The sequence below is a fragment of the Anolis sagrei genome, chromosome 9 (genome assembly GCF_037176765.1).
Source record: "Anolis sagrei isolate rAnoSag1 chromosome 9, rAnoSag1.mat, whole genome shotgun sequence".
Lineage (NCBI taxonomy): Eukaryota > Metazoa > Chordata > Lepidosauria > Squamata > Dactyloidae > Anolis > Anolis sagrei.
This window is the reverse complement of record NC_090029.1, coordinates 804,292-948,470: the sequence shown is the minus strand read 5'-3', so window position 1 is coordinate 948,470 and position 144,179 is coordinate 804,292. Positions and strand designations below refer to the sequence as shown.

At 46.2% G+C, this 144,179-nt stretch overlaps 2 protein-coding genes across 4 annotated transcripts in view; both read left to right on the top strand.

The window, feature by feature from the left end:
• Positions 1–6,814, top strand: part of CGNL1 (cingulin like 1) — a 113,050-nt gene extending 106,236 nt beyond the window's left edge. Inside the window, exon 18 of one of the 3 annotated variants that reach the window (XM_067471189.1) lies at positions 6,018–6,814. In XM_067471189.1, the coding sequence (XP_067327290.1) occupies positions 6,018–6,150 (133 nt within the window). In that variant the 3' untranslated portion in view covers positions 6,151–6,814. The remainder of the gene's footprint in view (positions 1–6,017) is intronic. The other 2 variants (XM_067471187.1, XM_067471188.1) reach the window with 2 other exon arrangements.
• A 32,469-nt stretch (positions 6,815–39,283) lies between these two features.
• On the top strand, positions 39,284–133,691 carry MYZAP (myocardial zonula adherens protein). The gene is made up of 15 exons (XM_060755956.2): positions 39,284–39,431; positions 47,530–47,619; positions 58,208–58,366; positions 58,629–58,721; positions 68,879–68,992; positions 72,287–72,439; positions 78,231–78,356; positions 80,125–80,253; positions 88,750–88,835; positions 90,863–90,968; positions 112,875–112,958; positions 116,532–116,632; positions 128,372–128,908; positions 131,036–131,264; positions 133,308–133,691. The coding sequence occupies exons 1-15, from the start codon at positions 39,333–39,335 to the stop codon at positions 133,437–133,439; spliced, it is 2,238 nt and encodes a 745-aa protein (XP_060611939.2). The 5' UTR covers positions 39,284–39,332; the 3' UTR covers positions 133,440–133,691.
• The last annotated feature ends 10,488 nt before the right edge of the window (positions 133,692–144,179 follow it).

The following is a 144,179-nucleotide window of genomic DNA, read 5'->3' as shown; positions in this document are numbered from 1 at the left end:
TCATCTTCTTGTTGTGTGCCTTCAAGATGTTTCCAACATAGGGCAACCCTAAGATGAAGCTATTCCAGGACTTTCTTGACAAGGTTTCTTCGGGAGCTTTGCTTTTTCTCTGAAGGAGGAACAGCCTCACTCAAATCACTAACTTGGAGAAGGGCCCTAGGATATTGGATGAGAGGGTGCACAAAGGGCCTGAAATGGGTTATACATATTTGATTCAAAAAGATCTCTTTAAATCCCACTGAATCAAAGCGTTAAATCAGAAACTCAGGCAGATGGGCCTCTCAGAGAACATATTGAACGGTTTTGCCCATAAAAAGATAATGCAGATCTCAGCGGAACAAATCAGTGACATAGACAAACAGGACTCAATGACTCTGAGGTGCTCCACACGCTCTCCATTGAGTTTAGGCCTAACATTTAATTCTTTGGGAGGTGCCTGAGGTGAGGGAGAGAGACTATTTTCTCTCTAAAAACCTCTGCTGCCTTATACTGATTCAGTTTCTTCTTTTATATTGGCTGGGACTTTCTGTGTGCTGTTAAATCTTTGTATTTTATATTGCAGGCAATGAAACACTCTTGTGTATGACAAAGTAACACAGTTTATTTATAACTTCTGGCTCCAACGCTTGTGGTTACATTTGTGTTTTGTTGCAATCTTGAGGCTTACAGTCAGTATCATTTACTTGGTTAACTTTTCTGAATAAACTATCAATGTTTCACATTCACAAACATGTTACTTGCTTTACACACTCTTGGCTGAATTATATTCTGAACTAGGGCAACACTAGCCTTCTTTAGTTCCTTAAAACTCGAGCTCTATTTAACTAACTGCTTCTCTATATCAGAAGTCTTTAACACATCTTCATAACTGCTTATTTCTCTCAGGCACTCAAAAACTAACTTTCCTCTTCACACACAAATTCCCACCTGTCGTTTTTTAAACTGCCTCTTTCAGAACCTTGGCTCCGCCCCTTTGGAATGTTCAGCTCTGCTCTCCCCAACTGTCATTTTGGCCTAGCAGCCTTTTCAAATCCAGGGCCTACGCTAATCTGCATATGACCAATCGGCTTCACATATGCAAATGAATCCTATTCTTCCCTATCTGCCATATGTAAACATAGAGCTATACACCAAAACTTTAACATAGAGTAACAATTTCACTACAGTGCCAAATACTTAGAAAATTTAAACATCCCAAAATTTTGCCTTGCTTTCAGTTGGGCCAGATTTAAATCAGCCATACTAGAGGGTAGATACAAAGGGACTGATTACGAACACAGAGTTTGCCCATGCGGGGAGGGAAAAAATGAAACTGTCAGACATGTACTTTTTATTTGCACAATTTACAAGGATGATAGACTAAGGTTAATATCCCCTCTACTCTCCAAGTGGCCAGGAAGGGATCCCTAAGTTGGTACTGCACTTATTTACTGTCTGATCTTGACAAAAGGGTAACGGAACAGGTGGCCAAATTTCTGTTTGCAGCGGCAAAAAGTCGCAAGTGCTTCGTGAATAACCTGTAAACACTAAGAGTGTAACAAAGAGTACTCGGGAGACTTATTATTAATTGTTATTAAAAGGAGGGGAGGGAGGAAAGTAGGAAGAGGGGAAGGAAGGAGGAGGGAGAGAAGGTGGGAAAGAAGAAGGGAGGGAAAGAAGGGATGGGGAAATGAGGGGAGGAAAGCAGAAGGAGGGAGGGAATGAAGGATGGAGGAAGGGCAGAAAGAAATAGAGGAAGGGAGGGGAGGGGGGAAGGAAAGAATGGGAAAGATGGAAGGGAGGGGAGAGAAGAAAGGGAAGGGATGGAGGAGGGAAGGAAGGAAGGAAGGAAGAGAGAGGGGGAGGGAGGGAGGGAGGAAGGGGAAAGAAGTAGGGAAGAAAAGAAAGAAGGAGTGGAGGACGAAAAGGAGGGAAGGGAAGAAAAGAGGGGAGGGGAAAGGGAAGGGAGGAGAGAAGGAAGGAGGGAAGAGAGAGGGGGAGGGAGGGAAGGAGGAAGGAGGGAAGGAAGGGGAAAGAAGTAGGGAAGAAAAGAAAGAAGGAGGGGAGGAGGAAAGGAGGGGAGGGAAGAAGGGAGAAAAGAAAGGAAAAAGTAAACAGAAGGATGGAAAGAAAGAAAGGGAAAGAAGGAATGAGGGAAGGAAGGGAAGAGAAGGATGGATGGATGGAGGGAGGGAGGGAAGGAAGGAAGAGAGAGGGGGAAGGAGGGAAGGAGAAAGGAGGGAAGGAAGGGGGAAGAAGTAGGGAAGAAAAGAAAGAAGGGGGGAGGACGAAAAGGAGGGAAGGGAAGAAAAGAAGGGGGGAAAGGGAAGGGAGGGGAGAAGGAAGGAAGGAAGAGAGAGGGGGAGGGAGGGAAGGAGAAAGGAGGGAAGGAAGGGGGAAGAAGTAGGGAAGAAAAGAAGGAAGGAGGGGAGGAAGAAAAGGAGGGAAGGGTAGAAAAGAGGGGAGGGGAAAGGGAAGGGAGGGGAGAAGGAAGGAAGGAAGAGAGAGGGGGAGGGAGGGAAGGAGAAAGGAGGGAAGGAAGGGGGAAGAAGTAGGGAAGAAAAGAAGGAAGGAGGGGAGGAAGAAAAGGAGGGAAGGGTAGAAAAGAGGGGAGGGGAAAGGGAAGGGAGGGGAGAAGGAAGGAAGGAAGGAAGAGAGAGGGGGAGGGAGGGAGGGAGGGAAGGAAGGAAGGAAGGAAGGAAGGAAGGGGGAAGTAGGGAAGAAAAGAAAGAAGGAGGGGAGGAAGAAAAGGAGGGAAGGGAAGAAGGGAGAAAAGAAAGGAAAAAGTAAACAGAAGGATGGAAGGAAAGAAAGGGAAAGAAGAAATGAGGGAAGGAAGGGAAGAGAAGGATGGATGGATGGAGGGAGGGAGGGAAGGAAGGAAGGAAGTAGGATGGAGAAAAGGTGGGAAAGAAGGGAAGGAGAGGAGGAAGGTTCCTGTTTTAGATTATATTGACAGTCATTCAACCGATAGCAAATGGTGATACTTGTTTTCATTAATCATAAGCCAAATATGGAGTGAGGATGGTCCAAATAGTACGCAGGTAAAGAGTGATACGACTGCAAACTAGAGACAGTCCCTGTACCTTTTATGGCTGAGTAGAAGAGGAAGTGCTTCTAGCCATGCGACCAGGTAACAAGCAACAACTTTTAAGATTCTGACAAATACCGTATATACTCAAGTATAAGCCGACCCGAATATAAGCCAAGGCACCTAATTTTACCACAAAAAATTGAGAAAACGGATTGACTCGAGAATAAGCCGAGGGTGGGAAATGCAGCCGCTACAGGTAAATTGCAAAAGAAAAATAGATACCAATTGAATTACATTAATTGAAGAATCAGTGGGTGGTATATTTTTGAATATTTACAAAAATTGTAATTTAAGATAAAGACTGTCCAACTCTGATTAAATGATGATTTACCTCCTTCAATGTCAATGTGCTTACGTATCCTTCCAATAATAATAGAGAATAACATAATAAATGTAATAATAATAATAATAATAAGGGTAAAATAATGAATGTAGCAATAACAACAATTATACAGTAAAATAATAAATGTATAATAATAGAGTAAAAAGGTAAATGTAATAATAATAAATAGAATAAAATAATAAATAGAATAATAATAATAATAATAATAATAATAATAATAATAGAATCCTAGAGTGGGAAGAGCCCTCCTGGGCCATCATCCAGTCCAACCCCATTCTGCCAAGAAGAAGGAATATTGCATTCAAAGCACCCCTGACAGATGGCCATCCAGCCTCTGCTTAATAATAATAATAATAATAGTAGTAATAATAATAATAATAATAATAATAATAATAATAATAATAGAATCAAAGAGTGGGAAGAGACCTCCTGGGCCATCATCCAGTCCGACCCCATTCTGCCAAGAAGCAGGAATATTGCATTCAAATCACCCCTGACAGATGGCCATCCAGCCCCTGTTTCAAAGCTTCCAAAAGAAGGAGCCTCCACCACGCTCTAGGGCAGAGAGTTCCACTGCTGAACGGCTCTCTCTCACAGTCAGGAAGTTCTTCCTCGTGTTCAGATGGAATCTCCTCTCTTGTAGTTTGAAGCCATTCCTCCATTGCGTCCTAGTCTCCAGGGAAGCAGAAAGGAAGCTTGCTCCCTCCTCCTCCCTGTGGCTTCCTCTCACATATTTATTATACATGGCCCTCACCATATCACCTCTCAGCCTTCTCTTCTTCAGGCTAAACATGCCCAGCTCCTTAAGCCGCTCCTCATAGGGCTTGTTCTCCAGACCCTGGATCATTTGAGTCGCCCTCCTCTGGACACATTCCCACTTGTCAATATCTCTCTTGAATTGTGATGCTCAGAATTGGACACAATGTGATTCCAGGTGTGGTCTAACCAAGGCAGAAGAGAGCATGGGGAGGATGACTTCCCTAGATCTAGACACTAGGCTCCTCTTGATGCAGGCCAAAATCCCATTGGCTTTTTTTGCCGCCACATCCCATTCCTGGCTCATGTTCCCCTTCCTCCCCACAAGGACTCCAAGATCTTTTCCACACATCCTGCTCTTGAGCCAGGCCTCCTCGTCCCCCATTCTGTCTCTTTGCATTTCGTTTTTCCTGCCTAAGTGGAGTCTCTTGCATTTGTCACTACTGAACTTCATTTTCTTAGTTTTGGCCCATCATCTCTCTCATCTGTCAAGGACTCCAAGATCTTTTCCCCTCTCGAGCCAGGCCTCATCGTCCCCCATTCTGTCTCTGCATTTCGTTTTTTTCTGCCTAAGTGGAGTCTCTTGCATTTGTCACTGCTGAACTTCATTTTCTTAGTTTTGGCCCATCATCTCTCTCATCTGTCAAGGACTCCAAGATCTTTCCCCCTCTCGAGCCAGGCCTCATCGTCCCCCATTCTGTCTCTGCATTTCGTTTTTTTCTGCCAAAGTGGAGTATCTTGCATTTGTCCCTGTTGAACTTTATTTTGTTAGTTTTGGCCCATCATCTCTCTAATCTGCTGAGATCCCTTTGAGTCCTGCTCCTGTCCTCTGGAGTCTTGGCTCTCCCTCCCAATTTGGTCCTGTCTGCAAACTTGATGATCCTGCCTTGTGGCCCTTCATTAAGTCAGTGTTTCTCAACCTTCCTAATGTCGTGACCCCTTAATCCTGTCCTCCATGTGTGGTGACCCCCAACCATAACATTATTTTTGTTGCTACTTCATAACTAATTTTGCTGCTGTTATGAATCGTAATGTAAATATCTGATATGCAGGATGTATTTTCAGTCACTGGACCAAATTTGGCACAAATACCCAATACACCCAAATTTAAATACTGGTGGGATTGAGGGAGATTGATTTTATCATTTGGCAGTTGTAGTTGCTGGGATTTATAGTTCACCTACAATCAGAGAGCATTCTGAACTCAGCCAATGATGGAATTGGACTCAACGTGGCACACAGAACTCCCATGACCAACAGAAAATACTGGATCTGGACCAAACTTGGCATGAATACTCAATATGCCCAAATGTGAACACTGGTGGAGATTGGGGGAAATAGACCTTGACATTTGATAGTTGTAGTTTCTGGGATTTATAGTTCACCTACAATCAAGGAGCATTCTGAACTTCACCAACGATAGAATTGGCCCAAATATTCCACACAGAACCCCCATGACCAACAGAAAATACTGTGTTTTCTGATGGTTTTTGGTGACCCCTCTGACACCCCCTCGCGACCCCGCCAGGGGTCCCGACCCCCAGGTTGAGAAACACTGATCTAAGTCATTAATAAAGATCCTGAGCAGGACCAGGCCCAGGACGGAATCCTGTGGCACTGTAACAACAACAACAACAACAACAGAGTAAAATAATAAATAACCTTGACTCGAGTATAAGCCGAAGGGGACTTTTTTAGCCTAAAAAAGGGCTGAAAAACTAGGCTTATACTCGAGTATATTCAGTAATTACTGAAACCTCTCCAACTTTTACTGGCAATTCTATTTGCAGATCTTTCCTACAGTAGGAAATGCTGATGGTTGCACTGTTTGTTTTGCTTTGACAGACGAAAAAAGACCTCTTGCAAAATGCTGAGTGACCTTGATGACGAAGACGACGATTTCAGCACGGACGGGGAGAGCCTCTACGAAGCGCCTTCGGGATTTAAGTTCTTAAAGGACGAGGACGTCAAAAGCTAGAAAGGAAGCCAGCTCCACACGCTGTGCCTTAACTGCGGGAAAACCCAACGACTGCAGGAATAGGAACAGATTTTTCGTAGCCTTCGGGAATGTGCCATTTTGAGGCTTAGCCGTTTCAGAAACACACATCCTCAAATACGAAGAACTTGCTCTTCCAAACCACGTAGAACCACCACGGGTGCCTGGAACCGTGGAGGGACCAAGTCGTACTCTGTGGAGGTGATCCTCCTTCTCAGCAGAAACACAACAGTCAAGTTCTGATCTAAAGAGACAAAGTGTTCTATGTATTGTCAAAGGCTTTCATGGCCGGAATCACTGGGTTGTTGTAGTTTTTTCGGGCTAATATGGCCATGGTTTAGAGGCATTCTCTCCTGATGTTTCGCCGGCATCTATGGCAGGCATCCTCAGAGGTCGTGAAGTCTCTTTCTAGCCCCTCTCCCTTGACGTTTTGATGGAAAGTATCTTCTTGTACCTGCAGACTCTGCGCTTAACCACAACCTTTGGCTTAACCACAACACAACTATTTCCTATGTGTGGGTTGTTGTTGGTTTTTTTTCGGGCTATATGGCCATGGTCTAGAGGCATTCTCTCCTGATGTTTCGCCTGCATCTATGGCAAGCATCCTCAGAGGTAGTGAGGTCTGTTGAAACTAGGAAAAAGGGTTTATATTAGGGCTGGGCAACTACGGAAAAATTTATTTCTAAAATCGATTCGTTTTTAGGGGGTTTTTGCGTTTCGTTTTTTAAAAGAATTCCGACATTTTTCTTTTAAAAAGTTCGATATTTACGAAATTTCGTAAATTATGAAACAATTACGAAACAAATACGAAACAATTACGAATCGATTCGTTAATGGTGGACGCGATTGCGCAATATGCTAAAAAACCCTCCAAATGGGACGGGGGAACTTCTGAAGCTTCCCTCTCCCTCTGTTGTTGACTGCTGGTGTAATAATTTATTTTTTTATCACTGATAAAATAAATAACAGCTATAAAACTTGCACCAGACATACGGAAATAACGAAACAATTTCAAAACAATTTCAAAACGATTTCGAAACGATTACGAAACAATTACGAACCAATTACAAAACGAATTGAAAAATTCATTTCGGTTTTTAGTTGTTCCTGAATGGTTCAATATCGCTTCGTTATCAAAAAAATAACGAATTAATAACAAATTACGAAATTAACGAACGAAACCGCCCAGCCCTAGTTTATATATCTGTGGAATGATGTCCAGGGTGGGACAAAGGACTCTTGTCTGCTAGAGCTAGATGGGAATGTTTCAACTGACTACCTTGATTAACATATAATGGCCTGACAGTGCCTGGGGCAAACTTTTGTTGAGAGGTGATTAGATGTCCTTGTTTAATGTATTGTCGAAGGCTTTCATGGCTGGAATCACTGGGTTGTTGTAGTTTTTTTGGGCTATATGGCCATAGTCAAGAGGCATTCTCTCCTGATGTTTCGCCTGCATCTATGGCAAGCATCCTCAGAGGTAGTGTTTTTTACTGTATTGTGTTTCTGAGGCTTCGGCCTGTGTAAGCCGCATCGAGTCCTTCGGGAGATGCTAGCAGGGTACAAATAAAGTTAATAATAATAATAATAATAATAGTGAGGTCTGTTGGAACTAGGAAAACATTCCCACCTAGCTCCAGCAGACAAGAGTCCTTTGTCCCACTCTGGTCATTCCACAGATATATAAACCCAATTTTCCTACTTCCACTCAAAAGACCCTTTCAGTGCTTCCTTTTATAAGCTGAAACTCTGTATGGAGTACTACAGTGTGTTTATAGATTGATGTAGCCCTGTAGATCTCCTGTTGATCCCAAAGCCCGGAAATTTCAATTGGTCAATGAGCGGTTCAAACTCATATAGGAAGTAGTTTGTTGTGGTGAAGCCAAAGGTTGTGGTTAAGCGCAGAGTCTGCAGGTACAAGAAGGTACTTTCCATCAAAAGGTCAAGGGAGAGGGGCTAGAAAGTGACCTCACTACCTCTGAGGATGCTTGCCATAGATGCAGGCGAAACGTCAGGAGGGAATGCCTCTAGACCATGGCCATATAGCCCGGAAAAACAACAACAACCTACAAAGTGTTCTGTTTCTAAGCAGCGTTCAGCAGATGAAAAGAGCAAGTGAGCGCAAGTGCAAGCAATACTCTTTAATCCGTGTAAGTAGAGGGGGAAATGTACAGTATATAGAATGTACATATTTTAAATTAGATCTTTTTATGGACCGCTCTAGCATCATGTTTTTTTCTAAGGTTGTATGTTTTTATAGAGCACGGTAATTTTTTTGGAATATCCTATTGAAGTTTCTAAAAACCTGTGAAATTACGCATGTCGAGCAAGCACCTTTTATGGGCTTAATAGCATTTCAGAAGAAAAAAGGAAACCCGGAGTGTATTGCGTTGACAATCTACAGCAGTGGTTCTCAACCTTCCTAATGCTGCGACCCCTTTAATCCAGTCCCTCATGTTGTGGTTTATTTATTTGTCGTGTCAGGGGCAACCAGACGATTGTATTACATTTCTAACAGAAAAAAACAAACAAACCGACAAAAAACAAAATTTGCAAACTTGGTAGTTGACTAAATGTCCCTTGACCAGTCTCTGGCCCCTTGGAGTGCCTCTGGTGTTGCCACAAGAAGGTCCTCCATCAGCCATTGGTTGAGGTTCTGGGTTTGAGCCTGCCAATTTTGGAGTCTCGCTTGCTGAGGTGTTCAAGCGAGTGTCTCTGTAGATTTTAGAAAACTATTTGTAGATTTAAGTCGTTCACAAACAGATAAAAAAACACAACATTTGCAAGTTTGGTAGTTGACTAAATGTCCTTTGAGCAACCAGACCATTGTATTACATTTCTAACAGAACAAAACAAACAAACAGATTAAAAAAAACACAGATTTTGCAAACTTGGTAGTTGGTTAAATGTCCTTTGAGCAGTCTCTGTCCCCTTGGAGTGCCTCTGGTGTTGCCGCAAGAAGGTCCTCCCTTGTGCATCATGTGGCAGGGCTCAGTGTGCATTGCAGCAGGTGGTCAGTGGTTAGTTCTTCTCCGCACCCGCATGTCGTGGACTCCACTTTGTGGCCCCATTTCTTGAGGTCGGCTCTGCATCTCGTGGTGCCAGAGCGCAGTCTGTTCAGCGCCTTCCAAGTCGCCCCATCTTCTGTGTGCCCAGGGGGGAGACGCTCCTTTGGTATCAGTTCTGGGTTTGAGCCTGCCACTTTTGGACTCTCGCTTGCTGGGGTGTTCCAGCGAGTGTCTCTGTAGATCTTAGAAAGCTATTTCTTGATTTAAGTCATTGACATGCTGGCTGATACGCAAACAAGGGATGAGCTGGAGATGTCACTGCCTTGGTCCTTTCACTATTGGCTGCTACTCCCTGCCACTTTTGGACTCTCGCTTGCTGGTGTCTCTGTAGATCTAAGAAAACTGTCTCTAGTTTTAAGTCATTGACATGCTGGCTGATACCCAAACAGGGGATGGGCTGGAGATGTCTCTGCCTTGGTCCTTTCCCTATTGGCTGCTACTTCCCGGCGGATGTCAGGTGGTGCGATACCGGCTGGACAGTGTAGTTTCTCCAGTGGTGTAGGGCGCAGACACCCTGTGATAATGCGGCATGTCTCATGAAGAGCCACATCCACTGTTTTAGCGTGGTGAGATGTGTTCCACACTGGGCATGCGTACTCAGCAGAGTAGCACAGCGCAAGGGCAGATGTCTTCACTGTGTCTGGTTGTGATCCCCAGGTTGTGCCAGTCAGCTTTCGTATGATATTGTTTCTAGCGCCCACTTTTTGATTGATGTTCAGGCAGTGCTTCTTGTAGGTCAGAGCACGGTCCAGAGTGACTCCTCCCAGGTATTTGGGTGTGCTGCAATGCTCCAGTGGGATCCCTTCCTTCCCAGGTAATAATCCTCAGAGCTCGGGATGCTTGTCTGTTCTTGAGATGAAAAGTGCATGTCTGTGTTTTAAAGGGATTAGGGATCAGCTGGTTTTCCCTGTAATAGGCAGTAAGAGCACCTAGAGCTTCGGAGATCTTCTGTTCAACCATCTCAAAGCTCCCTGCTTGGGCGGTGATGGCACGATCATCAGCATAGATGAAGCTCTCTGTCCCTTCTGGCAGTGGCTGGCCATTTGTGTCGATGTTGAACATGGATGGAGCAAGCACGCTCCCCTGAGGCAGGCCGTTCTTCTGTTTCCGCCCTCTGCTTCTCTGGTTCTGAAACTCAACAAAGAAGCTCCTGTTTTGTAGCAGGTTTCCTATGAGGTGGGTGAGGTGGTCGTCCTTGGTGAGATTATAAATAAATACATAAATAAAATCATGGCTGACTTTGCTTACCACTAAGGCAGTGTTTCTCGACCCCTTAATCCAGTCCCTCATGTTGTGGTGACCCCCAACCATCACGTTATTTTTGTTGCGACTTCACAACACTCCTGTTCTGAATTGTCATGTAAATCCCTGATATGCAGGGAAAATGTTACAGAGAATGAATATGTCCAACTACTCTGGCACAAATACTCAATACGCCCAAATTTGAATACTGGTGGAGTTGGATGGGGGATTGATTTTGTCATTGGGAAGTTGTAGTTGCTGGGATTTATAGTTCACCTACAATCAAAGAGCATTCTGAACTCCTCCAATGATGGAATTGAACCAAACTTGGCACACAGTTCTCCCATGACCAACAGAAAATACTGGAAGGGTTTGGTGGGCATTGACCTTGAGTTTGGGAGTTGTAGTTCACCTACATTCATAGAGCACTGTGGACTCAAACAATGATGAATCTGGACCAAACTTGGCATGAATATCCAATATGGCCAAATGTGAACAGTGGTGGAGTTTGGGAAAAATAGACCTTGACATTTGAGAGTTGTAGTTGCTGGGATGTTATGAATCGTCATGTAAATATATGATATGCAGGATGTATTTTCATTCACTGGACCAAATTTGGCGCAACTCTACACAAATACTTAATATGCCCAAATATGAACACTGGTGGAGTTTGCAGAAAATAGATCTTGACATTTGTGAATTGTTGTTGCTGGGATTTATAGTTCACCTACAATCAAAGAGCATTCTGAACTCCACTAACTATGGAATCGAACCAAATTTGGCACACAGAACTCCCATAACCAACAGAAAATACCGGAAGGGTTTGGTAGGCATTGACCTTAAGTTTGCAAGTTATAGTTCATCTACATCCAGAGATCACTGTGGACTCAAACAATGACGGATCTGGACCAAACTTGGCATGAATATCCAATATGGCCAAATATGAACACTGGTGGAGATTGGGGGAAAATAGATCTTGACATTTGGGAGTTGTAGTTGCTGGGATTTATAGTTCACCTACAAACAAAGAGCATTCTGAACTTCACCAACGATGGAACTGAACCAAACTTGGTACACAGAATTCCCATAACCAACTGAAAATACTGGAAGGGTTTGGTGGGCAGTGTTCTTTGGTTTTGGAGTTGTAGTTCACCTACATCCAAAGAGCACTATGGACTCAAACAACGATAGATCTGGACCGGAATTAGCAAAAATGTCAATATACCCAAATGTGGTGGAGTTTGGAGAAAATAGACCTCAATATTTGAGAGTTGTAGTTGCTGGGATTTATAATTCACCTACAATCAAAGAGCATTCTGAACTCCACCAACGATGGATTGGAACAAACCTAGGCACACAGAACTCCCATGACTAACTCTGCGGCCCAGCCGAGGGAGCCTTCTCGCGAGGAGAGCCGTCGGCTGGATTGCGGCCTTGCCGGAAGGCGGGACCACTGCCCAGCTGAGGGAGACTTCTCGCGAGGAGAGCCCTCGGCTGGGCGCGGCATTGGGGGCGGGTCCTAAGGAGGCGGCCTCGCGACACCCCCGAAATGGCCAAATGACCCCACTGGGGGTCGCGACCCCCAAGTTGAGAACCGCTGCTCTACATGAATACTCAATATGCCCAAATGTGAACACTGGTGGAGTTTGGGGGAAGTAGAATCTTGACATTTGGGAGTTGTAGTTGCTGGGATTTATAGTTCACCTACAATCAAAGAGCATTCTGAACTCCACCAATGATGGGATTGAACCAAATGTGGCACACGGAACTCCCAACAGAAAACACTAGAAGGGTTTGGTGGGCATTGACCTTGAGTTTGGGAGTTGTAGCTCACCTACATCCAGAGAGCACTGTGGACGCAAACAATGATGGGTCTGGACCAAACTCTACATGAATACTCAATATGCCCAAATGTGAACACTGGTGGAGTTTGGGGGAAGTAGAATCTTGACATTTGGGAGTTGTAGTTGCTGGGATTTATAGTTCACCTACAATCAAAGAGCATTCTGAACTCCACCAATGATGGGATTGAACCAAACGTGGCACACGGAACTCCCAACAGAAAACACTAGAAGGGTTTGGTGGGCATTGACCTTGAGTTTGGGAGTTGTAGCTCACCTACATCCAGAGAGCACTGTGGACGCAAACAATGATGGGTCTGGACCAAACTCTACATGAATACTCAATATGCCCAAATGTGAACACTGGTGGAGTTTGGGGGAAGTAGAATCTTGACATTTGGGAGTTGTAGTTGCTGGGATTTAGAGTTCGCCTACAATCAAAGAGCATTCTGAACCCCACCAAAGATAGAATTGCACCAAACCTCCCACACAGAACCCCCATGTGGGCCACAGCAATGCGTGGCAGGGAATGGCTAGTATACATATACATATATGGCTGGTGTGACATTTTAAAATGTGCCTGTTCCGACTTACCAACAAATCCAACTTAAGAACAAACGTACAGAGCCTATCTTGTTTGTTAACTTGGGGTCTGCCGTAATGGCAGTTTCACATTTTGTCCACCAGGTGGGAGTAGATCACCTTGATCTTCAACACAGGCAACAACAGTGTGGGTCTCTCTTCAAGATCTCAACTGGGACAGCCGCACAACTGCTTCAGTAGGACAACTGGACGCAACAGTGTTCCTCAACCTTCCTAATGCCGCGACCCCTTAATGCAGTTCCTCGTGTGGTGGTGACCCCCAACCATCACATTCTTTTTGTTGCAACTTCATAACTGTCATTTTGCTCCTGTTCTGAATCGTCATGTAAATACCAGATTTGCAGGATTTATTTTCATTCGCTGGACCAAATTTGGCACAAATACCTAATACACCCAAAGTTGGATTGGGAGGGGATTGAATTTGTCATTTGAAGGTTGTAGTTGCTGGGATTTATAGTTCCCCTGCAACCAAAGAGCATTCCAAACTCCACCAATTATGGAATTGAAACAAACTTGGCACACAAAACTTCCACAACCAACCGAAAATACTGGAAGGGTTTGGTGGGCATTGACCTTGAGTTTGGGAATTGTAGTTCACTTACATCCAGAGAGCACTCTGGACTCAAAAAATGGATCTGGACCAAACTTGGCACAGATACTCAATATACCCAAACCTGAACACTGGTAGAGTTTGGGGAAAGTAGATCTTGACATTTGGGAGTTGTCATGGCTAGGATTTATAGTTCACCCACAATCAGGAGTTGTCATTGCTGGGATTTATAGTTCACCCACAATTAAAGAGCATTCTGAACTCTACCAACAATGGAATTGAACCAAATTTGGCACACAGAACTCCCATGACCAACAGAAAATACTGGAAGGGTTTGGTGGACATTGACTTTGAGTTTGGGAGTTGTAGTTCACCTACATCCAGAGAGCACTGTGGACTCAGATGATGGATCTGGACCAAACTTGGCACAGATACTCAATATACCCAAACCTGAACACTGGTAGAGTTAGGGGAAAATGGACCTTGACATTTGGGAGTTGTAGTTGCTGGGATTTATAGTTCACCCACAATTAAAGAGCATTCTGAACTTCACCAACGATGGAACTGAACCAAACTTGGTACATAGAATTCCCCTGACCAACAGAAAATACTGGAAGGGTTTGGTGGGCATTGACTTTGAGTTTGGGAGTTGTAGTTCACCTACATTCAGAGAGCACTGTGGACTCAAATAATGATGGATCTGGACCAAACTTGGCACAAATACTCAGTATATCCAAACCTGAACATTGGTAGAGTTTGGGGAAAACAGACCTTGACATTCAGGAGTTGTAGTTGCTGGGATTTATAGTTCACCCACAATCAATGAGCATTCTGAACCCCAACGACAATAGAATTGGGCCAAACTTCCCACACAGAACCCCCACGCCCAACAGAAAATACTGTGCTTTCTGATGGTCTTTGGTGACCCCTCTGACACCCTCAGGGTCTCCGACCCCCAGGTTGAGAAACACAGACCTAAGGCAAAGGAAGAAACTGCCGCCAACGGTGCTGGGCTCTCCAGATTAGGAGTTCGTTCAGCAGAGGCTGGGTGGCCATTTTTAAGAGCGCTCTAATGGTGTATACCTGCATGGAAGGGGTTCAGGTGGATGGCCCTTTTGGTCTCTTCCCACTCTCTCATTGTATGTGTCTGTCTTATTTTGTTTCAGATGATTCACCTAATGGCTAAGGTATCTAGGAGAACCCAATTAACACGCCAAGAACATGAAGAGGCTGGGCGGGCAGGCTGGAAACCGGCGGGTGTTTCCTGTCTCTGTGTGGTGCTCATTGTTCACTCTAATCGATTTCCTCTTAGGGTTTGTGGAGTAATAAGTGTATGTCATGTCACCATGGCCTGGCCTGGATGATCTACGGATGGAACAAATCAAGAACTTTGGCCCAAAAGCAAGGCACTGGCTGCTGGAGCTGAAGAACAACTGCACGGCATCCTGTCAGATCCCCAAAATCTGGAGGAAAGCAAGAGTCATCGCCGTCTTGAAGCCAGGCAAAGACCTCAATGACCCAAAAAGCTACAGACCAATCTCCCTGTTGTGCCACCTCTACAAAGTTCAATAGAGAATTATTTTGCATAGAATTACGGAAAAATAGACCCCTGTCTGATTCCACAGCAAGCTGGCTTCAGGAAAGGCAAAAGCTGCACATCGCAAGTGCCGAACCTGACTCAGCACATAGAAGACGGCTTTGAAAGGCAGCAGATCACAGGAGCCGTCTTCATAGACCTGTCAGTGACATATGATACTGTAAACCACGGCCTCCTCCTGAGAAAAATGTACAATATCACAAAGGACGACCACCTCACCCGCCTCATAGGAAACCTGCTACAAAACAGGAGCTTTTTTGTTGAGTTCCAGGGCCAGAGAAGCAGGTGGCGGAAACAGAAGAACGGCCTGCCTCAGGGGAGCGTGCTTGCTCCATCCATGTTCAACATCGACACACATGACCAGCCACTGCCAGAAGGGACAGAGAGCTTCATCTATGCTGATGATCGTGCCATTACCGCTCAAGCAGGGAGCTTTGAGGTGGTTGAACAGAAGCTCTCCGAAGCTCTAGGTGCTCTTACTGCCTCTTACAGGGAAAACCAGCTGATCCCCAACCCATCTAAAACACAGACATGTGCCTTCCACCTTAAGAACAGACAAGCATCCCGAGCTCTGAGGATGATTACCTGGGAAGGAAGGAATCCCAGGGGAGCATTGCAGCGCACCCAAATCCCTGGGAGGAGTCACTCTGGACCGTGCTCTGACCTACAAGAAGCACTGCCTGAACATCAAGCAAAAAGTGGGTGCTAGAAACAATATCATACGAAAGCTGACTGGCACAACCTGGGGATCACAACCAGACACAGTGAAGACATCTGCCCTTGCGCTGTGCTACTCTGCTGCTGAGTATGCATGCCCAATGTGGAACACATCTCACCACGCTAAAACAGTGGATGTGGCTCTTCATGAGACATGCCGCATTATCAGGGGGTGCCTGTGCCCTACACCACTGGAGAAACTACACTGCTTAGCCAGTATTGCACCACCTGACATCCGCCGGGAAGTAGCAGCCAATAGTGAAAGGACCAAGGCAGAGACATCTCCAGCTCATCCCCTGTTTGGGTATCAGCCAGCACGTCAACGACTTAAATCTAGAAATAGTTTTCTAAGATCTACAGAGACACTCACTGGAACACCTCAGCAAGCGAGAGTCCAAAAGTGGAGGCTCCTTCCTTGGAGGCTTTTAAGCAGAGGCTGGATGGTCATCTGTCAGGGGTGATTTGAATGCAATATTCCTGCTTCTTGGCAGGGGGTTGGACTGGATGGCCCATGAGGTCTCTTCCAACTCTTTGATTCTATGATTCTATGATTCTAAGTGGCAGGCTCAAACTCAGAACCTCAACCAATGGCTGATACCCAATGAGAGACTCCCCCCTGGGCACACAGAAGACGGGGCGACTTGGAAGGCGCTGAACAGACTGCGCTCTGGCACCACGAGATGCAGAGCCAACCTTCAGAAATGGGGCCACAAAGTGGAATCCTCGACATGCGAGTGGGGAGAAGAGCCTCAAGAGCGCCCCTGGGCAAAATCAACTCTACTGCGAATGCTTACTTTGCGTAAGGGCTTGGCCGCCCCTGCATGGATGTCAATGGTAGTTTTGACACTGAGCTCCCAGGAGACAGGATTGGGACATGTTTCTCTATTAGTCCCACGGTAAATATTTTTCTATAGAGTAGGAACACTGGAATAACCAGGATGGAAGAGAACAAACTGATGGTCACCTGGCCCAGGATCCTGTTTTCCATGCCTAATCAGCTCTCCTCTCCACACCTCTTCCCCCAAAACTATTTTGTCATGTCAGCTGTTATTGTTAAATCCAACAACTTTAGATATCCTACAGGATTAGTACACAACTGGGCTGGGATTTTGAGAAGCATCTACATAGCACGCAAGGGGAGGCTCAGCCACCTTGAAAGGCAAACAATCAGGCAGCTTCCAGAGGTTTCCAATGTCTACACCAGGGTTCCTCAAAGTTTCTAAGCAGAGGGCCAGGTCACACTCCCTCAAACTGTTAGAGGGCCAGATTATAATTTGGAAAAAAGAACACCTAAAAACAGCGGTTCTCAATCTGGGGGTCGCCTGGCCATTTCGGAGGGGTTGCGAGGCCGCCTCTGTTGGGGCGCAGTCCAGGCGAGGGCTCCTTCACCTGCCGCGCACTCTCACTTTTCGGTGCCCCCGGTGGTGCAGTGGGTTCAACCCCTGTGCCGGCAGGACTGAAGACCGACAGGTCACAGGTTCGAATCCGGGGAGAGGCGGATGAGCTCCCTCTATCAGCTCCAGCTCCCCATGCGGGGACATGAGAGAAGCCTCCCACAAGGATGATAAAAACATCAAATCATCCTGGCGTCCCCTGGGCAACGTCCTTGCAGACGGCCAATTCTCTCACAACAGGAGCGACTTGCAGTTTCTCAGGTCGCTCCTGACACGACAAAAAATAAAACAAAACAAAACAAAACAACCTTTCGGCGAGGGCATGAGGTGGGCGAGGGGAATTCGGCGCGAGGCCCAGCTTTGCGCCAAGCCCCCTCGCCTGCCTCCCGCTTTTGCCATTCGGCGATGGCAAGAGGCAAGCGAAGGGAACTCGGCGTGAGGCCCAGCTTTGCGCCAAGCCCCCTCACCCACCCCCGCTTTTGCCATTCGGCGAGGGCGAGAGGCAGGCGAGGGGATCTCGGTGCGAGGCCAGTTTCATGCCAAGCCCCCTTGCCCACCTCCCGCTTTTGCCATTCGGCAAGGGCAAGAGGCAGGCGAGGGGATCTCGGCGCGAGGCCTAGCTTCGCACCAAGCCCCCTCGCCCGCTTCCCACTTTTGCCATTCAGTGAGGGTGAGAGGTGGGTGAGGGGAACTCGGCGGGAGGCCCAGCTTTGTGCCAAGCCCCCTCGCCCGCCTCCCGCTTTCGCCATTTGGCGAGGGTGAGAGGTGGTTGAGGGGAACTCGGCACGAGGCCTAGCTTCGCGCCAAGCCCCCTCGCCCGCCTCCTGCTTTTGCCATTCGGTGATGGCGAGAGGCGGGTGAGGGGAACTTGGCGTGTAGCTCAGCTTCGTGCCAAGCCCCCTCGCCCGCCTCCCGCTTTCGCCATTTGGCGTGGGTGAGAGGCGGGCGAGGGGATCTCAGCGCGAGGCCTAGTTTCACGCCAAGCCCCCTCGCCCACCTCCCGCTTTTGCCATTCGGCGATGGCAAGAGGCAAGCGAAGGGAACTCGGCGTGAGGCCCAGCTTTGCGCCAAGCCCCCTCACCCACCCCCGCTTTTGCCATTCGGCGAGGGCGAGAGGCAGGCGAGGGGATCTCGGTGCGAGGCCAGTTTCATGCCAAGCCCCCTTGCCCACCTCCCGCTTTTGCCATTCGGCAAGGGCAAGAGGCAGGCGAGGGGATCTCGGCGCGAGGCCTAGCTTCGCACCAAGCCCCCTCGCCCGCTTCCCACTTTTGCCATTCAGTGAGGGTGAGAGGTGGGTGAGGGGAACTCGGCGGGAGGCCCAGCTTTGTGCCAAGCCCCCTCGCCCGCCTCCCGCTTTCGCCATTTGGCGAGGGTGAGAGGTGGTTGAGGGGAACTCGGCACGAGGCCTAGCTTCGCGCCAAGCCCCCTCGCCCGCCTCCTGCTTTTGCCATTCGGTGATGGCGAGAGGCGGGTGAGGGGAACTTGGCGTGTAGCTCAGCTTCGTGCCAAGCCCCCTCGCCCGCCTCCCGCTTTCGCCATTTGGCGTGGGTGAGAGGCGGGCGAGGGGATCTCAGCGCGAGGCCTAGTTTCACGCCAAGCCCCCTCGCCCACCTCCCGCTTTTGCCATTCGGCGAGGGCAAGAGGCAGGCGAGGGGATCTCGGCGCGAGGCCTAGCTTCGCTCCAAGCCCCCTCACCCGCCTCCCGCTTTCGTGATTGTCCTGCTTCTTGGCAGAATGGGGGTTGGACTGGATGGCCCATGAGTCTCTTCCAACTCTAGGATTCTATGAATCACTGAGAGGAATGGGAGGGAGAAAGAGCAACAGAATTAGGATGAAACCATTTGATGAGGAAGTCAAAAGCTGGAATCCGATGACCCCAGCAGCTTGGAAGAGTGGTCTTATTGGAGTGGCCTCAGCCCAAGAGCTGTTCAGCAGTGGAACTCTCTGCCCCGAAGTGAGGTGGAGGCTCCTTCTTTGGAGGCCTTTAAACAGAGGCTGGGTGGCCATCTGTCGGGGGTGCTTTGAATGTGATTTTCCTGCTTCTCGGCAGAGGGTTGGACTGGACGGCCCATAGGATTTGTAGGATCCTATGATTAGATTGACCCTGAGTGAGGGCCGGGTAAATGTCCTTGGAGGGCCGTATCTGGCCCTCGGTCCGTAGTTTGAGGACCCCTGCTTTAGAAGGACAGCTTTAGATTTGTAGAACGTTTGGCCCTGAGTTTATCTGGATCTTCAGACATGTATATTGTAGAGATATGTTTATTATAACGTGTTATTTATACTGTGTTTAATCTGTATTTATGTATTACATTGGTGGCCATGGCCTAGCTGTGAGAGATAGGTTGCCATGGTGACAAGGCAGCAGAGGAGGTGGGCGGAGCTTAAGGAGAAAAAGGTTTGAAAGTGGCAGTTAAGCTTCAGTCAGGAGGAAGAGACCCTGAGGAGAAGAGCAGAGCCAGTTAAGGGCTCTGGGGAAATAGCAGAGTCGGGAAAGGACTCTGGGAAAAGTAGTTTAGTCAGGAGGAAGAGACCCTGAGAAGAGGACAGAGTCAGTTAGGGCTCTGTGGTGGGAAGCTTTATAGATTCAGTTAGTTTTAGTGATTGTGAATATTTCTTCAGCAAGGTAGCTGAAGGGAAACCTCGTTAGATTGCTTGAGTAAAAAGAATCTAACAGAGAGGGCTTTAGGGTCGCCAGTAGTGGAAGACTGGGGATCAGTGGTTTGATCCGGTATAGGACAAACAGTGTGAATATTCACAATTAGGAACGCTGAAATAATAAAGCACTTCACTGAAGAAGGAGTTTATAAGAATTGTAACATCTAAAGCCTGAATGTATCTCAGCCAAGCCATATTGTAACCAACAAGCATGTGCTAAGTTCAACATCTCAATATTGCAACAATTACGCTTTGTTAACAATAAACTTGTTCTCTTTGTTATTTTAAACCTGCCTCCTCCATTGATTTTATGTTCGGTGCATTCCACTCTACCAAAGTTACCTCACAACGCAAATAGGGATAAATAGAGACTTTAAGACCAGCGTCTTTATATTTTATTGGTGGCATTGATAAGTCTTTACATGTTTGGTAATCCCATTTGGTGGGATAAAGACTTCTTCGCATATCTTTAGTGGGAAGCGGTGGCATTGACACTTCCTCACATATATATTTTAAAATCTGGTTAAACTGGTTAGGCCATTGCTTTTGGTTTAGCAACCTAGCAGGGTATGAATAAGGAGCTTCTAATGTGGACCTACCTGTGAGAATGAGGACAGGGCATTGACACTGATGGAAAGATTAAACAGGGAAAATATAAGTTGCTAACTGTATAGCTGTGGTGTGAAGGGGATAAAGGACAGTTTGGAAATACATGAGAAGAGAGATCCAGCTTAAAAAGACCTCAGAACATTTCCAAAGCATTCAGATTGTGTAATCCATGACTTCAGCAGAAAATAGATTATTAATAGGCGGGCACTGCATCATGCAATTACAAAAATTATCCATCCCTCCTACATGAATAACAACGTTGGGCATACCATAAGAAGACGTGGCTCTAGAGAAAAGGCAACAATGCTTAGTAAGGTAAAAAGCAATACGGGGAAAACATTTGGAGAACAAAGATTTAATATACATACGCAACAGACCTAAAAAAACAGTCGGTGGTCAGACCACTCCTGAAAAAGACCTCCCTTGACACCACGGTCTTGAACAACTACAGACCAATCTCAAACCTCCCTTTTTTGGGCAAGGTGTTGGAGCGGGTGGTCGCCTCTCAGCTCCAGGGTTTCCTGGATGACATCAACTACCTGGACCAGTCACAGTCTGGCTTCAGGTCTGGCCACGGCACCAAGATGGCTTTGGTCGCCTTGGTGGATGACCTCCGCAGGGAGCTGGACGGGGGGAGGGTGACCCCGTTGGTACTTTCGGACATCTCAGCGGCTTTCGATACCATCGATCATGGTATCCTCCTGGGACGACTCTCCAGGATGGGCCTAGGAGGTACGGCTTTGTCGTGGCTCCGGTCCTTCCTGGAGGGTCGATCCCAGATGGTGAAGCTGGGAGATGCCTGCTCAGACCCCTGGCCTTTGACCTGTGGGGTCCCGCAAGGCTCCATTTTGTCTCCCATGCTTTTTAACATCTACATGAAACCGCTGGGAGAGGTCATCCGGAGTTTTGGAGTTGGGTGCCATCTCTACGCAGATGACACACAACTCTACTACTCTTTTCCACCTAACTCCAAGGAGGCCCCTTGAGTGCTGGATGAGTCCCTGGCAGCTATGTCTATCTGGATGAGGAGGAACAAGCTGAAGATCAATCCCGACAAGACAGAGGTCCTCCTGGTCGATCGTAAACCGGATCGGGGTATAGGGTGGCAACCTGTGTTGTATGGGGATACACTCCCCCTGAAGCCACAGGTCCGCAGTTTGGGGTCCTCTTGGATTCTTCACTTACGCTTGAGGCTCAGGCATCGGCGGTGGCCGGGAGGGCCTTTGCACAATTAAGACTCGTGCGCTAACTGCGACCGTACCTCGTGAAGGCGGATCTGGCCGGAACGGTCCATTCCTTAGTCACCTCTAGACTGGACTACTGTAATGCACTCTATGTGGGGCTACCCTTGCAAACGGCCCGGAAATTTCAGATAGTCCAACGGGCAGCAGCCAGGTTGTTAACTGGGGCTCCTTTCAGGGAGAGGTCAACCCTCCTGTTTAAGGAGCTCCACTGGCTGCCATTCATTTTCCGGTCCCAATTCAAGGTGCAGGTTCTCACCTACAAAGCCCTGAACGGTTTGGGACCTGCCTACCTGCGTGACCACATCTCTGTATATGAACCCACACGATCTCTTCCATCATCTGGAGAGGCCCTACTCGCGCTCCCACCTGCATCGCAAGCGCGATTGGTGGGGACGAGAGAGAGGGCCTTCTCGGTGGTGGCCCCAAGACTCTGGAACTCACTTCCTAAGGACATCAGGCAGGCCCCAACTCTGGCAGTCTTTGTTTTACTGTCTTTGTTTATTGATTTTAATTGCTTGTATTGTTGTATTATGTGCTCGGCCTTAAGTAAGCCGCACCGAGTCCCTTGGGGAGATGGTAGCGGGGTATAAATAAAGTTTATTATTATTATTATTATTATTAAAGAAAATTGGATTAAAGTAGCACATAAGTGGTACATGACCCCTCGGAAACTTGGGAAATGTTACAAAAATATAAATAAAAAATGTTGGAAATGTGGAAAGATCGAGGGATCGTATTTCCACATGTGGTGGTCGTGTACAAAATCTAAAACGTATTAGGGAAAAATCCATAAAACGTTGCAGGAAATACTAAATATAAGAATCCAGAAATCGAGGTGGGATTTAAAAGGGAGAGACCCTGAGGACCCACATGGTGAGCAAAGAGAAGCCCAATTTAAAAGGTTTTCCCTAAGTTCCCAAAAGACATCTCACCAAAGTGGAAGGAAGCGCCACCGAAATCATTTTACTGTGATTCAGCTGAAAAGGATGCAAAGTAGCAATATTTCGCCAAGCTGTGCATACATTCAATACAAAGCTGTGCCATTTTATAGAAAATACAGAGCTGTCGATTTCAAATTCCCCGCCGTCCACCCATCAGCCGGCTTGGCGCTTGATTGGCTGGCGTGCTTAACAGCTGGGAGGAGGCTTGGTTGCCTCTAGCATACTTCAGCCAATCAGCGAGGCGCTGTGGCCTCGGTCCTGGCCAATCAGGAGAAGGGGAGGCGACAAGGACAAGGAAGGGATGAATGGATTAATGTCCCAATTGTTCTTGAATCCAGATTTTTTCCTGTGACTGGCCTTGGAAACGATAAGTGTGATCTGTGTGGCAGTTTCGGTGTGGAAGTAAACAAAGGATGAAGCAACTGGGGACTTGTTTGTCCCTTGTGTCTTGATGGGATTAACCAGACGGATGTATGCCCCAAGAGGTCCAGCTCTGAGGTCTGGAGCATATTTCCTTTGTATTGTCCATGCAAGTAGTTTCTGCCAGGATCCCTTTCAGTCAAAGGATTATCTTCTCAGAGGAATGTGAAGTTTTCCCTAAGGCTTTGGGCGCTGGGGTCACGAAGAGTGGCATTTCATATTTTATACATTATATATAGGCCTGGGTAACAACGGAAAAATTTGTTTCTAAAATCGATTCGTTTTTTGGGGTTTTTTGCGTTTCGTTATTTAAAATAATTACACAATTTTCCTTTTAAAAAGTTCGATATTTACGAAATTTCGTAAATGTGAAAAAAATTACAAAACATTAACGAATCGATTTCCGAAACAATAACGAATCGATTCGTTAATGGCGGACGCGACCGCGAAATACGCTAAAAAACCTCCAAAAACTTCTGAAGCTTCCCTCTCCCTCTGTTGTTGACTGTTGGTGTGATATTATAATTTTTTTTCACTAATTAAACAAAAAACTTGCCCCAGACATGCGGAAATAATATCGAAACAACCTCAAAACAATAACGAAACGAATACAATAACGAAATACGAAGCATTTACAAAACGTATTTAAAAATTCGTTTTTAAAAAAAATTGCTCCAGAATGGTTCGTTATCGTTTTGTAATTTAAAAAATTAACGAATTATTAACGAATTACGAATTAACGAAATGAAACCGCCCAGCCCTAATTATATATTATATAATGAGGCATAGGAAGAGGAGGTGTAGGAGGGAATCAAAGGGTACATTCATAGAAAACATAAGGTAAAAAAATCATATCTACCAATCTAACCCACCAGAAGTCTATAAATCATAATAGAAGGAAAGAAATTCAGCAAGAGTCTCAAAACTCTGGCCAAGCCTGCCAGAGCTTTAATTGTAGCTGATAAGAGCCTTGATTAAATGTACACACTCTCTAACATGGGAAGGGTCCTTGTTGTTGTTAGTGTCTTGGCAAATTGACCAAGGCATAACCCTTATTATCCAGTCTGGTGTCCTTGTCCTTAGCAAAACTATAAGTTACTATCTTTTATGTGGGGGGGGGGGGGTCATGTTCGACTTCAATCCTATTCAAACCAGAGATATTCCTAGTAGGGATAGGTAAAGGTAAAGGTAGTCCCCTGACATTAAGTCCAGTCATGTCTGACTCTGGGGTGTGGTGCTCATCTCCATTTCTAAGCCGAAGAGCCAGCGTTGTCCATAGACACCTCCAAGGTCATGTGGCCGGCATGACTGCATGGAGCGCCGTTACCTTCCCGCCGGAGTGGTACCTATTGATCTACTCACATTTGCATGTTTTCGAACTGCTAGGTTGGCAGAAGCTAGGGCTGACAGCGGAAGCTCACGCCGCTCCCCGGAATCGAACCTGCGACCTTTCGATCAACAAGCTCAGCAGCTCAGATAACAGATCAAAAATTAGAAAATAATATGGATAAGCTCCTTTTCCTACTGAATACTGCAGCAAGAATTTGCTATGCAAAACCATGGAAAAAAGAAGAGATCCCGAAAGTTAGCAATTGGATAGGAAAAATTGTAGATATTAAAAATATTATTTATTTATTTATTTATTTATTTACAGCTTTTATATTCCGCTCTTCTCAACCCGCAGGGGACCCAGGGTGGATTACAGTGTACACATATATGGCAAACATTCAATGCCCTATTCTTGTCTTCAGGCACGCCTCCAGACTCAAAGCAAGCCAGGCAAGGGAGCAAGTGCGGCAAGTGTAGTTACTGGGATGTATAGTTCACCTACAATCAAAGAGCATTCTGAACTCCACCAATGATGGAATTGAACCAAATATGGCACACAGAACTCCCACGACGAACAGAAAATATATATCAAAGATTGGTTGGCGGGGGGGGGGGGGCGCCAAAATACTGTTTGCTTACCGTTGAAAATTAGCTAGGGCCGCCTCTGGTCACACTCAAGATGGAGAGGCCTCTTCGAGGAAGCCTTCCCTGAGTTTGATAATGGGATGACTTGGAGGTCTTGGTTCATCGTGTTGTCATAAGTCAGCGTTGACCTGTCGGCAGTTAACAACAGCAAAGGTCTGTCCACAGCACTTTAGTCAGGAGAGCGAAGGGAGATCTTTATGGACACGGGCAGTATATCTTTAGTTAACTCCCGCCAGGTGTTGGGATGAACCATGCCAAAGGTCTCTCCGCACACGGTCTTGCGTGCAAGCTCCCAAGGGGACCCGGGAAATTGGTGATACAAATGGAACACTTGCCTTGATGGAGTTGGAGGTTAATGGCAACTCCATTAATTTTTATTGATTCCAGTTCCTTTATTCATGAAATGACCAGTTTGCATATCACCAGAATTGCACATCCTTGGTTTCAGAGTTAAATTGGTATATTTATTATTGATGTATTTCATGTATTGGTATCCTGCCCTTCTCACCTTAAAAGGGGGCTCAAGGCGGCCTGGCAGCAGGCAGCGATTCAATGCCAACACGTATACATATAAAAATAAACAAATACAATTAGAATCATAGAATCAAAGAGTTGGAAGCAGGGGCGGCTCAGCCATTATGCAAAGTAAGCCTTTTCAGTAGAGTTGATTTTGCCCAGGGGCGCTCTTGAGGCACTCTTGGGGGGAAATAGACCTTGACATATGCGAGTTGTAGTTACTGGGATGTATAGTTCACCTACAATCAAAGACAAATCTGAACTCCACCAAGGATGGAACTGAACCAAATAGGGAACACAGAACTCCCACGACGAACAGAAAATATATATCGTACTGTTTGCTTACCGTTGAAAATTACCTAGGGCCGCCTCTAATTGGAAGAGACCTCGTGGGCCATCATCCAGTCCACCCCCATTCTGCCAAGAAGCAGGAATATTGCATTCAAAGCACCCCTGACAGATGGCCATCCAGCCTCTGCTTAATAATAATAATAATAATAATAGAATCCAAGAGTGGGAAGAGACCTCCTGGGCCATCACCCAGTCCAACCCCATTCTGCCAAGAAGCAGGAATATTGCATTCAAAGCACCCCTGACAGATGGCCATCCAGCCTCTGTTTCAAAGCCTCCAAAGAAGGAGCCTCCACCACACTCCGGGGCAGAGAGTTCCACTGCTGAACGGCTCTCACAGTCATGGGGGATCTTGTCGAAGGCCTTCCTGAAATCGAGACACGCTCCATCCACGGCATTTCCCGCATCTACCCAGCTTGTAATTCTTATCGATATTGTGTTTAAGTCTTTGCTTTTTCTTTAATAAACTCCAAAACCTACAGTCTTGGTGTGGTGTGCTGTTCTGAGCAAGGTGAATCTATCCTGAGTTGCGACATTCGCCATCTCTTTCCATCGGAGTCTTTCTTTCAGGAAAGGTCTCAGCACAGAATGATTGGACTCTATCAAAAGCAGTGATCGAGTCCATTTGGCACTTCCTTCCCTTTTTTCCTTTCAAGACTCAGTGGGTGGGTTCCCCCTCCCCCATTTAAAGCCTGCTCAGTTGTGTTGTGGTTAAGTTCAAAGGTTGTGGTTAAGCGCAGAGTCTGCAGGTACAAGAAGGTACTTTCCATCAAAAGGTCAAAGGAGAGGGGCTGGAAAGAGAGTACTTTCCATGACCTATTACTTGAGTAAAAAGTCAGCAGAAACAGAGGAGGGGGCAGCAGTCCCTTGAAGGGTAGCATCTGCGTGTGTTGCCAGGCTGTCCGTCTTCTTCATGAAGAAAATAAAATAACCCGTTTTTTGATCTTTTTTTGGAAATTGATCAAGTTCCAGCTGTTTGGTGTAGGTGTCCATCACACAACTTGGCTCACCTCTATGTGTTGTCATCGGTTTTGAAAGCATCTTAATATGAGGTGCCTAATTTCTGCCTGCTTTACATAGATTAAATATGAATGCTCTTGCAATTATAACCTGAAGGGCTGCCATTCTATCATCAAAAAGAGGATTAGGTGCTGCTGGCCTCCTGATGCCTCCATTGCGCCTCTGTTTGTGGATCGGAGACAGGAGCAGGGCTTCGTGCCAAGCCTCTGTCAATACAGCTGCTGCCTGGGCATGTGCCTCTTCTTCCAGAGATGACATCAGAGATACATAAACATAGTTGCGTATCAGCCAAAACAATCCAAAGAACACAAGGACACGGAAAACTGTTATCCCATTTACCCAAACCTTAGTTCATGTACGAGGGTTGAATGAAAAGTAATGCCTCCACCTTCGTAACTCCTCAACAGATGATTATTTCTGGTTGCTTCTAAGGCGAGAGAATCAGCCGTCTACGAAGACGTTGCCCAGGGGATGCCCGGATGTCTTGCAATCCTGTGAGGAGGCTTCTCTCATGTCTTCCACTCATGTCTCATGTCTTCATAGACCTGTCAGCGGCTTATGATACTGTGAAACACCGCTGCCTCCTCCTGAGAAAAATGTATGATATCACAAAGGACGACCACCTCACCCGCCTCATAGGAAACCTGCTACAAAACAGGAGCTTCTTTGTGGAGTTCCAGGGCCAGAGAAGCAGATGGCGGAAACAGAAGAACGGCCTGCCTCAGGGGAGCGTGCTTGCTCCATCCATGTTCAACATCGACACAAATGACCAGCCACTGCCAGAAGGGACAGAGAGCTTCATCTATGCTGATGATCGTGCCATCACCACTCAATCAGGGAGCTTTGAGGTGGTTGAACAGAAGATCTCCAAAGCTCTAGGTGCTCTTACTGCCTATTACAGGGAAAACCAGCTGATCTCTAATCATATATCATATATATAACATCATAAAGGACGACCACCTCACCCGCCTCATAGGAAACCTGCTACAAAACAGGAGCTTTTTTGTGGAGTTCCAGGGCCAGAGAAGCAGATGGCGGAAACAGAAGAACGGCCTGCCTCAGGGGAGCGTGCTTGCTCCATCCATGTTCAACATCGACACAAATGACCAGCCACTGCCAGAAGGGACAGAGAGCTTCATCTATGCTGATGATCGTGCCATCACCACTCAAGCAGGGAGCTTTGAGATGGTAGAACAGAAGCTCTCCGAAGCCCTAGGTGCTCTCACTGCCTATGACAGGGAAAACCAGCTGATCCCTAACCCATCTAAAACACAGACACTTTAAGAACAGACAAGCATCCTGGGCTCTGAGGATTACCCAGGAAGGAAGGAATCCCACTGGAGCATTGCAGTGCACCCAAATCCCTGGGAGGAGTCACTCTGGACCGTGCTCTGACCTACAAGAAGCACTGCCTGAACATCAAGCAAAAAGTGGGTGCTAGAAACAATTATTATTATTATTATTATTATTATTATTATTATATTTACATTATTCCTTTGATCCAGCAGTCTATGATACTGTGAACCACGGCCTCCTCCTGAGAAAAATGTATAATATCACAAAGGACTACCACCTCACCCGCCTCATAGGAAACCTGCTACAAAACAGGAGCTTCTTTGTTGAGTTCCAGTTCCAGGGATGTGCCTTTCATCTCAAGAACAGACAAGCATCCCGAGCTCTGAGGATTATGACCTGGGAAGGAATCCCACTGGAGCATTGTCCGTACCTGCCCGAACGGATCTCCTTCTATGTCCCACCTCGGAGTTTAAGATCCTCTGGGGAGGCCCTGCTCTCGGCCCCACCTTTATCGCAAGTAAGACTGGTGGAGACGAGGGACAGGGCCTTCTCGGTGGTGGCCCCTTGCCTTACTGCCTGACCGCCTGCTGCAATGCAACCTGAGCCCTGCCACATGATGCACCAGGGAGGACCTCCTTGCGGCAACACCAGAGGCACTCCAAGTGGCCAGATACTGGTCAAAGGACATTTAATCAACTACCAAGTTTGCAAAATTTGTGGGTTTTTTATCTGTTTGTTTGTTTTGTTCTGTTAGAAATGTAATACAATGGTATGGTTGCTGATGACACGATAAATAAAAATAAATAAATAAAAAACAGATTATTATTATTATTATTATTATGGTCTTTGGCGACCCCTCTGACACCCCTTCACGACCCCCTCAGGGGTCCCGACCCCCAGGTAGAGAACCACTGCTCCAGAACCTCTCTTCTTTGTAACTTGGGGACTGCATGTACTGAGCAAAGGAAGCTCCGCTGGCCTGACCTCCTTGCCTTGACAGGAATACCATTCACCTGTGCTCTGACCACCAGGACAATGGACCTTCTCCTCATCTAGCTGCTGTTCAGGAACCTAGCTTTGTGTTTGTGAGTTCTGACTGTGACACTATTGTCACAAATGTGACTCAGTAGCCATAGTACATGCGGAACAGTTGTCAATACTTAGTCACCATTACGACACTATTGCCACAATTATCAGGTTTGGGGGAGAGGCCAGGAAGTTGCAGAATGCAAGCTCTTGTAAATAAACGAAGCAATCAATTTTTTGTGGGTCACAATTAATTAAAAGTTTACAACATCTACTTTAACCACAACACACCAATGGAAATTATACGATGCTCTTGATGCTCTATTTGATGCTCTTATTTATTTATTGTGTCAGGGACAACCAGTCCATTGTATTACATTTCTAACAGAACAAAACAAACAGATAAAAAAACCCACAAAGTTTGCAAGTTTGGTAGTTGATTAAATGTCCTTTGCCCAGTCATTGTCCCCTTGGAGTGCCTCTGGTGTTGCCGCAAGAAGGTCCTCCCTGGTGCATCATGTGGCAGGGCTCAGGGTGCATTGCAGCAGGTGGTCAGTGGTTTGCTCTTCTCCACACTCGCATGATGTGGATTCCACTGTGTGGCCCCATTTCTTGAGGTTGGCTCTGCATCTCGTGGTGCCAGAGCGCAGTCTGTTCAGCGCCTTCCAAGTCGCCCCGTCTTCTGTATGCCCAGTGGGGAGTCTCTCATTTGGTATCAGTTCTGGGTTCTGAGCCTGCCACTTTTGGACTCTCGCTTGTTGGGGTGTTCCAGCGAGTGTCTCTGTAGATCTAAGAAAACTATTTCTTGATTTAGGTCATTGACGTGCTGGCTGATACCCAAACAAGGGATGAGCTGGAGGTGTCTCTGCCTTGGTCCTTTCACTATTGGCTGCTCCTTCCCAGCGGATGTCAGGTGGTGCAATACCGGCTAAACAGTGTAATTTCTCCAGTGGTGTAGGGCGCAGACACCCCGTGATAATGCGGCATGTCTCATTAAGAGCCACATCCACTGTGGTGAGATGTGTTCCACACTGGGCATGCATACTCAGCAGCAGAATAGCATAGCGCAAGGGCAGATGTCTTCACTGTGTCTGGTTGTGATCCCCAGGTTGTGCCAGTCAGCTTTCGTATGATATTGTTTCTAGCGCCCACTTTTTGATTGATGTTCAGGCAGTGCTTCTTGCAAGTCAGAGCACGGTCCAGAGTGACTCCTCCCAGGTATTTGGGTGCGCTGCAATGCTCCAGAGGGATTCTTTCCCAGGTAATAATCCTCAGAGCTCGGGATGCTTGTCTGTTCTTAAGGTGAAAGGGACATGTCTGTGTTTTAGATGGATTAGGGATCAGCTGGTTTTCCGTGTAATAGGCAGTAAGAGCACCTAGAGCTTCGGAGATCTTCTGTTCTACCATCTCAAAGCTCCCTGCTTGGGCGGTGATGGCACGATCATCAGCATAGATGAAGCTCTCTGTCCTTTCTGGCAGTGGCTGGTCATTTGTGTAGATGTTGAACATGGATGGAGCAAGCATGCTCTCCTGAGGCAGGCCGTTCTTCTGTTTCCGCCATCTGCTTCTCTGGCCCTGGAACTCAACAAAGAAGCTCCTGTTTTGTAGCAGGTTTCCTATGAGGCGGGTGAGGTGGTCGTCCTTTGTGAAACTATACATTTTTCTCAGGTGGAGGCAGCGGTGGTTCACAGTCTCATAGGCTGCTGACAGGTCTATGAAGACAGTTCCTGTGATCTGCTGCCTTTCAAAGCCATCTTCTATGTGCTGAGTCAGGTTCAGCACATGCGATGTGCAGCTTTTGCCTTTCCTGAAGCCAGCTTGTTGTGGGATCAGACAGGGGTCCATTTTTCCCGTAATTCTATGCAAAATAAGTCTCTCCAGAACTTTGTAGAGGTGGCACAGCAGGGAGATTGGTCTGCAGCTTTATTATTATTATTATTAGTATTATTAAACTTTATTTGTACCCCAATAGCATCTCCCGCAGGACTCGATGCGGCTTACACAGACCAAGGCCTCAACACAACAACAACAGACAATAACAATACGGTACAAATCAAATTAAAAACATAAGCAATAACAAAACATTACACTATTTTTGGATCATTACGGTCTTTGCCTGGCTTCAGGATGGCGATGACTCTTGCTTTCCTCCAGATTTTGGGGATCTGACAGGATGCAGTGCAGTTGTTCATCAGCTCCAGCAGCCAGCACCTTGCTTTTGGAGAAAGTTCTTGATTTGTTCCATCTGTAGATCATCCAGGCCAGCTGCTTTGCCATTCTTACATTTATTGAGAGCCATGTCCAATTCAGTAGGTGTAAAGGGTTCATGAAGGTTTTGTTCTCAATCTCCAGTTGTCTGGCTACTGGTTTCTTTCCTACTTTGGTGGCAAGGTTGGGTTCCTATTCCCTCTCAAACAAAGCAAACACTCACAGCAGCTAATCTTAAACACACACTCAGATTCCTAGTTCATTCTAAGAGTGGGTGTGCTATCTGAACTGCCTTTATGTTGGCATGGGTATGAGTTTGTGAGGGGTCGTTGCTCAACCGTCTCAGCAGCCTCCACGCCTTCTGGCTGCTCCTGCCCATGTCGGCCTCTGTGATCAGCTTGATCCACTGTTCTTTCTTGGCTTCGGAAACAGGGGCTAATGGGGTTATTTTATGGTAGCAATGAAGCAATATTATAGCTAAGCGATCTAGGTGAGTTACACAAATCTCTCCCTTTAAAATCTCAGATATTTAAAAGTGAATCAATGACGGATGGGAGAATGAGAGGAAGAGCTATTATCTGGAATGCTTTAACCACATATCTAATGTGCAAATTGATCATCTCCTTAATATGGGATGTCAGCAGGCTCACTTCCTAAAAGGTTCATTAATAAAGTGAAGAAACATCCGCTGAGAGCTAGTTGAAGGCATGGCCATTTCCCCCACTTAATCCTGTCATTCTTAGACATTCCGTTTTTGGCACAACACAGATTTTCAGGCTGGGTTTCGGCAATTTCTCTTCTGCTGACCAGGCACATTAAGGCCCGTCTTGGGCCAGGGTCCAGCTATTGTAAATTGGATTCCACCGCCTCAATGAGAATTGGACCCTAAAGCCTTGCCCTGTAGAACTAGAAATCATCTGAAGTAGACTTTTAGGGTACAGGGAGGAGGAAAGAAGAAGAGCCACGCAGTCCTACTTGAAATAATGATTGACACACATTCATAGAATCCAAGAGTTGGAAGAGACCTCCTGGGCCCTCATCCAGTCCACCCCCATTCTGCCAAGAAGCAGGAATATCGCATTCAAAGCACTCCTGACAGATGGCCATCCAGCCTCTGTTTCAAAACTTCCAAAGATGGAGCCTCCACCACACTCCCTCCGGGGCAGAGAGTTCCACTGCTGAACGGCTCTCATAGTCAGGAAGTTATAGAATCCTAGAATCCTAGAGTTGGAAGAGACCTCATGGGCCATCATCCAGTCCAACCCCATTCTGCCAAGAAGCAGGAATATTGCATTCAAAGCATCCCTGACAGATGGCCATCCAGCCTCTGCTTAAAAGCTTCCAAAGAAGGAGCCTCCACCACACTCCAGGGTAGAGAGTTCCACTGCTGAACGGCTCTCACAGTCAGAAAGTTCTTCCTCATGTTCAGATGGAATCTCCATAATGTTGGTGTGATATGGGTTGCGTGTGTAGGACAGTGTGCTGTGTGGTGTCTAAGAACAGCTCGAGTTTCTGAATGTCCTTAAGGGTCTCAATATGGTCCTCGAGTTGTTGGATCCTCCTTTCCATGTGAGCGATCTGTTGACACTTGGGGCAGATGTAATTATTTATTTATTTATTTTAGAGTTTTTATAACCCGGTCTTCTCGACCTCCGGAGAGGGACTCAGGCCGGCTAACAACAGAGGATTCAGTACAATAAGATAGAAACAAATATAAATCATCAATATAAAATACATTAAAATACAGTTCATACAAATTACAAAAAAGTCAGTTCATCAGAGTGAAATCACAAATTCATCGCCATCCGCCAGTAAGGTCAGCCGTTATTGACTCAATCGTCATTCTGCTAATGCAGTATCCCAAAGCCATGATTTTTCCAGCTTTCTAAAAGTCAGGAGGGAAGAGGCAGATCTAATCTCCAATGGGAGAGAGTTCCAGAGCCGAGGGGCCACCACTGAGAAGGCCCTGTCCCTCATTCCCACCAAACGCGATTGCGAAGGTGGTGGGACCGAGAGCAGGGCCCCTCCAGAAGATCTTAACAACCTTGATGGTTCGTAGGGGAGAATCCGTTCGGACAGGTAAACTGGGCCGGAGTCGTTTAGGGATTTATACGTCAGCACCACCACTTTGAATTGTGCTTGGAAGCTGATTGGCAGACAGTGGAGCTGACACAACAGAGGAGTAGTATGCTCCCTGTACCCCGCTCCTGTTAGTAATCTGGCTGCTGCTCGTTGGACTAGTTGCAGCTTCCGGGCAATCTTCAGAGGCAACCCCATGTAGAGAGCGTTGCAGTAGTCTATACGGGATGTAACCAGAGCGTGGACCACCGTGGCCAAGTCAGACTTCCCAAGGTACGGGCGCAGCTGGCGCACAAGCTTTAATTGACTAATTGTTGCGTGAAAAAGCTGAACATGCCACAGCTTGTGCATGAGATGGGAAGATTTTGTGTTTGTTCCATCTGCAGGCTGCTAATTACCTCCCCTTTAGTGGTCCATGCCCACAAAACCCTTCCAGTATTTTCTGTTGGTCATGGGAGTTCTGTGTGGGAAGTTTGGCCCAATTCCATCGTTGGTGGAGTTCATAAATCCCAGCAACTACAACTCCCAAATGACAAAATCAACCCCCCCTCCCAACCCCACCAGTATTCAAATTTGGGTGCATTGGGTATTTGTGCCAAATTCAGTCCAGTGAATGAAAAGACATCCTGCATATCAGGTATTTACATGATGATTCATAATAGTAGCAAAATTAGTTATGAATTAGCAACGAAGATAAAGTTATGGTTGGGGGTCACCACAGCATGAGGAACTGTATTAAGGGGTCGCGGCATTAGGAAGGTTGAGGACCACTGACTTATGAGTTATATTAATTGTATTGTTTATTTTGTTTATTGCTTGTTATTTTATTATTGCTTGTTGTTTTTGATGTGTTGTTGGGTTTAGCCTCATGAAAGCCGCTCTGAGTCCCTTGAGGACATGGCGGCAGGGTATAAAAAAAGATGATGATGATGATGATGATGATTATTATTATATGTGATCTATATTAATTGCATTGTTTTTGTTTATTGCTTTCCTGTTTTATTGATGTGTTGTTGGGCTTGGCCTCATATAAGCCACTCTGAGTCCCTTGGGGAGATGGCGGTGGGGTATAAATAAAGTCTTTTTATTATTATTATTATTATTATTATTATTATTATTATTATATGTGATCTATATTAATTGTATTGTCGAAGGCTTTCATGGCCGGAATCACTGGGTTGGTGTAGGTTTTTTCGGTCTATATGACCATGGTCTAGAGGCATTCTCTCCTGACATTTCGCCTGCATCTATGGCAAGCATCCTCAGAGGTAGTGAGGTCTGTTGGAACTAGGAAAATGGGTTTATATATCTGTGGAATGACTGGGGTGGGGCAAAGGACTCTTGTCTGCTGGAGCTAGGTGTGAATGTTATAACTGACCACCTTGATTAGCATATAATGGCCTGGCAGTGCCTGGGGCAATCTTTTGTTGAGAGGTGATTAGATGTGCCTGGTGGTTTCCTCTCTGTTGTTTTGCTGTTGTAATTTTAGAGGTTTTTTTTTAATACTGGGAGCCAGATTTTGTTCATCTTCATGGTTTCCTCCTTTCTGTTGAAATTGTCCACATGCACCTTGTGGATTTCAGTGGCTTCTCTGTGTAGCCTGACATGGTGGTTGTGAGCGTGGTCCAGCAATTCTGTGTTCTCAAATAATATGCTGGTCCAGGTTGGTTCATGGGGTGTTCTGCTATGGCTGACTTATCTGGTTGAAGTAGTCTGCAGTGCCTTTCATGTTCCTTGATTAGTGATTCCCCCAGGCACTGCCAGGCCATCAAATGCTAATCCAGGTGGTCAGTTGAAACATTCCCACCTAGCTCCAACACACAAGAGTCCTTTGTCCCACCCTGGACATTATTCCACAGATATACTATAAACGCTTTTTCCTAGCTCCAGCAGACCTCACAACCTCTGAGGATGGTTGCCATAGATGCAGGCGAAATGTCAGGAGAGAATGCCTCTAGACCATGGCCACATAGCCCGAAAAAACCTACAACAACCCATTAATTGTATTGTTTTTGTTTATTGCTTTCCTGTTTTATTGATGTGCTGTTGGGCTTGGCCTCATGTAAGCCTGTCCAAGTCCCTTGGGGAGATGGCAGTAGGGTATAAATAAAGTCTTATTATTGTTGTTGTTGCTATTATTATTATTATTATTATTATTATTATTATTATTATTATTATTATATGTGATCTATATTAATTGTATTGTTTTTGTTTATTGCTTTTTTGTTTTATTGATGTGTTGTTGGGCTTGGCCTCATGTAAGCCGCTATGAGTCCCTTGGGGAGATGGTGGCGAGGTATAAATAAAGTATTATTATTATTATTACTATTATTATTACTATTATTATTATTATTATTATTAAGGAGCACATGCTAAGGATTATTATTTCTGCATTTGATTTATTAAAATATTCCCATCCAAATGCAAGCAACACAGGTGGAGGCATTACTTTTCCTTCAGCCCTGGTAGTAGCCTAGATTGGGAAGGGTCCTCCAAAGGCCATCCAGTCCTGCCCCCTTCTTTTGTACCAGGCAGGAAGGCACCATCTGATCCTTAGTAGACAGGAAAGAGGGTATATGGTATAGAGTAGTGTAATACTTCTCATATAGGTATTCAATTTATCCACATTTCACATAAGTATACTCTTAACGGCGCTCCATGCAGTCATGCCGGCCACATGACCTTGGAGGTGTCTACGGACAACACTGGCTCTTCGGCTAAGAAATGGAGATGAGCACCACACCCCAGAGTCAGACATGACTGGACTTAATGTCAGGAGACTACCTTTACCTTTACCTATACTCTTAACATTGTAAGTGGTATACCTCACACAATTTTACTCCAAACTTGATAAGATTCTCAAGTGTAACCAAGGTTTCAAATTAGGTTAATAATGCATACTTAACATAAAGCTGTACATATAGGTAACACTTACTCTAATTTTACAGTCCAGTAGTAGTCGTTTTGGTTCTGTAGAACAAATGAAGTCCAAAATTGGTCTTAAATTTGTTCTTAAGTCTTCATAGAGTCAAAAACCAGATTAATATACACATAAAAGTTCAAATTCTTCATATAAGTCAAGTTGGCGTGGATTTACTCTTGGATAAGTCCTTTTCCACAGGGTTGTAGTTTCAGTCCTTTATTATTGTTGTTGTTTCTGGGTGTCAGGGATGGCCAAGTAATCTGTAGTGCCGGGTGAGTACAACTGGTTTCCCGGGTACAGGCCAGTCAACTTCACTTATATGAAGAATTTGAACTTTTATGTGTATATTAATCTGGTTTTTGACTCTATGTTAAGAGTATACTTATGTGAAATGTGGATAAATTGAATACCTATATGAGAAGTATTACACTACTCTATGGTGGCACAGTGGGTTAAAGCACTGAGCTGCTGAGCTTGTTGATCGAAAGGTTGCAGGTTCGATTCTGGGGAGCGGCGTGAGCTTCCGCTGTCAGCCCTAGCTTCTGCCAACCTAGCAGTTCGAAAACATGCAAATGTGAGTAGATCAATAGGTACCGCTCCGGTGGGAAGGTAATGGCGCTCCATGCAGTCATGCCAGTGGCCACATGACCTTGGAGGTGTCTACGGACAACGCCGGCTCTTCGGCTTAGAAATGGAGATGAGCACCACACCCCAGAGTCAGACATGACTGGACTTCATGTCAGGGGACAACCTTTACCTTTACCTATACCATACACCCTCTTTCCGGTCTACTGCATATTATAGTCAGAGGAGAAGCTCACGCCGCTCCCCGGATTCGAACCTGCGACCTTTCAGTCAGAGGAGATTCCATCTTAACATGAGGAAGAACTTCCTGACTGTGAGAGCCGTTCAGCAGTGGAACTCTCTGCCCCGGAGTGTGGTCGAGGCTCCTTCTTTGGAGGCTTTTAAACAGAGGCTGGATGGCCATCTGTCAGGCGTGATTTGAATGCAATATTCCTGCTTCTTGGCAGAATGGGGTTGGACTGGATGATGGCCCAGGAGGTCTCTTCCAATTCTAGCATTCTATGATTCTATAACTTCCTGACTGTGAGAGCCGTTCAGCAGTGGAACTCTCTGCCCCGGAGGGAGTGTGGTGGAGACTCCTTCTTTGGAAGCTTTGAAACAGAGGCTGGATGGCCATCTGTCAGGGGTGATTTGAATGCAATATTCCTGCTTCTTGGCAGAATGGGGTTGGGCTGGAGGATGGCCCAGGAGGTCTCTTCCAACTCTAGGATTATTATTATTATTATTATTATTATTATTATTATTATTAAGCAGAGGCTGGGTGGCCATCTGTCAGGGGTGATTTGAATGCAATATTCCTGCTTCTTGGCAGAATGGGGTTGGACTGGATGATAGCCCAGGAGGTCTCTTCCAACTCTAGGATTATTATTATTATTATTATTATTATTGTTATTATTAAGCAGAGGCTGGATGGCCATCTGTCAGGGGTGCTTTGAATGCAATATTCCTGCTTCTTGGCAGAATGGGGTTGGACTGGATGATAGCCCAGGAGGTCTCTTCCAACTCTAGGATTATTATTATTATTATTATTATTATTATTATTAAGCAGAGGCTGGGTGGCCATCTGTCAGGGGTGATTTGAATGCAATATTCCTGCTTCTTGGCAGAATGGGGTTGGACTGGATGATAGCCCAGGAGGTCTCTTCCAACTCTAGGATTATTATTATTATTATTATTATTATTATTATTAAGCAGAGGCTGGGTGGCCATCTGTCAGGGGTGATTTGAATGCAATATTCCTGCTTCTTGGCAGAATGGGGTTGGACTGGAGGATGGCCCAGGAGGTCTCTTCCAACTCTAGGATTATTATTATTATTATTATTATTATTATTATTAAACAGAGGCTGGATGGCCATCTGTCAGGGGTGCTTTGAATGCAATATTCCTGCTTCTTGGCAGAATGGGGTTGGACTGGAGGATGGCCCAGGAGGTCTCTTCCCACTCTAGGATTATTATTATTATTATTATTATTATTATTATTAAACAGAGGCTGGATGGCCATCTGTCAGGGGTGCTTTGAATGCAATATTCCTGCTTCTTGGCAGAATGGGGTTGGACTGGATGATAGCCCAGGAGGTCTCTTCCAACTCTAGGATTATTATTATTATTATTATTATTATTATTATTATTATTATTATTAAGCAGAGGCTGGGTGGCCATCTGTCAGGGGTGATTTGAATGCAATATTCCTGCTTCTTGGCAGAATGGGGTTGGACTGGATGATAGCCCAGGAGGTCTCTTCCCACTCTAGGATTCTAGGATTCTATAGACACCTGTGCGTTTAGTTAGTATTACCATCTGATCCCTCCCAAGAGAGGGCCACCCAGCCCTAGATATGACCGAGGAGCAGGCAGTCCCCAGGTGATGACCAAGGAGAGGTTCTGTGGGTTTGTTCTGAGTTGAGGGAAGGTGTGTCTGCCTTAAAATATTCCCATCCAAACCCAAGTAACGCAGGTGGAGGCATTACTTTTCCTTCAGGCTTGGTAGTATCCTAGATTGGGAAGGGTCCCCCAAAGGCCACCCAGTCCAGCCCCCTTCTTTTGTGCCAGGGAGGAAGGCACCGTCTGATCCCTCCCAAGAGAGGGCCACCCAGCCCTGGATATGAGGAGCAGGTGATGACCAGGAGAGTTTCTGTAGGTTTGTTCTGAGTGGAGGGAAGGCGTGTCTGCCTGTCTGGCTGGCCTCCTCCCTCCCTGGCTTCCTTCCTTCCTCCCTTGCTTGCTTCCTCCCTGGGAGGCTCCAGAGGTGGAGGCTGCTGTTCCTGCTGCTGTTGTGAAGCAGAGCTGAGGCGGAGGGAAAGGCGAGGATGCAGCGGTCCTTCAGCTCTGGCCTCAGCCTCACCACGCTCACCACCACCAAGCCCAGGAAGCCCCCCGACGGAGAGGCCGGGGGCACGCCCAGGAAGGTGAGACCACCACCACCACTACCACCAGCCAGGAAGGCCATCCCTCCTCCTCCTCCTCCTTCAACACAACCCTTCTGACTCTTACCCTTCTTCTTCTTCTTACTGGGTGGTTTTGGGCTTCAGAAGCATTCTCTCCTGACGTTTCGCCTGCATCTCCGGCAGGCATCCTCAGAGGTCTGTTGTGAAACTACTCCAGTGGGATAAAGTCTAGGGTGGAATACAGTCTAGGGTGGGTGGCTCAAATGATCAAGGGTCTGGAGAACAAGCCCTATGAGGAGTGGCTTAAAGAGCTGGGCATGTTTAGCCTGAAGAAGAGAAGGCGGAGAGGAGATATGAGAGCCATGCATAGGAAAGGAGATGTTGACAAGCTGGAATGTGTCCAGAGAAAGAGGGCGACTCAAAGGATCAAGGGTCTGGAGAACAAGAGCTATGAGGAGTGGCTTAAAGAACTGGGCATGTTTAGCCTGAAGAAGAGAAGGCTGAGAGGAGATATGATAGCCATGTGTAAATATGTGAGAGGAAGCCACAGGGAGGAGAGAGCAGATCAGGGGTCTGGAGAACAAGCCCTGTGAGGAGCGGCTTAAGGAGCTGGGCATGTTTAGCCTGAAGAAGAGAAGGCTGAGAGGAGGCATGATGAGGGCCATGTATAAATAAGTGAGAGGAAGCCACAGGGAGGAGGGAGCAGATCAGGGGTCTGGAGAACAAGCCCTGTGAGGAGCGGCTTAAGGAGCTGAGCATGTTTACCCTGAAGAAGAGAAGGCTGAGAGGAGACATGATAGATATGTATAAATATGTGAGAGGAAGCAACAGGGAGGAAGAGGGAGCAAGCTTGTTTTCTCCTCCTCCTCCAAGACAACCCTCAGCACATCCTTCTGACTCTTACCCTTCTTCTTCTTACTGGGTGGTTTTGTGTTTCAGAAGCATTCTCTCCTGACGTTTCGCCTGCATCTCTGGCAGGCATCTTCAGAGGTCTGTTGTGAAACTACTCAAGTGGGTTGTTGTAGGTTTTTTCAGGCTATATGGCCATGGTCTAGAGGCATTCTCTCCTGACGTTTCGCCTGCATCTATGGCAAGCATCCTCAGAGGTAGTGAGGTCTGTTGGAACCAGGAAAAAGGGTTTATATATCTGTGGAATAATGACCAGGGTGGGACAAAGGACTCTTGTCTGCTGGAGCTAGGGGTGACTGTTTCAACTGAACACCTTGATTAGCATATAATGGCCTGGCAGTGCCTGGAGCAATCTTTTGTTGAGAGGTGATTAGATGTCCTTGTTTGTTTCCTCTCTGTTGTTGTGCTGTTATAATTTTAGAGTTTTTTAATGTCAGGCCTTGAGTTTGGGAGTGGTCCAGCATGTCTGTATTCTCAAATAATATGCTGTGTCCAGGTTTGTTCATCAGGTGCTCTGCTATGGCTGACTTCTCTGGTTGAAGGAGTCTGCAGTGAAAATGAACAAAATCTGGCGACCAGTATTAAAAAAACTCTAGAATTACAACAGCAAAGCAACACAGAGGAAACAAACAAGGACATCTAATCACCTCTCAACAAAAGTTTGCTCTAGGCACTGCCAGGCCATCATATGCTAATCAAGGTGGTCAGTTGAAACATTCCCACCTAGCTCCAGCAGACAAGAGTCCTTTGCCCCACCCTGGTCATTCCACAGATATATAAACCCATTTCCTAGTTCCAACAGACCTCACTTCCTCAGAGGATGCTTGCCATAAATGCAGGTGAAATGTCAGGAGAGAACTCCTCTAGACCATGGCCACATAGCCCGAAAAAACCTACAACAACCCAGTGATTCTGGCCATGAAAGCCTTCGACAATACATACTCAAGTGGGGTTTATATATCTGTGAAATAAAGTCTAGGGTGGGTGACTAAAATGATCAGGAGTCTGGAGAACAAGCCCTATGAGGAGCGGCTTAAGGAGCTGGGCATGTTTAGCCTGAAGAAGAGACGGCTGAGAGGAGGCATGATGAGAGCCATGTATAAATATGTGAGAGGAAGTCACAGGGAGGAGGAGGGAGCAAGCTTCCTTTCTGCTTCCCTGGAGAGAGACTAGGACGCAAGGGAAGAATGGCTTCAAACTACAAGAGAGGAGATTCCACCTGAACATGAGGAAGAACTTCCTGACTGTGAGAGCCGTTCAGCAGTGGAACTCTCTGCCCCTTGTAGAGTGTGGTGGAGGCTCCTTCATTGGAAGCTTTGAAGCAGAGGCTGGATGGCCATCTGTCAGGGGTGCTTTGAATGCAATATTCCTGCTTCTTGGCAGAATGGGGTTGGACTGGATGATGGCCCAGGAGGTCTCTTCCAACTCTTTGATTCTATAACTTCCTGACTGTGAGAGCCGTTCAGCAGTGGAACTCTCTGCCCCTTGTAGAGTGTGGTGGAGGCTCCTTCTTTGGAAGCTTTTAAACAGAGGCTGGATGGCCATCTGTCAGGGGTGCTTTGAATGCAATATTCCTGCTTCTTGGCAGAATGGGGGTGGACTGGATGATGGCCCAGGAGGTCTCTCCCAACTCTTGGATTCTGTGAAGCATGGATGAGCTCCCTTTGTCACCTCCAGCTCCCCATGTGGGGACATGAGAGATGCCTCCGACAAGGATGGTAAAACATCAAAACACCCGGGCATCCCCTAGGCAACGTCCTTGCAGACAGCCAATTCTATCACACCAGAAGCGACTTGCAGTTTCCCAAGTTGCTCCTCACATGACAAAAAAAAGCTACTTAGACATTCATCTCTTTATTCTGTATTTTTATGCTTAAAATGGTAGTTTCCGGCTGAGGAGAGTGTGCTATCTCTTAAGCCCGTTCTGGAAAACAAGGAGGATAAACTGGCTTGAGCACTTGCGTCTCAAAAGCATGTTGTCGTCTTCTTGTCGGCATCACGGGGCTTGACTCATCTTTACTAGGAGCCTGTGGTTTTTTGGGTGGCGTTTGCTTTGGATTGCTTCCTAGGGAGATTTTTAGAGAAAAGTACACCTAAGAAGCCTAAAGTGGAAACTGAATCCTAGAATCATAGAATCAAAGATTTGGAAGAGATCTCCTGGGCCATCATCCAGTCCAACCCCATCCTGCCAAGAAACAGGAATATGGCATTCAAAGCACCCCTGACAGATGGCCATCCAGCCTCTGTTTAAAAGCTCCCAAGGAAGGAGCCTCCACCACACTCCGGGGCAGAGAGTTCCACTGCTGAACGGCTCTCACAACGGTCATTGTTTGGGTCATCCTTTTTTCCCTTCTTGAAGATTGGGACCACATTGGCCCTCCTCCAATCTGCTGGAACTTCTCCCGTTCTCCAAGAACTCTCCAAGATGATTGGCAATGGTTCCGAGATGACTTCCGCTCGTTCCTTCCATACTCTTGGGTGTCATTGATCTGGCCCTGAAAGGGGACTTGAACTCATTGAGAGCGGCCAGGTATTCCTGGATGACTTGTTTCCCAATTTGGAGTTGGATGTCCTCTAATCCCTCATCCACTCCATCTTGCTGAGGTTGAAGATGACTTTCTTTTTGTGAGAAGACCGAGGCAAAGAAGGCATTAAGTAGTTCTGCCTTTTCCCTATCAGCATTGCCCCATCTTCTCCTTGAAGAAGTCCTATCGCCTCCTTGTTTTTCCTTTTTCTACTGACATATGAAAATAAGTCCTTTTTATTGTTTTTAATGTCCCTGGCAAGTCTGAGCTCGTTTTGTGCTTTAGCCTTGCGGACCTTTTACCTACAGGTGTTGGCTATTTGTTTTAATTCTTCTTTGGTGATTTCTCCCTTTTTCCACTTCTTGTGCATGTCTCTTTTGTATTTTAGCACAGTTAGAAGTTCTTTGGACATCCATTCCGGCTTCTTTGCACTTTTCCTATTTTTTCTCTTGGTTGGCACGGTTTGCAATTGAGCTTGAGTATTTCACTCTAGAGAAATTCCCATCCATCCGTAACTCCCTTGTCTTTTAGTATCTGTGTCCACGGAATGCCGCTTGGTGTTTCCTTCATTTTTCGGAAACCAGCTCTCCTAAAGTCCAAAATGCGGGTTTGACTTGTGTTAGTTTTGGCCTTCCTTTGTACCTCAAATTGCAGGAGCCCATGGTCCCCTAAGGATCCAATCACTTAAACCACATTGATCAGGTCCTCCGCATTTGTTAGAATGAGATGAAGAGTAGCCAACCCTCTTGTTGCCTCTTCTACCTTCTGGACCATGAAATTGTCTGCAAGGCAAGCGAGGAATTTGTTGGACTTTGTAGTCTTGGCTGAGTTTGTTTTCCAGCAAATATCGGGATAGTTGAAATCACCCATGACAACTACATCTTTTCTCTGTGCCTTTTTGGTCAACTGTTGGCAGAAGACTTCATCAAGTTCTTCTTCCTGGCTTGGAGGTCTGTAGTAGATGCCTACAATGACATCTTTTTGAGTCCCAATTCCCTTTATTCTTATCCAGATGCTTTCAAGCAGGTTTCCCGGATGGCTCTCTTGCATCTCTTCTGCAGCATAACAGTTTTTGAGATATAAGGCTACTCCGCCTCCTCTCCCCTTTTTTCGGTTTCTGTGAAAGAGGATCCGACCACTTCAACCGCATCGATCAGGTCCTCCGCATTTGTTAGGATGAGATCAAGAATAGCCAACCCCCTTCTACCTCCTGGACCATGAAATTGTCTGCAAGGCAAGCGAGGAATTTGTTGGACTTTGTACTCTTGGCCGAGTTTGTTTTCCAGCAAATATCACGATAGTTGAAATCACCCATGACTACTACATCTCTTCTCTGTGCCTGTTTTGTCAACCGTTGGCAGAAGGCTTCATCAAGTTCTTCGTTTTGTTCTTTAGCCTTGTGGACCTTTTCCCTACAGGTGTTGGCTATTTGTTTTAATTCTTCTTTGGTGATTTCTCCCTTTTTCCACTTCTTGTGCATGTCTCTTTTGTGTTTTAGCACAGTTAGAAGTTCCTTGGACATCCATTCTGGCTTCTTTGCACTTGTCCTATTTTTTCTCTTTGTTGGCACGGTTTTCAATTGCGCCTTGAGTATTTCACTCTTGAGAAATTCCCATCCATCCGTAACTCCCTTGCCTTTTCGTATCTGTGTCCACAAAGTGTTTCCTTCATTTTGGCCGAGCTTGTTTTCCAGCAAATATCGGGATAGTTGAAATCTCCCATGACTACTACATCTGAAGTAGGCAGCAAAGTTTGTATTGTTGACCCTGTGCTTCAATTTGGGAATCTATGATGGGAGGCAATGTTTGGCTCTTGAGCTTGCTCTCCTTCCTCCATTCCTGGCCATTTTGTGAACTCAAAGCGATAGAAAGCTGGTCTCCAAAACAATCTCAGTGTTCTCTGCTGAAAACAAAGTTTGAGAGGTACTTAAGCATATCTCAATTCATGAGGAGGCCTCAAAGGAATGAACGATGACGATATACTAGCAATTAAACCTCTAAACCCTTAGCTAATGGTGTGTAAATTATTTTGGAAATGTCTCGTAATGAAGATTAGGATCTTGACAGCTCCTTTAAAGCTGCATTGAAAGGCTGTCCTATGATCCAGAGCAGGGGCTTTTCTTGCAGTCGTCCCCCCCCCCCCCCCCCCCCGTTTAAATTGTTTTTTTCCACTCGTTTGACAAGGCAGGCCCTTATCAAGCGGGGACTCACATTCCTTGCATGCGCCAAGGGACAGAAGCATGAGATCACCTGCTTCTCCAAGAGGCCTGATTTTTGGGTTTGGGGAGGCTTGTGATTTCCCTCTTGGGAATGTCCTAAATGTCCTTATCATAGAATCCTAGAGTTGGAAGAGACCTCCTGGGCCATCTAGTCCAACCCCATTCTGCTAAGAAGCAGGAATATTGCATTCAGATCACCTCTGACAGATGGCCATCCAGCCTCTGTTTCAAAGCTTCCAAAGAAGGAGCCTCCACCACACTCCGGGGCAGAGAGTTCCACTGCTGAACGGCTCTCACAGTCAGGAAGTTATAGAATCATAGAGTTGGAAGAGACCTCGTGGGCCATCCAGCCCAACCCCATTCTGCCAAGAAGCAGGAATATTGCATTCAAATCACCCCTGGCAGATGGCCATCCAGCCTCTGTTTCAAAGCTTCCAATGAAGGAGCCTCCACCACACTCCCTCCGGGGCAGAGAGTTCCACTGCTGAACGGCTCTCACAGTCAGGAAGTTATAGAATCCTAGAATCCTAGAGTTGGAAGAGACCTCCTGGGCCATCCAATCCAACCCCATTCTGCCAAGAAGCAAGAATATTGCATTCAAATCACCCCTGACAGATGGCCATCCAGCCTCTGCTTCAAAGCCCCCAAAGAAGGAGCCTCCACCACGCTCCCTCCGGGGCAGAGAGTTCCACTGCTGAACGGCTCTCACAGTCAGGAAGTTCTTCCTCGTGTTCAGATGGAATCTCCTCTCTTGTAGTTGGAAGCCATTGTCCCATTGCATCCTAGTCTCCAGGGAAGCAGAAAACGAGTTTGCTCCCTCCTCCTCCCTGTGGCTTCCTCTCACATATTTATACATAGCTCTCATGCCTCCTCTCAGCCTTCTCTTCTCCAGGCTAAACATGCCCAGCTCCTTAAGCCGCTCCTCATGGGGCTTGTTCTCCAAACCCTTGATCCTTTGAGTCTCCCTCCTCTGGACACATTCCAGCTTGTCAATATCTCTCTTGAATTGTGGTGCCCAGAATTGGACACAATATTCCAGGTCAAGTGGTCTAACCAAAGCGGAATGGAGCATGGGGAGCAGGACTTCCCTGGATCTAGACACTAGGCTCCTCTTGATGCAGGCCAAAATCCCATTGGCTTTTTTGCCGCCACATCACATTCCTGGCTCATGTTCACCTTCCTGTCCACGAGGACTCCAAGATCTTTTTCACATGTCCTGCTCTCGAGCCAGGCTTCATCGTCCCCCATCTATATATATAGAAATGCTCTGTGCATAATGAGTTCCTTAAAAACAAAAGAACCAATGAACGAAATCACCCCAAATTTGGCAACAAAACGTCTCACAACACAAGGAGTGACCATCACTCAAAAAATTATGATTTTGTCATTTGGAAGTTGTAGTTGCTGGGGTTTATAGTTACCTACAATCAAAGAGTATTCTGAACTCCACCAACAATGGAATTGAATCAAACTTGGCACACATGCCTCGTGTGACCAACAGAAAACACTAGCAGCATTTGGTGGGCATTGACCTTGAGTTTGGGAGTTGTAGTTCACCTACATCCAGAGAGCACTGTGCACTCAAACAATGATGGATCTGGACCAAACTTGGCACAAATATTCCATATGCCCAAATATGAACACAGATTGAGTTTGGGGGAAATAGACCTTGGCATTTGGGAGTTGTAGTTACTGGGATTTATAGTTCACCTACAATCAAAGAGCATTCTGAACCCCACCAATGACAGAATTGAGGCACGCTTCCCACACAGAACCCTCGTGACCAACAGAAAATACTTAAGGCCATTCAATCCAACTCCCTTCACCAGGGCAAGGAAACGTAATCAAAGCCCTCCTGACAGAGAGCCATCCAGCCAGAGATATAATTCACACACACACAGATATAGTATCATAGATTTGAAAGGGGTACCTAAAGAAGGACAATGATATCTTGCATGTTCCAGAGTAGGCAAACCACACAATCTCTACATCAACACTGACAAAGAAACAGCAAGAAATACTGTTGACCCATAAGAATAAAGTTTTGGTGGGACATCCTGCTATTGAACATTTTGCTCTAGTTTTTCAATGAGTATCTCATAGAGTATCAACCAATTCAACATAGTTTGTCACCACAAAAACAAAGTTTCTGAAGTTTAACCACTACTTTCCAGGTAAGTAGCACGCAATTAAACAGGAAATAACCCTTTCAAACCAGGAACAGAAACTTTTCCGAATGTTGTTACATGGTGAAATTGCTTAAGAGTGATTTATGATATTAAGATGCCGAGCAAGCCCTCTCTTTGCCCCTTTCACCAGCATTTAATCACTTTGGACACAAAATTGCCCTTGACTTCCCTTTCTGTTGTGCCTTGCATTACAGGAAGTCTTTGTTAGAAAGAAACTTTTGGCCCTGTTCACAGTGAAAGGAATGTGGGCTGAAAGCAGAACTTTCTCTTTCTTTTAGACCAGTGTTTGCCGGCTGCGCTTGACGCTCCCCCCGGAAGAAGGCTCACCTTCCCAGGAAGAGAAAAACAAGGCGGAAAAGGCAAAGAATGTAAGTTCTGGAGGGTTCTCAGGCCCTACATCCAATAACCAAAGTATATACTTCGTCGTGATCTTTACAATAATAATCCATTGGTTGAGGTTCTGGATTTGAGCCTGCCACTTTTGGACTCTCGCTTGCTGGGGTGTTCCAGCGAATGTCTCTGTAGATCTTAGAAAACTATTTCTTGATTTAAGTCGTTGACGTGCTGGCTGAGACCCAAACAGGGGATGAGCTGGAGATGTCTCTGCCTTGGTCCTTTCACTATTGGCTGCTACTTTCCGGCGGATGTCAGGTGGTGCAATACCAGCTTAGCAGTGTAATTTCTCCAGTGGTGTAGGGCGCAGACACCCCGTGAGAATGCAGCATGTCTCATTATGAGCCACACCCACTGTTTTAGCGTGGTGAGATGTGTTCCACACTGGGCATGCATACTCAGCAGCAGAGTAGCATAGCGCAAGGGCAGATGTCTTCACTGTATCTGGTTGTGATCCCCGGGTTGTGCCAGTCAGCTTTCGTATGATATTGTTTCTAGCACCCACCTTTTGCTTGATATTCTTGTAGGTCAGAGCATGGTCCAGAGTGACTCCCAGGTATTTGGGTGTGTTGCAATGCTCCAGTGGGATTCCTTCCCAGGTAATAATCCTCAGAGCTCAGGATGCTTGTCTGTTCTTAAGGTGAAAGGCACATGTCTGTGTTTTAGATGGGTTAGGGATCAGCTGGTTTTCCCTGTAATAGGCAGTAAGAGCACCTAGAGCTTTGGAGAGCTTCTGTTCAACCATCTCAAAGCTCCCTGCTTGAGCGGTGATGGTACGATCATCAGTATAGATGAAGCTCTCTGTCCTTTCTGGCAGTGGCTGGTCATTTGTGTAGATGTTGAACATGGATGGAGCAAGCACGCTCCCCTGAGGCAGGCCGTTCTTCTGTTTCCGCCATCTGCTTCTCTGGCCCTGGAACTTAACAAAGAAGCTCCTGTTTTGTAGCAGGTTCCCTATGAGGCGGGTGAGGTGGTCGTCCTTTGTGATACTATACATTTTTTTCAGGAGGAGGACGTGGTTCACAGTCTCATAGGCTGCGGACAGGTCTATGAAGACAGCTCCTGTGATCTGCTGCCTTTCAAAGCCATCTTCGATGTGCTGAGTCAGGTTCAGCACTTGCGATGTGCAGCTTCTGCCTTTTCTGAAGCCAGCTTGTTGTGGGATCAGACAGGGGTCTATTTTTTCCGTAATTCTATGCAAAATAAGTCTCTTCAGAACTTTGTAGAGGTGGCACAACAGGGAGATTGGTCTATAGCAGTGCTTCTCAACCATGGGTCCCCAGATGTTTTTGGCCTACAATTCCCAGAAATCCTAACAGCTGGTAAACTGGCTGGGATTTCAGGGAGTTGTAGGCCAAAAACATCTGGGGACCCATGGTTGAGAAGCACTGTCTATAGCTTTTTGGATCATTACGGCTCGTCTAGTGGGAACAAGAGACAGAGCCTTCTCAGTGGTGGCCCCTATGTTGTGGAACCCCCTCCCCAGTGATATTAGAGCTGCCCCCTTCCTCCTAGCCTTCAGAAGGAATGTGAAAACCTGGCTCTGAGGTCAAGGCTTTGGAGATAAACTACAGTGCAATAATAACTACGGAATATGTGCAACAATGTTTGGAATGACCCCAGTTTACCATTGCAGATGGCATGATTTTAATAGTGATTGCAATGTTTTATATGTTTTAGTGTGCATTTTAATTTTAATTTCTTAATTTTAACATAAATGTATTTTAATTGTTTGTTGCCCAAAGGCATTGAATAGTTGCCATAGTTTTCTCTATCCCCTTGGGGTAGAGAAAAGTGGGATACAAATAGAGTAAATACATAAATAAATAAATAGTGTTTGGATTCCCATGACCTTGGCCTGTATTGCTTCTGCAGTAGAAGTCTCCAGTCAGCACCTCTTGGCACCGCTCAGCGAGAGAGGTAACCTTGTGCTGTTTCCCTGATTTAAACCTGTTCTCCTTGCAGCTGCTGTTTTCTGCCCTCGAGGCCCAATCTTCAATACAGGTGAACCGGTCGCAAGGTTTTTGCTTGTTCAGACAGGGTTTGCCTTTGCCTTCCCCTTGCAAAGGCAGAGAGAATGTGACTTGCCCAAGGTCACCTGAAATGCTTTCCCACAAAGTTCAGAGACAGACCGAAAATTCAGAAAATAAAACAAAGAGAAGGAAATGAGTCCCACTGCTCGAGATGTACCTTGGGGTTTGCTACCTGGTGCATGTGAGAGGTACCCTGCAATTTGAGGTACAAAGGAAGGCCAAAAGTAAGACAAGGACTTTAGGAGAGCTGATTTCCGAAAAATGAAGGAAACACTTCGTGGACACAGGTACTAAAAGACAAGGGAGTTACGGATGGATGGAAATTTCTCAAGAGTGAAATACTCAAGGCACAATTGCAAACTGTGCCAACAAAGAGAAAAAATAGGACAAGTGCAAAGAAGCCAGAATGGATGTCCAAAGAACTTCTAACTGTGCTAAGACACAAAAGAGACATGCACAAGAAGTGGAAAAAGGGAGAAATCACCAAAGAAAAATCCAAACAAATAGCCAACACCTGTAGTGAAAAGGTCCACAAGGCTAAAGCACAAAACGAAGAACTTGATGAAGTCTTCTGCCAACAGTTGACAAAACAGGCACAGAGAAGAGATGTAGTAGTCAAGGGCGATTTCAACTATCCCGATATTTGCTGGAAAATGAACTCAGCCAAGAGTACAAGGTCCAACAAATTCCTCGCTTGCCTTGCAGACAATTTCATGGTCCAGAAGGTAGAAGAGGCAACAAGGGGGTTGGCTACTCTTGATCTCATCCTAACAAATGTGGAGGACCTGATCAATGTGGTTGAAGTGGTCGGATCCTTAGGGGCAAATGACCATGTGCTCCTGCAATTTGAGATACAAAGGAAGGCCAAAACTAAGACAAATCAAACCCGCATTTTGGATTTTAGGAGAGCTGATTTCCGAAAAATGAAGGAAACACTGAGCAGCATTCCGTGGACACAGGTACTAAAAGACAAGGGAATTACGGATGGATGGGAATTTCTAAAGAGTGAAATACTCCAGGCGCAATTGCGAACTGTGCCAACAAAGAGAAAAAATAGGACAAGTGCAAAGAAGCCAGAATGGATGTCCAAAGAACTTCTAACTGTGCTAAGACACAAAAGAGACATGCACAAGAAGTGGAAAAAGGGAGAAATCGCCAAAGAAGAATTCAAACAAATAGCCAACACCTGTAGGGAAAAGGTCTGCAAGGCTAAAGCACAAAACAAACTCAGGCTTGCCAGGGACATTAAAAACAATAAAAAGGGTAGAAAAAGGAAAAACGAGGAGGCGATAGGGCCTCTTTGAGGAGAAAATGGGGCAATGCTGACAGGAGATGACAGGGAAAAGGCCGAACTGCTTAATGCTTTCTTTGCCTCGGTTTTCTGCACCATGAGGTTGAAGACTGATTGTTTTCAGTGTTTTTATGAGTGAAGGACATACATTGGGTTATTATTACATTTTTATTTATATAGACCAGTAGTGTGTGCTCTTTGTGGTGCATCATGACCCAGAGGAGGAGTGCTTTGTGGGTGGGAATTGGGTTGGTCTATATGTGTGTTTATGATGGACAAAATATGAATTCTGTGTGTGGCGCTTCCCCTCCTGTGCCTCCAGACAAGGAGGAGCAACGTGGTGCTGGAAATGGGCAGGTGCCGATGGATGGGCATTACGCAGGCCTTCTCCCATCTTGATTATTTCCTAGCCATCCCCTGCCACGCCTTGCTGTAGCCCAGTCTGTGTGTATGTGTTGTGTGTGTGTGGCGATTGGATGAGGAAGAACAAGCTGAAGATCAGACAAGACAGAGGTCCTCCTGGTCGATCGTAAATCGGATCGGGGTATAGGGTGGCAACCTGTGTTGGACGGGGTTACACTCCCCCTGAAGTCACAGGTCCACAGTTTGGGAGTCCTCCTGGATTCATCACTTACGCTTGAGGCTCAGGCGTCGGCGGTGTCCGGGAGGGCCTTTGCACAATTAAGACTCGTGTGCCAACTGCGACCGTACCTCGGGAAGGCGGATCTGGCCAGGGTGGTCCACGCCTTGGTCACGTCTAGATTGGACTATTTGTTTATTTATTTATTTCGGGCACTTCTACCCCGCCCTTCTCAACCCCCGAGGGGGGACTTAGGGTGGCTTACAACCGCCAACAATCCAACAGATAAATTACATAACAGCAATAACCACAGTATATAAAAACAATCAAGTAAAACAATAGCAACTAAAAGCCAGTCTAGTGGTTCACCGAGTTCTAATATCCATAAGTCCATTCAGCATTTCCAAGTTCTGGTCGTCATTACTTTGTCAGTCTGCCAGATTACCCAAAGGCCTGGTCCCATATCCATGTCTTCAGCTTCCTTCTGAAGGAGAGGAGGGATGTTGATGACCTAATTTCCCCGGGGAGTGAATTCCACAGGCGAGGGGCCACCACTGAGAAGGCCCTGTCCCTCGTCCCCACCAGCCTCACTTGTGATAGAGGCGGGGCCGAGAGCAGGGCTTCTCCCGAAGATCTTAAACTCCGGGGTGGGACACAGAAGGAGATACGTTCGGACAGGTACGCTGGGCCGGAGACTACTGCAATGCACTCTACGTGGGGCTGCCCTTGAAAACGGCTCAGAAATTCCAGGTGGTCCAACGGGCGGTGGCCAGGTTGTTAACTGGTGCTCCTTACAGGGAGAGGTCAACCCTCCTGTTTAAAGAGCTCCACTGGCTACCATTCATTTTCCAGACCCAATTCAAGGTGCAGGTTCTTACCTACAAACGGTTTGGACCTGCCTACCTGAGTGACCGCATCTCTGTGTACGAACCCACACGATCTCTCCGATCATCTGGAAAGACCATGCTCGCGCTCCCACCTGCATCATAAGCGCGATTGGTGGGGACGAGAGAGAGGGCCTTCTCGGTGGTGGAACTCACTTCCTAAGGACATCAGGCATGCCCCATCTTTGGCAGTCTTCAGGAGGAGCTTGAAAACGTGGTTGTTCCAGTGTGCCTTCCCAGAATAATGAACCCTCAGCACTTTAAAGCTGCGCCCGTACCTTGGGAAGTCTGATTTGGCCACGGTGGTCCACGCTCTGGTTACATCCCGGATTGATTACTGCAACGCACTCTACGTGGGGTTGCCCTTGAAGACTGCCCGGAAGCTTCAGATGGTCCAGCGCTCGGCAGCCAGATTGCTAACGGGAGCGGCACTCAGGGAGCACACCACTCCTCTGCTGAGCCAGCTCCACTGGCTGCCAATTCGCTACCGGGCACAATTCAAGGTGCTGGCCTTGGCCTATAAAGCCCTAAACGGTTCTGGCCCCGCTTACCTCTCCGAACGCATCTCCACCTATGAACCGACGAGGACGTTAAGATCGTCTGGGGAGGCCCTGCTCTCGGTCCCGCCTGCGTCACAGGCGCTCTTGGCGGGGACGAAAGACAGGGCCTTCTCAGTGGTGGCCCCTCGGCTATGGAATGCCTTACCGGCAGACATCAGACAGGCACCTTCGTTGCTGGCGTTTCGGAGAATGGTCAAGACCTGGCTTTACGAACAAGCGTTTGGCTAAGCAATGCAACTAATTAAGAAGACGTAAATGGAACATAGGAACGGCACAACGACTATGAGAACGGATCTGATTTCAATTGAGGCGTTATATGTGTTGTTTGTTGATTTGTCCTGTCTGATTGTTAATTGTTGTGGATCAACGTCGTCGATCCTGTTGCTGTATTGTTGTGTTTTAATTGCACTGTAAACCGCATTGAGTCGCCTGTTAGGGCTGAAAATGCGGTATAAAAGTGAAGCAAATAAAATAAATAATAAATTTATATTGATTTAGGTCTGCTCATATGTTTCCACTAACGCCCCACCTCCTTATCTCGTCCATTTTCAGCATCATTTTAATTTTTTAATTACATTTGGCCTAGCCATAGATTTTGAAAGTGTGTTGTACTATTGTCAATGCTCATGTTATTGTCTATGTCAGTGGTTCTCAACCTTCCTAACGCCACGACCCCTTAATACAGTTCCTTATGTGGTGGTGACTCTCAACCATAACATTATGTTAGTTGCTACTTCAAAACTATAATTCTGATACTGTTATGAATTGCCATGTAAATATGTGATAGGCAGGATGTATTTTCATTTGCTGGGCCAAATGTGGCACAAATACCTGATATGCTCACATTTGAATACTGGTGGGGTTTGGAGCGGGGGTTGATTTTATCATTTAGGAGTTGTAATTGCTGGGAATTATAGTTCACCAACAATCAAAGAGCATTCTGAACTCCACCAACGATGGAATTGCACAAAACTTGGCACAAAGAACTTCCATGAACAGAAAATACTGCAAGAGTTTAGTGGGCATTGACCTTGAGTTTTAGAATTATAGTTCACCTACTTCCAGAAAGCACTCTGGACTCAAACAATGATGGATCAGGACCAAACTTGGCATGAATACTCAGTATGCCCAAATGTGAACACGAGCAGAGTTTGGGGGAAATAGACCTTGACATTTGGGAGTTGTAGTTGCTGGGATATATAGTTCAAGTACAATCAAAGAGCATTCTGAACTCCACCAACGATGGAATTGCACAAAACTTGGCACAAAGAACTTCCATGAACAGAAAATACTGCAAGAGTTTAGTGGGCATTGACCTTGAGTTTTAGAATTATAGTTCACCTACTTCCAGAAAGCACTCTGGACTCAAACAATGATGGATCTGGACCAAACTTGGCATGAATACTCAGTATGCCCAAATGTGAACACGAGCAGAGTTTGGGGGAAATGGACCTTGACATTTGGGAGTTGTAATTGCTGGGAGTTATAGTTCACCTACAATCAAAGAGCATTCTGAACTCCACCAACGACGGAATTGAACCAAACTTGGCACAAAGAACTTCCATGAACAGAAAATACTGGAAGAGTTTAGTGGGCATTGATCTTGAGTTTTAGAATTATAGTTCACCTACTTCCAGAAAGCACTGTGGACTCAAACAATGGTGGATCAGGACCAAACTTGGCATGAATACTCAGTATGCCCAAATGTGAACACGAGCAGAGTTTGGGGGAAATAGACCTTGACATTTGGGAGTTGTAGTTGCTGGGATATATAGTTCAACTACAATCAAAGAGCATTCTGAACCCCACCAACAATTTAATGAAGCCAAACTTCCCACACAGAACCCAATGATCAACAGAAAATAGTATGTTTCCTGATGGTCTTTGGCGACCCCTCTGACACCCCCTCACGAGCCCCTCAGGGGTCCCGACCCCCAGGTTGAGAAACACTGGTCTATGTGATTTATTTTAATTGCATGTATTGTTATTGTTATTGCTTGTATTGTTGTGTTGTGGGCTCGGCCTCATGTAAGCCGCACCGAGTCCCTCGGGGAGATGGTAGCGGGGTATAAATAAAGTATTATTATTATTATTATTATTATTATTATTATATGTGTGTATATATTTGTGTATATGTGTATATATGTGGTTTTGCACATGTGTTGTAATATATATTCTTTTTTTTTGCTTTTTAAGTCCCTCCTGTTGTGTTTTTCAGTGTTTTTATGAGTGATGGTCACTCGTTGGCCTGAGAGGTGTCTTGCGTCCAAATTTGGTCTCAATTTTATAGTGTTTTGATGTATTCTTTATTGTTTGTTGTTCATATTGCTTAACTGTTTTTAATTTGCTTTAGGTATTGTATGTTGTATTGTGTTTTGAGTAGGGCCGGGTAACCACGGAAAAAATTGCTTCTAAACTCGATTCGTTTCCAGGGGGCGCTAGCGTTTCCAAATTCTAAATACTTCCGAAATTTTGAGATTTCAAAGTTTCATTATTTACGAAATTTCGTTAATTTCGAATCGATTCATTAATGGCGGACGCGATTGCGCAATATGCTAAAAAAACCTCCAAATGGGAGAGGGGGAACTTCTGAAGCTTCCCTCTCCCTCTGTTGTTGACTGTTGGTGTGATAAAACAAACAACAACTATAAAACTTGCACCAGACATGCGAAAATAATTACGAAATAATTACGAAATAATTTCGAAATAATAACGAAACAATAACGAAATAAATTGAAAAAATTGTTTCGAATCTAATTTACTCCTCACACTATTCCTGCTTGGCTCAATATCGGATCGTAAGCTAATTTAAATACGAATTAATAACGAATTACGAAATTAACGAACGAAACCGCCCAGCCCTAGTTTTGAGGCCTTGGCCTATGTAAGCCACATCGAGTCCTTCGGGAGATGCGAGCGGGGTACAAATAAAGTTGTAATAATAATAATAATAATAATAATAATAATAATAATAATAATTCATCCAGTGGTTTTGGAGTTAGGTTAATCCCACAAATGAACATTATATTTTTATTTATATAGGTTTATGTATTTATTATCTTCCTGGAAGGCTCTCCCCCCCCCCCCCCCCGCCCCCACACACTCCCTGTTCCTAAGAACAGCATTGGCAACTGGTTAAAAACAGGAAGCCGGGCTTTGCAGGAATCCATAGGCTGCGGTCGGAGTGGAAGGAAGTCAACAATGGAGTTTCCCCAGGGATCCGTATCAGGGCCAGCGGAGCTTCCTCTTAAAGGATTAGAGAGAGGACCAGTGGGTCTGCAAGCCCTTTGTGGCACACCTCGATGTAGGTCACTCCTCGGAAGTAAATCCCACTCCACTCAATAAAAGTTTGCTCCCAAGCATTTGTTGACTTTATCAATGGCAGTCTGCCAGTCCTTGAAAAATCCGGGGTTTTGGCTTCTTTGTGAACTTTGTCGTCGCGTTTTGTGGAAGTCGATAGTACCAAATCATGATCGAAGGATGTGGTTGTCCAGATCCTTTGGAAAGGTTCCTTTGCACCATGAGGTTGAAGACCGATTGTTCTTTAAGTGTGAAAGATCGTACGGGGAGGGGTCAATACCAAACCGACCAAGGAAATATTTAACCCAGGAAATGAAGAGCTTTCTTTTCATTCTGACTCCGCACCCAATTCACACCCAGCTGGTTGGCTTCCTCTTGCCCTGAACGCAATGATGGATTTGGTGTGACATGTCAGAATTCAGTTAGGTAACAACCTGCCTGTAGGTATGGATTACGACAGAAGCTGTCATTCTTCATTTGCCATTTTATGCGGTGTATTAAAAGAGAGTTGCAAAGCATTCCTTCGTGCACAGAAATCAGTTGTGACCAGGACTGAAGAAAGACTCACAGGCAGATGAGTGATACGTTGTTGTTACTGCTGTTTCAAAGGGACATCACCTCTCGTCCTAGACCTACCTGACATCTTCCAACAAAGTAAAGTCAAGGCTTTCATGGCCGGAATCACTGGGTTGTTGTAGGTTTTTTCGGACTATATGGCCATAGTCTAGAGGCATTCTCTCCTGACATTTCACCTGCATCTATGGCAAGCATCCTCAGAGGTCGTGAGGTCTCTTTCTAGCCCCTCTCCCTTGACCTTTTGATGGAAAGTACTTTCTTGTGCCTGTAGACTCTGCGCTTAACCACAACCTTTGTCTTAACCACAACACAATTTATTTATTTACTTCATTTATATACCGCTTTTCTCAGCCCTCAGGCGACTCAAAGCAGTTAACAACAGCAAAATTCAATGCAAAACATCATAAAACGATTATGGGACAGTTAAAACAATAGCATCATCAACAATTAAACATCAATATAACAATCATTAGTGTCTCATCAGTAAAATCAGAATCCAATCTCATCATCCATAATCCGTGTTCTTATATTCATTACACTGCTTAATCGAATGCTTGTTCGATCAGCCAGGTCTTCACTTTCCTCCAAAATGCCAATAGGGAAGGGGCCGATCTGATATCTATAGGAAGGGCGTTCCACAGCAACTACTTCCTATGTGAGTTTGAACTTTGTATGACGTCTACATGTCACATCTTGTTTCTTAAAAACATTTTCTTCCGTGTTGCTCTTTTTCAACAGAGAAAGGGTATATTTCTCTTTTGCTGTTAATTTCATTCAAAGCCCCTTGTTTAGCATTTGCACCCTTTCAGTACTTCCTTTTATAAGTTGAAACTCTGTATGGAGTACTACAGAGTGTTTACGGATTGATTTAGCCCTGTAGATCTCCTATTGATACCAAGATGTGACATGTAGATGTCATACAAAATTCAAACTCACATAGGAAGTAGTTGTGTTGTGGTTAAGCCAAAGGTTGTGGTTAAACGCAGAGTCTGCAGGTACAAGAAGGTAATTTCCATCAAAAGGTCAAGGGAGAGGGGCTAAAAAGAGAGTACTTTCCATGACCAAAAAAATGTTCTTGTTTATTTGAGGGTATATAACAGTGTAGAAAAGCCAAGGGAGGCACGGCAGTCACTGGAAGGGTAGCATCTGCGTATGCTGCCAGGCTGTCCGTCTTCTTCATGAAGAAACTAAAATAAACCTTGTGTTTTGATCTTTTTTTGGGACTGTCTCCTTCCTTACGTGCTCCCGTGATATGGACCTAAGAAGACCCAATTTAGGGTCTCGAACAGTACCTTTACCTTGCCTTCTGTTGATAACATGCGCTGTCATTCTTACTCAGCAGCTCCGCCATGTCCCCAATGGCTTGTCTTCTGGAAACGTCCTTCACGGCGTGGTGTATGGCGTGGTGCGCAGGTCCGACGACAACCACAACAAAGAAATGGTGGTTTATGGGTGGTCGCCTCATCAGCTGAGAGAAGAGATGCAATATATAAGAGATGTGAGTTGCATGGCTACACACTATTTCTTGTGTGAATAGTAAGATTTTGGTCAACTGGGTAGATAGACTTGTGCCTATGCCTGTCCCTCCATTACTTCCCTTTCGCACAGCATGAAGGAATTGTTTTATCCCTTTCTTATTGTTCTAGTTACAGGGTGAGATCAATTCCGGAGTAAATGATTTAGCTTTTCACAGAATGTATTTGTGCCATGAAAAATTTTAATCTGCAGAGCAATATTCAATATTGTAGTTTTTCTTTCAGGTAAGATTGACTCTGGAAAAAGTAAGGAAGAAAATGTACGGCGAGTACGATGACATGAAACGCAAGATCCAAGAGCTTACGAACGAACTGGCAGTAAGTATGCTTTGGAAAAGGATTTTGATTTATCGTGTCAGGGGCAACCAGACCATTGTATTACATTTCTAACAGAACAAAACAAACAAACAAACAGACAGACAAAACACAAAATTTGCAAGTTTGGTAGTGGATTAAATGTCCTTTGACCAGTATCTGGCCCCTTGGAGTGCCTCTGGTGTTGCCGCAAGGAGCTCCTCCCTTGTGCATCATGTGGCAGGGCTCAGGGTGCATTGCAGCAGGTGGTCAGTGGTTTGCTCCTCTCCGCACTCGCATGTCGTGAATTCCTCTTTGTGGCCCCATTTCTTGAGGTTGGCTCTGCATCTCGTGGTGCCTGAGCGCAGTCTGTTCAGCGCCTTCCAAGTCACCCCGTCTTCTGTGTGCCCAGGGGGGAGTCTCCCATTTGGTATCAGTTCTGGGTTTGAGCCTGCCACTTTTGGACTCTCGCTTGCTGAGGTGTTCCAGCGAGTGTCTCTGTAGATCTTAGAAAGCTATTTCTTGATGTAAGTCGTTGACGTGCTGGTTGACACCCAAACAGGGGGTGAGCTGGAGATGTCTCTGCCTTGGTCCTTTCACTATTGGCGGATGTCAGGTGGTGCAATACCGGCTAAGCAGTGTAGTTTCTCCAGTGGTGTAGGGAGCAGACACCCCGTGATAATGCGGCATGTCTCATTCAGAGCCACATCCACTGTTTGAGCGTGGTGAGATGTGTTCCACACTGGGCATGCATACTCAGCAGCAGAGTACCACAGCGCAAGGGCAGATGTCTTCACTGATCCCCAGGTTGTGCCAGTCAGCTTTCGTATGATATTGTTTCTAGCACCCACTTTTTTCCTTTTAAAAATTTTGAAATATACGAAATTTCGTAAAATTACGAATCGATTCGTTAATGGCGGACGCGATTGCGCAATATGCTAAAAAAACCTCCAAACGGGACAGGGGGAACTTCTGAAGCTTCTCTCTCCCTCTGTTGTTGACTGTTGGTGTGATAAAACAAACAACAACTATATTATATTATTATATTATATTGTTGTATATTATATTATAATATTATTATATTATATTATTGTATATTATATTATTATATATTAAATTATATTATTATTATTATTATTATTATTATTATTATTATTATTAAAATGGATGGCTGGTTCCTGCCCTGTGACTCTCTCTGTTTTGGGGCTCCTCTCCTCCTTTCTTTGGCCCTTCAAGCCTGTCCGGGCTGCTTTGCCCTGTATCCGGCACCCCACGCATGCCTCCGAAGCATTTCCCGCCAGCAACACCCTCCTGCCTGTGTGACCTACTTCTGGTACATCATTAGGAAACAATGGATGGAACAACTCACAAATATAGTGTATATTTATGGAGACCAGCCTCTGGCACATGGGCCTCATATCTACAAAGGGATCTTTATTTGTTGTTAGCATGTCTGTTAATTGCGATGATTCGTATGGCTGTGTCTGTTTGGTTTCTGATTTTATTTGTTGTGATTCCTGATTTTTATTTGTTTAAGTGTGTTGCAACTCAGGGTAGTTTTCACCTTGCTCCCAAACACCACCGCACCAAAGCTGTAGATATGGTTCAGAGATGTGGATGACACCTTCACCATTTGGAGCCATGGAGAAGAAGAACTCAACAGGTTCCTGGACCATCTCAACAGCATCCACCCAAACATATGGTTCAGAGATGTGGATGACACTTTCACCATTTGGAGCCATGGAGAAGAAGAACTCAACAGGTTCCTGGACCATCTCAACAGCATCCACCCAAACATATGGTTCAGAGATGAGGGTGACACCTTCACCATTTGGAGCCATGGAGAAGAAGAACTCAACAGGTTCCTGGACCATCTCAACAGCATCCACCCAAGCATATGGTTCAGAGATGTGGATGACACCTTCACCATTTGGAGCCATGGAGAAGAAGAACTCAACAGGTTCCTGGACCATCTTAACAGCATCCACCCAAGCATATGGTTCAGAGATGTGGATGACACCTTCACCATTTGGAGCCATGGAGAAGAAGAACTCAACAGGTTCCTGGACCATCTCAACAGCATCCACCCAAGCATATGGTTCAGAGATGTGGATGACACCTTCACCATTTGGAGCCATGGAGAAGAAGAACTCAACAGGTTCCTGGACCATCTTAACAGCATCCACCCAAACATCCAGTTCACCATGGAAAAAGAAAATGAAGGAAGACTGCCTTTTCTAGATGTCCTAGTCATCCGCAAACCAGATCAACAATTGGGTCACACCGTCTACAGAAAACCCACACACACAGGTAGATATCTACATAGAAACTCCCACCATCACCCAAGTCCAAAAAGAAGCCCCATGAAAGCCTTGGCAGACCGTGCAAGAAGAATCTGCGAAGCCCACCTCCTCCAAGATGAACTGAACCACCTCAACTGGGCTCTCCAGGCCAATGGAGACTCCACCTCAGACCTCAGAAGAGCTGCAAGACCAAGAACAAGCCACGAGAGTCAAGATGAAGATCCACCCAGAGGGAAAGGGTTCCTGCCATACATCAAGGGAACCACTGACCGCATAGGGAAACTGATGAGGAAACGCAATATACAACCCACCTACAGACCCACCAAGAAAATCCAACCAATGCTCCGTTCAGCAAAGGACAAGAGGGATCCACTCACCTCTGCAGGAGTCTACCGTGTACCATGCAGCGGTGGACAAGTCTACATAGGGACCACCAAACGCAGCATTGCCCAGACACGCATCAAGGAACATGAAAGGCATGGCAGACTACTTCAACCAGAGAAGTCAGCCATAGCAGAGCACCTGATGAACCAGCCTGAACACAGCATATTATTTGAGAACACAGAAATGCTGGACCACACCAACAACCACCATGTCAGACTACACAGAGAAGCCACTGAAATCCACAAGCATGTGGACAATTTCAACAGAAAGGAAGAGACCATGAAAATGAACAAAATCTGGCTACCAGTATTAAAAAACTCTAAAATTATAACAGCTAAACAACAGAGAGGAAAAAACCAGGCACAGATTAACACCTCCCAGCAACAGATTTTCCCAGGCTCAGGCAGGCCTTCAAATGCTAATGAAGGTGATCAGCTAGACATTCACACCTAACTGCAGCAGGGAAGAGCTCCTTGCCCCACCCCAGCCATTCCACAGATATATATAAACCCATTGTCCTAATTCCAACAGACCTTACTACCTCTGAGGATGCTTGCCATAGATGCAGGCGAAACGTCAGGAGAAATGCCTCTAGAACATGGCTCTATAGCCCGAAAAAACCCACAAGAACCTAGTGATTCCAGCCATGAAAGCCTTCAACAATACAAAGCTGTAGATTTTGTATTTTATTGAGAATACAAAAATTCCGTAAGGCTTAAATGCAAAGACACAGTTTCCAAGATCCAAAGGCTAATAATAATAATAATAATAATAATAATAATCCTTAATTCGTACCCCGCTACCATCTCCCGAAGGACTCGGTGCGGCTTACAAGAGGCCGAGCCCAAATACAACAATAAAACAACAACAGCAACAACAACAATGCAATAACTCAAGAAAAACAAAGCAATAATATTAACAACACCCAATGGCGCAAGTAAAAACAATGGCCGGGCCAAATGTAATTATTAAAAATTAAAAGTGCTGGGTATGGCAAGGTGGGGAGTTTGGAGGGGGGTGGGCATGCAAAAACATGAAGCATAATCCTTTAAGCAATGGTCAAACAATACTCCACGGAAAAACAGTTGAACACAAGACCCAAAATCCCAGACTCAGGAAGCCAGAAGCGTGCTGCTTAAAGCCAAGGTTAATCCATAGAAGTTTGCATGGAAAGAGCTACGTTGAACTGACAAGCCCTGTTTGTCAGCGAGAAAGCTAAATACCCTGTGCAGACATGAACTCATTGCGATGACCCTTGGCACACTTCTCGCTTGCTGGCCAAGCGAGAGCTTCTCCGGACCCTTAATTGCAGACTATCTTGCCTGCTCATTAATTCATTATCTTCAAGGCTCTCTAACCCCTTATCTTGGTCCTGCAGCTGGACCGAATCACCGTGGGAAGGCAAAGAAGGCAAAGAAGGCAAAGAAGGCAAAGAAGGCAAAGAAGGCAAAGAAGGCAAAGAAGGCAAAAACATCTCCACCTGGCCATGTGGGAATTCACTCTCATTATCAGTCTCAGTAACATTCCTTTCCCCTGAGAACAATCAAAGAGCATTTTGAACTCCACCAATGAGCACACAAAACTCCCATGACCAACGGAAAATACTGAAAGGGTTTGGTGGGCATTGACCTTGAGTTTTGGGAGTTGTAGTTCACCAAGAGAGCACTGTGAACTCAAACAATGATGGACCTGGACCAAACTTGGCATGAATTCTCAATATGCCCTAATGTAAACGCTGGTGGAGTTTGGGGGGAAATAGACCTTGACATTTGGGAGTTGTCGTTGCTGGGATTTATAGTTCACCTACAATCAAAGAGCATTCTGAACCCTATCAATGATTGAATTGGGCCAAACTTCCCACATAGAACCTCCATAGCCAACAGAAAATACTGTGTTTTCTGGTGGTGTTTGGTGACCCCCCTGACACCCCCTCACGACCCCTCCAGGGGTCCTGACCCCCAGGTTGAGAAACACTGTTATAGAGAGAGAGATTTCACTGCTTTGTCTCCAGAACTAACCTTAAGCTATACATAGGGGAAAAAAACCTGCTTTTTTCTAACCATAACAGCTTAGGGTTAGGGTGAAAAGATTCCAGGATCTTCTCTGTCTTCTGAGGAAAAGTCAACTTTGATAAGCTGTGCCAAGTCTGCAAGGACTTTGAATAAATTAATATACTTTTTTGATGTTTAAAACCAGTAATAGCCTCAGTTGCTGAGTATCTCAAGCTTCTCAAGAAAGACACCCGCAGTTCGCTCAGACATAGAGAAAAGCACGTCACGGTTTTATTTTTTTATAGCGTTTGGGTGGACGGCACACCTTTACTATCTTTTACTCTCAAAATTGTCATCCCTTTACTCTTCCCAAGGTAGATTTTCCCCTCCTTAAATGGAAATCATGCAGGGATTCTAACCCAGATCCATAACAACATAACTATGCCTCGAGTTCTGCAATATATTTATCATTTATTTAGAGCTTTTACTTACTTACTTAGGCGATCCCTCGTTTTCTGAGGATGATTGTCTTCCAACATTCTTGTGGGTCCGTATGTGGCTGTGGAGTCCAATTCTTGCTCTGCATCTTCTCCCGCAGTGAGGGCATTGGTTTCCAGGTGGAAGGCGGTCCCGGTCGGGGTTGGCTTGATGCGCCTTCCTCTTGGCACGCTTTTCCCTTTCACCCTCCATTCGTGCCTCTTTGAATTCTGCAGCACTGCTGGTCACAGCTGACCTCCAGCTGGAGTACTCACAGACCAGGGCTTCCCAGTTCTCAGTGTCTATGCCGGAGTTTTTAAGGTTGGCTTTGAGCCCATCTTTCAATCTCTTTTCCTGTCAACCAACATTCCGTTTTCTGTTCTTGAGTTCGGAGAAGAGCAACTGCTTTGGGAGACGGTGGTCGGGCATTTGGACAATGTGGCCGGTCCAGCGGAGTTGGTGGCGGAGGACCATCACTTCAATGCTGGTGGTCTTTGCTTCTTCCAGCACGCTGACGTTTCCCCGCCTGTCTTCCCAAGAGATTTGCAGGATTTTCCAGAGACAGCGCTGATGGAATCGTTCCAGGAGTTGCATGTGACATCTTTAGACAGTCCACGTCTCTTACAGCCTTTATAACCCGGTCTTCTCGACCTCCGAAGAGGGACTCAGGCCGGCTAACAGCAGAAAATTCAACACAAATATAGTAAACATACTAGCATCATAATACATTAATACAAAATACATTAAAATACATATCATACAATATCATACAATTACAAAAGCCAGGTCGTCAGAATAAAATCACAAATTCATCACCATCCGCCGGTGTGGTCAGCCGTTATTGACTCGAACATCATTCTGCAAATGCTAAATTCCAAAGCCAAGATTTTACCAGCTTTCTGAAAGTCAGGAAGGAAGGGGCAGATCTAATCTCCAACGGGAGTGAGTTCCAGAGCCGAGGGGCCATCACCGAGAAGGCCCTGTCCCTCATCCCCACCAGACGCGATTGCGAAGGTGGTGGGACTGAGAGCGAAGGACCCTCTAGAAGATCTTAACAACCTTTCTGAAAGTCAAGAGGGAAGGGGCAGATCTAATCTCCAGCGGGAGAGAGTCCCAGAGCCAAGGGGCCACCACTGAGAAGGCCCTGTCCCTCGTCCCCACCAGACGCGATTGCGAAGGTGGTGGGACTGAGAGCAGAGCCCCTCCAGAAGATCTTAACAACCTTGATGGTTCGTAGGGGAGAATCCGTTCGGACAGGTAAACTGGGCCGGAGTCGTTTAGGGATTTATAGGTCAACACTAGCACTTTGAATTGTGCACGGAAGCTAATTGGCAGCCAGTGGAACTGGCGAAACAGACGGTACCCCACTCCTGTTAGTAATCTGGCTGCCGAGCGTTGGACTGATTGAAGCTTCCAGGCAGTCTTCAGAGGCAACCCCACGTAGAGAGCGTTGCAGTAGTCTATACGGGATGTAACCAGAGTGTGGACCACCATGGCCAAGTCTGACTTCCCAAGGTACGGGCGTAGCTGGCGCACAAGCTTTAACTGTGCAAATTCTCCCCTGGCCACCGCTGAGACCTGGAGCTCCAGGCTCAGCGATGAGTCCAGGATCCCTCCCAAGCTGCGAACCTGCGTCTTCAGGGGGAGTGTGACCCTGTCCAACACAGGCTGTGACCCTATGCCCTGTTCGGCCTTACGACTGACCAGGAGGACCTCTGTCTTGTCTGGGTTTAGTTTCAATCTGTTGTCCCTCATCCAGTCGGTTACAGCGGCCAAGCACCGGTTCAAGACCTGAACAGCCTCCTTAGAAGAAGGTGGGAAGGAGTAACAGAGTTGGATGTCATCGGCGTACAGATGACACCAAACCCCGAAACTCCAGATGAGTTACCTCTGCTTTCAGCAACTGTCATTTGTTGTGATTCTTAAGCATAGATGCTGACCAGTCTGCTGCATTTTTCCTTTTACGTTCTGCTGGTCTTTCGCTTTCTTTTCCGGCGTTGGATTGCTTTGCACTTTGCTCACGTTGCGTCCCAGTCCGCCTTCCTCCCTCTCGTGCTTTTGGCAGATCTCTGGCTGCAAACTCAGCGCAGTGTCATCTTCTGGCGTCTCTAGTCTTAGAAGGCGTTCTCCAAGAGGAGCCCAAGGCATTTGAGATCAATATTTCTATCATCATCAGATGCAGGGCAGCTTCCGAGACCATTCCCGCCCTGAGAACTTTGGTCCGTGGGTGGTTTTAATGCTGCAATAAATAAATAAACAGTTATTTACAGAGTCCTATAGACATTGGTCTGGTGCCTTTGGTCCAACGAGCTTTCCACGAGGTCTTTAGCAGAACGGGTTGGGTGTTTCCATCCCTTGCTCTTTTCTGCACTGCTTTGGAAGTCTTCTCCATGGAAACTCTTTCACGAGGCAGCACTGGGAACCGTCTTAAGGCCGGCGTTGCTGGCGCAGGAAGTGCCCTTGCAGTTTGGACGAGGGGTTGGTTGTCTGAGGAAAACAGCAGCAGTCGGACACGACGAAAGGTTTTAAAATGATACCTTTTCCTTTGTCGAAGGCTTTCATGGCCGGAATCACTGGGTTGTTGTAGGTTTTTTCGGGCTATATGGCCATGCTCTAGAGGCATTCTCTCCTGATGTTTCGCCTGCATCTATGGCAAGCATCCTCAGAGGTAGAGAGGTCTGTTGGAACTAGGAAAATGGGTTTATATATCTGTGGAATGACCAGGGTGGGACAAAGGACTCTTGTCTGCTGGAACTAGGGGGGAATGTCTCAACTGACCATCTTGTATGGTTGAAGGCTTTCATGGCCGGAATCACTGGGTTGTTGTAGGTTTTTTCGGGCTGTATGGCCATGTTCTAGAGGCATTCTTTCCTGACGTTTCGCCTGCATCTATGGCAAGCATCCTCAGAGGTCGTGAGGTCTGTTGGAACTAGGAAAAAGGGTTTATATATCTGTGGAATAATGTCCAGTGTGGGACAAAGGACTCTTGTCAGTTGGAGTTAGGTGGGAATGTTTCAACAGACCACCTTGATTAGCATATAATGGCTTGACAGTGCCTGGGGCAATCTTTTGTTGAGAGGTGATTAGATGTCCTTGTTTGTTTCCTCTCTGTTGTTGTGCTGTTCTAATTTTGGATTTTTTTAATACTGGTAGCCAGATTTTGTTCATTTTCATGGTCTCCTCCTTTTTGTTGAAATATTCCACATGCTTCTTGTGGATTTCAAGGGCTTCTCTGTGTAGTCTGGCATGGTGGTTGTGAGAGTGGTCCAGCATCTAATCACCTCTCAATGAAAGATTGCTCCAGGCACTGCCAGGTGGTCAGCTGAAACATTCCCACCTAGCTCCAGCAGACAAGAGTCCTTTGCCCCCACTGGACATTATTCCACAGATATATAAACCCATTTTCCTAGTTCCAACAGACCTCACTAGAGCTAGGGGTGAATGTTTCAACTGACCACCTTGATTAGAATTTGATGGCCTGGCAGTGCCTGGAGCAATCTTTTGTTGAGAGGTGATGAGATGTCCTTGATTGTTTTCCCTCTGCTGTTTTAATGTTAGAGTTTTTTTTAATACTGATAGGCTATCAAATGCTAATCAAGGTGGTCACTTGAAACATTCACCCCTAGCTCCAGCAGACAAGAGTCCTTTGTCCCACCCTGGTCCTTCCACAGATATATAAACCCATTTTCCCAGTTCCAACAGACCTCACTACCTCTGAGGATGCTTGCCATAGATGCAGGCGAAACGACAGGAGAGAATGCCTCTAGACCATGGCCATATAGCCCGAAAAAAACCTACAACTAGGACATCTAATCACCTCTCAACAAAAGATTGCTCCAGGCAATGTCAGGCCATCAAATGCTAATCAAGGTGGTCAGTTGAAACATTCACACCTAGCTCCAGCAGACAAGAGTCCTTTGTCCCACCCTGGTCATTCCACAGATATATAAACCCTTTTTCCTGGCTCCAACAGAGCTCGCTACCTCTGGGGATGCTTGCCATAGATGCAGGCGAAACGTCAGGAGAGAATGCCTCTAGAACATGGCCATATAACCCGAAAAAACCTACAACTAGGACATCTAATCACCTCTCTAATCACCTGTATAAATATGTGAGAGGAAGCCACAGGGAGGAGGGAGCAAGCTTCCTTTCTGCTTCCTTGGAGACTAGGACGCGGTGGAACAATGGCTTCAAACTACAAGAGAGGAGATTCCATCTGAACATGAGGAAGAACTTCCTGACTGTGAGAGCTGTTCAGCAGTGGAACTCTCTGTCCCAGAGGGAGTGTGGTGGAGGCTCCTTCTTTGGAAGCTTTTAAGCAGAGGCTGGATGGCCATCTGTCAGGGGTGATTTGAATGCAATATTCCTGCTTCTTGGCAGAATGGGGTTGGACTGGATGATGGCCCAGGAGGTCTCTTCCAACTCTTTGATTCTATGATTCTATGATTCAACAAAAGATTGCTCCAGGCACTGTCAGGCCATTAAATACTAATCAAGGTGGTCAGTTGAAACATTCACACCTAGCTCCAGCAGACAAGAGTCCTTTGTCCCACCCTGGTCATTCCACAGATATATAAACCCATTTTCCTAGTTCCAACAGACCTCACAATCTCTGAGGATGCTTGCCATAGATGCAGGCGAAACGTCAGGAGAGAATGCCTCTAGAACATGGCCAGATAGCCCGAAAACAACCCAGTGATTTCTGGCCATGAAAGCCTTCGACAATATATAAATATGTACCTTGAAAGCAAGACCAATGCTGGCTGGCCCTGCGGTGAAAAATAATAATGATAATAATAATAATAATAATAATAATAATAATAATAATTATTATTATTATTATTATTATTTCTTTCCCTCCTCTCCTTATGACCCGAGGCGGGATACAACAGTGCTAAAACACATAATCAAAACGTATAATCCTTTCAAAACACACCGTAGAGTAGACATATGAAAACCTATTTCCATAAGATGCACAAAACGAAAGCTGGAAGTGCTGGGACTCTCCTTCTCTCTCCTTTCCTAGGCATCCGGGGCTCAACAGGGATCTCTGCAAAGCAGCCTGCAAGTCCACTCGACCGCTCTGGACAGCTTCAGCGAAATGAACAGCTCCTTGACCTCGGCCTCCATTGAGTTGCAGGTAAGTGGCTGATAGCGTGGTTGCTGTGGAGACTTGATTGCGTTGGCAAACATCCTTTGCGCCGCTTGTTTAAAGAAGGGCTTGGACATCGTTCCAAAAAGGGAAAGCTCGGGAGCTGGGAGAGAGAAAAGGGGGACGGTGTCCTTGGAAGGAAATGGTCTTCACACCAAGCCAGGCATGGGCCAACTTTGGCCCTCCACCCAGGTGTTTTGGACTCCAACTCACACAATTCCTGGCAGCCAGTAGGCGGTTAGAAATTGTGGGAGTTGGAGTCCAAAACACCTGTAGGGAGGGCCAAAGTTGGCCCATGCCTGCATTAAGCATTTGCTTAAGCATTTAAAGATGGCCTCAAAGCATAGACACTGAGAACTGGAAGCCCTGGCCCTTGAGTGCTCCAGCTGGAGGTCAGCTGTGACCAGCAGTGCTGCAGAATTTGAGGAGGCACGAGTGGAGGGTGAAAGAGAGAAACATGCCAAGAGGAAAGCACGTCAAGCCAACCCCGACCAGGACCACCTTCCACCTGGAAACCAATGCCCTCACTGTGGGAGAAGATGCGGGTCAAGAAGAGGGCTCCACAGCCACCTACGAACCCACAAGGAAACCCATCATGGAAGACCATCTTACTCGTCCAACGAGGGATCGCCTAAGGAAGGAAGGAAGCATTTGCTGAAATGTATTGTCGAAGGCTTTCATGGCCAGAATCACTGGGTTGTTGTAGTTTTTTCCGGGCTATATGGCCATGTTCTAGAGGCATTCTCTCCTGACATTCCGCCTGCATCTATGGCAAGCATCCTCAGAGGTAGTGAGGTCTGTTGGACCTAGGAAAATTGGGTTTATATATCTGTGGAATGACCAGGGTGGGACAAAGGACTCTTGTCTGTTGGAGCTAGGTGGGAATGTTTCAACTGACCACCTGGCAGTGCCTGGGGCAATCTTTAGATGCTGGACCACTCTCACAACCACCATTATTTATGTAAAACAGAAGAAGGTTGAATTTGAAATGTCGAAGGTTTTCATGGCCGGAATCACTGGGTTATTGTAGGTTTTTCCGGGCTATATGGCCATGGTCTAGCGGCATTCTCTCCTGACGTTTCGCCTGCATCTATGGCAAGCTTCCTCAGAGGTAGTGAGGTCTGTTGGAACTAGGAAAAAGGGTTTATATATCTGTGGAAGGACCAGGGTGGGACAAAGGACTCTTGTCTGCTGGAGCTAGGTGGGAATGTTTCAACTGACCACCTGGATTAGCATTTGTAGCCCCCGGTGGCGCAGTGGGTTAAACCCCTGTGCCGGCAGGACTGAAGACTGACAGGTTGCAGGTTCGAATTCGGGGAGAAGCAGATGAGCTCCCTCTATCAGCTCCAGCTCCTCATGCGGGGACATGAGAGAAGCCTCCCACAAGGATGATAAAAACATCAAAATCATCCAGGCATCCCCTGGGCAACGTCCTTGCAGATGGCCAATTCTCTCACATCAGGAGTGACTTGCAATCACTCCTGACACGACAGAAAAAAAATTAGCATTTGATGGGCTGGCAGTTTTTTTGGTGTGGCTTGTTAGTGCCTGGGGGAATCTTTTGTTGAGAGGTGATTAGCAGTCCCTGATTGCGTTGTTGTAGGTTTTTTTCGGGCTATATGGCCATGGTCTGGAGGCATTCTCTCCTGATGTTTCACCTGCATCTATGGCAAGCATCCACAGAGATAGTGAGGTCTGTTGGGACTAGGAAAAAGGGTTTATATATCTGTGGAATGACCGGGGTGGGACAAAGGACTCTTGTCTGCTGGAGCTAGGTGGGAATGTTTCAACTGACCACCTGGATTAGCATTTGTAGCCCCCGGTGGCGCAGTGGGTTAAACCCCTGTGCCGGCAGGACTGAAGACTGACAGGTTGCAGGTTCGAATTCGGGGAGAAGCAGATGAGCTCCCTCTATCAGCTCCAGCTCCTCATGCGGGGACATGAGAGAAGCCTCCCACAAGGATGATAAAAACATCAAAATCATCCAGGCATCCCCTGGGCAACGTCCTTGCAGATGGCCAATTCTCTCACATCAGGAGTGACTTGCAATCACTCCTGACACGACAGAAAAAAAATTAGCATTTGATGGGCTGGCAGTTTTTTTGGTGTGGCTTGTTAGTGCCTGGGGGAATCTTTTGTTGAGAGGTGATTAGCAGTCCCTGATTGCGTTGTTGTAGGTTTTTTTCGGGCTATATGGCCATGGTCTGGAGGCATTCTCTCCTGATGTTTCACCTGCATCTATGGCAAGCATCCACAGAGATAGTGAGGTCTGTTGGGACTAGGAAAAAGGGCTTATGTATCTGTGGAATGACCGGGGTGGGACAAAGGACTCTTGTCTGCTGGAGCTAGGGGTGGATGGGTTGTTGTAGTTTTTTTCAGGCTATATGGCCATGGTCTAGAGGCATTTTCTCCTGACGTTTCGCCTGCATCTATGGCAGGCATCCTCAGAGGTCGTGAGGTCTGTTGGAACTAAGAAAAAGGGTTTATATATCTGTGGAATGACCAGGGTGGGACAAAGGACTCTTGTCTGCTGGAGCGAGGTGTGAATGTTTCAACTGACCACCTTGATTAGCATATAATGGCCTGGCAGTTTTTTGATGTGGCTTGTTAGTGCCTGAGGGAATCTTTTGTTGAGAGGTGATTAGCAGTCCCTGATTGGGTTGTTGTAGGTTTTTTCGGGCTATATGGCCATGGTCTAGAGGCATTCTCTCCTGATGTTTCGCCTGCATCTGTGGCAAGCATCCTCAGAGGTAGTGAGGTCTGTTGGAACTAGGAAAATGGGTTTCTATATCTGTGGAATGACCAGGGTGGGACAAAGGACTCTTGTCTGCTGGAGTTAGGTGGGTATGTTTCAACTGACCACCTTGATTAGCATATAATGGCCTGACCGTGCCAGGGGGAATCTTTTGTTGAGAGGTGATTAGATGTGCCTGATTGTTTAGTCTCTGTTGTTTTGCTGTTGTAATTTTAGAGTTGGGACAATTTCAAATTTCAACAGAAAGGAGGAAACCATGAAAATGAACAAAATCTGGCTACCAGTATTGAAAAACTCTAAAATTACAAAAGACATGCACCAGAATGCCCTTTCTGCCTCGCATCTGTTTCCATTGTCTTCTTTGTTGTGTTCCCCAGTGTGTTAGGAGTGGAAGGGAGCCTTGTCCTTTATGGACCAAACTGGAAAATAGCTAGAAACGGTGCTGGGTTACTCGCAGTCTGTTCCTACCTCTTCAGGTTTTTGGTCAGCCGTGAACTCATTTTGCCTTTCCCTCCTTATGTTCCCAGAGGACCTTGGTCGATGTCACTTTGGAGAACACGCTCATCCGCGACCAGATCAAAAGCCTGAAGCAAACCCATGAACAGTCCATGGAAAGGCTGAAGGAAAAGCAGAAGCAGCTGGAGAAGGCCAGAGTCGAAAACGAGGTGCTCAAACTCAAGGTGAGCGGTATTTATTTGTCATGTCAGGGGCAACCCGTCAATTGTATTACATTTCTAACAGAACAAAACTGACAAACAGACAAAACACAAAATTTGCGAGTTTGGTAGTTGATTAAATGTCCTTTGGCCAGTCTCTGTCCCCTTGGAGTGACTCTGGTGTTGCTGCAAGGAGGTCCTCCCTTCTGCTTCATGTGGAAGAAGGGCTCAGGGTGCATTGCAGCAGGTGGTCAGTGGTTGGCTCTTCTCCACACTCGCATGTCGTGGATTCCACTGTGTGGCCCCATTTCTTGAGGTTGGCTCTGCATCTCGTGGTGACAGAGCGCAGTCTGTTCAGCGCCTTCCACGTCGCCCCATCTCCTCTGTGCCCAGGGGGAGTCTCTCGTTTGGTATCAGTTCTGGGTTTGAGCCTGCCACTTTTGGACTCTCGCTTGCCGGGGTGTTCCAGCGAGTGTCTCTGTAGATCTTAGAAAACTATATCTAGATTTAAGTCATAGACGTTCTGACTGATATCCAAACAAGGGATGGGCTGGAGATGTCTCTGCCTTGGTCCTTTCACTATTGGCTGCTCCTTCCCGGCGGATGTCAGGTGGTGCAATACCGGCTAAGCAGTGTAATTTCTCCAGTGGTGTAGGGCGCAGGCACCCCATGATAATGCGGCATGTCTCATTCAGAGCCACATCCACTGTTTTAGCGTGGTGAGATGTGTTCCACACTGGGCATGCGTACTCAGCAGCAGAGTAGCACAGCGCAAGGGCAAATGCCTTCACTGTGTCTGGTTGTGATCCCCAGGTTGTGCCAGTCAGCTTTTGTATGATATTGTTTCTAGCGCCCACTTTTTGCTTGATGTTCAGGCAGTGCTTCTTGTAGGTCAGAGCATGGTCCAGAGTGATTCCCAGATATTTGGTTGCGCTGCAATGCTCCCAGGGGATTCCTTCCCAGGTCACCCTCAGAGCTCGGGATGCTTGTCTGTTCTTGATATGAAAAGCACATGTCTGTGTTTCAGATGGGTTACGGATCAGCTGGTTTTCCCTGTAGTTGGCAGTAAGAGCACCTAGAGCTTCGGAGAGCTTCTGTTCAACCATCTCAAAGCTCCCTGCTTGGGCGGTGATGTCACGATCATCAGCATAGATGGAGCTCTCTGTCCCTTCTGGCATTGGCTGGTCATTTGTGTAGATGTTGAACATGGATGGAGCAAGCACGCTCCCCTGAGGCAGGCCGTTCTTCTGTTTCCGCCATCTGCTTCTCTGGCCCTGGAACTCAGCAAAAAAGCTCCTGTTTTGTAGCAGGTTTCCTATGAGGCGGGTGAGGGGGTCGTCCTTTGTGATACTATACATTTTTCTCAGGAGAAGGTGGTGGTTCACAGTATCATAAGCTGCTGACAGGTCTATGAAGGGTGACCAAAGTGGAACTGGGGAAGAGGAAACCGCAGCAGCCGCTCTCCTTGAAAAGGAAGGGATCTGCGACCCTTTGCGAAATGCTTCTTGGTTGCGACAGTGCCCGTGTCAATCCCTGTGGAATGTGGAGCCGTGATGCCTTTGTTGACACAGAGGCCGGGATAGGTTCATGAGGCAGCAAGAGCCAGCTTTTTGTGCCTGTTTCCTCATGCTTTGTTTTTGTTGTTCTGTCAATGGAACTTTGTCAGAGAGGACGAAGCAAAGTATTCGGAGGCGTTGAGTCGCCCTTGTTTGCTTTAAACAATGGCTAATTTCCTCCCAGCAGCTGAGTTTACAAAACAAGCTGTTTTGCAAGTGAAGGGTGTGCATGGAGCGTTTCCTACACTGCAGTAACACTATGCAACACAATTTTTGTTGCTGGATTACAGTTGTCATTTCTTAATTGTCTTTATCATAAAAAAAAACCATGGAAAAAGTTTACCAACTGGCAAAAAACATTATCTGCAGGAGGGACATCATCTTGCCATAGCACATTTGGCTCTAGGTTTCCAATGAATATTCCATCATTGAATCATAGAATCCTAGAATCCTAGCATTAGGTCATCCAGTCCAACCCCATCCTGCCAAGAAGCAGGAATATGGCATTCAAATCATCCCTGACAGACGGCCATCCAGCCTCTGCTTCAAAGCCTCCAAAAAGGGGGCCTCCACCACACTCCGGGGCAGAGAGTTCCACTGCTGAACATCTCTCACAGTTATAGAATCCTAGAGTTGGAAGAGACCTCCTGGGCCATCATCCAGTCCACCCCCATTCTGCCAAGAAGCAGGAATATTGCATTCAAATCACCCCTGACAGATGGCCATCCAGCCTCTGTTTCAAAGCTTCCAAAGAAGGAGCCTCCACCACACCTTGGGGCAGAGAGTTGCACTGCTGAACGGCTCTCACAGTCAGGAAGTTCTTCCTCGTGTTCAGGTGGAATCTCCTCTCTTGTAGTTCGAAGCCATTGTTCCCTTGTGTACTAGTCTCCAGGGAAGCAGAAAGGAAGCTTGCTCCCTCCTCCTCCCTGTGGCTTCCTCTCACATATTTATACATGGCTATCATATCTCCTCTCAGCCTTCTCTTCTTCAGGCTAAACATGCCCAGCTCCTTAAGCCGCTCCTCATAGGGCTTGTTCTCCAGACCCTTGATCATTTTAGTCGCCCTCCTCTGAACACATTCCAGCTTAGAGTCAATATCTCTCTTCAATTGTGGTGCCCAGAATTGGACACAATATTCCAGGTAACGTGGTCTAACCAGGGCGGAATAGAGCATGGGGAGCAGGACTTCCTTAGATCTAGACACTATGCTCCTATTGATGCAGGCCCAAATCCCATTGGCTTTTTTTGGCACCACATCACATTCCTGGCTCATGTTCCCCTTCCTCCCCACGAGGACTCCAAGATCTTTTCCACCTGTCCTTCTTTCCAGCCAGGCCTCCTCGTCCCCCATTCTGTCTCTTTGCATTTCGTTTTTCCTGCCAAAGTGGAGTATCTTGCATTTGTCCCTGTTGAACTTCATTTTGTGAGTTTTGACCATTCATCTCCCTCATCTGTGGAGATCCCTTTGAGTCCTGCTCCTGTCCTCTGGAGTCTTGGCTCTCCCTCCCCATTTGATCCCGTCTGTAAACTTGATGATCCTGCCTTCTCCCCCTTCATCTAAGAAGTCATGAATGATCAGGACCAGGCCCAGGACGGAACCCTCCTGGTGGCACTGCACTCGTCACTTATTTCTTTCCAGGATGAAGAGGAAGTCTTGTTTAAGGAGCTCCATTGGCTGCCGTTCATTTACCGGTCCCAATTCAAGGTGCAGGTTCTCATCTACAAAGCCCTAAACAGTTTGGGACCCGCCTACCTTCGTGACCGCATCTCTGTGAACAAACTCACACAATCTCTTCGATCATCCGGAGAAGCCCTGCTCGCGCTCCCACCACCATTGCAAGCATGATTGATGGGGACGAGGGAGAGGGCCTTCTCGGTGGTGGCCTCTCAACTCTGGAACTCACTCCCCAAGGATATTAGACAAGCCCCAACTCTGGCAGTCTTTAGGAGAAGCCTGAAAACGTGGCTGTTTCAGTGTGCCTTCCCAGAATAAGGAAACTCCCCGCAATATGTCCCTAAACGCACTTTATTAATGATCTAGGATTGTCTGCACATTCATCCCTCTCCAAAACTTCTATCTCAGTTCCATGTCACCTTCTCATGCCCAGCATTATTTTTTTTTTAAAATTAATTATTACATTGCGTCGTGTTACTGTTAATGTTTATTGCTTTTTTTGCTTATGAGTTTATGTATTGTTTTGTATTATTGTTGTTATTGTTTATTGTTGTATTGTGGGCTTGGTCTCCTGTAAGCCGCACCGAGTCCCTTGGGGAGATGGTAGCGGGGTACAAATAAAGTTATTATTATTATTATTATTATTATTATTATTATTATTATTATATACACAGACTGGGCCACAGCAAGCCGTGGCAGGGGACGGCTACTTTTAAAATATATTAAATATTAAAGCAGAATTAAATATCATTAGTATTGAAGGCAATTCAGGTCAAACCATTTATTTGTCGTGTCAGAGCAACCAGTCCATTATATTACATTTCTAACAGAACAAAGCAAACAAACAGAAAAATACACAACTTGTGAGTTTGGTAGCTGGTTAAATGTCCTTTGACCAGTCTCTGTCCCCTTGGAGTGCCTCTAGTGTTGCCGCAAGGAGGTCCTCCCTTGTGCATCATGTGGCAGGGCTCAGGGTGCATTGCAGCAGGTGGTCTCTGGTTGGCTCTTCTCCACACTCGCATGTCGTGGATTCCACTTTCTGGCCCCATTTGTGAAGGTTGGCTCTGCATCTGGTGGTGCCAGAGCGCAGTCTGTTCAGCGCCTTACAAGTCGCCCTGTCTTCTGTGTGCCCAGGTGGGAGTCTCTCATCTGGTATCAGTTCTGGGTTTGAGCCTGCCACTTTTGGACTCTTGCTTGCTGAGGTGTTCCATCGAGTGTCTCTGTAGATCTTAGAAAACTATTTCTTGATTTAAGTCATTGATGTGCTGGCTGATACCCAAACAGGGGATGAGCTGGAGATGTCTCTGCCTTGGTCCTTTCACTATTGGCTGCTACTTCCCGGCGGATGTCAGGTGGTGCAATACCGGCTAAGCAGTATAATTTCTCCCGTGGTGTAGGGCGCAGACACCCCGTCATAGTGCAGCATATCTCATTAAGAGCCACATCCACTGTTTTAGCGTGGTGAGATGTGTTCCACACTGGGCATGCATACTCAGAAGCAGAGTAGCACAGCGCAAGGGCAGATGTCTTCACTGTGTCTGGTTGTGATCCCCAGGTTGTGCCAGTCAGCTTTCGTATGCTATTGTTTGTAGCACCCACTTTTTGCTTGATGTTCAGGCAGTGCTTCTTGTAGGTCAGAGCAAGGTCCAGAGTGACTCCTCCCAGGTATTTGGGTGTGCTGGAATGCTCCCGTGGGATTCCTTCCCAGGTGATCTTCAGAGCTCGGGATGCTTGTCTGTTCTTGAGATGAAAAGCACATGTCTGTGTTTTAGATGGGTTAGGGATCAGCTGTTTTCCCTGTCATAGGCAGTAAGAGCACCTAGAGCTTCGGAAAGCTTCTGTTCTACCATCTCAAAGCTCCCTGCTTGAGCGGTAATGGCGTGATCATCAGCATAGATGAAACTCTCTGTCCCTTCTGGCAGTGGCTGGTCATTTGTGTAGATGTTGAACATGGATGGAGCAAGCACGCTCCCCTGAGGCAGGCCGTTCTTCTGTTTCCGCCATCTGCTTCTCTGGCCCTGGAACTCAACAAAAAAGCTCCTGTTTTGTAGCAGGTTTCCTATGAGGCGGGTGAGGTGGTCGTCCTGTGTGAGATTATACAGGGTTAGTCAAAATGAATAGGCCAATAAGAAAATTAATTGTAGCCGAATTGGCCTATTCATTTTGACTAACCCTGTATATATGATATATGATTAGGGATCAGCTGGTTTTCCCTGTAAGAGGCAGTAAGGGCACCTAGAGCTTCGGAGAGCTTCTGTTCAACCATCTCAAAGCTCCCTGCTTGAGCGGTGATGGCACGATCATCAGCATAGATGAAGCTCTCTGTCCCTTCTGGCTGGTCATTTGTGTAGATGTTGAAAGTCAAACCATGAAAACATATTTTATGGTTAGAAGGTCAAACCATGAAAACATATTAAAAACTAAAAGCCACAGCAGCCCTTGTCTTGTTCTTAAAATGTATGGTGAGCTTGAGCTTAATGGAACGTATTCGGCGTCTCGGATGAAGGGCATCGTTCTTTGTGATCGGTGCTCAAATGTGCTTCCCGTCTTCCGCCTGTTTTGATCCTCTTCCTTCTTTCTGTAGGTGGAATGTTCTCAAGAGGCCAACGCAGACGTCATGAGAGAGATGACCAGGAAACTGTACAGTCAATACGAGGAAAAGCTCCGGGAGGAAGAGAAGAAGCATCAGCTGGAGAAAGAAACCCTCATTGTACGCAAGGAGCTCCTTCTGGGTTGGGTTCCGAGTTGGGTTCTAAGTCAACTCTTACTGTAGCAAGCATTTCCGTCTCCTGGGACTCGAACTACAGGAATCTATGCTACCCATAATATAGAAAGAAACATGAAATACAAGAAAAGATATTTCACCTTAATTATTTATCGTGTCAGGAGCAAACCAAACAGTTGCATTGCATTTTAAACAAACAAAACACAAAGTTTGCAAGTTTAGTAGTTAATTAAATATCCTTTGACCACCATCTGGCCACTTGGGGTGCCTCTGGTGTTGCCGCAAGGAAGACACAAGACACCCAACAACCCAATGTATGTCCTTCGCTCAAAAAAGTTGATTTTGTCATTTCGGAGTTGTAGTTCCTGGGATTTATAGTTCACCTACAATCAAAGAGCATTCTGAACTCCACCAATGATGGAATTGAACCAATCTTGGGACACAGGACTTGCATGACCAACAAAAAAACAGTAGAAGGGTTTGGTGGGCATTGACCTTGAGTTTGGGAGTTGTAGTTCACCTACATCCAGAGAGCACTTTGGACGCAAACAATGACGGATCTGGACCAAACTTGGGACGAATACTCCATATGCCCAAATATAAACACAGATGGAGTTTGGGGGAAATATTTATTTATTTATTTATTTACTTCATTTGTATACCGCCATTCTCAGCCCTAAGGCGACTCATAGCACCTTGACATTTGGGAGTTGTGGTTTCTGGGACCAGTATCTGGCCCCTTGGAGTGCCTCTGGTGTTGCTGCAAGAAGGTCCTCCCTGGTGCATCATGTGGCAGGGCTCAGGGTGCATTGCAGCAGGTGGTCAGTGGTTGGCTCTTCTCCACACTCGCATGTCGTGGACTCCACTTTGTGGCCCCATTTCTTGAGGTTGGCTCTGCATCTCGTGGTGCCAGAGTGCAGTCTGTTCAGCGCCTTCTAAGTCGCCCCGTCTTCTGTGTGCCCAGGGGGGAGTCTCTCATTTGGTATCAGGTTCTGGGTTTGAGCCTGCCACTTTTGGACTCTCGCTTGCTGAGGTGTCCCAGTGAGTGTTGCTGTAGATCTTAGAAAACTATTTCTTGATTTAAGTCGAGATTTCACCTGAACGTATGGGAAACTTCCTGACCATAAGAAATATTCAACAGTGGAACTCTTTGCCTCAGGGTAGTTTCAGACAGGCAAAAGATCCAAGAGGAAGTGGCATTTTAAATCCCACTTCCTCTTGGTATGGAGGCCAACATTTGGGCATATTGAGTATTTGTGTAGAGTTTGGTCCAGATCCATCATTGTTTGAGTCCACAGTGCTCTCTGGATGTAGGTGAACTACAACTCCAAAACCAAAGGATACTGCCCACCAAAGCCTTTCTGTTGGTCATGGGAGAATTGTGTGCCAAGTTTGGTTCAATTCCATCATTGGTGGGGTTCAGAATGCTCTTTGGTTGTAGGTGAACTATAAATCCCAGCAACTATAACTCCCAAATGACAAAATCAATTTTTTGAGTGAAGGACATACATTGGGTTGTTAGGTGTCTTGTGTCCAAATTTGGGGTCAATTCCCCCAGTGGTTTTTGAGTTCTGTTAATCCCACAAACGAACATGACATTTTAAAATATAGATTATTATTATTATTATTATTATTATTATTATTATTTTACTGACGCAAAAGCACAGTATGTCACAGCAAACGAGATCTATGTGCCATGAAAGCCTTCGACAATACAGATTCTAATAGTGTTTTTTTAATTGTTTCTTGGAAGGCTGAAACCAACAGACTTCTTTCAGCGATTGAAGATGCAAACCAGAGGATGAAACTCTCAGAAAGCAGCTTGCAAGAAAAAGACCAACGAATAGGCGAGCTGGATCGGTTCATACAACGCATGGAAGAGGTAAGCGTGTCCGGCGTGTTTTGCTGGCTGGGGCAGAGGCCAAAGACTCCATGCCCACCTTGCCATCAAGTGTTTCAGGGCAGCTATTTATTTATTTATCATGTCATCAGCAACCTGACCATTGTATTACATTTCTAACAGAACAAAACAAACAAAAAGATTAAAAAAAACACAGATTTTGCAAGCTTGGTAGTTCATTAAATGTCCTTTGACCAGTATCTGGCCACTTGGAGTGCCTCTGGTGTTGCCACAAGGAGGTCCTCCCTTGTGCATGTGGCAGGGCTTAGGTTGGGCCTGCCACTTTTGGACTCTCGCTTGCTGGGGTGTTCCAGCGAGTGTCTCTGTAGATCTAAGAAAACTATTTCTAGATTTAAGTCATTGACGTGCTGGCTGATACCCAAACAAGGGAAGAGCTGGAGATGTCTCTGCCTTGGTCCTTTCACTATTGGCTGCTACTTCCCAGCGGATGTCAGGTGGTGCAATACCGGCTAAGCAGTGTAATTTCTCCAGTGGTGTGGGGCGCAGGCACCCCGTGATAATGCGGCATGTCTCATTAAGACCCACATCCACTGTTTTAGCATGGTTCCTTCTACTCTGCCACTTTTGGACTCTCGCTTGCTGGGGTGTTCCATCGAGTGTCTCTGTAGATCTTAGAAAACTATGTCTTGATTTAAGTCGTTGACGTGCTGGCTGAGACCCAAACAGGGGATGAGCTGGAGATGTCTCTGCCTTGGTCCTGTCACTATTGGCTGCCACTTCCCGGCGGATGTCAGGTGGTGCGATACCGGCTAAGCAGTGCAATTTCTCCAGTGGTGTGGGGCGCAGACATACCGTGATAATGCATTTTTCAAATATGTGAGCCTTAATCCCACAACCAGCACGGCAGAGGCACTGCCCGGATGTCTCATGGTGGTGGCCCTCTTGCTGAACCAGTTGTGGCAGATTCCCCCGGCGGCCTCGGCCTTTCCTCGTGCCCGGCCCTGCTCTGCCCTTCCTTTTCACGGACTTTGCTCCCAGTGAGTGAAACCCAGTCCTTCCCGTTTCAGGAGTCTTTCTCATTTTATTGAACAGCGGGAAGGTCCTCTCTTCTAGAAACACCTTGCTTGCGCAGGAGGAGAAACTTGTCCTCCCATTGACATCTATTCATCCTCCCCATCCAAACAAAAACGCTTTCCAAGGTCGCCCCATTTTCTTTTGGTTTCTTTTTTTTATTCCCAGTAGGAAAGTTTTGGTTTTAATGGGATTTTGTACTTTAATATAGTTTCCATGCCTCTGTGGATACTCACCGGAGCATCATACAGGGAGCATACCACCCCTCTGCTATGCCAGTTCCATTGGCTGCCGGTTCAATTCCGAGCACAATTCAGAGTGCTGGTTCTGACCTACAAAACCCTATATGGTTCCGGCAGGGCATACCTGTCCGAACGAATCTCCTACTACGTCCCACTTTGGAGTTTAAGATCCTCTGGGGAGGCCCTGCTCTCGGTCCCACCTTTATCACAAGCGAGACTGGTGGGGACGAGGGACAGGGCCTTCTCGGTGGTGGCCCCCCGCCTGGGGAAATTAGGTCATCAACATCCCTCCTCTCTTTCAGAAGGAAGCTAAAAACCTGGATATGGGACCAGGCCTTTGGGTAATCTGGCAGATGGATGAAAGGCAATGACGACCAGAGTAGGAAAGGACTATGACAAGGCTGGATATGGATTATGGATTTATGAATTGACGAACGTTGACCACAAGATGATTTTATTGCTGCTATTAACTGTTTTAATTAGTTATAACTGTTGTCATTATATTGGAATTTGTATATTGTATTTTGTGAATTGTTGGGCAATTAATTGTGCCTTTTGTAAACCGCCCTGAGTCCCCCCGAGGGGGTTGAGCACAGCGTGGTAGAAGCACCCGAAATAAATAAATAAATAAATCTGTGGGTTTTTAGCCAGAATTGGTTAAATGGGCGAACCCAGAGGGTGATTCTCCCCAGGGCTTCCTCCTCTTCATCCTGGAAAGAAGGGACGAGCGGAGGGCCATCTGCAGGGTTCCGTCCGGGCCCGGTCCTGCTCAGGATCTTCATTCATGACTTCTTAGATGAAGGGCGAGAAGGCAGGATCATCACGTTTGCAGACAACGCCAAATTGGGAGGGAGAGCCAAGACTCCAGAGGACAGGAGCAGGATTCAAAGGGATCTCCACAGATTAGAGAGATTTATTTATTTGTCATGTCAGGGCAACCAGTCAATTGTATTACATTTCTAACAGAACAAAACAAACAAACGGACAAAACACAAAATTTGCGAGTTTGGTAGTGGATTAAATGTCCTTTGAGCAGTCTCTGTCCCCTTGGAGTGCCTCTGGTGTTGCCGCAAGGAGGTCCTCCCTTGTGCATCATGTGGCAGGGCTCAGGGTGCATTGCAGCAGGTGGTCAGTGGTTGGCTCTTCTCCGCACTCACATGTCGTGGACTCCACTTTGTGGCCCCATTTCTGGAGGTTGGCTCTGCATCTCGTGGTGCCCGAGTGCAGTCTGTTCAGTGCCTTCCAAGTCGCCCACTCTTCTTCTGTGTGCCCAGGAGGGAGTCTCTCATTGGGTATCAGCCATGGGTTTGAGCCTGCCACTTTTGGACTCTCGCTTGCTGAGGTTTTCCAGCGAGTGTTTCTGTAGATCTTAGAAAACTATTTGTTGACGTGCTGGCTGATACCCAAACAGGGGATGGGCTGGAGATGTCTCTGCGTTGGTCCTTTCACTATTGGCTGCTCCTTCCCGGCGGATGTCAGGTGGTGCCATACCGGCTAAGCAGTGTAATTTCTCCAGTGGTGTAGGGCGCAGACACCCCGTGATAATGCAGCATGTCTCATTAAGAGCCACATCCACTGTTTTAGTGTGGTGAGATGTGTTCCACACTGGGCATGCAGACTCAGCAGCAGAATAGCATAGCGTGAGGGCAGATGTCTTCACTGTGTCTGGTTGTGATCCCCAGGTTGTGCCAGTCAGCTTTCGTATGAGATTGTGTCTAGCACCCACATTTTGCTTGATGTTCAGGCAGAGCTTCTTGTAGGTCAGAGCACAGTCCAGATTGACTCCTCCCAGGTATTTGGGTGCAATGCTGCAATGCTCCAGTGAGATTCCTTCCCAGGTCATCCTCAGAGCTCAGGATGCTTCTCTGTTTTTGAGATGAAAGGCACATGTCTGTGTTTTAGATGGGTTGGGGATCAGTTGGTCTTCCCTGTAATAGGCAGTAAGGGCACTAGGGCTTCAGAGAGGTTCTGTTCAACCATCTCAAAGCTGGGTTGTTTATTTTGCATTGTCAAAGGCTTTCATGGCCGGAATCACTGGGTTGTTGTAGGTTTTTTTGGGCTATATGGCCATGATCTGGAGGCATCCTCTCCTGATGTTTTGCCTGCATCTATGGCAAGCATCCTCAGAGGTAGTGAGGTCCGAAAACACTACAACAACCCAGTGATTCCAGCCATGAAAGCCTTCGACAATACATCTCAAAGCTCCCTGCTTGAGCGGTGATGGCACGATCATCAGCATAGATGAAACTCTCTGTCCCTTCTGGCAGTGGCTGGTCATTTGTGTAGATGTTGAGCATGGATGGAGCAAGCACGCTCCCCTGAGGCAGGCCGTTCTTCTGTTTCCGCCATCTGCTTCTCTGGCCCTGGAACTCAACAGAAAAGCTCCTGTTTTGTAGCAGGTTGTTTCCTATGAGGCGGGTGAGGTGGTCGTAGTCCTTTGTGAGATTATATATATGATATATGATTAAGGATCAGCTGGTTTCCCCTGTAATAGGCAGTAAGAGCACCTAGAGCTTCGGAGAGCTTCTGTTCAACCATCTCAAAGCTCCCTGCTTGAGCAGTGATGGCACGATCATCAGCATAGATGAAGCTCTCTGTCCCTTCTGGCCGTGGCTGGTCATTTGTGTAGATGTTGAACATGGATGGAGCAAGCACGCTCCCCTGAGGCAGGCCGTTCTTCTGTGTCTGCCATCTGCTTCTCTGGCTCGTGGACTTCTGTTCAACCATCTCAAAGCTCCCTGCTTGAGCAGTGATGGCACGATCATCAGCGTAGATGAAGCTCTCTGTCCCTTCTGGCAGTGGCTGGTCATTTGTGTAGATGTTGAACATGGATGGAGCAAGCACGCTCCCTGTTCCTCTGTTTCCGCCATCTGCTTCTCTGGCCCTGGAACTCAACAGAAAAGCTCCTGTTTTGTAGCATGTTTCCTATGAGGCGGGTGAGGGGGTCGTCCTTTGTGAGATTATATATATGATATATGATTAAGGATCAGCTGGTTTCCCCTGTAATAGGCGGTAAGAGCACCTAGAGCTTCGGAGAGCTTCTGTTCAATCATCTCAAAGCTCCCTGCTTGAGTGGTGATGGCACGATCATCAGCATAGATGAAACTCTCTGTCCCTTCTGGCAGTGGCTGGTCATTTGTGTAGATGTTGAACATGGATGGAGCAAGCACGCTCCCCGTTCTTCTGTTTCCGCCATCTGCTTCTCTGGTTCTGAAACTCAACAAAGAAGCTCCTGTTTTGTAGCAGGTTTCCTATGAGGCGGGTGAGGTGGTCGTCCTTTGTGAGATTATACATTTTTCTCAGGAAGAGGCAGCGGTGGTTCACATCATAGCAATGAAGATGGAGAATAAAGTTGGGGCAATAACACATCCCGTGCTCAAGGTGACTTTGAACAAGTAACATAAAGACCTCTAGAACATGGCCCTATAGCCCGAAAAAACCTACAAGAACCTAACATAAAGACCTACCAATACATGATTTGCCTTCCACATCGAAATGAGCGCACTGTGTTACATTAAGATAATCTCCACCTGTCAACATGGAGGGTCAGAAGCCTCCCCGGATCATTCCCTCCCTTTGACTGAGTTGCATCCTCAGGCTGCTGTTCAACGACAGGAAGCGTTGCCCAAGAAAGGCTCTCTTGTGGGTAATTCAGATTTCCTGATTGTTTGAAGACCAGTTTTCTAATCCCAAGATCGCCAGGCAAGGGCTTTAATTAATATCGCAATCCTCGCAGTGGTAGTTAACACAAGGGAGGTAATTTGCTTTAGCGGAAGAGGCGATGATTAGTCAGTGCCTACGTGAGAGGGTGTTTTAACTTTGGTTTCATGCCTTTTAATATCTGTATGTTTTAATATGTGCTTTTATGGATGCATTTTAAGCTATGTGGTATCCCACCTTGAACCATAAGGGGAGGCAATCTATATACATAAAAATGGAATGTTCAATCTATTGTCGAAGGCTTTCATGGCCGGAATCACTGGGTTGTTGTAGGTTTTTTCGGGCTGTATGGCCATGTTCTAGAGGCATTCTCTCCTGACGTTTTGCCTGCATCTGTGGCAAGCATCCTCAGAGGTAGTGAGGTCTGTTGGGACTAGGAAAATGGGTTTATATATCTGTGGAATGACCAGGGTGGGACAAAGGACTCTTGTCTGCTGGAGCTAGGTGGGAATGTTTCAACTGACCACCTTGATTAGCATATAATGGCCTGACTGTGCCTGGAGCAAACTTTTGTTGAGAGGTGATTAGATGTTCTTGTTGTAGGTTTTTTCGGGCTGTATGGCCATGGTCTAGAGGCATTCTCTCCTGACGTTTTGCCTGCATCTATGGCAAGCATCCTCAGAGGTAGTGAGGTCTGTTGGGACTAGGAAAATGGGTTTATATATCTGTGGAATGACCAGGGTGGGACAAAGGACTCTTGTCTGCTGGAGCTAGGTGGGAATGTTTCAACTGACCACCTTGATTAGCATATAATGGCCTGACTGTGCCTGGAGCAAACTTTTGTTGAGAGGTGATTAGATGTTCTTGTTGTAGGTTTTTTCGGGCTGTATGGCCATGGTCTAGAGGCATTCTCTCCTGACGTTTCGCCTGCATCTGTGGCAAGCATCCTCAGAGGTAGTGAGGTCTGTTGGAAGTAGGGAAATTGATTTATATATCTGTGGAATGATGTCCAGGTGGGACAAAGGACTCTTGTCTGTTGGAGCTAGGTGTGAATGTTTCAACTGACCACCTTGATTAGCATATAATGGCCTGACCGTGCCTGGAGCAAACTTTTGTTGAGAGGTGATTAGATGTCCTTGTTTGTTTCCTCTCTGTTGTTGTGCTGTTGTAATTTTAGAGTACCTTGGGAAGTTTGACTTGGCCACAGTAGTCCACCCTCTGGTTACATCCCGCATAGATTACTGCAACGTGCTCTACGTGGGGTTGCCTTTGAAGACGGCCTGGAAGCTTCAAATGGTCCAGCGTGCGGCAGCCAGGTTGCTAACAGGCAGCACACCACTCCTCTGTTGCGCCAACTCCACTGGCTGCCAGTTTGCTACCGGGCTCAATCCAAAGTGCTAGCTTTAGCCTATAAAGCCCTAAACGGTTCCGGCCCAGCCTACCTATCCGAACGCATCTCTTCCTACGAACCCTCCAGGAAGTGAAGATCATCTGAGGAGGCCCTGCTCTCGATCCCGTCTGCTTTGCAAGCACGCTTGGCATGGACGAGGGACAGGGCCTTCTCAGTGGTGGCCCCTCAGCTGTGGAACTCCCTGCCTAGGGATATTAGATCAGCCCCCTCCCTCCCTCTTTTTGTAAGAGAGTAAAAACCTGGCTCTTTGAGCAAGCTTTCGGAACCCCGGAATAGATAGTCAAGCTTGAGATGGAGAATGACGCAGGAACGGCCAAGACGATGAAATGGACGAGGATTGGAACGAGAGGATAGAGCTCTTTTAAAGTTGTTATTGTTTAAATGCACTTAACTGTTTTTGCTTTTTGAATGTATGTATTGATGGCATTGAATTGTGCCAATATGTAGACCGTCCTGAGTTGCCTGCGCGCTGATATGGGTTGGATATAAATAATGTAAATAAATAAATAAATTTAAATACTGGTGGCCAGATTGTGTTCATTTTCATGGTTTCCTCCTTTCTGTTGAAATTGTCCACATGCTTCTTGTGGATTTCAATGGCTTCTCTGTGTAGTCTGACATGGTGGTTGTGAGAGTGGTCCAGCACTTCTGGGTTCTCAAACAATATGCTGTGTCCAGACTGGTTCCTCAGGTGCTCTGCTATGGCCGACTTCTCTGGTTGAAGGAGTCTGCCGTGCCTTTCATGTTCCTTGATTCGTGGTTGGGCAATGCTGCTGCGTGTGGTGGTCCCTCTGGAGACTTTTTGTCTACGGCTGCAGGTGTCTACCATTGTATACCATGCATATCATGGTATGCAATGGTAGACTCCTGCAGAAGTGAGAGGATCCCTCTTGTCCTTTGCTGAACGGAGCATTGCTTGGATGTTCTTGGTGGGTCTGGAGATTGTTTGTATGTTGTGTTTCCTCATCAGCTTCCCTATGCGGTCAGTGGTTCCCTTGATGTCTGGCAGGGACACTTTCCCTCTGGGTGGATCTCCGTCTAGACTCTCGTGGCTTCTTCTCGGTGGTCTTGCCACTCTTCTGATGTCTGAGGTGGAGTCTCCCTTGGCCTGGAGAGCCCAGTTGAGGGGGTTCAGTTCCTCTTGGAGGAGGTGGGCTTCCCAGATTCTTTTTGCACGGTCTGCCAAGGCTTTCATTCAGCTTCTTTTTGGACTTGGGTGATGGTTGGAGTTTGCCCCAGAGGGAGTGTGGTGGAGGCTCCTTCTTTGGAAACTACAAGAGAGGAGATTCCACCTGAACATGAGGAAGAACTTCCTGACTGTGAGAGCCGTTCAGCAGTGGAACTCTCTGCCCCGGAGGGAGTGTGGTGGGGGCTCCTTCTTTGGAAACTACAAGAGAGGAGATTCCACCTGAACATGAGGAAGAACTTCCTGACTGTGAGAGCCGTTCAGCAGTGGAACTCTCTGCCCCGGAGGGAGTGTGGTGGAGGCTCCTTCTTTGGAAACTACAAGAGAGGAGATTCCACCTGAACATGAGGAAGAACTTCCTGACTGTGAGAGCCGTTCAGCAGTGGAACTCTCTGCCCCGGAGGGAGTGTGGTGGAGGCTCCTTCTTTGGAAGCTTTGAAACAGAGGCTGGATGGCCATCTGTCAGGGGTGCTTTGAATGCAATATTCCTGCTTCTTGGCAGAACGGGGTTGGACTGGATGGCCCATGAAGTCTCTTCATACAACGAGAGAGGAGATTCCATCTGAACATTACGAAGAACTTTTTGACTGTGAGAACTGTTCAGCAGTGGAACTCTCTGACGCAGAGTGTGGTGGAGGCTTTGAAACAGAGGCTGGATGGCCATCTGTCAGGGGTGCTTTGAATGCAATATTCCTGCTTCTTGGCAGAATGGGGTTGGACTGGATAATAGCCCAGGAGGTCTCTTCCAACTCTTTGATTCTATGATGGGGCAATGGTCATACATTTCAAAAGCAGGAGAAGCCAAAGGACTGGATTGCCCTGAGACCATTGAATTGGTGGGACCGAAGTCACTCTCTTTGCCCTGCACTGATTTCCTGATGTTGAAGGGAAGAAGGGGATTGACATGTAGCTGAACACTAACTACCTTTCATGTGTATTTCATTCAGGAACGTCATCACCTGCAGAAACAACTCATAGAGTATGAACTACAGCTCCATGGAGCAAGTCTTTCCAGCCAGCCACGCAGGCGGAGGTAAGGTCCTAGAACCATAGAATCATGGATGTTGGAAGGGACCCACCAAAGGACATCCAGTCCAACCCCCTTCTGCCTTCAGGCAGGAAAAGCACCATCAAAGCCCTCCCAACAGATGGCCATTCAGTCTCTGCTTAATAATAAATAAGAATAATAATTGTAATAATAATATTTATTTATTTATTTATTTGTCGTGTCAGGGCAACCAGTCAATTATATTACATTTCTAACAGAACAAAGCAAACAAACAGACAAAGCACAAAGTTTGCAAGCTTGGTAGTTGATTAAATGTCCTTTGACCAGTCTCTGTCCCCTTGGAGTGCCTCTGGTGTTGCCAGAGAAGGTCCTCCCTTGTGCATCATGTGCCAGGGCTCAGGGTGCATTGCAGCAGGTGGTCAGTGGTTGGCTCTTCTCCACACTCGCAGGTCGTGGACTCCACTTTGTGGCCCCATTTCTGCTACTCAGCAGCAGAGAAGCAGAGCGCAAGGGCAGATGTCTTCACTGTGTCTGGTTGTGATCCCCAGGTTGTGCCAGTCAGCTTTCGTACGATATTGTTTCTAGCGCACACTTTTTGTTTGATGTTCAGGCAGTGCTTCTTGTAGGTCAGAGCACGGTCCAGAGTGACTCCTCCCAGGGATTTGGGTGTGCTGCAATGCTCCAGTGGGATTCCTTCCCAGGTAATAATCCTCAGAGCTTGGGATGCTTGTCTGTTCTTGAGATGAAAAGCACATGTCTGTGTTTTAGATGGATTAGGGATCAGTTGGTTTTCCCTGTAATAGGCAGTGAGAGCACCTAGAGCTTCGGAGAGCTTCTGTTCAACCATCTCAAAGCTCCCTGCTTGAGCGGTGATGGCACGATCGTCAGCATAGATGAAGCTCTCTGTCCCTTCTGGCAGTGGCTGGTCATTCTGAGGCAGGCCGTTCTTCTGCTTCTGCCCTCTGCTTCTCTGGCCCTGGAACTCAACCAAAATGCTCCTGTTTTGTAGCAGGTTTCCTATGAGGCGGGTGAGGTGGTCGTCCTTTGTGATATTATACATAGGCTGTGGACAGGTCTACGAAGACATCTCCTGTGATCTGCTGCCTTTCAAAGCCATCTTCTATGTGCTGAGTCAGGTTCAGCACTTGCGATGTGCAGCTTTTGTCTTTCCTGAAGCCAGCTTGCTGTGGGATCAGACAGGGGTCTATTTTTTCCGTAATTCTATGCAAACTAAGTCTCTCCAGAGCTTTGTAGAGGTGGCACAGCAGGGAGATTGGTCTGTAGCTTTTTGGGTCATTGCGGTCTTTGCCTGGCTTCAAGATGGTGATGACTCTTGCTTTCCTCCAGATTTTGGGGATCTGACAGGATGCAGTGCAGTTGTTCCTCAGCTCCAGCAGCCAGCGCCTTGCTTTTGGGCCAAAGTTCTTGATTTGTCCCATCCGTAGATCATCCAGGCCAGCTGCTTTGCCATTCTTACATTTATTGAGAGCCATGTCCAACTCAGTCGATGTAAAGGGTTCATGGAGGTTGTTGTTCTCAATCTCTGGTTGCCTGGCTATTGGTTTCTTTCCTACTTAGCGGGGTATAAATAAAGTATTATTATTATTATTATTATTATTATTATTATTATTATAAAAGAGAGACATTTCACCAAATGCTTAATGCAGGCATGTGCCAACTTTGGGCCTTGCTCCAGATGTTTTGGACTCCAACTCAGCACATGGAAGATGGCTTTGAAAGGCAGCAGATCACAGGAGCTGTCTTCATAGTCCTGTCAACGGCTTATGAGACTGTGAACCACCACCGCTGCCTCCTCCTGAGAAAAATGTATAGTATCACAAAGGACGACCACCTCACCCGCCTCATAGGAAACCTGCCACAAAACAGGAGCTTCTTTGTTGAGTTCCAGGGCCAGAGAACAACCGGTAATAATTGTGGGAGTTGAAATCCAAAACACCTGGACAGAGGGCCAAAGTTGGCCCATGCTTGTTATGCGGTGACTTTGTGTGGGACATCTCTTCTTCCCTCTCATGTCTACCCCTTGTTTCCAGGTCACATGAACTGGAGGAAGCCACGTCCAGCTTGCGGGAGCGAATCCAGCACCTCGACGACATGGTCCTTTGCCAGCAGAAGAAGGTCAAGCACATGGTGGAGGAGGTACGTTGGTGTCCTCGTATAAGAAGGGGTGCCGGGGCTGGAAGGAGGGTGTCAACACCGGGAAGATCATGCTAACAAGAAACATTTTAAATAAAAAATACTCCGAGACACGTGGCAGCAGTGTCTGCGAAATACCTGCAGAGCTGGACAAAAAGAATACAGTCCCTAATCTAAGTTACATCATATTTTGTGCTTTTAGTTACGTAGTGCACCACCTTGAGTTACAAAGAGAGGCAGGTAAGAAATAATAATAATAATAATAATAATAATAATAATAATAATAATAGTAATAATAATAATAAGCCACGCTGCTAGCCAGAACACTTAAATGTATTATTGCTAATAATAATAATAGTAATAATAATAATAATAATAATAACAACAACAATAATAAGCCACATTGCTAGCTGGAACATTTAAATGTATTATTGCTAATAATAATAATAGTAATAATAATAATAATAATAATAATAATAACAATAATAAGCCACATTGCTAGCTGGAACATTTAAATGTATTATTGCTAATAATAATAATAGTAATAATAATAATAATAAGCGACACTGCTAGCTGGAACATTTAAATGTATTATTGCTAATAATAATAATAGTAATAATAATAATAATAATAATAATAAGCGACACTGCTAGCCAGAACATTTATTATTATTATTATTATTATTATTATTATTATTTGTATCTTGTATTATCTCACTGAAAAAGAGACTCAAAGCAGATCACAATAAAATCCTAGAATCAAAGAGTTGGAGGAGACCTCCTGGGCCATCATCCAGTCCAACCCCATTCTGCCAAGAAGCAGGAATATTGCATTCAAATCACCCCTGACAGATGGCCATCCAGCCTCTGCTTAAAAGCTTCCAAAGAAGGAGCCTCCAACACACTCCCTCCGGGGCAGAGAGTTCCACTGCTGAACGGCTCTCACAGTCAGGAAGTCCTTCCTCATGTTCAGATGGATTCTCCTCTCTTGTCGTTTGAAGCCATTGTTCCTTGTCCTAATCTCCAGGGAAGCAGAAAACAAGCTTGCTCTCTCCTCCTCCCTGTGGCTTCCTCTCACATATTTATACATGGCCCTCATCATATCTCCTCTCAGCCTTCTCTTCTTCAGGCTAAACATGCCCAGCTCCTTAAGCCGCTCCTCATAGGGCTTGTTCTCCAGACGCTTGATCTGCTCCCTCCTCCCTGTGGCTTCCTCTCACATATTTACACATGGCCCTCATCATATCTCCTCTCAGCCTTCTCTTCTTCGGGCTAAACATGCCCAGCTCCTTAAGCCGCTCCTCATAGGGCTTGTTCTCCAGACCCTTGATCTGCTCCCTCCTCCCTGTGGCTTCCTCTCACATATTTATACATGGCTCTCATCATATCTCCTCTCAGCCTTCTCTTCTTCGGGCTAAACATGCCCAGCTCCTTAAGCCGCTCCTCATAGGGCTTGTTCTCCAGACCCTTGATCATTTGAGTCGCCCTCTTTCTCTGGACACATTCCAGCTTGTCAATATCTGAAAACAATCAATGCAATACAATGAAAACAATCAATACAATGCAATTAATATAAATCACATAAACAATAAATAGTAAACAGTAACACGAGCATTTAAAAACCTAATGACTTGACAGCACAAAAATAGCAACCTTTTAAATGCCATTGAGTGACACACAATTTGTGGTTATGTCGAGCATTTGTGTTTGTACAGCGTCGTAAATGTGTAACATGATGTTGAAAGGAAGCCAACAGAGAACAAACGGGAAAAACCAGTTCCAGGAATGAGCCAAATCTCTTTGGGCTTGGCCAGGTCTCGTCCCAAAGAAAGAATTGCAGGTTGAAAGAAATGCAGGTTCACGGACACCGGACACCATTTTTGCATCCTTTTCCCGTGTATTGTTGAAGGCTTTCATGGCCAGAATCACTGGGTTGTTGAAGGTTTTTTCAGGCTATATGGCCAAGTTCTAGAGGCATTCTCTCCTGACGTTTCGCCTGCATCTATGGCAAGCATCCTCAGATAGTGAGGTCTGTTGGAAGTAGGAAGAAGTGTTTATATATCTGTGGAATGACCAGGGTGGGTGAAAGGACTCTTGTCTGCTGGATCTAGGTGTGAATATTTCAGCTGACCACCTTGATTAGCATTTGATTGCCTGGCAGTGCCTGGAGCAATCTTTTGTTGAGAGGTGATTAGATGTCCACAGATATATAAATAATAACAACAACAACAACAACAACAATAATAATATAACAATAATAATAATGTATTGTTGAAGGCTCTAATGGCCGGAATCACTGGGTTGTTGTAGGTTTTTTCGGGCTGTATGACCACGTTCGAGAGGCATTCTCTCCTGACGTTTCGCCTGCATCTATGGCAAGCATCCTCAGAGGTAGTGAGGTCTGTTGGAACTAGGAAAAAGGGTTGATATATCTGTGGAATGACTAGGGTGGGACAAAGGACGCTTGTCTGCTGGAGCTAGGTGTGAATGTTTCAACTGACCACCTTGATTAGCATTTGATGGACTGACAGTGCCTGGAGCAATCTTTTGTTGAGCGGTGATTAGATGTCCTTGTTTGTTTCCTCTCTGTTGTTTTGCTGTTGTTTTGGGAAACTGCAAGTTGCTTCTGGTGTGAGAGAATTGGCTGTCTGCAAGGACGTTGCCCAGGGGAACGCCCAGATGTTTTTGATGTTTTATCATCCTTGTGGGAGGCTTCTCTCATGTCCCCGCATGAGGAGCTGGAGCTGATAGAGGGAGCTCATCCGCGCTCTCCCCGGATTCGAACCTGTGACCTGTCGGTCTTCAGTCCTGCCGGCACAGGGGTTTAACCCACTGCGCCACCGGGGGCTCCTTGGTCATCTGCTGGGGTGCTTGGATGGTGCTTTTCCTGCATGAAGGCAGAAAGGAGTGGATTGGATGGTCTTTGGGAGATCGTTCAGGCTCTTAGGAACCTTTGATTCTATACCCCAGCGTTTCTCAACCTAGGGCTTGGGACCCTGGGAGAAGTTAGAAAGGGATTTTCCTTTAAAGTAAAGTAACAGTTAGAAGCCACCAGTTGCACAAAAGCCTGGAAGCATTGGTTTAATCTTTTGAAGCCAAGAGAAGTTTCTGTTTGATTGTTCCTCAATAAAAGACTTTGTTATATTTCACAAGCCCTCTAAAGACTGTTTGTGGTGGAAAATTCCTAAGAGCTTCTCCTTGGGCCCCCTGGCTTCCCGCTGGGCAAAGGTTGCACGTCCTGTTCTAAAGGAAATTCTTTACAGGCCTAGCGCGCGACAGAACACTGTCTTCCCAAGAGATTTGCAGGGTTTTCCGGAGGCAGCGTTGATGGAATCGTTCCATCAACACTGTGACGTCTGTAGACAGTCCATGTTTCGCAGGCATAGAGCAGGGTTGGGAGGACAATAGCTTTATAGACAAGCACCTTGGTCTCCCTACGGATGTCCCGGTCCTCAAACACTCTCTGCTTCATTCGGAAAAATGCTGCACTCGCAGAGCTCAGGCGGTGTTGTATTTCAGTCTCAATGTTGACTTCTGTAGACAGTCCACATCTCGCAGGCATAGAGCAGGGTTGGGAGGACAATAGCTTTATGAACAAGCGCCTTGGTCTCCCTACGGATGTCCCGGTCCTCAAACACTCTCTGCTTCATTCGGAAAAATGCTGCACTCGCAGAGCTCAGGTGGTGTTGTATTTCAGTCTCAATGTTGACTTCTGTAGACAGTCCACATCTCGCAGGCATAGAGCAGGGTTGGGAGGACAATAGCTTTATAGACAAGCCCCTTGGTCTCCTTACGGATGTCCTCAAACACTCTCTGCTTCATTCTGGAAAATGCTGCACTCGCAGAGCTCAGGCGGTGTGGTATTTGGTGGAGAGGTGGCTGCCAAGGGAGCGGAAATGGTCCACATTTTCTAATGTGACACCATTAAGCTGTATCTCTGGCATTGGAGAGGGGATGGCTGGTGTCTGCTGGAACAGCACTTTGGTTTTCCCGATGTTCAATGACAGGCCGAGCTTCTCGTACGCTTCTGCGAAGGTGTTGAGAGTGGCTTGTAGATCTTCTTCTGAATGCGCACAGACGATGTTGTCATCAGCATACTGGAGTTCTATCTCAGATGTTGTTGCAACCTTGGTTTTGGCTTTCAGTCTGCTGAGGTTAACCAGCTTGCCATCTGTCCGAGAGATGATTTCCACTCCAGTGGGAAGATTCCCATCAACAAGGTGAAGGATCGAGGTGGTTTATGCACATATTGAATGGCTTTTTTTATGTTTGCCAATTTGAGACTCCATTGGGACTGAAGAAATGGGATATCAATACTACTAGTAGGACCCATGTTTCTAATTTATTGTTGTTATTATTATATTTCCCAGTTAGACCAGTTGGAACATCTTCCAAACTGGTGCTAGCCAGTTTGAGACTCCATTGGGAGCAAAAAAGCAGGATATCAATACTACTACTAGAAATAGTGCTTCTAATTATTATTAATAATAGCAGTAATAATAATGGGTAGAGTCAGTGGTGATACAAACACTACTAAAGGTAAAGGTAGTCCCCTGACATTAAGTCCAGTCATGTCTGACTCTGGGACTCTGGTGCTCTTCTCCATTTCTAAGCCAAAGAGCCGGCGTTGTCCATAGACACCTCCAAGGTCATGTGGCCACTGGCATGACTGCATGGAGCGCCGTTAACACTACTAAATAATAAATAATAAATAACACTGCTAAATAATAAATAATAATAAACAGTACTAGCAGTGCTAATAATAATGGAGTGGATTTCATGGAGGCGTGGGTAGAGTAAAGCAGATGGACTACATTAGCCCTATTTCTCCACGAATCCAGTAATGTCCATGAGGCTGTAGGGCCATCTATTTTTTTGGGAGGGGGGCTTGGATTGTGATTTTCCTGCATGAAGGCAGAAGGGCGTTGGGTTGAATGGCCTGGGGGGTCCCTTCCAATTCTTTGAAGTATTTGATTCTATAATGAATGGCCATCTGTCTGGAGGGTTTGGGTGGCACTCCATGGCAGAAGGGGGTTGGACTGGATGGCCTTTGGACAGAGACGGCCCTAGGTAATTTTCAACAGTAAGCAAAGTATTTTGCCCCCCCCCCCCAACCAATCACTGATATATATTTTTTATTTGTCGTGGGAGTTCTGTGTGCCATATTTGGTCCAGATCCATCATTGGTGGAGTTCAGAATGCTCTTTGATTGTAGGTGAACTATACATCCCAGTAACTACATCTCCCAAATGTCAAGGTCTGTTTTCCCCAAACTCCATCTGTGTTTATATTTGGGCATATTGAATATTCATACCAAGTTTGGTCCAGATCCATCATTGGTGGAGTTCAGAATGCTCTTTGATTGTAGGTGAACTATACATCCCAGTAACTACATCTCCCAAATGTCAAGGTCTGTTTTTCCCAAACTCCATCTGTGTTTATATTTGGGCATATTGAATATTCATACCAAGTTTGGTCCAGATCCATCATTGGTGGAGTTCAGAATGCTCTTTGATTGTAGGTGAACTATACATCCCAGTAACTACAACTCCCAAATGTCAAGGTCTATTTCCCCCCAAACTCCATCTGTGTTTATATTTGGGCATATTGAGTATTCGTGCCAAGTTTGGTCCAGGTCCATCATTGGTGGAGTTCAGAATGCTCTTTGATTGTAGGTGAATTATACATCCCAGTAACTACATCTCCCAAATGTCAAGGTCTGTTTTCCCCAAACTCCATCTGTGTTTATATTTGGGCATATTGAATATTCATGCCAAGTTTGGTCCAGATCCATCATTGGTGGAGTTCAGAATGCTCTTTGATTGTAGGTGAACTATACATCCCAGTAACTACAACTCCCAAATGTCAAGGTCTATTTCCCCCCAAACTCCATCTGTGTTTATATTTGGGCATATTGAATATTCATGCCAAGTTTGGTCCAGATCCATCATTGGTGGAGTTCAGAAGGCTCTTTGATTGTAGGTGAACTATACATCCCAGTAACTACAACTCCCAAATGTCAAGGTCTATTTTCCCCAAACTCCATCTGTGTTTATATTTGGGCATATTGAATATTCGTGCCAAGTTTGGTCCAGGTCCATCATTGGTGGAGTTCAGAATGCTCTTTGATTGTAGGTGAACTATACATCCCAGTAACTACATCTCCCAAATGTCAAGGTCTGTTTTCCCCAAACTCCATCTGTGTTTATATTTGGGCATATTGAATATTCATGCCAAGTTTGGTCCAGATCCATCATTGGTGGAGTTCAGAATGCTCTTTGATTGTAGGTGAACTATACATCCCAGCAACTACAACTCCCAAATGTCAAGGTCTATTTCCCCCAAACTCCATCTGTGTTTATATTTGGGCATATTGAGTATTTGTGTCCTCCGGGGAGGGAGTTCATGGAGGACTGCAGTCACACACCCATGCACTAAAATAAGGCTTTCCTTAGTCTTTGGAATTGTCTTTAGAATCAAGAGGACAAAGTCCTGTGATGATGGTGCTTGAGAACAGTGTTCCGTCAGTGATCCTTTCCCACCATGAGGAAAAGATAGGCCTTGTCAAACCAAGGCCGATGGTTAGGCGGGGAGTTACAAAAGAAGCCTGAAAAAAGTCAGAGAAGGGAAGTGTAAAAAATAAAACTGGGACGTGCTTCTCTCTATGTCTGAGCGAACTGCAGGTGTCTATATTGAGAAGCTTGAGATACTCAACAACTGAGACTATTACTATTTTAAACATCACAAAGGGATATTTATTTGTTCAAAGTCTTTGAAGACTTGGCACAGTTCATTAAAGTTGCAAACAAAGAGCCAGTAGATGAAACTACAAAAATATTCTTTCCTTTCTTTAGTTACAGAGGTAACCCTTTTCTCCAAATGGCAGAAAAGATCCTGGAATCTTAACACCCTAACCTTAAGCTGTTGTGGTTTAGAAAAAAGCAGGTTTTTCCCCTATCTATAACTTAAGGTTAGTTCTGGAGACAAAGCAGTCACGACTCTCTCTCTATAACAGTGGTTCTCAACCATGGGGTCGGGTGCTGAGTCAGGTTCAAAACTTGCGATGTGCAGCTTTTGCCTTTCCTGAAGCCAGCTTGTTGTGGAATCAGACATGGGTCTATTTTTTCCATAATTCTATGCAGAATAAGTCTCTCCAGAACTTTCTAGAGGTGGCACAGCAGGGAGCTGAGTGGGATTTACTTCTGAGGAGTGACCTACATCGAGGTGTGCCACAAAGGGCTTGCAGACCTGGTCCTCTCTCTAATCCTTTAAGACAGGGTTTCTCAACCTGGGGGTCGCGACCCCTGTGGGGGTTGCGATGGGGTGTTGGAGGGGTCACCAAAGACCATCAGAAAACACAGTATTTTCTGTTGGTCATGGGGGTTCTGTGTGGGAAGTTTGGCCCAATGCTATCATTGGTGAGGTTCAGAACGCTCCTTGATTGTAGGTGAACTATAAATCCCAGTATCTACAATTCCCAAATGTCAAAGTCTATTTTCCCCAAACCCCATTAGTGTTAACATTCAGGCATATTGAGTATCCGTGCCAAGTTTGGTCCAGATCCGTCATTGTTTGACCCCACAGTTCTCTCTGGATGTAGGTGAACTACAACACCCAAACTCAAGGTCAATGCCCACCAAACCCTTCCAGTATTTTCTGTTGATCATGGCAGTTCTCTGAGCCAACTTTGGTTCAATTCCATTGTTGATGAGGTTCAGAATGCTCTTTGTTTACATGTTAACTATAAATCCCAGCAACTACAACTCCCAAATCAATCCCCCTGCCAACCCCACCAGTATTCAAATTTGGGAATACCGGGTATTTGTGCCAAATTTGCTACAGTGAATGAAAATACATCCTGCAGATCATTATTTACATGGCGATGTTATGGTTATGGTTGGGGGTCACCACAACATGAGGAACTGTACTAAGGGGTCGCGGCATTAGGAAGGTTGGGAACCACTGCTCTATAACTATATAACTCAACCTTCTCAGTTAAACTTATCTATAATATCTCAATACAGCTCAATACACAATATACTATCTATATTAACTCAAGATAGCTTAATACTTATCTATTAGGCTTGGTTGATCGTGTTCGTTAGTTTCTAAACTCGTTATGAATTCGTATTTAAATTAGCCTTGGATCCAATATCAAGCCATGCAGGAACAGTGTGAAGAGTAATTAAGAATCGAAACTATTTTTCCAATTTTGGTAATTATTTTCGTATGTATTATTATATTATATTATATTATTATATTATATTATATTATATTATTATAATTGTATATTATTATATTATATTATATGTTATAATTGTATGTTATTATATTATATTAATATAATTGTATATTAAAGCACCCCTGACAGATGGCCATCTATTCTTAATAATAATAAATAATAATAATAATAATAATAATAATAATATAGAATAATAATAATATAGAATAATAATAATAGGAAGACGTTTAGCTGGGTTAAGACAAGCCGTTCTAAAGCGTTTTAAAGACTGGATTCCTGTAAGTGCGGACTCCGTTCTGACTTCGGATTGTTTTTGGGTGGACATCTCATTCTGACTTCATCTTCTGCTGTCCCGTTTGGAGGTTTTCTTCGCGTATTGCGCAATCGTGTCCGCCATTAACGAATCGATTCATATATTTACGAAATTTCGTAAATATCAAAATTTTGAAATTTGAAATTTCGGAAATTCTCTCAGATTAGAAACGCGGGCGCCCCCTAGATACAAAACGAGTTTAGAACCAATTTTTTTCTTGATCAACCAAGCCTATTATCTATAATGTATAATATGCTATCTATAGGTCAATATAGCTTACTCAATTTAGTTTTTGCAATGGTTTTCCCAGAGCTAACTACCTAGCCATCAGCACGTCTGAAGTCTTTCCTCTAAACTGAAAAGGCAGGGGAGAATCTAAAATGGAGATCTTTCCCTGGGAGAAAAGGCGGTCCCTAAACTCAAAGAGCTGCTGTCTAAGCCAATGGTTGCAAAGGAGGCCTGCAGACTCTGATACTATTAACTTTTAGGACTCTTGCAAAGCTGCAGCATCCCTGGGAGACAATGCAAGAGGAAGCAACCTCAAGTAACTATAAAGTAAGGCAAATCAGGCTCCTGGGAGACGGAACAGAATGTGTGGCTTCCTTATTTTACGAGTCTTTGTTTGTGGCACGTAGGAACGGTTTGCACGTGACGCTGCCCTAACGCACTGCTTACACTGTTCCCAGGTCATGGCCCATGAGCTGTTCCACACATTTAGTCTCAGATTCATTGGACGATGAGGAAGGGTGGCCTTTGTGCACGGAGAGGGATGGCGCAGAGATGGATGTCGGACTCCTAGTCTTCTCCAGATCCCGATGCCTGGACTTCCCTGGAAACCCGGCTCTTTCGGAGGAGCATCGTCGCTCAGAACACTCTCTTCATCGGGACTCAAGAATCGCCATCCTTTTTGGCCAACGAACATTCATGGATATGGGATTTTTACTTATCGTGTCATCAGCAACCAGACATTTGTACTACATTTTTAACAAAAACAAACAGACAAAACACAAAATTTGCGAGTTTGGTAGTTGATTAAATGTCCTTTGACCAGTCTCTGGCCACTTGGAGTGCCTCTGGTGTTGCCGCAAGAAGAAGGTCCTCCCTTGTGCATGTGGAAGGGCTCAGGTTGTGTTGCAGCAGGTGGTCAGTGGTTTGCTCTTCTCCACACTCGCATGTCACAACGCTCCCCTGAGCAAGCACGCTCCCCTGAGGCAGGCCGTTCTTCTGTTTCCGCCATCTGCTTCTCTGGCCCTGGAACTCAACAAAAAAGCTCCTGTTTTGTAGCAGTTTCCTTTGTGGCCCCATTTCTTGAGGTTGGCTCTGCATCTCGTGGTGCCCGAGCGCAGTCTGTTCAGCGCCTTCCAAGTCGCCCCATCTTCTGTGTGCCCAGGGGGGAGTCTCTCATTTGGTATCAGTTCTGGGTTTGAGCCTGCCACTTTTGGACTCTCGCTTGCTGGCGTGTTCCAGCGAGTGTCACTGTAGATCTTAGAAAACTATTTCTTGATTTAAGTTGTTGACGTGCTGGTTGATACCCAAACAGGGGGTGAGCTGGAGATGTATCTGCCTTGGTCCTTTCACTATTGGCTGCTCCTTCCCGGCGGATGTCAGGTGGTGCGATACCGGCTAAGCAGTGTAATTTCTCCAGTGGTGTAGGGCGCAGGCACCCCGTGATAATGCGGCATGTCTCATTAAGAGCCACACCCACTGTTTTAGCGTGGTGAGATGTGTTCCACACTGGGCATGCGTACTCAGCAGCAGAGTAGCACAGCGCAAGGGCAGATGTCTTCACTGTGTCTGGTTGTGATGCCCAGGTTGTGCCAGTCAGCTTTCGTATGATATTGTTTCTAGCACCCACTTTCTGCTTGATGTTCAGGCAGTGCTTCTTGTAGGCCAGAGCACGGTCCAGAGGGACTCCTCCCAGGTATTTGGGTGCGCTGCAATGCTCCAGTGGGATTCCTTCCCAGGTAATCATCCTCAGAGCTCGGGATGCTTGTCTGTTCTTAAGGTGAAAAGCACATATCTGTGTTTTAGATGGATTAGGGATCAGCTGGTTTTCCCTGTAATAGGCAGTAAGAGCACCTAGAGCTTTGGAGAGCTTCTGTTCAACCATCTCAAAGCTCCCTGCTTGAGCGGTGATGGCACGATCATCAGCATAGAAGAACCTCTCTGTCCCTTCTGGCAGTGGCTGGTCATTTGTGTAGATGTTGAACATGGATGGAGCAAGCACGCTCCCCTGAGGCAGGCCGCTCTTCTGTGTCCGCCATCTGCTTCTCTGGCCCTGGAACTCAACAAAAAGGCTCCTGTTCTGTAGCTGATTTCCTATGAGGCGGGTGAGGTGGTCGTCCTTTGTGATATAATAATAATAATAATAATAATAATAATAATAATAATAATCTTTATTTATACCCCGCCACCATCTCCCCAATGGGGATTCGGAGCGGCTTACAGACAACAAATACAATACAGAAAATACAAAATTACAATAAAATAAACGATATAATTGTATAATAAAATAAACAATTAAGCAGCTGAAGAAAAAGAAGACCTGTCCGTGGGCTCGGTGGGCAAGTTTGGAGTGAATCCTTGACACGAAGGAGCCTAAAACCGGATCCTTTTGTCGGTGCGGCTCCCTTCTCGGCGCTCGTAATGCGTGCCCCGCTCTTGCCTTGGCTGTTAATTCCAATCCCAAGGCCTCTGCAATATATTCCCCCGAAACTATTAGCGAGGCACTTATGGCGGGGCAATAACGCTTAGCTGTAAAACTGTCAGGAAATATCGTTCCTGTAAAAAAAACACAACTCAGCGCCATGACAATTTGAACCGAAGGTTTTATGTCGATGATGTAGCCTGAGGTTTTCAAAGGGCATCGGAGGGAGATTAAGCCCCGGCCGTAAATCTAAATGGAAACAGTTGGAGGAATTTCTCCTGCGGGAAACGCCACTCGGATTCTGCACGGATTGGGAACGCTAGTGTTATACTAAAGGGATTCATGAATGAATGCATTGGCACGACAAGGAGAATGAACTCTTGCCTTCTTTGGTCCTTCTTGCATTCATATATATATATACTAGCCGTCCCCTGCCACACGTTGCTGTGGCTCAGTCTGTTGATCTGGAAAATAAAGTGATGAGAAAGTGTTGGTTTCTAATCTATGTCCTGTCTTTCTGCTTGTGGTTAAACAGTATTTCTTGCTGTTTCTTTGTCAGTGTTGATGTGGAGAGTGTCTGGTTTGCCTACTCTGGAATATGCAACATATCATAGTCCTTCTTTAAGGGTCTCTTTCAAATCTATGATACTATATCTGTGTGTGTGAATCACATATATCATTATCTATCTCTATCTCTGGCTGGATGGCTCTTTGTCAGGAGGGCTCTGATTACGTTTCCTTGCCCTGGTGAAGGGAGTTGGACTGGATGGCCTTAAGTATTTTCTGTTGGTCGTTGGGGTTCTGTGTGGGAAGTTTGCCCCGATTCTGTCGTTCGTGGGGTTCGGAATGTTCGTTGATTGTAGGTGAACTGTGAATCCCAGTGACTACAACTCCCAAATTTTCCCCAAACTCCATCTGTGTTCATATTTGGGCATACTGAGTGCTTGTGCCAAGTTTGTTCCAGCTTCATCCTTGTTTGAGTCCACAGTGCTCTCTGGATGTAGGTGAACTACAACTCCCAAACTCAAGGTCAATGCCCACCAAACCCTTCCAGTATTTTCTATTGGTCAGGGGAGTTCTGTGTGCCAAGTTTGGTTCAATTCTATCGTTGATGGAGTTCAGAACGCTCTTTGATTGTAGGTGAACTATAAATCCCAGCACCTACAACTCTCAAAGGACAAAATCATAATTTTTTGAATGATGGTCACTCCTTGTGTTGTGAGACGTTTTGTTGCCAAATTTGGTGTGATTTCGTTCATTGGTTCTTTTGGTTTTAAGGTACTTATGACGCACAGAGCATTTATATATATAGAGATAGATAGATGGAGTAGTGGGTCAAGTTTGGTCCAGATCCATCATTGTTTTCTACAGTGCTCTCTGGATGTAGGTGAACTACAACTCCCAAACTCAAGATCAATGCCCACCAAACCCTTCTAGTGTTTTCTGTTGGTCATGGGAGAACTGTGTGCCAAGTTTGGTTCAATTCCATCATTGATGGAGTTCAGAATGCTCTTTGATTGGAGGTGGACTATAAATCCCAGCAACTACAACTCCCAAATGACAAAATCATAATTTTTTGAGTGATGGTCACTCCTTGTGATGTGAGATGTTTTGTTGCCAAATTTGGTGTGATTTCGTTCATTGGTTCTTTTGTTTTTAAGGTACTCATGACGCACAGAGCATTTTTATATATATAGATAGTAGGCTTCGGCAATCCATGGTTCTAAATGGTTCTAAAGTACTTACAAAACTAAAGTTCTGGTGGTGAAAATTTCAGAACTCTAACAAAACTTTCAAAATTTAATTATTAATTCATTATTGGTGATTTTAATGACAGAACCAATTAGGAACTAGGTTCCTGTGGGTTTTTTTGGGCTATAGAGCCATGTTCTAGAGGCATTTCTCCTGACGTTTCGCCTGCATCTATGGCAAGCATCCCCAGAGGTTGTGAGGTCTGTTGGAAGTAGGAAAAATGGGTTTATATATCTGTGGAATGGCTGGGGTGGGGCAAGGAGCTCTTCCCTGCTGCAGTTCGGTGTAAATGTTTAGCTGATCACCTTCATTAGCATTTGAAGGCCTGCCTGAGCCTGGGAAAATTTGTTGCTGGGAGGTGTTAATCTGTGCCTGGTTTTTTCCTCTCTGTTGTTTAGCTCTTATAATTTTAGAGCTTTTTTAATACTGGTAGCCAGATTTTGTTCATTTTCATGGTCTCTTCCTTTCTGTTGAAATTGTCCACCTGCTTCTTGTGGATGTCAATGGCTTCTCTGTGTAGTCTGACATGGTGATTGTTGGTGTGGTCCAGCATTTCTGTGTTCTCAAATAATATGCTGTGTCCAGGCTGGTTCATCAGGTGCTCTGCTCTGGCTGACTTCTCTGGTTGAAGGAGTCTGCCGTGCCTTCCATGTTCCTTGATTCATGTCTGGGCAATGCTGCTGCGTGTGGTGGTCCCTCTGGAGACTTCTTGTCCACAGCTGCATGGTACACGGTAGACTCCTGCAGAAGTGAGAAGATCCCTCTTGTCTTTTGCTGAACGGAGCATTGGTTGGATTTCCTTGGTGGGTCTGGAGATAATTTGTATGTTGTGTTTCCTCATCAGCTTCCCTCTGCGGTCAGTGGTTCCCTTGATGTCTGGCAGGAACACGTTTCCTCTGGGTGGGTCTTCGTCTTGACTCTCGTGGCTTGTTCTTGGTCTTGCAGCTCTTCTGATGCCTGAGGTGGAGTCTCCCTTGGCCTGGAGAGCCCAGTTGAGGTGGTTCAGTTCATCTTGGAGGAGGTGGGCTTCGCAGATTCTTCTTGCACGCTCTGCAGAGGCTTTAATGGGGCTTCTTTTGTGACTTGGGTGATGGTTGGAGTTCTTATGTAGATATCTATCTCCATGTGTGGGTTTTCTGTAAACGGTGTGACCCAATTGTGGATCTGGTTTGCGGATGACTAGGACATCTAGAAAAGGCAGCCTTCCTTCATTTTCTTTTTCCATGGTGAACTGGATGTTTGGGTGGATGCTGTTGAGATGGGCCAGGAACCTGTTGAGTTCTTCTTCTCCATGGCTCCAAATGGTGAAGGTGTCCTCCACATCTCTGAACCATATGTTTGGGCGGATGCTGTTGAGATGGTCCAGGAACCTGTTGAGTTCTTCTTCTCCATGGCTCCAAATGGTGAAGGTGTCATCCACATCTCTGAACCATATGTTTGGGCGGATGCTGTTGAGATGGTCCAGGAACCTGTTGAGTTCTTCTCCTCCATGGCTCCAAAGGGTGAAGGTGTCATCCACATCTCTGAACCATATGTTTTGGCGGATGCTGTTGAGATGGTCCAGGAACCTGTTGAGTTCTTCTCCTCCATGGCTTCAAATGGTGAAGGTGTCATCCACATCTCTGAACCATATCGTGGGCTTTTTGGTTGCTGTCTCCAGGGCTTGTTCTTCAAAGTGTTCCATGTAGAAGTTAGCTATGACTGGGCTGAGAGGGCTCCCCATAGCTACTCCATCTTTCTGTTCGTAGAATTCATTGTCCCACTGAAAGTAACTGGTGGTGAGGCAATGGTGAAACAGAGCCGTGATGTCTTCTGAGAACCTCTGGTTGATGAGTGCCATGGTGTCTGCTACCGGGACCATGGTAAATAGAGATACCACATCGAAGCTGATCAGTTTGTCGTTTGTTTTTAGCTTGAGATTGCTGATTTTTTCTATGAAGTGGGCTGAGTCCTTGATGTAGTGTGTAGTGAGCCCAATATGGCTTTGTAACTGTGCAGCAAGAAATTTTGCTAGGTCGTATGTGGGGAACTGCCATTTATTAAGAAATTTTGAGAGTTTTGTTAGAGTTCTGAAATTTTCACCACCAGAACTTTAGTTTTGTAAGTACTTTAGAACCATTTAGAACCATGGATTGCCCAAGCCTGATAGATAGTAAAAGGACTGAATCGCAATAGCTTTGAATCTATACCCAAGTTCCCAAATGTACATCCGCTTGCCTTGGACAATTTTATTTTCATAGATCACACTTAAATGTGGCCATATCCTTCCATCTTCCATGTATGTTCGTTCTGATTTTTTTGGTACGCAATTAATCCGACCCTTTCAAACACTGAAAAGTGCCATCAAGGACAATGATCCATCCATGCCCTTTTCTCTTATGCAGTGTTTGCTGTTGGGTTTACTCTGTCAAAGTATTCTTATGTAGCACCCTTGTTGTTGTTGTTGTTGTTGGAAGAAGATGTGCTTTACTTTAATAAACGTTTTGTAATTATTGGAAGCTGTTCCCCATTGTTTCAGTAATTGGTTTCATATTGGGTAGAACTCTCTATTTCTAAAGAAACAACCTATACACACACACACACACACACACACACACACACACACATATTTAAAGCATTTATATTCCACCCTTCTTGCCCCAAAGGGGACTCAGGGTGGAGCACAACATATAAACGGCAAACATTCAATGCCGAAACATATTAGACCAGGGGTCCTCAAACTTTTTAAACAGAGGGCCAGGTCATTGTTCTGTCGCGCGCTGGGCCTGTGAAGAATTTCCTTTAGAACAGGAAGTGCAACCTTTGCCCAGAGCGAAGCCAGGGGGTCTAAAGAGAAGTTCTCAGAGGGTTTTTGCCACAAATAGTCTTTAGATGGCTTGTGAAGTACAACAAAGTCTTTAATTAATGAACAACCAAACAGAAACTTCTCTTGTCTTCAGTAAAGTTAAACAAATGATTCCAAGCTTTTAGGCAACTGGTGAATTCCTAATCTTGCCCACAAAGGACAGGCAACTGTTTTCAATAACTTCTTCTTTAAAGGAAAATCCCCTTTTAAACTTCTCCCAGGTTGACTGTAATCTAACCCTTACTGATGTGAGGTCCGCTACTGGGTCGAACTGCGTCTTGAACACTGAGTGGACCTACCAGTAAGGCAGTAGACTCTCCAGCTGGAGTTCTTTGGTCTTTAGGGCTGTTTTCCTGGATGTTCTTGGATGCTCTTAAGCAGGGGTCCTCAAACTATGGCCCACGGGCCACTTCCAGCCCGCCTAGGGCACTTACCCGGCCCGCGGAGGAGCGCTCACCCACACAGTGCCCCTCCCTTGGCTGGCTCACGCTATCCAACAGGGCCGATGGGCAGCGTGAGCCAGCCAAGGGCAGCTGCTCCTCGCAGCCTACTCGCACGTAAAGCACCTCCCGTGCTGCTCTTCCCTTGGCAGGCTCACATGAAGACATGGAGTACCTTTGGGAAGATTTTTGTTATGATTTTTTTCAAAATCTGAAGCCGTATCTTCAAACACTAAGCATGTATAAAAAGATCAGATTGTGGATCTTCCAATGCAGATTTTCCCAGGGAAATAATTCTAATTTTACCCTCAATGATGATGATGATGATGATTCTGTGTTTACCTCTCCCGAAGGAGACTCAAGTTCCATCTTTCTTCTTGGCAATTATGCGGTTTAAACATTTTTTCCTCCATAGCAGTGGATTGATTAATTGAACTCGGCATCTATGTTTATAGTCCCTTGGAAATATTTTTGTAAATCCCTTTAAATGCGTGTGGATGCAGCGCAATGGCAGAATTAGACGGGAACCTCGTTTCCTTTGAATCACTCCCTCTTTTTCACTCTGGGTTCATTAAAGATCCGGCCCCATTCGCTCCCCGTTTGCCCTTGTTTATTTCGCCGCGTTTACAGGCCGAGGTGAGAGCCATTGAGGAAGGAATCCCTTTAATTGAGTGCGCCCTTTATAGGAAATTCCTGTTTATATTGCCCCAAATCTTTTTAATGGCTTTCTTATGGCGGACATAATTTTTAAAAAGCCATTTATTATTATTTTCTTTGGCCCGCGGCCCACAATGCTGTTAAATTTATTTCCTCAAACAAGGAATTTTAGTGGGCACACTTTTCCATGAATAATATGAGGGGCAGATGGCATATAAAGGTTGCGCAAGGAGAAGCCGGGTCCACAAAGGGCTAAAATAGGGGGTGCAAAGCTGCCTCTGGGGTTCATTCCTCTCCCAAATGTCAAGATCTATTCCCCCCAAACTCCACCAGTGCTCACATTTGGGCATATTGAGTATTCATGTAGAGTTTGGTCCAGATCCATCATTGTTTGAGTCCACAGTGCTCTCTGGATGGAGGTGAACTACAACTCCAAAACCAAAGGACACTGCCCACCAAACCCTTCCAGTATTTTCTGTTGGTCATGAGAGAACTGTGTGCCAAGTTTGGTTCAATTCCATCGTTGGTGGAGTTCAGAGTGCTCTTTGATTGTAGGTGAACTATAAATCCCAAATGTCAAGATTTTATTTTCCCCAAACTCCACCAGTGTTCACATTTGGGCATATTGAGTATTCGTGTAGAATTTGGTCCAGACCCATCATTGTTTGAGTCCACAGTTGTCTCTGGATGGAGGTGAACTACAACTCCAAAACCAAAGGACACTGCTCACCAAACCCTTCCAGTATTTTCTGTTGGTTATAGGAGAACTGTGTGCCAAGTTTGGTTCAATTCCGTCGTTGGTGGGGTTCAGAACACTCTTTGATTGTAGGTAAACTATAAATCCCAGCAAGTACAACTCCCAAATGTCAAGACTCTATTTTCTCCAAACTCCACCAGTGATCACATTTGGGCATATTGAGTATTCATGTAGAGTTTGGTCCAGATCCATCACTGTTTGAGTCCGCAGTGATCTCTGGATGTAGGTGAACTACAACTCCAAAACCAAAGGACACTGCCCACCAAACCCTTCCAGTATTTTCTGTTGGTCATGGGTGTTCTGTGTGCCAAGTTTGGTTCAATTCCATTGTTGGTGGGGTTCAGAATGCTCTGTGATTGTAGGTGAACTATAAATCCCAGCAAGTACAACTCCCAAATGTCAAGACTCTATTTTCTCCAAACTCCACCAGTGATCACATTTGGGCATATTGAGTATTCATGTAGAGTTTGGTCCAGATCCATCATTGTTTGAGTCCACAGTGCTCTCTGGATGGAGGTGAACTACAACTCCAAAACCAAAGGACACTGCCCACCAAACCCTTCCAGTATTTTCTGTTGGTCATGAGAGAACTGTGTGCCAAGTTTGGTTCAATTCCATCGTTGGTGGAGTTCAGAGTGCTCTTTGATTGTAGGTGAACTATAAATCCCAAATGTCAAGATTTTATTTTCCCCAAACTCCACCAGTGTTCACATTTGGGCATATTGAGTATTCGTGTAGAATTTGGTCCAGACCCATCATTGTTTGAGTCCACAGTTGTCTCTGGATGGAGGTGAACTACAACTCCAAAACCAAAGGACACTGCTCACCAAACCCTTCCAGTATTTTCTGTTGGTTATAGGAGAACTGTGTGCCAAGTTTGGTTCAATTCCATTGTTGGTGGGGTTCAGAACACTCTTTGATTGTAGGTAAACTATAAATCCCAGCAAGTACAACTCCCAAATGTCAAGACTCTATTTTCTCCAAACTCCACCAGTGATCATATTTGGGCATATTGAGTATTCATGTAGAGTTTGGTCCAGATCCATCATTGTTTGAGTCCACAGTGCTCTCTGGATGGAGGTGAACTACAACTCCAAAACCAAAGGACACTGCCCACCAAACCCTTCCAGTATTTTCTGTTGGTCATGAGAGAACTGTGTGCCAAGTTTGGTTCAATTCCATCGTTGGTGGAGTTCAGAGTGCTCTTTGATTGTAGGTGAACTATAAATCCCAAATGTCAAGATTTTATTTTCCCCAAACTCCACCAGTGTTCACATTTGGGCATATTGAGTATTCGTGTAGAATTTGGTCCAGACCCATCATTGTTTGAGTCCACAGTTGTCTCTGGATGGAGGTGAACTACAACTCCAAAACCAAAGGACACTGCTCACCAAACCCTTCCAGTATTTTCTGTTGGTTATAGGAGAACTGTGTGCCAAGTTTGGTTCAATTCCATTGTTGGTGGGGTTCAGAACACTCTTTGATTGTAGGTAAACTATAAATCCCAGCAAGTACAACTCCCAAATGTCAAGACTCTATTTTCTCCAAACTCCACCAGTGATCACATTTGGGCATATTGAGTATTCATGTAGAGTTTGGTCCAGATCCATCACTGTTTGAGTCCGCAGTGATCTCTGGATGTAGGTGAACTACAACTCCAAAACCAAAGGACACTGCCCACCAAACCCTTCCAGTATTTTCTGTTGGTCATGGGTGTTCTGTGTGCCGAGTTTGGTTCAATTCCATTGTTGGTGGGGTTCAGAATGCTCTGTGATTGTAGGTGAACTATAAATCCCAGCAACTACAACTCCCAAATGACAAAATCAATTTTTTTGATTGAAGGACGTACATTGGCCTGATAGGTGTTTTGTGTCCAAAATTGGTGTGAATTCATCCAGTGCTTTTTGAGTTCTGTTAATCCCACAAACGAACATGACATTTTTATTTATATAGATTATTCCAACGTCTATGCGGCCACTCCCCTGGGGCTCGGAGCGGCTTACAAGAATGGCTAAAATCTAAAACAATTTAAAAACAATTTAAAACAATTTAAAAACAGAAATATCAAAGATCAAAGGCCTGTCGAAACAGGTATGTCTTCCATGCCCTGCGGAAAGCTGGTAAGTCCCGCAAGGCACAGACTTCAGGTGGCAAAGTGTTCCAGAGCGATGGGGCCACTGCTGTGAAGGCTCTGCATTTGGTTGCTGTTAGATGCAAGGTCTTGACACTGGGAATTTCCAATAGATCTTGGTCCTCAGAGCGGAGGGATCTCTGGGGTTGGGAGGGGGTGAGGCGGTCCCTCAGGGACATCAGCCCCAGACCATGCCAGGCCTTCAAGGTGAGTCCCATCCCTTTGAAGGTGATCCGGTGCTCAATCAGTAACCAATGCAGCTGCCGAAAGATTGGGGTGATGTGGCCTCTCATCGGAATTCCCACAAGAAGCCGAGCAGCTGCGTTTTGCACCAACTTGAGCTTCCAGATCACCGACAGAGGAAGGTCAATGGAGAGGGTGTTACAGTAGTCCAGTCTTGAGATGACCGTGGCCTGGATCACCGTAGCCAGGCCATCCCTGGACAGGGAGGGGCCAGCCGTCTAGCCTGCCGCAGGTGGAAGAAAGAAGGCGGGTCTGCTCACGGCGGAGAGAGACCTGGGCCTCCATCCTCAGCAGAGGGTCCACAAGGACTCCCAGACTCTTGACCAACGAGGACGGGCGTAGCGCCACATCCCCACTGCCTGGTCAACCCAGCCATAGGATCTCCATCTTTGCTGGATTCACCCTCAACCTGCTGGCACGCAGCCATCCAGTCACGACCTGGAGGCATGGATGGAAGGAATCGGGTACAGAGTCCGGTTGGCCTTCCATCTTCAGCACCAGATGAGTGTCATCGGCGTACTCCAGCCCAAAACCTCGGACCAGCTGAGCAAGTGGTCGCATCGAGATGTTAAACAAGAGAGGGGAGAGGATGGCCCCCTGAGGAGGAACTCCCCAAGAGAGAGAGAGGGGACCTCTCAGAGACCAGGCCTCCCCTCTCCACTCGCTCTCCACGGTTGTGAAGGAAGGAGGATGGCCACTCTAAAGCTCTCCCCCTGACTCACTCCAACAGCAGCAAGGCGGTGGGTCAAGAGATGGTGGTCGACTGTGTCCAATGCTGCTGTGAGATCCAAGAACACAAGCAATGCTGACCCGCCCTGGTCAAGTTGGCATCGAAAGTGATCCGTGATGGAGACCAGCACAGTCTCTGTCCCGTGCCCCGCACGGAAGCTGGACTGGAAGGGGTCTCGCCCGGCAGTGTTGTCTAAGAACTGCTGCAACTGCTGGCCTCTCCATCACCTTGCCCAGGAACGAGAGATTCGAAACTGGGCAGTAACTGGAGGGAACCAAACAATCTAAGTCTGGTTTTTTCTTAATTATTATTATATTTATATCCCACTTTATCTCTCTCAAGGAAGACTCAAAGTGGCTTGACATAAAAGCATTGACATGCAATTTAAATAATAATAATAATAATAATAATAATAATAAATTATTATTATTATTATTATATCATAATATCCCACATTATCTGTCTTGAAGAAGACTCAAAGCAGCTTGATATAAAAGCATCAGCATAAAATGTAAATTATTATTATTATTATTATTATTATTATACTATTATATATTATTATTATGTATTGTTATAATTTATATTATTATTATTATCAACAGAAAGGAGGAAACCCTGAAAATGAACAAAATCTGGCTACCAGTATTAAAAAAAAACTCTAAAATTACAACAGCACAACAACGGAGAGGAAACAAACAAGGACATCTAATCACCTCTCAACAAAAGATTGCCCCAGGCACTGCCAGGCCATTATATGCTAATCAAGGTGGTCAGTTGAAACATTCACACCTAGCTCCAACAGACAAGAGTCCTTTGTCCCACTCTGGTCATTCCATAGATATATAAACCCTTTTTCCTAGTTCCAACAGACCTCTCTACCTCTGAGTATGCTTGCCAGAGATGCAGGCGAAACGTCAGGAGAGAATGCCTCTAGAACATGGCCATATAGCCAGAAAAAATCTACAACAACCCAGTGATTCCGGCCACGAAAGTCTTCGACAATTCTTATAAATAATAATAATAATTATTATTATTATTATTATTATTTTGGGATCATACTATTATAACCTAGCAACTTCTACGTATTCCGCCTTTGCCGTTGACCAGTTAATGAACCAATATCATTTCCCTTCTTTGTTTTTTTCCTTCCTAGATTGAGCTGCAAAAGAGGAAGATGCAACAAAAGGAACTGTTTATAGTCCAGCTTTTGGAGAAAATCTCTTTCCTCGAAGGAGAGGCAAGTATTGCCATTAGAAGTCAATACGTACACATAAACACATTGAGCTCCATTGGGCTCTTAACCTTGGAATATCCTGACATTTGGACACATTTCAGCCAATTTATTGATTTCCTTGTAACATCTGAGCTTCCTATCTGTACTTTTCTGTTTTTATGCTGGTTTTTTTGGTACATAAAGACCTTAAACAAACATGAAAAGTATCCAACAGTTAAATTCCTTCATATATAATATGTAACATATATTCAATATTCAATTTGATTTGTATCCAACATGAATGGTTACAAATTATGGACTGGACACAAAGATAGAGATACTTATATATTACCGTATATTTTGGTGTATAAGACTACTTTCTAACCCAAGAAAATCTTCTCAAAAGTCAGGGGGCGCCTTAGAATCATAGAATCCTACAATCAAAGAGTTGGAATATATAGATTTCAGAGTCAAAAGTTTCCATGCCCACTCCCTGAGCCAGCTTTGTCGTGATTGGTTGTGACACTAGCAAGCCAGCAGGATAGCCAATGGTGGCCTGAGCTGGCTTTGGCCTCTCGGCCAATGGGGTGGAAGGGAGGCGGGCAACAGGAAAACAATGAAGAAATGTCTGGTTGACTGGTTTAAATGACTAAGGTTTGCAAAATGGCCCAGCGATTGCTTAAGCCCTCAAGCTGGACCAGGGTTTGTTGTTTGAGTTCCTTAGAATCATAGAATCCTAGAATCCAAGAGTTGGAAGAGACCTCCTGGGCCATCATCCAGTTCAACCCTATTCTGCCAAGAAGCAGGAATATTGCATTCAAAGCACCCCCGACAGATTGCCTTCCAGCCTCTGTTTAAAAGCCTCTAAAGAAGGAGCCTCCACCACACTCTCTCCGGGGCAGAGAGTTCCACTGCTGAACAGCTCTCACAGTCAGGAAGTTCTTCCTCATGTTCAGATGGAATCTCCTCTCTTGTAGTTTGAAGCCATTGTTCCATTGCGTCCTAGTCTCCAGGGAAGCAGAAAGGAAGCTTGCTCCCTCCTCCTCCCTGTGGCTTCCTCTCACATACTTATACATGGCTCTCATATCCCCTCTCAGCCTTCTCTTCTTCAGGCTAAACATGCCCAGCTCCTTAAGCCGCTCCTCATAGGGCTTGTTCTCCAGACCCTTGATCCTTTTAGTCGCCCTCCTCTGGACACATTCCAGCTTGTCAATATCTCTCTTCAATTGTGGTGCCCAGAATTGGACACAATATTCCAGGTTGTGTGGTGTAACCAAGGCGGAATAGAGCATGGGGAGCAGGACTTCCCTAGATCTAGGCACTAGGCTCCTATTGGCGCAGGCCAAAATCCCATTGGCTTTTTTTGCCGCCACATCACATTCCTGGCTCATGTTCCCCTTCCTCTCCACAAGGACTCCAAGATCTTTTCCACACGTCCTGCTCTCGAGCCAGGCCTCATCGTCCCCCATTCTGTCTCTTTGCATTTCGTTTTTTCTCCCTAAGTGGAGTCTCTTGCATTTGTCCCTGTTGAACTTCATTGTGTTAGTTTTGGCCCTTCATCTCTCTCATCTGTCAAGATCCCTTTGAGTCCTGCTCCTGTCCTCTGGAGTCTTGGCTCTCTCTCCCAATTCGGTGTCGTCTGCAAACTTGATGATCCTGCCTTCTCGCCCTTCATCTAAGTCATGAATGGAGATCCTGATCAGGACCGGGCCCAGGACGGAACCCTGCTTGTAGCCCTCCGCTCGTCCTTTCTTTCCAGGATGAAGAGGAGGAAGCCTTGGGGAGAATCACCCTCTGGGTTCGTCCTTTTAACCAATTCCAGATCCGCCTCACCCACACTGGACTGGTTTCCTTGCCAGAAGGTTAAGGGGGACCTTGTCAAAGAAGGCCTTCCTGAAATCCAGGCACACTCCATCCACGGCATCATTCCCCGCCTCTACCCAGCTTGTAACTCTATCGAAAAAAGAGATCAGATGAGTCTGGCATGACTTGTTTTTGATAAATCCATGTTGACTCTTAGCGATGACCACATTTCTTTCTAAGTGTTTGCAGACCACTTCCTTGACCATCTTTTCCAGAATCTTGCCTGGTATCAACGTGAGCCTGACCGGACATTGGTCATTGGGTCATCCTTTTTTCCCTTCTTGAAGATTGGGACCACATTGGCCCTCCTCCAATCTGCTGGAACTTCTCCTGTTCTCCAAGAACTTTCAAAGATGATTACCAATGGTTCCAAAATGACTTCCTTCTGCTCGTTCCTTCAATACTCTTCTAGGGTGTGGTTGATCTGGCCCTGAAAGGGGACTTGGACTCATTGAGAGCGGCCAGGGATTCCTGGACAACTTGTTTCCCAATTTGGGGTTGGATGTCCTCTAATCCCTCATCCACTCCATTTTGCAGAGGTTGAAGATGACTTTCTTTTGGTGAGAAAACCGAGGCAAAGAAGGCATTCAGTAGTTCTGCCTTTTCCCTATCATCCTCTGTCAGCATGGCCCCTATCGCCTCCTTGTTTTTCCTTTTTCTACTGACATAAGAAAAGAAGCCCTTTTCATTGTTTCTAATGTCCCTGGCAAGCCTGAGCTCATTTTGTGCTTTAGCCTTGCGGGCCTTTTCCCTACAGGTGTTGGCTATTTGTTTGAATTCTTCTTTGGTGATTTCTCCCTTTTTCCACTTCTTGTGCATGCCTCTTTTGTGTTTTAGCACAGTTAGAAGTTCTTTGGACATCCATTCTGGTCGCCTTGGTAAACTAATGGGCGCACAGAGCTACAAGTCCAGAAAGAGAGGTTGACTTGCCAGGGTCAGACATAGGCTTAGAGCAGGCACAGGATAAGTTTGACCCTCCCTTCAGGTGTTTTGGACTTCAGTTCCAACAACAGCCAGTAGGCTGTTAGGAATTGTGGGAGTTGGAGTCCAAAATACCTGGAGGGAGGGCTGAAGTTGGCCCATGCCTGGTATAGCAGCTGAAAATAGATTGTCCTCTGCAAAATATGCGCATATTGATTTATGAGTATTACATGAGAGACTGGAGGGATACGTATGTAGTATGTATTAATTTTTGAAAACACACTTTTATAACCAACTAGCCATCCCCTGCCACGCGTTGATGTGGCCCAGTCTATGTATATGTGTTTTGTGTGTGTGTGTTTGTGTATATGTGTTTTATGTGTGTGTGTGTATTTGTGTATATGTGGTTTTGCGCATGCGTTGTAATGTATTTTTTGTGGTTTTGGGCTTTTAAGTCTCCTCTGCTGTGTTTTCCAGTATTTTTATGAGTGATGGTCACTTGTTGGCCTGAGAGGTGTATTGTGTCCAAATTTGGTCTCAATTCGTTAATCCCACAAATGAACATTATATTTTTATTTATATAGATTTATTTATTTATTGGAAGGCTCCCCCCCCCCCACACACACACTCCATGTTCCTAAGAACAGCATTTCTCTCCTTCCTTCCTTCCTTCCTTCCTTCCTTCCTTCCTTCCTTCCTTCCTTCCTTCCTTCCTTCCTTCCTTCCTTTCTTCTTATTCTTATTCTTATTCTTATTCTTCTTCTTCTTATTATTATTATTATTCCGCCTGACCAGAGTTGTGCTGTGTTTCAGAATAAAGAGCTGCAGGACCGTTTGGATTACCTGATGGAGACCCAATTGAGGCCCGACGTGGAAACCAGGGACGTGGCCGTCGGGGACGACCTTCCTTTGAGGTAATGGGCTCCAATCCCCTTCCACTGGGTTCCAGAAATTGGGAGGGGGGAGGGGGGGAGAGAGACAGAGAGAGGAGACAAGCCTGGTGAAGAATGAAAGGAGGCTTCTTGTTATTGGGCTGTGTTGCGAACTGCCAGAACGAAGGACTTTCCTTCTGAGCAACGTCCCCAAAACGGACCCACAAAACGCCCCAGTTGGGGCCATTCCCTCCGATTACAATTAAACGTCAACGGGGAATGGTTTATTATGGCATCTGACAGCTGTTTATGGGACGTTTCCTGGAAAATACCCCGAGTGCCCAAGCACCTCCGTGCGCCTCCCAGGCTGCGCCTTTATGACCCTGATGGGCTTATTTTATTTTTCCTGTTTGTATTTTTAATATAAGCGAGCCCTAATTAATGGTTTGGGGTGGGTTGCATTGCAGAACGCTCTGAAAGCCCTAAAGGCAGAGGAATAGGCCCTGTTTTGGAGGAGGGGGAAGTGGCCAGGAAAGGTGGCCTTCTCCTGCCTTGTTATTTATATGGCACCACGAATGCACTTGGCACTTTGCAGGATAAAACAGGAAGAGGTTTGTTGTTGTGCTGTTGCTGCTGCTGTTGTTATTATGTTGGATTGTAAGAACATGCAGTGTGGTAGTGCTTGGGTTTTTTGTGTGCGCATCCATTGCATTCAAACAAAAACTAATACGTTATTGGTCCTACATCTGATGGCAATATGCAAATATTAAAAGAGTATTAAACATAATTAGTATTAAAAACAATTCAGATTAAATCCCTAAAAACATTTTTTAAAAACCCATAATGATGTAGAGATAAAATTTAGGGGTCTATGCTAGGAGGCAGAGACCAATTAGTCTCATCAAAGAGTTCTTTTTTCCCTGGCGAGACAGAGAAGCATCCCATATGTTCCCTGATTTCCCAATGAAAAGTCTCACCAGTTGAAGAAAAGCCATCGAGGTTTTAATTGCGATTCAGCTGAAAAGGATGCCGAGCTGCAATCTTTCGCCAGCAGAGCATGAGGGGAGTACACCAATACAGTCATATTGATAGCAAATTCAAAGTTGCAGAGTTCAAACTCCCCGCCCCGGCTTCCCTGTTGTTCCCTGCCATGATTGGGCGATGGACGAACAGCTGGGAGGTGGCCCTCCCGCCCCCGGTACCTCTGGACCAATCAGGAAACTCCAGTGGTCTGTAGGATCCAATAGGGAGACCTCTGCCACCTGGTGGCAACAGCAAATCAGGAGAGGGAGGCGGGATGAGGGAGCACAAAGGAATCTGGGAAAGGAGTCTTTAAACAAAGGAAATGCCATGTGGCCTGAAACAAAAAGCTCAAACAGGGCCGATCTATTGTGTTCATGAGTGTTGTGAATCAACATGTGTAAAAATATCCTGATCCTTCCTGGCTATGAGACAGGAGAACAATGATGGCAGCCTGAGGTTAATGCTAAGTAAATATAAGCAGAGGGGAATATTTCCCCTCACCTTACAGAAACTTTTGTCAAACAATTCTTTACTCTAGTGGGCCATCTTCCGATGCTAGAGATAAGAATTTCCTTCTTTTATCCATGCAATATGTGTCTTTGGCGGGAGGTTTCAGTAACCGCTAATGGCTTTTGTTTCTGAAGGCCAGGGGGTTCCCTTACATATTTCTTTGGAGGGAGAAGGGGCAAAGGGTCAGGAATACAAGGAAACATAAAATATCATATAGAAATTATACACAGGGAAATCATATGCAGGTATCTTCCCATTCAGGGCCCCAGAGAGAAATTAATAATACCAATTATAAAAAGCAGACGATATCAGGACACAGCATGAATTCATACGCTGTCTTGAAGAAAGTTCATGGATAGAGAGCGAGTCCTTGAAGAGAGTGAAGTCCAGGAATGTAGCAGAATTCAAAAAGTCACCAAAAGGAGTCTATGGAGTTCCACTGGGCCAAGACACAAAGCCCTGCAGCGCTGGGATGGAAGCCGGTCCCATGGTCCTTGGAAAACTACAGCTCTCGAGAGAGAGGCAGAGACCCCAAGGTCTAGCCATTCCCGAATTTTCATGGGGTCCTCATTGTTTGTTAAGGCCTTGACAAATTGACCAAGACTTAACTCCTATTGTGCAGTCTGGTACCTTTGTCCTTTGCAGAACTATAACTTACCATCCGTTGTTTGTGGGGGGGGGGGGTATGCTCGACTTCAATAACAGCCCCTGCTCTGACTCAATGCTATGGGGTCATGTGGGCTGTAGTTTGGGATCATGGGGGCTGCGAAGGAATGCAGATGCCTTACCAAACTACACATCCAATTGCTATCGAGCAGGAATTTAGTGGCTCTCGTCCTGGAGGGTGAGAGCCTACAGACCCAACAAGGAGGGCCTGCTACTTTGGTGAGTGAAAAAAAAGACACGCAATATGGAATTTCCCTGATTTCCCAAATAAATCTCACCAAAGTTGGAGTAAACGCCACCGAGTTGCTTTATTGTGATCCATTTGGAAAAGATGCAAAGCCGCCATATTTCGTCAGACGAGCATACATTCAATACAAAGCTGTGCCATTTTATAGAAAATACAGATCATTAGATTTCAAATTCCCTGCCGCCCACCCATTAACCGGCTTGGTGTTGATTGGCTGGTGCGCTTAAGAGCTGGGAGGAGGCTTGGCTGCCTCTAGCGCGCTTCAGCCAATCAGCAAGGTGATGTCGCCTCGGTCCTGGCCAATCAGGAGAAGGGGAGGTGGAACGAGAGAAGACAAGGAAGGGATGAATGGATTAATTGTTCTTGGATCCGGATTTTTCCTGCGACTGGCCTTGGAAACAATAAGCGTGATCTGTGTGGCAGTTTCAGTGTGGAAGTAAACAAAGGATGAAGCAACTGGGGACTTGTTTGTCCCTTGTGTCTTGATGGGATTAACCAGATGGATGTATGCCCCAAGAGGTCCAGCTCTGAGGTCTGGGGCATATTTCCTTTGTATTGTCCATGCAAGTAGTTTCTGCCAGGATCCCTTTCAATCAAAGGATTATCTTCTCAGAGGAATGTGAAGTTTTCCCTAAGGCTTTGGGTGCTGGGGTCACAAAGAGTGGCATTTCATATTTCATATAAGGGGTATGGGGAAGGGGGAAACATGCAAGGGAATCATATGAGGGGACATTCATATAAAGAGAAAGAGCCGATCTCCACTTCCCCCCACCCACCAAAGTCCATAAAGACATTTTGAGAGCCCATGGGGCTGGGGAGAGGAATCATAGAATCATAGAGTCAAAGAGTTGGAAGAGACCTCATGGGCCATCCAATCCAACCCCATTCTGCCAAGAAGCAGGAATGTTGCATTCAAATCCCCCCTGACAGATGGCCATCCAGCCTTTGTTTAAAAGCTTCCAAAGAAGGAGCCTCCACCACACTCCGGGGAAGAGAGTTCCGCTGCTGAACGGCTCTCACAGTCAGGAAGTTCTTCCTCATGTTCCGATGGAATCTCCTCTCTTGTAGTTTGAAGCCATTGTTCCGCGTCCTAGTCTCCAGGGAAGCAGAAAACAAGCTTGCTCCCTCCTCCTCCCTGTGGCTTCCTCTCACATATTTATACATGGCCTTCATCATATCTCCTCTCAGCCTTCTCTTCTTCAGGCTAAACATGCCCAGCTCCTTAAGCCGCTCCTCATAGGACTTGTTCTCCAAGTTTTAAAAAGTCCAAAAGTTCATGGGGCTTGAAAAGGTAGTTTCCAAAAAGTTTCTAAGAGTTCTCCAGAAGGGAAAAAAATCCCATAAAAGTTCAAGAGAGTACATAAGTGTAAAGGGAAGTGGTTTCTCAGTAATAAATGTGTTACCTTCTGCTTTATATGAAACATAGGGCATAAAACCTTGATTAAACGTACACACTACCTGGCATGGGAAGGGTCCCTGTTGTGGTTGTTAGTGTCTTTGCAAATTGACCAAGACTTGACCCCTATTATCCAGCCTAATGTCATTGTCCTTAGCAAAACTATAAGTTACTATATCTTATGTGGGGAGGGGGAAGGTCATGTTTGACCTCACAATCATTGCATAGCATTGAGCCATGGCAATTCAATTAGCAATGGCGACCCTCAAATAGGATCTCCAGGGGCTCCTTTGGCTTTGGCTCAGCACTAAGAGTTTCATATGAGAGTCCTGTCCTTCGGGGTGAGAAGGGCGGCATATAAAGGTCGTAAATATAATAAGATATAATAAATAAATAAGACGTGAACCTAATGCACAGCCTCATTTTGGGAAGGTCATTCAGCCCAAAAAGGTGAATGTTAGATTGGAGTCAAGACAGTAAGGATTTCTGATGTTGTTTCCTTCTTCCTTTACAGCCCAGAGAACCCCACCCAGCCCTGTGATGCCTTGAAGCCAGCCCGGAGCTACTCCCCATTCACACGGGTCTTGGAGTATTCCTCGAGGCACCGGGCGCCATTGAGGCCCATCGTCCCCTCTCCACCCTTTCCTCCTCATTCGCCCCCAGAAAGGACCGTTGCCGAGAACTCAGAATGAGCACAAACGGAGAAGGCGCCCCATGCCTTCCGCCTTAGTGCCGGCTCCAGGAGAGTTCATCCAAACTGTGAAGGAAACCATCATTAATACCATTTGAACTTCAGGTCATAACTTTGAAGCATTACCTCCCATGTTCTTCTTGGAGAAGACAGAAAGGTCAGCGCCATTTCTAACACATAGAAGACACTACAACCCGCTGCCCAGGACAGCTATGGATGCAAAGACCATTCAGTCTTATGGGAAGGAGCAGCCGATTTGAAGGATGCATTGTTTCATGTGCCGCATCGATGATCTCCTTAAATATGACTGCTGTCCTACAGCTGCTGACCCTTCCGATCCTCTCCGAGGTTTCCTCTCAGTTTCCTTTCTTTCAGGACAATCCGAGTCTTGCTTTTTTGTCGTTGGAGGCTAAGGAGAGTCTTGCTTCTTCTAAAACCTTAACACTCCAAAAAAAGGGCCAAAGAACCAACCTATATCTATTTTTAGTATATTTAAAATCTCTGAATGTTACTCTACGCAAATATGTTTAATCACCCTTCATATTCTGGCTTCATTTATATTTTACTAAATTGCCGCAATGTTCTATTTAGTGCCACATAACGGCTTGAAGAGTAAAAGGACATTTAGCACTGTGTGTATGGACTGAAAGAGAGCAGTGGGGGGATCCTTGTGATTTCAAACTGCCAATATGAAGATGCTGCCAAGGCCCCTCTGGGTGTGTTTGCATTGGACTGCACTCTGAGCTGACTGTGTTTTATGAATTTGCACTACCGTATTTAAATATTCAATAAAGTAACGCACCACTCACGAAGGGATCTGGTTCAGTGAGAACTCTGGATCTGGAACTATTTCAATGCAAGTTATTTATTTATTTATCGTGTCATCAGCAACCAGACATTTGTATTAGATTTTTAACAAAAACAAACAGACAAAACACAGAATTTGCAAGTTTGAAGGCGCTAGAGACTTCCCAACGTCGTTCAGGTTGGTCTGAACATGAAGCATAAGTCTCAAGGGTAAGAACCTCAGAATTGGTGCTGAGAGGTAACTTAATCAGGGGCTTTTAGAGCCAAGTCTCTTACTCACGTCCATCTGGTAGAAAATCTGATGGTGGAATGAAAAAGGGAAGAACTCCCCTCCTCCAGAAAGAGGTGGAGCCAAACAATTGAGCTATTTATTTGTCATGTCAGGGCAACCAGTCAATTATATTACATTTCTAACAGAACAAAGCAAACAAACAGACAAAATACAAAATTTGTGAGTTTGGTAGTTGATTAAATGTCCTATCTGGCCCTGTGGAGTGCTTCTGGTGTTGCCGCTCAGGTTGCATTGCAGCAGGTGGTCTGTGGTTTGCTCTTCTCCGCACTCGCATGTCATGGATTCCACTTTGTGGCCCCATTACTTGAAGTTGGCTCTGCATCTCATGGTGCCAGAGCGGAGTCTGTTCAGCGCCTTCCAAGTCGCCCAGTCCTCTGTGTGCCCAGGGGGGAGTCTCTCATTTGGTATCAGCCATGGATTGAGGTTCTAGGTTTGAGCCTGCCACTTTTGGACTCTTGCTTGCCGGGGTGTTCCAGCGAGTGTCTCTGTAGATCTTAGAAAACTATTTCTTGATTTAAGTCATTGGCGTGCTGGCTGACACCCAAATGGGATGAGCTGGAGATGTCTCTGCCTTGGTCCTTTCACTATTGGCTGATACTTCCTGGTGGATGTCAGGTGGTGCAATACCGGCTAAGCAGTGCAATTTCTCCAGTGGTGTAGGGCGCAGACACACCATGTCTCATTAAGAGCCACATCCACTGTTTGAGCGTGGTGAGATGTGTTCCACACTGGGCCTGCGTACTCAGCAGCAGAGTAGCATAGCGCAAGGGCAGATGTCTTCACTGTGTCTGGTTGTGATCCTCAGGTTGTGCCAGTCAACTTTCGTATATTGTTTCTAGCGCCCACTTTTTGCTTGATGTTCAGGCAGTGCTTCTTGTAGGTCAGAGTATGGTCCAGGGTGACTCCTCTCAGGTATTTGTGTGTGCTGCAATGCTCCAGTGGGATTCCTTCCCAGGTAATAATCCTCAAGAGCTCGTGATGCTTGTCTGTTCTTGAGATGAAAGGCACATGTCTGTGTTTTAGATGGATTATTCATTCATTGGTTCTTTTGTTTTTAAGGTACTCATTATGCACTTCTTTCCCTCATCTTTGGGCGGTGAGTTCTTCAGGAAGGATCAAGACGAAGGAGAAGGAGTTGCTCTCAGCCTGAGAATCCCGCCCAGAAACCTTGACTTTATGACTCTTCACCTGGTTGAGCTTCCATTTCCATTCAGGCACAGGCATTGCAACCGGGCGCCTCCCAAAACACACGCAAGCATGGACTTTGCGCCTGGGAGGCACCGATTTCTGTCCCTATTGTGGGCGATATGGGAGCATGCCTGGCGCCAAGGGAGCGTTTATAGGGCATCCGTCATCACTGTCGTTGCTGTTATTATTGGGGTGTTGTTGTGTGGTTTCCAGCTTGCTTGGCCAACATAGTAGTGTTTTTCCTGACATTTCACCTACATCTATGGCTAGTGGCATCTTCAAAGGATCTGATGTGGGGGCTATAATATCCCTGTATAATAATATCCCAGGGTGTGAGAGAGAGGTATTGTCTGTTAACAAGCGTAAAGGGGTGCAATTAGCAAGCTGGATTTGCAAGTGTTGAGTGGGATCCACCCATTTGCACATGCCGCCATAAAGATAGCATTGTGAAGGCATTTGCATAGAAATAGCCTGGCATTAGTTCCCTTTGAGGAGTTGTGCTGCCATGAAGACATCCTTCGCCAGGGTGGTATTCAATAGCCCCCAATTGCATACTGACTGGAGACATACTCTGCCTGGGTGGCGTTCATTAGTCTCAGTCTTGATTCTGGAGCCCCCAGTGGTGCAGTGGGTCCAACCCTTGTGCCGGCAGGACTGAAGACTGACAGGTCACAGGTTCGAATCCGGGGAGAGGGTGGATGAGCTCCGTCTATCAGCTCCAGCTCCTCATGCGGGGACACGCGAGCAGCCTTCCACAAGGATGATAAGAACATCAAATCATCCAGGCGTCCCCGGGCAACGTCCTTGCAGACGGCCAATTCTCTCACACCAGAAGCAACTTGCAGTTTCTCAAGTCACTCCAGACAGGGCACAGAATATTATTCTTTGATTACACAGCCAATCAGGACCACACTAACAACCACTACATCAGACTACACGGAAAAGTAATTGAAATCCACAAGCACATTGATCAATTAAACAGAAAGGAATAAACTATCCCTTCTGTTGGCAGCAGGCTGTTAGGAAATTTGGGGGTTGCAGTTCAAAACTCCGGGAGGAGGCCCGAACTTGGCCCAGGCCTGCCTTAGAGGAACCATCGATTGACCACTTGTTTATTATTATTTAACTTTCATGTTTGTTTTTTTAGGTGCTAATGACATTTGATGTGGGCTTTTATAAATTTATTAGATATGAGCATCCTTATGATGGTTTATTTTATTTATCGTGTCAGGAGCAAACCAATCAGTTGTATTGCATTTTTGAACAAACAAACAGACAAAATACAGAGTTTGCAAGCTTGGTAGTGGATTAGATGTCCTTTGACCAGTCTCTGTCCCCTTGGAGTGCCTCTGGGGTTGCCGCAAGAAGGTCCTCCCTTGTGCATCATGTGGCAGGGCTCAGGTTGCATTGCAGCAGGTGGTCAGTGGTTGGCTCTTCTTCTCCACACTCGCATGTCGTGGACTCCACTTTGTGGCCCCATTTCTGGAGGTTGGCTCTGCATCTCGTGGGGCCAGAGCGCAGTCTGTTCAGCGCCTTCCAAGTCGCCCCGTCTTCTGTGTGCCCAGGGGGGAGTCCCTCATTTGGTATCAGCCATTGCTTGAGGTTCTGAGTCTGCCACTTTTGGACTCTTGCTTGCTGAGGTGTTCCACGAGTGTCTCCGAAGATCTTAGAAAACTGTTTCTTGATTTAAGTCGTTGACGTGCTGGCTGATACCCAAACAGGGGATGAGCTGGAGATGTCTCTGCCTTGGTCCTTTCACTATTGGCTGCTCCTTCCTGGCGGATGTCAGGTGGTGCAATACCGGCTAAGCAGTGTAGTTCTCCAGTGGTGTAGGGCGCAGAGCCACATCCACTGTTAAGAGCCACACCCACTGTTTGAGCGTGGTGAGATGTGTTCCTCACTGGGCATGCGTACTCAGCAGCAGAGTAGCATAGCGCAAGGGCAGATGCCTTCACTGTGTCTGGTTGTGATCCCCAGGTTGTGCCAGTCAGCTTTCGTATGATATTGTTTTTAGCACCCACTTTTTGCTTGATGTTCAGGCAGTGCTTTAGAATTATGGGAAAAATAGGCAAAAGCTGCACATTGCAAGTGCTGAATCTGACTTGACACATAGAAGATGACTTTGAAAGGCAGCAGATCACAGGAGCTGTCTTCAGAGACCTGTCAGCAGCCTATGATACTGTCAACCACCGCACAAGTTTGAATTGTGCGAACGCTCCCCTGCGATTCCAGGCTCCAGGAGAACTCCCAAGCTGCGAACCTGTGCCTTCAAGGGGAGTGTGACCCTGTCTAGCACAGGTTGTGACCCTATACCCTGTTCGGCCTTGAAGCTGACCAGGAGGACCTCTGTCTTGTCTGGATTTAACTTCAATGCACTCGCCCTCATCCACCGATTCAGGACTTGGACAGCCTCCTTAGCATCTGGTGAGTTGGGCGTCATCTGCGTACAGATGTCATCGAACTCCAAAACTCCAGATTATCTCACCCAGAGGCTTCATGAAGATGTTAAACAACATGGGGGACAATATTAAGTCCTGCGGGACACCTGAGGACAATGGCTGTGGAGCCAAGCAAGAGTCCCCCAGCAATGCCTTCTGGGTACGACCCATGTTCTAGAAGCATTCTCTCCTGACGTTTCGCCTGCATCTATGGCAAGCATCCAAGTGATTCCGGCCATGAAAGCCTTCGACAATACATGTAATCACCTCTCAACAAAAGATTGTCCCAGGCACTGCCAGGCCATCAAATGCTAATCAAGGTGGTCAGTTGAAACATTCACCCCTAGCTCCAGCAGACAAGAGTCCTTTGTCCCACCCTGGTCATCATTCTACAGATATATAAACCCTTTTTCCTATTTCCAACAGACCTCACTACCTCTGAGGATGCTTGCCATAGATGCAGGCGAAACGTCAGGAGAGAATGCTTCTAGAACACGGCCTTATAGCCCGAAAAACCTACAACAACCCAGTGATTCCGGCCATGAGAGCCTTCGACAATACATGTAATCACCTCTCAACCAAAGATTGCCCCAGGCACTGCCAGGCCATCAAATGCTAATCAAGGTGGTCAGTTGAAACATTCACCCCTAACTCCAGCAGACAAGAGTTCTTTGTCCCATCCTGGTCTTTCCACAGATATATATAAACCCTTTTTCCTAGTTCCAACAGACCTCACTACCTCTGAGGATGCTTGCCATAGATGCAGGCGAAACGTCAGGAGAGAATGCTTCTAGAACATGGCCTTATAGCCCGAAACAACCTACAACAACCCAGTGTTCCCTCCTCTTCTGTGAAGGAAATGACAGCCACGTGGTGTGTCTCCAAACCCAGACCTGAAATACATTCAGAAACGGGTTCCTTGCTGCAAAAGGGGATGAAAGCAACAAACGAGGACAAGCGAGCCCACCTGCAGTCCCAACAGCAACATAAGCCAGGCCTTTTGTCCCTGCGGGGCTGCCGTAGCGCGCTTCCGGCCCAAGATGGCGGCGCCCAGCCAGGACCGGAAATGCAGGCCTTCCGGCGCTTTCCTGCCTGCGGTGGGCGGCGAGGCGGGTCGGGCTCGGTCTGCGGGCGAGCATGGCGGCGGAGGCCCCGCCCACAAACGGAAGGCGGCTCCCGGAACTGCGGGAGAAGCTCCGGCGGCAGGAGAGGCTCTTGGGAGACCGGTGAGCAGCCCGGAAGTCGCACTCTCTCGGCCTCAGAACCAGGCCGGGCACACTCTCAATCTCGGCCTCGAGGGAAGGCCCACTCCCACCCCCCCCCACCCCCAAATTTGGTTTCATGGGGACAGCCACTCTCAGTTAACCGGTACCACCATAGAATCCTAGAACCAAAGAGTGGGAAGAGCCCTCCTGGGCCTTCATCCAGTCCAACCCCATTCTGCCAAGAAGCAGGAATATTGCATTCAAAGCACCCCTGACAGATGGCCATCCAGCCTCTGCTTAAAAGCCTCCAAAGAAGGAGCCTCCACCACACTCCCTCCGGGGCAGAGAGTTCCACTGCTGAACGGCTCTCACAGTCAGGAAGTTCTTCCTCGTGTTCAGATGGAATCTCCTTTCTTGTAGTTTGAAGCCATTGTTCCATTGCGTCCTAGTCTCCAGGGAAGCAGAAAGGAAGCCAGCTCCCTCCTCCTCCTCCCTGTGGCTTCCTCTCACATATTTATTATACATGGCCCTCATCATGTCTCCTCTCAGCCTTCTCTTCAGGCTAAACATGACCAGCTCCTTAAGCCGCTTGTCATAGGGCTTGTTCTTCAGTCACCCTCCCTGACATATTCCCTTCTCATATTTATTCATGGCTATCATGTCTCCCCTCAGCCTTCTCTTCTTCAGGCTAAACATGCCCAGCTCCTTAAGCCGCTCCTCATAGGGCTTGTCCTCCAGACCCTTGATCTGCTCCCTCCTCCCTGTGGCTTCCTCTCACATATTTATACATGGCCCTCATCATGTCTCCTCTCATCCTTCTCTTCTTCAGGCTAAACATGCCCAGTTACCTAAGCCGCTCCTCGTAGGGCTTGTTCTCCAGACCCTTGATCATTTTAGTCGCCCTCTTTTTCTGGACACATTCCAGCTTAGAGTCAATATCTCTCTTGAATTGTGGTGCCCAGAATTGGACACAATATTCCAGGTAAAGTGGTCTGACCAAAGCAGAATAGCGCATGGGGAGCATGACTTCCCTAGATCTAGACACTAGGCTCCTATTAATGCAGGCCAAAATCCCATTGGCTTTTTTTTTGCCGCCACATCACATTCCTGGCTCATGTTTTACTTGTCCATGAGGACTCCAAGATCTTTTTCACACGTACTGCTCTCAAGCCCAACTGGATGGCCATCTGTCAGGGGTGCTTTGAATGTGATTTTCCTGCTTCTTGGCAGAATGGGGTTGGACTACATGGCCCATGAGGTCTCTTCCAACTCTAGTATTCAATGATTGTATTTTGAACTTCTGTTCTTTACATCCTAGGAAATTTGTATCCCGGCTTCCAGATAAAGGGAAAAAGATCGCTGACTTTGCCGAGAGGCTGAGGGCAGCCATCGCGGACGAGGAGGAGCAGGAGAGAACCTCTGGGCTTTTGAAGGCAGTGCGGTTGGAGTTCCAGAAAAAACAAGAGGCCATTGAAGCCACAAAAGAGGACGTTAATGCCCGCCATAACCCCTCCAGATATGAAGATGCTGAGGACAGTGGCATTGAAGCCCAGAAAAGAGCTTGGGCTCAAGAAAGAAGCATTGGAAGCACACCTGAACTGTTAGCACGGACTGTCGGAGTCTCCAAACTACCTCAAGAGAACACGTTGCAGAGACCCGAGACCAGTCGGACTTTAAGTGATGCCTTTGAAAGACTTTCTGTTGCGGATGGAAAGAAACAGAAGGCCGAAAGCAATGTCAGTCCTTTCCGAAACCTTCCAAACATGCCACCCAAAACCCCGCCTTACATTGAAGTCCTAGAAGAGAGAGCAAAGAACCCTGTGGCAACGAGGAGGAGCAGGTTCAAAACCAATGCGTGAGTATCACTGGAAACATACCTGTAGAAATAATAATAGTAATAATAATAATAATAATAATAATAATAATATTTATTTGTCGTGTCAGGGCAACCAGTCAATTGTATTACATTTCTAACAGAACAAAACAAACAAACAGACAAAACACAAAGTTTGCGAGTTTGGTAGTTGATTAAATGTCCTTTGACCAGTCTCTGTCCCCTTGGAGTGCCTCTGGTGTTGCCGCAAGGAGGTCCTCCCTTGTGCATCATGTGGAAGTAGGGCTCAGGGTGCATTGCAGCAGGTGGTCAGTGGTTGGCTCTTCTCCACACTCGCATGTCGTGGATTCCACTTTGTGGCCCCATTTTTTGAGGTTGACTCTGCATCTCGTGGTGCCCGAGTGCAGTCTGTTCAGCGCCTTCCAAGTCGCCCCGTCTTCTGTGTGCCAAGGGGGGAGGGAGTCTCTCATTTGGTATCAGTTCTGAGTTTGAGCCTGCCACTTTTGGACTCTTGCTTGCTGAGGGGTCCCAGCGAGTGTCTCTGTAGATCTAAGAAAACTATTTCTTGATTTAAGTCGTTGACGTGCTGGCTGAGACCCAAACAAGGGATGAGCTGGAGATGTCTCTGCCTTGGTCCTTTCACTATTGGTTGCCACTTCCCGGCAGATGTCAGGTGGTGCAATACCGGCTAAGCAGTGTCATTTCTCCAGTGGTGTGGGGTGCAGGCAGCCCGTGATCATGCGGCATGTCTCATTAAGAGCCACATCCACTGTTTTAGCGTGGTGAGATGTGTTCCACACTGGGCATGCATACTCAGCAGCAGAGTAGCATAGCGCAAGGGCAGATGTCTTACTGTGTCTGGTTGTGATCCCCAGGTTGTGCCAGTCAGCTTTCGTATGATATTCTTTCTAGCACCCACTTTTTGCTTGATGTTCAGGCAGTGCTTCTTGTAGGTCAGAGCACGGTCCGGAGGGACTCCTCCCAGGTATTTGGGTGCGCTGCAATGCTCCCGTGGGATTCCTTCCCAGGTGATCCTCAGAGCTTGGGATGCTTGTCTGTTCTTAAGGTGAAAGGCACATGTCTGTGTTTTAGATGGATTAGGGATCAGCTGGTTTCCCCTGTAATGGGCAGCAATTGCACCTAGAGCTTCGGAGAGCTTCTGTTCAACCATCTCAAAGCTCCCTGCTTGAGCGGTGATGGCATGATCATCAGCATCTCTGTCCCTTCTGGCAGTGGCTGGTCTTTTGTGTAGATGTTGAACATGGATGGAGCAAGCACACTCCCCTGTGGCAGGCCGTTCTTCTGTTTTCACCATCTGCTTCTCTGGCCCTGGAACTCCACAAAAAAGCTCCTGTTCTTTAGCTGATTTCCTTGAGTAGTGATGGCATGATCATCAGCATAGATGAAGCTCTCTTTCCCTTCTGGCAGTGGCTGGTCATTTGTGTAGATGTTGAACATGGATGGAGCAAGCACGCTCCCCTGAGGCAGGCCATTCTTCTGTTTCCGCCATCTGTTTCTCTGGCCCTGGAACTCCACAAAGAAGCTCCTGTTTTGTAGCAGGTTTCCTATGAGGCGGGCGAGGTGGTCGTCCATTGTGATATTATACGTTTTTCTCAGGAGGAGGCAGCGGTGGTTCACAGTCTCATAGGCTGCTGACAGGTCTATGAAGACGGCTCCTGTGATCTGCTTCCTTTCAAAGCCATTTTCTATGTGCTGAGTCAGGTTCAGCACTTGCGATGTGCAGCTTCTGCCTTTCCTGAAGGAATCAGACAGGGGTCTATTTCTTCCATAATTCTATGCAAAATAAGTCTCTCCAGAACTTTGTAGAGGTGGCGGCACAATAGGGAGATTGGTCTGTAGCTTTTTGGACCATTACGGTCTTTGCCTGGCTTCAAGATGGCGATGACTTATAGAAAAGCTATTTCTCTAAAACACACATAAAATATACAGGACAGATATGAAACCACAGGACATGAGTTTAAAATTCATGCTTATAAGTAGCATAGACTCCAGGTTTGTGCTACTCATACTAGGTGGCTTCTGCTGTGGATTTTGGAAGAGAGCAATGACCCCTCCCCAATATGGTGATGATGATGACGACGCAAATTCCCCGGCAGGCAGTTCTCCACTTTTTGTCTTTTTTCCTAGGTTGCCGGCAGAGTCCAGTGGATCATCCCATGGCTCGCCAAGTATTTCTTCACCCGGAGGAAGTCTCTCTTCTTCTTCGCTGTCTGCAGAGGAAAGGCGCCGCAGGGACAGGCAGCACTTGGATGATGTCACCGCGGCCCGGTTGCCCCCTTTGCACCACCAGCCCTCCCAGTTAATCCCCATCGGAGACTCCATCGCCATTCAGATCCAGCAGAAGGAACAGTATGAGGTAGGGCTCGACGGAGGCTTGGATTGGGGCTCTGGGGTATCAGGGTATGGGGTGGCAACCTGTGTTGGACGGGGTTGCACTCCACCTGAAGCCACAGGTCCGCGGTTTGGGGGTCCTCCTGGACTCATCACTCATGCTCGAGGCTCAGGCGTCGGCGGTGTCCGGAAAGGCTTTCGCACAACTGAGACTCGTGCGCCAACTGCGACCGTACCTCGGGAAGGTGGATCTGGCCAAAGTGGTCCACGCCTTAGTCACCTCCAGAATGGACTACTGTAATGCGCTCTACATGGGGCTGCCCTTGAAAACAGCCCGGAAATTTCAACTGGTCCAATGAACGGCGGCCAGGTTGTTAACTGGTGCTCCTTACTGGGAGCGGTGAACCCTCCTGTTTAATTTATTTTATTTTATTTAGAAGTTCTATATACCGGTCTTCTCCACCTCCGGAGAGGGACTCAGGCCAGTTCACGACATATATTCAAACAACAGCAATACAAAAACAATACAATAAATCATCATTAGACATTAAAACCTAAAATACAATAAAAATGAGAGAAGCAGTGAACCAAAGTCTCTCCATTTTGTGCCTATCTATCTCAAAGGTGACAAAGAAAAATACCTCAACAAATGGCACAAGCCAAGTCATCAAACACAGTTACGATTCATCACCATCCTTCCGTATGCACAGGGTTATTGACTGACTCGTCAAATGCCATATTGCAAAGCCAGGTTTTTAGTAGCTTTCTAAACGACAGGAGGGAAGGGGCAGATCTAATCTCTAGTGGAAGGGAGTTCCAGAGCCGGGGAGCCACCACCGAGAAGGCCCTGTCCCTCGTCCCCACCAGACGCGATTGCGAAGGTGGTGGGACTGAGAGCAGGGCCCCTCCTGAAGATCTTAACAACCTTGATTGTTCGTAGGGGAGAATCCATTCGGACAGGTAAACTGGGCCGGAGTCGTTTAGGGATTTATAGGTCAACACCAGCACTTTGAATTGTGCTCGGAAGCTAATTGGCAGCCAGTGGAGCTGGTGTAACAGAGGAGTCGTATGCTCCCTGCACCTCCTTCCTGTTAGTAATCTGGCTGCCGCTCGTTGGACTAATTGAAGCTTCCGGGCACTCTTCAGAGGCAACCCCACGTAGAGAGTGTTGCAGTAGTCTAAACAGGATGTAACCAGAGCGTGGACCACCGTGGCCAAGTTTAAGGAGCTCCACTGGCTGCCATTCATTTTCCGCTCCCAATTCAAGGTGCAGGTGCTTACCTACAGGCCTGGGTAACAACGGAAAAATTTGTTTCTAAAATCGATTCGTTTTTTGGGGTTTTTTGCGTTTCGATATTTAAAATATTTCCGAAATTTTAATTTTAAAAAGTTCGATATTTACGAAATTTCGTAAATGTGAAAAATTTACAAAACAATAACGAATCGATTTCCGAAACAATAACGAATCGATTCGTTAATGGCGGACGCGACCGCGAAATACGCTAAAAAACCTCCAAATGGGACAGGGGGAACTTCTGAAGCTTAATTAAACCAAAAACAACTATAAAAACCAAAAACAACTATAAAACTTGCCCCAGACATGCGGAAATAATAACGAAACGACCTCAAAATGATAACGAAACGAACACAATAACAAAATACAAAACATTTACGAAACGATTTAAAAATTCGGTTTTTTTTAAAAATTGCTCCAGACTGGTTCGTTATCGTTTTGTAATTGAAAAATTAACGAATTTTTTTAATGAATTACAAAATTAACGAACGAAACCGCCCAGGCCTACTACAAAGCCCTGAACGGTTTGGGACCCGCCTACCTGCGTGACCGCATCTCTGTGTACAAACCCACACGATCTCTTCGATCATCCGGGGAGGCCCTGCTCACACTCCCGCCTCCTTCACAGGTGTGATTGGTCATTAATAAAGATGTTGAAATCGTGTTCCAGAGTGTAATAATCCGGGCGCCTTTGGATGGCTTGTGTCCCTCTGACATTGCTCCCAGGTTCTCTTCCTGCTGTTTCAAAGGCTCTGCTTCTCTCGCTCTCTGTAGGAAATGCAGGCCAAGCTGGCGGCCCAAAGGCTGGGCATCAAGGTGGGCCGCTACGAGCCGGAAGGAGGGGTGGCTGTTTACCAGGAAGCCCGGGACGAGGAGGAGGAGGGCTACAGCTCTGCTGGGGACTGAAACCGGAGCAGACTCTGCGCCTAGAGGTGTGTGTCTTCCCTCTCTGCCCCTCTGCCCATCTCTTGATGCTCCTCCTCTGAAAGGTGGGCCCTTTGGGAGATCTTTGGCTGGACTTAATGGAGAGGACCTCCTTCCTCTGCAAGATCTGGAAAGGCGGGTGGACAAGTGCAGGAAGCGGACCCATCTACACTTTCTATTAAACTCTTTGTGCTCTTCTGTGTGTTTTAAAAATTGGGATCCGTTTCATTTTCACATGGGTTGTCCCTTGACTTCTGGTGGTACAGCCAAGCCTTGGCATCATAGATGATGATGATGATGACGGTGGTGGGAATAAGTGCAGTGGGTTAAAGCGCTGAGCTGCTGAGCTTGTTGATCGAAAGGTCGCAGGTTCGATTCCGGGGAGCGGCGTGAGCTTCCGCTGTCAGCCCTAGCTTCTGCCAACCTAGCAGTTCGAAAACATGCAAATGTGAGTAGATCAATAGGTACCGCTCCGGCGGGAAGGTAACGGTGCTCCATGCAGTCATGCCAATGGCCACATGACCTTGGAGGTGTCTACGGACAACACTGGCTCTTCAGCTTAGAAATGGAGATGAGCACCACACCCCAGAGTCAGACATGACTGGACTTAATGTCAGGGGACAACCTTTACCTTTTACTATATAAATAAAAATGTAATGTTCGTTTGTGCTATTCACAGAACTCAAAAACCACTGGACGAATTGACACTAAATTTGGATACAAGACACCTAACAACCCAATGTATGTCCTTCACTCATAAAAACACCGAAAAACACAGCAGAAGGGACTTAAAAAGCCAAAAAACAAAACAAAAAATACATTACAACGCATGTGCAAAACCACATATATATACACACAAGCACATATATACACACACATACATGCATATACACACCCAAAACACATACACAGAAAGGGAAGGAGAGAAGAAAGGAAAGAAATAAGGGTAGAGAAGGAAGGAAGGAGAGAAGGAGGGAAAGAAGACAGGAATGGGAGAAAGAAAGAAAGAAAGGTAGAGAAGGAAGGAAAGAGAGAAGGAGGGAAAGAAGAAGGGAATGGGAGAAAGAAGGAAAGAAAGAAAGGTAGAGAAGGAAGGAAAGAGAGAAGGAGGGAAAGAGGGAAAGAAGAAGGGAAAGAAAGAAGGAAGGAGAGAAAAAAGGAAAAAAGGTAGAGAAGGAAGGAAAGAAGGAGAGAAAGAGGGAGAGAATGAGGGAAGGAGAGAAGGAAAGAAAGGTAGAGAAGAAGGAAGGAGAGGAGGGAGAGAAAGAGGGAAAGAAGAAGGGAAAGAAGGAAAGAAGAGCAGAGAAGGAAGGAAGGAAGGAGAGAAGGAGGGAGAGAACGAAATAAAGTGAAAGAGGGAAGGAAGGAGAGAAGGAATGAAAGAGAGAAAGAGGGAAGGAAGGAAGGAACGAGACAAGGAGGGATGGAACCAAAGAGCAAAGGAAGCAAGAAAAGAAACAGGTAGAGAAGGAAGAAAGAAAAAGGGAAAGAAAAAGAGGGAAGGAAGGAAGAGAAAGAAAGGAAAGAAAGAGGGAGGGAAGGTTGGCCACAGCAACGCGTGGCGGGTACAGCTAGTCTATATAAATAAAAATGTCATGTTCGTTTGTGGGATTAACAGAACTCAAAAACCACTGGACGAATTGACACCAAATTTGGACACAAGACACCTCTCAGGCCAACGAGTGACCATCACTAAAAAAAAAAATGATTTTGTCATTTGGGAATTGTAGTTTCTGGGATTTATAGTTCACCTACAATCAAAGAACATTCTGAACCCCACCAACGATGGAATTGGGCCAAACTTGGCACACAGGACTCCCAGGACCAACACGAAATATTGGAAGGGTTTGGTGGGCAGTGTCCTTTGGTTTGGGAGTTGTAGTTCACCTACAGCCAAAGATCACTGTGACTCAAACAATGATGGATCTGGACCAAACTCTACACGAATACTTAATATGCCCAAATGTGAACACTGGTGGAGTTTGGGAGAAATAGAATCTTGATATTTGGGAGTTGTAGTTTCTGGGATGTATAATTCACCTACAATCAAAGAACATTCTGAACCCCACCAATGATGGAATTGGGCCAAACATGGCACCCAGTTCTCCCATGACCATCAGAAAATACTGGAAGGGTTTGGTGGGCAGTGTCCTTTGGTTTTGGAGTTGTAGTTCACCTACATTCAGAGATCACTGTGGACTCAAACAATGATGGATCTGGACCAAACTCTACACAAATACTCAATATGCCCAAATTTTGGGCATATTTGTGCAGAGTTTGTTAGGCATATTGGTGGAGTTTAGGAGAAATAGAACCTTGACATTTGGGAGTTGTAGTTGTTGGGATTTGTAGCCCACCTACAATCACAGAGCATTCCGAACCCCACCAACGATACACAGAACCCCCATGACCACCAGAGTAGGCCACAGGCCTTCACTTGATTTTGTCATTTGGGAGTTGTAGTTGCTGGGATTTATAGTTCACCTACAATCACAGAGCATTCTGAACCCCATCAACGATAGAATTGGGCCAAACCTCCCACACAGAACCCCCATGTGGGCCACAGCAACGCGTGGCAGGGAACGGCTAGTAATAATATATAATAATAGAGTTGGAAGGGACCCTTGGTTCATCTAGTCCAACTTCTGCCAGACAGGAAGACACATCCAACCCTTGTTGTTGTTGTTCATTCGTTCAGTCGTCTCCGACTCTTCGTGACCTCATGGACCAGCCCACGCCAGAGCTCCCTGTCGGCCGTCACCACCCCCAGCTCCCTCAAGGTCAGTCCAGTCCCTTCAAGGATGCCATCCATCCATCTTGCCCTTGGTCGGCCCCTCTTCCTTTTGCCTTCCACTTTCCCCAGCATCATTCCCTTCTCCAGGCTTGGCTGTCTCCTCCTGATGTGGCCAAAGGACTTCAGCTTTCCCTCTAGTCTCCTTCCCTCCAATGAGCTTTAGTCAGGCTTTATTTCCTGGAGGATGGACTGGTTGGATCTTCTCGCAGTCCAAGGCACTCTCAGCACTTTCCTCCAACACCACAGCTCAAAAGCAACCAACCCTTGCTAAACAATAATAAGACCATAGAGTCAGATTCTAGAGTCAGAAGAGACCCTCAAGGGCCATCTGGTCCAACCCACTTCTGAAGACACAATCAAAGCCCTCCGGATGGATGGCCATCCAGCCCCTGCACCTCCTTGGGCTTTTGTGAGGCTTTGTCCCTCCCCCAGTTCCCGAAATCCCTGCCAAACGTTGCCCAGGAAGGGACCTACTTGGAGGCCACAGCGCCTGGACATCTGCTGCTGGAACTGCCTCCATCCAGAGACGTATCATGAAACGCGAGGGCAAGACCTGGGAACCGTTCTTCGGTGATGGTTTTTTGCGGTGTGACAACCTCCCGTGACTGAGCCTCCAACCTTGTCACCCCTGCCCTCCATCCACTGCATCATGCCCCCCCCCCCCGCCATAAGGCCTTAATGGCCAGCAGGTGCAATAAAAGAGGATGTCTCTAATGGAAGATCTATCACGGAAACGACCCTAATAAAATCTCAAGTGAAAGGCATGGAGGAGGCGAACCCAGAGGGTGATTCTCCCCAAGGCTTTCTCCTCTTCATCCTGGAAAGAAGTGACGAGTGGAGTGCCACAAGCAGGATTCCCCCCCTGGGCCCGGTCCTGCTCAGGGTCTTCATTCATAACTGAGATGAAGGGCGAGAAGGCAGGATCATAAAGTCTGCAGACGGGACCAAATGGGGAGGGAGAGCCAAGACTCCAGAGGACAGGAGCAGGACTCAAAGGGATCTTGACAGATTAGAGAGATGATGGGCCAAAACTAACGCAATGAAGTTCAACAGGGACAAATGCAAGAGACTCCACTCAGGCAGGAAAAACAAAATGCAAAGAAACAGAATGGGGGAAGATGAGGCCTGGCTCGAGAGTAGGACGTGTGAAAAAGATCTTGGAGTCCTCGTGGGGAGGAAGGGGAACATGAGCCAGGAATGGGATGTGGCGGCAAAAAAAGCCAATGGGAGTTTGGCCTTCATCAAGAGGAGCCTAGTGTCTAGATCTAGGGAAGTCCTTCTCCCCATGCTCTATTCTGCCTTGGTTAGACCACGTTACCTGGAATATTGTGTCCCATTCTGGGCAACACAATTCAAGAGAGAGATAGACAAGCTGGAATGTGTCCAGAGGAGGGCGACTAAAATGATCCAGGGTCTGGAGAACAAGCCCTATGAGGAGCAGCTTCAAGAGCTAGGCATGTTTAGCCTGAAGAAGAGAAGGCTGAGAGGAGATATGATGAGGGCCAGGTATAAATATGTGAGAGGAAAGTCACAGGGAGGAGGAGGGAGCAAGCTTCCTTTCTGCTTCCCTGGAGACTAGGACACGAGGGAGGAATGGCTTCCAACTACAAGAGAGGAGATTCCAATGAACATGAGGAAGAACTTCCTGACTGTGAGAGCTGTTCAGCAGTGGAACTCTCTGCCCCGGAGGAAGTGTGGTGGAGGCTCCTCCTTTGGAAGCTTTGAAACAGAGGCTGGAGGGCCATCTGTCAGGGCTGCTTTAAATGCAGTATTCCTGCTTCTTGGCAGAATGGGGTTGGACTGGATGATGGCCCAGGAGGTCTCTTCCAACTCTAGGATTCTATTATTATTATTACTATTATTATTATTATTATTATTATTATTATTATTATTCAGAGGCTGGGTGGCCATCTGTCAGGGGTGCTTTAAATACAGTATTCCTGCTTCTTGGCAGAATGGGGTTGGACTGGATGATGGCCCAGGAGGTCTCTCCCAACTCTAGGATTCTATGATATTATTATTACTATTATTATTATTATTATTATTATTATTATTCAGAGTCTGGATGGCCATCAGTCAGGGGTGCTTTAAATGCAGTATTCCCGCTTCTTGGCAGAATGGGGTTGGACTGGATGATGGCCCAGGAGGTTTCTCCCAACTCTAGGATTCTATGATATTATTATTATTATTATTATTATTATTATTATTATTATTCAGAGGCTGGAGGGCCATCTGTCAGGGGTGCTTTAAATGCAGTATTCCTGCTTCTTGGCAGAATGGGGTTGGACTGGATGAGGGCCCAGGAGGTCTCTCCCAACTCTAGGATTCTATGATATTATTATTATTATTATTATTATTATTATTATTATTATTACTCAAAGCCTAAGTCCATTAAGTTTAATGGCAAGCACGCTCATGAAAGGAGTGGCCCTTTTTTCGCTTTGAGCCACATTCCGATTTCTCTCTTTCTTCTCTTCCTCTCTCTTCCATTCTTCCTTCCTTTCTTTCTCCCCCAAACCCTGGGCTCTTGAGGCTGTCATTGGGCCAATTACGGCCTGCTTTTTAGCAGCCGGCGGTGATAAATGCGGCCGTGTGTCATGCTTTTGGCCTCCTCTTCTCCGGCTCCTTTTCTGCAAAGCCAGCAGATTCCCCTCTCCTCCCTTTATTATTATTATCCTTTTTTGCAAAGTGGCAAAAGGCCAGGGATCTTAATGAAAGGCAAGATCAAAGTTGGAGAAGGAATGGGAACCATCTTCTCCCAGGAAGATGCCTTCAGCCGCAGAGGGGGCCCTGATAACCTTTCGGGGAAAGGACTCCCGAGCCAGGGCGGGGAGCGACTTAAACAAACACGGGGGCCCAGCCGTGACAAAGCCCAGGCCTCGCCAGCGTAATCAAGAGCATGCCTCCGCCCCACAGACCCCTGTTTCCAATTATTCTCCAAACAAGAAAGGCATCGGAAGGAGGGAGGGAGGGAGGGAACGATGGGTGGGAGAATCTCCCCTGAAGTGTGGAGGCGACGTGACGGAGTTCTCTCCCTTTGGTTCCACTCCATTTCAATAGAAAAGAAGGGGGTCCTCTGGGTTGATGAAGACTTCTCTCCTGATGTTGGAGACACTCTGACGCTCCCAAGGCCCTTTCTAAATAAATACAAGGAGTTCCCTCTGCTCGGTTTGTTTATTTTATGAACGCAAATGTGAACATGCCCCCTGCAGCTCAGGTTGTGGGGGGGGGGGGGGGTGGGCACCACAGGAAAGCAGGTTGCATCCCCAACAGGAGATGTTTTCATAGACCTGTCAGCGGCTTGTGATACCATCAACCACAAAGGACAACCATCTCACCCACCTCATAGGAAACCTGCTACAAAACAGGAGCTTTTTTGTTGAGTTCCAGGGCCAGAGAAGCAGATTACTGTCTTCATAGACCTGTCAGCGGTTTATAATACTGTAAACAACCACCTCCTCCTGAGAAAAATGTATAATATCACAAAGGACAACCATCTCACCCGCCTCATAGGAAACCTGCTACAAAACAGGAGCTTTTTGGTTGAGTTCCAGGGCAAGAGAAGCAGATGGCGGAAACAGAAGAACGGCGTGGAGAGACTTATTTTGCATAGAATTATGGAAGAAATAGACCCCTGTCTGATTCCTTCAGGAAAGGCAGAAGCTGCACATCGCAAGTGCTGAACCTGACTCAGCTCATAGAAGATGGCTTTGAAAGGCAGCAGATCACAGGAGCTGTCTTCAGAGACCTGTCAGCGGATTATGATACTGTGAACCACCGCTGTCTCTTCCTGAGAAAAATGTATAATATCACAAAGGACGACCACCTCACCCGCCTCATAGGAAACCTGCTACAGAACAGGAGCTTCTTTGTTGAGTTCCAGGGCCAGAGAAAAAGATTACTGTCTTCATAGACCTGTCAGCGGCTTATAATACTGTAAACAACCACCTCCTCCTGAGAAAAATGTATAATATCACAAAGGACGACCACCTCACCCGCCTCATAGGAAACCTGCTACAAAACAGGAGCTTCTTTGTTGAGTTCCAGGGCCAGAGAAGCAGATGGCGGAAACAGAAGAACGGCCTGCCTCAGGGGAGCGTGCTTGCCCCATCCATGGTCAACATCGACACAAATGACCAGCCACTGCCAGAAGGGACAGAGAGACTCATCTATGCTGATGATCGTGCCATCACCGCTCAAGCAGGGAGCTTTGAGATGGTTGAACAGAAGCTCTCTGAAGCTCTAGGTGCCCTTACTTCCTATGACAGGGAAAGCCAGCCGATCCCTAATCATATATCATATATATAATATCACACAGGACGACCGTCTCACCCGCCTCAGAGGAAACCTGCTACAAAACAGGAGCTTTTTTATTGATTTCCAGGGCCAGAGAAAAAGATGGCTGTCTTCATGGACCTGTCAGCGACTTATGATACCGTGAACCACCGCCTCCTCCTGAGAAAAATGTATAATATCACAAAGGACGACGATCTCGTCCGCCTCATAGGAAACCTGCTACAAAACAGGAGCTTTTTTGTTAAGTACCAGGGCCAGAGAAGCAGAGGGCGGAAACAGAAGAACGGCGTGGAGAGACTTAGTCTGCATAGAATTACGGAAAAAATAGACCCCTGTCTGATTCCACAGCAAGCTGGCTTCAGGAAAGGCAAAAGCTGCACATCGCAAGTGCTGAACCTGACTCAGCACATAGAAGATGGCTTTGAAAGGCAGCAGATCACAGGAGCTGTCTTCAGAAACCTGTCAGCGGCTTATGATACTGTAAACCACCACCTCCTCCTGAGAAGAATGTATAATATCACAAAGGACTACGACCACCTCACCCGCCTCATAGGAAACCTGCTACAAAACAGGAGCTTTTTTGTTGAGTCCCAGGGCCAGAGAAGCAGATGGCTGTCTTTATAGACCAGGGCCAGAGAAGCAGATGGCGGAAACAGAAGAACGGCCTAGAGATACTTATTCTGCATAGAATTACGGAAAAAAATAGACCCCTGTCTGATTCCACAGCAAGCTGGCTTCAGGAAAGGCAAAAGCTGCACATCGCAAGTGCTGAACCTGACTCAGCACATGGAAGATGGCTTTGAAAGGCAGCAGATCACAGGAGCTGTCTTCATAGACCGGTCAGCAGCCTATGAGACTGTGAACCACCGCTGCCTCCTCCTGAGGAAAATGTATAATATCACAAAGGACGACCACCTCACCCGCCTCATAGGAAACCTGCTACAAAACAGGAGCTTTTTTGTTAAGTACCAGGGCCAGAGAAGCAGATGGCGGAAACAGAAGAACGGCGTGGAGAGACTTAGTCTGCATAGAATTACGGAAAAAATAGACCCATGTCTTATCCCACAGCAAGCTGGCTTCAGGAAAGGCAAAAGCTGCACATCGCAAGTGCTGAACCTGACTCAGCACATAGAAGATGGCTTTGAAAGGCAGCAAATCACAGGAGCTATCTTCATAGACCTGTCAGCAGCCTATGATACCGTCAACCACCACCACCTCCTCCTGAGAAAAATGTATAATCTCACAAAGAACGACCCCCTCACCCGCCTCATAGGAAACCTGCTACAGAACAGGAGCTTCTTTGTTGAGTTCCAGGGCCAGAGAAGCAGATGGCGGAAAGAGAAGAACGGCCTGCCTCAGGGGAGCTTGCTTGCTCCATCCATGTTCAACATCTACACAAATGACCAGCCGCTGCCAGAAGGGACAGAGAGACTCATCTATGCTGATGATCGTGCCATCACCGCTCAAGCAGGGAGCTTTGACTTGGTAGAACAGAAGCTCTCTGAAGCTCTAGGTGCTCTTACTGCCTATTACAGGGAAAACCAGCTGATCCCCAACCCATCTAAAACACAGACATGTGCCTTTCATCTCAAGAACAGACAAGCATCCCGAGCTCTGAGAATTATTACCTGGGGAAGAATCCCACTGGAGTATTGCAGCGCACCCAAATACCTGGGAGTCACTTTGGACCGTGCTATGACCTACAAGAAGCACTGCCTGAACATCAAGCAAAAAGTGGGTGCTAGAAACAATATCATACGAAAGCTGACTGGCACAACCTGGGGATCACAACCAGACACAGTGAAGACATCTGCCCTTGCGCTATGCTACTCTACTGCTGAATATCTCACCACGCTAAAACAGTCGATGTGGCTCTTAGTGAGACATGCCGCACTATCACAGGGTGTCTGCGCCCGACACCACTGGAGAAACTACACTGTCTAGCTGGTATTGCACCACCTGACATCCGCCGGGAAGGAGCAGCCAATAGTGAAAAGACCAAGGCAGAGACATCTCCAGCTCATCCCCTGTTTGGGTATCAGCCAGCACCTCAACGACTTAAATCTAGAAATAGTTTTCTAAGATCTACAGAGACACTCGCTGAAACACCTCAGCAAGCGAGAGTCCAAAAGTGGCAGGCTCAAACCCAGCACCTCAATCCGTGGGTGAAAGCAGATGAGAGACTCCCCCCTGGGCACACAGAGGACGGGGCGACTTGGAAGGCGCTGAACAGACCATGAGATGCAGAGCCAACCTCAAGCAATGTGGCCACAAAGTGGAATCCACGACATGCAAGTGCGGAGAAGAGCACACCACTGACCACCTGCTGCAATGCAACCTGCTGCAATGCATCACACAGTCCTAGACACTTGGGAAGTGTCCGACGTGTGATCCAATACAACAACCAGCAGAGTGTCTGCTGTGGACTCATCTTGTTGTGTTTCTAATAATAATAATAATAATAATAATAATAATAATAATAATAATAATAATAATAATAATAATCCAACATACCACCTGTCACACCCAGCACTTTTTAATCTGTACCCATTACTTGGCCCGGCCCTAGTTTTTCCTGTGTTATAGTGTAATGTTTTGTTGTTATTGCTTTATGTTTTTGATTTTGCTTTGAGTTGTATTGTTATGCTGTTGTTGTGTTGAGGCCTTGGCCTTTGTAAGCCGCATTGAGTCCTTCGGGAGATGCTAGCGGGGTACAAATAAAGTTTAATAATAATAATAATAATAATAATAATAATAATAATAATAATAATACACCACACAGTCCTAGACACTTGGGAAGTGTCCAATGTGTGATCCAATTCAGCAGCCAGCAGAGTGATGGTGTTTGCTGTGGACTCATCTTGTTGTGTTTCAAATAATAATAATAATAATACAAATAATAGTATCCTAGAGTTGGGACCGCAAGGGAGACCCAGTCTAACCCTCTTCATCTACAAAGGAAGACACAACCATAGAATCATAGAATCCTAGAGTTGGAAGAGACCTCCTGGGCCATCCAGTCCAACCCCATTCTGTCAAGAAGCAGGAATATTGCATTCAAATCACCCCTGACAAATGGCCATCCAGCCTCTGCTTAAAAGCTTCCAAAGAAGGAGCCTCCACCACACTGCGGGGCAGAGGGTTCCACTGCTGAACGGCTCTCACAGTCAGGAAGTTCTTCCTCATGTTCAGATGGACTCTCCTCTCTTGTAGTTTGAAGCCATTGTTCCGCGTCCTAGTCTCCAAGGAAGCAGAAAACAAGCTTGCTCCCTCCTCCCTGTGGCTTCCTCTCACATATTTATACATGGCTCTCATATCTCCTCTCAGCCTTCTCTTCTTCAGGCTAAACATGCCCAGTTCCCTAAGCCGCTCCTCATAGGGCTTGTTCTCCAGACCCTTGATCATTTTAGTCGCCCTCCTCTGGACACATTCCAGCTTGTCAATATCTCTCTTGAATTGTGGTGCCCAGAATTGGACACAATATTCCAGATGTGGTCTAACCAAAGCAGAATAGAGGGGTAGCATTACTTCCTTAGATCTAGACACTCTGCTCCTCTTGATGCAGGCCAAAATCCCATTGGCTTTTTTTGCCGCCACGTCACATTGTTGGCTCATGTTTAACTTGTTGTCCA

What these genes read in the sequence shown, in the direction of transcription:
- MYZAP (XM_060755956.2), top strand. Translation starts at nt 39,333, where the DNA reads ATGCAGCGGTCCTTCAGCTCTGGCCTCAGCCTCACCACGCTCACCACC. An exon ending in TGGAGAAAGAAACCCTCATT is followed by an intron (nt 78,357 to 80,124) that starts GTACGCAAGGAG and finishes GTTTCTTGGAAG; the next exon opens with GCTGAAACCAACAGACTTCT. An exon ending in AGCAGGTTCAAAACCAATGC is followed by an intron (nt 128,909 to 131,035) that starts GTGAGTATCACT and finishes CTTTTTTCCTAG; the next exon opens with GTTGCCGGCAGAGTCCAGTG.